Source organism: Tubulanus polymorphus, chromosome 6 (assembly GCF_964204645.1).
Source record: "Tubulanus polymorphus chromosome 6, tnTubPoly1.2, whole genome shotgun sequence".
NCBI lineage: Eukaryota > Metazoa > Nemertea > Palaeonemertea > Tubulaniformes > Tubulanidae > Tubulanus > Tubulanus polymorphus.
In genome coordinates, this window is record NC_134030.1 from 16,929,997 (window position 1) to 17,074,175 (window position 144,179).

Here is a 144,179-nt window from a genome sequence, read left to right on the forward strand (position 1 = left end):
TAAAGTCTGATCTTGATAATCAAGTAATTGATGAAATTGAATATAGGCAAAAAGAATTACGTTTAGAAAAAGAAATTAATAATTTAAAAGATAATTTAGAAGTACAGAAAGAAGAAATTAAATTATTAAAAAAATCATATGATATTAATATTAATATTAATACTAATATTAATATTAATAGATTAAAAGTTATTTTTAAAGATTTGTTGATAAAACCAAATTCTGAAATATCATTGAAAGATAGAATAAAATTATTATTTAAGTTAGAAGGTATAACAATTCTTTCAATTCTAACAGCTGTAACTATGGTATTCACAACAATAGGTTTAGCAATATCAAATGCTTTAAAATCTACACCAAATCCTAATAAACCGGATAAACCCCCAAATGATAATAATTCTATACAAGATAAAGTTAAAGATGGTTTAAAAGAATTAGCAAAATATTTATGGGAACTATCTAAAAAATCTGCTGCAGCTTTACCAGGAATTATTGCATCAATTGTTGGTTTTATATTGAAATCTGCAGGGAATATTCTTAACTTTGCTGCTGAACATATCATTTTATTTTTAATTACAATTGTTAGTGCAATTATTTTTGGGTTAGTGAATATGATATCAAAAATTATCAAGTAAACATGATAAAAAATAAATAATTAATTTTTTTGTTGCATAAATGAGTGGGAGTTATATCAATCCTTCTAAGAATCATAGAATATCTAATGCTATTAAAGCAGGAAGATCTCATCATATAATTACTTATAATCCTTCTAATATTAATCCTGATGAAACTTTATATGTTAGAATTCCTCGGTTAACACAAAATACTTTTTATGTTCAAAATAGTATTCATTTATCAGCCGATATAAAAGTAACCGGTAATAATAATAATTATGTTGTTGATAATGTTGGAAGATATTTTATTAAAAAATTAAGTATAAAGATTGGTCCAGAAACAGTTTTCTCATTAGATGATTATAATTTATTAAACTTTTTTAACTAAAGAAAATAGAAATAATATGATATTTCAAGGCATTCAATCGGAAACACAAAATAAATTAAGATCTTAAGCCAATAATGCAGTAGTAGCTAATGACGTAGATAATTTGATTAAAAATATTTATGGAAGCAAATATAAAATTCCATTAGACTTTGAATTGATAAATAATAATGCACGTTTATATAAATATGCAATTCAAGAAGATATTATATTTGAGATAACATTTGCTCCTGTAAATGAAATTGTATTATCTAACGTTGTTAAAGATATGGGTTATAAATTATCGAATATATGTTTAGAATATAATACAGTAACTAATTAAAATATTGCTAATACAATTCAAACTCAATACAATCAAGGATTTTCATTATTATATGATTATATTGATAATTTAAAACTGTAACTTTTGATGCAAATGATGAAATAATTAATGAGAATATTAACTTCCCAAGAAGATCTATTAAAGGTATATTAATATTTTTTTACCATTGCAACATATACTTATGGTAGATAATTATTATAATCCTGAAATAACAAAAGTAGAAATATAGCTGCAAAGCAGCGATAACGGGTTTTCTGGATGCATGTGATCGAAAAGAAAAATTAATTACCGGGTATTCGATGGAAAAAATAAAATGAGATGATTTGGATATTATCGGAGCAATCCTCTTTTTGGTTGAATGGTCTAACCCCAGTATAGTCCCCGTGATTTGGAAATTCTCGGAGCCCTCCTTTATTTACTTACTAACTGACGTCACAAACTGTTATTTCGCCGGTGCTTGTTGTCTAACAATTCAATTCAATTCTTTATTTACAGTAACCTAATAAGTAATTTTAAGTTTCAAATAGGATGGAAAGTACATTCAGACAATCTGTTGGTTCAGAGAGACCGTTATTACAGTATCAATTTATACATTTCGTTTCGAAGCTGTCAGTTGCCGAATCTGAATGAAGATGAATTTTATTTGACGAAATCGGCGGAAAATATATAATAATAATAATAATCAACAGAATTTCAAGGGGGTTTTCGACGAAAGTCAGAAAACCCTAAATAACTATCGAAGGAATAGCAAATAAAATATTTTGTCAAGGAATGAGAATGATAGATCAATGGCCAGAAATTAGAAAACATTTTATGAATGAAAAAGTAAAATCATCTGAAAATTGTAATATTAATCAAATTGATTATTATACCGGTAATAAATATGCATTATGGTTAGATTTTAGAACAACAGAGGATAATTCATTACATGGTTCTGGGAAAAAACTACAGAACACTAAAGATGGAATGCAATTATTCATGAAAAAAAAAAGGAAGCTTCAATTTCAAAATGCACATTTATATTATATCTGACGCACAATTAAATATTGTAAATTCACAATTAGATAGTATTCAATATTAGAAATATAAAGTTAAAATTAACGATATATAAATGGGCGGTAAAAAAACTCCTAATACTAAAGAACAATATTTAAGAAATTTATATTACAACCCTGAGAGTTCGGTTGCTTATTCTTCTACCAAAAATATATGGCGTAAAGTAAAACAAGATAAATTAGATAAGATAATCCCACAAAATTTAGTTAAATATAAAGATATAAATGAATTTATGTTAGAACAACCAACATATACAACGCATATAAAGATTGTTAGAAAATATAAAACTCGTAAAACTATGGTAAGTTATGTAGATCAACAGTGGCAAGGAGATTTAAAAATGCAAGGAGATTTGACATTAAAAATGTTAAGAAAGATAATGATGATTATTGGTGGATATTGAATAAAATTGATATTTTTAGTCGTTATGTATGGAGCTTCCCACTTTATAGAAAAGATGCTGTACAAACATCAAATGTTTTAAGAAAATTTCTTTCGGATGATAATACAGTAACCTAATAAGTAATTTTAAGTTTCAAATAGGATGGAAAGTACATTCAGACAATCTGTTGGTTCAGAGAGACCGTTATTACAGTATCAATTTATACATTTCGTTTCGAAGCTGTCAGTTACCGAATCTGAATGAAGATGAATTTTATTTGACGAAATCGGCGGAAAATATATAATGATAATAATAATCAACAGAATTTCAAGAGGGTTTTCGACGAAAGTCAGAAAACCCTAAATAACTATCGAAGGAATAGCAAATAAAATATTTTGTCAAGGAATGAGAATGTTAGATCAATGGCCAGAAATTAGAAAACATTTTATGAATGAAAAAGTAAAATCATCTGAAAATTGTAATATTAATCAAATTGATTATTATACCGGTAATAAATATGCATTATGGTTAGATTTTAGAACAACAGAGGATAATTCATTACATGGTTCTGGGAAAAAACTACAGAACACTAAAGATGGAATTCAATTATTCATGAAAAAGAAAAAAGGAAGCTTCAATTTCAAAATGCACATTTATATTATATCTGACGCACAATTAAATATTGTAAATTCACAATAAGATAGTATTCAATATTAGAAATATAAAGTTAAAAATAACGATATATAAATGGGCGGTAAAAAAAACTCCTAATACTAAAGAACAATATTTAAGAAATTTATATTACAACCCTGAGAGTTCGGTTGCTTATTCTTCTACCAAAAATATATGGCGTCAAGTAAAACAAGATAAATTAGATAAGATAATCCCACAAAATTTAGTTAAATATAAAGATATAAATGAATTTATGTTAGAACAACCAACATATACAACGCATATAAAGATTGTTAGAAAATATAAAACTCGTAAAACTATGGTAAGTTATGTAGATCAACAGTGGCAAGGAGATTTAAAAATGCAAGGAGATTTGATATGAAAAATGTTAAAGATAATGATGATTATTGGTGGATATTGAATATAATTGATATTTTTAGTCGTTATGTATGGAGCTTCCCACTTTATAGAAAAGATGCTGTACAAACATCAAATGTGTTAAGAAAATTTCTTTCGGATGATAAACTAAAACCAGAAAAAATACAATTTGATGATGGAAAAGAATTTGATAATTCACTTGTTCATGAACTCTTAGATAATCATAATATTAAATATTTTTCAACAAAATCGGATAAAAAAGCAGCAGTTGTTGAACGATTAAATAGAACATTAAGAACAAGAATGTGGAAATATTTTACAGCATATAATACTTTTAAATGGATTGATGTTTTACCAAAATTGATATAAGGATATGATAATTCTTATCATTCTTCTATTGGAATGAAACCTATTGATGCTAGAAAACCTGAAAATGCTGAAATTGGTTGGAATAATTCATATGGAGCATTTCTTGTAGATGATTTTGGTGAACCTAAATTTAAAATAGGACAACACGTTAGAATTTCTAAATATAAAAAGATATTTGATAAAGGATACGATCGAAATTTTACTAGGGAAATATATAAAATAAAAAAGGTAATAACAACAAAACCATATGTCTATAAATTAGAAGATTTAGTTGGTGAAGAAATTGATGGGTATTTTCATGAAGAAGAATTGAGTTTAACTACTGAAAATCTAGAACAAGAATATAAAATTGAAAAAGTATTAAAAACAAAAACTGTTAAAAGAAAAAAATATTCTTTAGTAAAATGGGTTGGATGGCCAGATAAATTCAATGAATGGATATTATCAAGTAAAATTAAAAATATATAAATGAATAAGGAATTATTTATATTTGAGCCTCATAATATGTTAATTTCTGGCGTAACAAATTGTGGAAAAACTTATCTTATATTAAATTTATTAGAAACTGTTTATAAAAACTATTTTGATAATATATTATTATTTTGTCCAACATATGAATTCAATCAAACTTATGATAGATATATTACTAGAAATAATAAATTAATTATATTAGATCCTAAAACAGTAAAAGAAAATTTAGATAATTGCATTAAAATAGCAATTGATATTTATAAAGGATCAAATACATTATTCATTATAGATGATTGTGCAAATTTACATGATTCAAAAGTTAGAGAAAGTGAGTTATGTTATTTAGCTTTTTCTGGTAGACATTTTTGGATAACAACTTGGGTTTTAAATCAAAAATATAATTCAATTGTTAAAGATTTTAGAGAAAACATTAGATTTTTAGTTTTATTATACAATAAAGATAGAAAATCGATGAAAAATGCGCTTGAGGAAAATGATATTATTCCGCATGATTTACGTAATGAATATATGGATAAATTGAAAAATAATAAAAGATCAAAATTACTATTTAGATTACAACATCCATTTAAATATGAATTTATTTAAATTCAACTAGCTTGTTAATCTATTACATATTTAGTTACATTCTAGTTGAATTCTAGTTATTTGTATTTGAAACAAAAATCAAATAAAATTCAACAATAATTTAACTAGCTTGTTAATCTAATATATTTTTAGTTACATTCTAGTTAAATTCTAGTTATTGGTAGTTGGAACAAAAATCAACTAGATTTAACAAGAAATAAACAAAAACAACAATATTTCAACTAGCTTGTTAATCTAGTTGAATTCTAGTTACATTCTAGTTAAATTCTAGTTGCAACATCACAACTAATTTTTTTGTTATATAAATGGGAGGTGGAAAGAAAATAAAATCTAAAAATGGTGATGTTCCAATTGAAAAAACTTTAGATGATTTAGGAATAACAGAAACAAAATTAACTCCAGATGATGGTGCTTTAAATAATGTTACAACAAATAATAATTATGAATATTATCTTTATTGTAAACATCAATTAGAAATATTAATAGCATCTGGAAAATGTAAAAATTTTATCGGTAAAAATTTAACTTATAATGAATTAGATACAATGAAATCAGATGAAATTATTAGATTATTTAAGATTTATGAAACCGCGAGAACAGCTAGAATTAATGACGCGATATCAGAAAATGTAGTAAAAGGTTATAGTAAATTATGTAATTATATACTACCAATTCAAGAAGAAAATAGATTATATGCTGATTTAAAAAATGATTATTTAGTTATGACTGAATTAAATAAATGGATTGGATATTTATCATTTCAATTAGGTGGATTTATGACATTATTATCAACTGGAGTTATAACATTTTCAAATATTGAAAGTAAAAATATTTCTATAATAAATGAGCGAAGTGGAAGAAGTGAAGGAATTAACTGTGAAGAAAAAACCGAGAACTCAGAAACAAATTGAATGGTCTCGGCAATTAGGAATTAAATCACAAGAATATAAAAAAGCTGTAAAAGAAAAAATAGGTAATAAAAATGGTGAAAATATTGTTATTTCTACTCCTTCTAATGATAGAATATTTAATAAATGTCTATATTTTACAGTTGGATTTGTAATTGTATTCATTTTGATTGGGTGTAATTGGTATAAGAAATCAAATAAAATTCGTGATATTAATAATTCTGAAACAACTGCTATCAAAAATGAAAATACTTCTGAAATTCCAAAATTGACAATAAAAAAAATGGATTAATATTTTAGAAAATAAGCAAAAAAAATAATTTTTTTAAATTAATTGAATATCTCACTACTTTTGTCTATCTATGTGGAGCAATTAAATTGTCCAGATAAGTCATTTCGGATTCTAGATATTCATTATTTTTATTAATTCATTTTTTTTTAAAATTTAATCAACAATTTATAAATCATGATGGCCATCTTCATTTTTTCCATGATAGATTATTTTAAATCCTTCTAAATCTTTTTATTCCTCTGTACTTATGAAACCCATTTATCAGGTAAAAATACTTTAAATTCTCGCGATGTACAAACATTACAGTAGCTTAAATTAGCTGATACTTTCTCTCCATATTTAGTTTTTATCTTTTCAATATTTTATGTTCAATTTCTTTTGTAACATCAACTAACTTTTTTATTTCAAATTGTTTTTTGCTGGTTGGTTTTATTGTGTTTTTTATTGTTGCTAAGAATGCTTTCCTATCTCCCATTTATAAGGAAAAAAAATTACTTGTGGTGATGAGTGGGGATTACTTCCCCTTGTATATAACAAGCACGCTATTTATCCGAGCACAGTTGACACGCAATCACTGTTCTACAGTAATAGCACACGCGTTAATAACCGTTCTCGGTAGCGACTCACTGTATCGATCTATTCACGCGCAGTTGTTGTTACGCGCACTCACTGTATACATGTATCACAACGCTGTTGACCGTTCTCGGCCTAGCTGTGATGAGTGGTGTCTCGTACTCTCGTACTCTGGTATGAAAGCCCACTTTCCCTATTACTTTCAGAGTCTGATTCAGCCCCCTGTTGGACGACTTTTCTGTGCAATTTCACATGGGGTTACTTGAGACAGTCTCTCAAGTAACCCCATATGAAATTGCACAGAAAATTTTAGTCGGGGTGACTTGAGACACTGTCTCAAGTCACCCCTAGTTGGCTGGATAAACATCCGACCTAATTTTTATTTTTATAGAATAATGATGAATAAAAGATCAATATCTAAGGTCACAGAGTGCACTGAAGCTTTGTCACTGCATATGTGTATTTGGGGTATAAAGAGATGAGTTATGCACCCCGAATGAAGTTTTCTGAATGTAATTTTCCTAAGTTATGCAAAACCTTACTTTCGAGATTGACACACTTCAGCTCACTGTGATCTGGACTATTTAAGGCCCCTAAATTCATGCAATATGAGAACAAAATTCATTCTACTCACCAAGCTATTAGAAAAAGTGTAGATACTTTGTAAGAATGACACAGCAATTACTCATCGGCCATATTGTCTCAAGTCACCCCCTTGTCTCAAGTCACCCCAATTTACGGTACTCAAGTTAATGATGATAAGCAATATTGAGATATTGTAACAAAGAATACTTGAGATCATTGCATAAAATAGTGAAATATAATAAATGGAACAAGTTAAGGGGTCGGGGTCCAGTTCCACAGTTCCCAGCTAAGATTTGACTCTGAGTTAACTCATTGAAAATGAACTAACTTTAACTCAGAGTTAACTCTAACACACAACTTTGGAACTGGGTCCAGTTCTACAGTTAATTAGATTTAACTCTAAAATGAGTTAATTTTCGATGAGATACTTCTGACAACTGTAGAACTGGGTTTTGGAGATTGGTTCATCATTTAAGATCAAGAATACTTGACCACTCTGCATAAAATGGTGAAATAACAAATCATTTCGTGCATCACTTTAGACAAGAAATCCTACCGCGTGTGTTATGTACATTAACCTGTAAACGTTTTTTTCAATTGTTATGCGCAGTCTCACGATAAACGATAAAAGTACGGATCTTATATGAACATTTTGTTCTCGCGCGATCCTAGATTAAAGTTGGAGATTTACCTCTTCTGTGCAAATAAATGTATAGCGCGTTCGATTTCCTGACTCACCTTTACTCGGGGATGCCCGGGTAACTAATCGAACGCGCCCGGGTTTCCCCGAGTTACGGTGGATAAACAAACGACTTTGGGTAATGTCAATCAATGTCAATTAAACTTTATTGATCCGTATGAATACAAACAAGGTATACAAAACTAATACACTACACGCAGCGATCATACAGAAAGCGAAAAAAATATTAAAAATACACAAAGCAGAATTATATGTTTATTTTGGTGATGCCACGGCTTATACGCGATATTACGCCTAACTTTCACGGTCCATCTGCTTCCAGATAGTTTAATGTTCGACAATCGGATCTTAATACTCCATCTATCGGAACAGCTAATTAAATATTATACCATAGGAATAATTCTAAGTAAAGAAATACATTTTACAATATAGCAATATTCAATTTAGTTGTATTTTTTCTAATGCGATGCGGTAACATTCAGAGGCCAGATTTTTCATCGCTCAGAGATTTATGTCACTTTCATTAGAGGACAGAAAGAGATACGCTCAGTCTGTCTTGATTGAGATTGATTAAATTCTGGCAGTACATTGCAGGTTTCCATAAAATAAACTTCTGTGGTCGTTAGTAAGGGTGTAAATCGAATCGGATTGAATTTACTCGGGTATACCCGAGTAAGTGTCATGGCATCTTAGTAATAGGGGTAATGGGCTTTCAAGCCAAAGGTCGAAGGGTCGAGCTCATTAAAAACAAAACATTAAAAGTAATTTAAAACTATAATATATTTTCATAACCGTGTGTATTTTATATTATAACTAAATATTTATTCTAAGATATCAATAATTTAAATTTAAAAAGCATATTGTATTAAATCAATTGGTCGCTCCACTTCGCTACCGCTCCGCTCCGCGACCAATTGATTTATTTACAATACACAAATTCATATAATCAAATATATTTTTATAATAATAATTATTCTATTATTCAACTGAAATACACACGGTTATGAAAATATATTATAGTTTTAAATTACTTTTAATATTTGTTTTTAATGAACTCGACCATTCAACCTTTAACCTGAAAGCCCATTACCCCTATTACTCTTAAAATAATCATGTACATGAATAACATTTAAATTGACAGATTATTCAATATAAAAGTGTAAGCTCTTATAGAATAGATATATAGATATATTTACAACATCATTTCAATATTCATATTTGTATGAGTTAGATTTTTAAACATTAAAAGTGTTAGTAAAGTGTGATTGAAATAATGCATAGCTGTTTATACTAGAACATGATTTTATTTGAGCCTATATACATTTCATGTAATGAACTATTGAATAAATCTATGAATTCACAGCTGTTACAGCTGTTACTATGACGCCGAGACATATGAGTCATAATATTGCAAACGTGTAGAGAAAATTCTAGAAAGGTGTGCCGGAACCAGATGACGTGGCAGGAAATGAACAGGCGCTGTAACATTACGCTCAGGATATTCTATCTCTCGAAACGAAATTAGGAGTTTATAGTTAACAATTCTAAATCTAAATGTAAATACTGTTTTTTGTAGTTATTAGGGCTATCAAATATGAAACCTTTAGATATATTATTTAAGTGTATTTAGTATATCTTTTAGATGGCTAGAGTTGCCGCTAATATCTTTTAGATTAATAAAACGCCATACGCATCAAGAAGTGATAGAGAAACCAATAGAAATTAGCACAAGAAACACAAGAATCGCCAAAAGATCGACGAAGAAACTATATAAGAATTTCAAAAACATTAAGACTCCAATGATTAAGTTTAACATTTGTTGATGTAGTTAAATATTTACCAGCAATTGAAAAAATGTTTGTAATTATAAATTGTATTTATAGAAATCAAATGATGTATTGGAAGAAACGGCCGAACAACTTGTATAATGTATTGTGTAAATCTGATTGGTGAATTTTTATGTTCGGTCGTTTCTATTCAGAATGAATATATAATTAGGATTAGCGCATGCGCATTGATCAAAAGCGCGCACGAATGCGCGGTTTGCTCAGTGGTATGATTTAGATATTTCATGTCGGTTGTTTCTATTTACATAATTATATATAATTATGATTAGCGCATGCGCATTAAGCAAAACCGCGCACGAATGCGCGGTTTGCCTAATGCGAACACGTTTTGATATTTTCTGTGTTCGGTTGTTTCTATTTTACAGAATTTACATAATGAATATATAATTATGATTAGCGCATGCGCATTGAGCAAAACCGCGCATGAATGCGCGGTTTTGCCCAGGGGTATCATTTAGATATCAAGGAATCGAAACAACTTATCAAAAGCAGCGAGGAATGAAAAAGAATGACGTTGGTCGAAGAAATGGAAGAGGATTCTAAAATATTAACCAATTTAGTAAAAAATACATATAATAAATGGAACCAGAACAACCACAAATTATCAATATTACAAATAACACTGCTGGTGTTATAAATATATACTACAAGAAGTGTTCTAAATGTGAATTAGATAAATTAGCTTTAACAGAATTTAGTAAGCGTATGATAAGCAAAGATGGTTTTCAATATTGTTGTAAAACTTGTTTTAAACTATATACAATACCAAGAAGATAATATAGAACATTATAATTATTATATGACAGAATATATGAGAGAAAGATATCAAACAGATCTTAATTTTAGATTGAAACAATGCTTAAGATCTAGATTAACACAATTATTCAACAAAGAAACACATTCAGAAACACTCTAATCTAATCTAATCTATTGGGTTGTTCAGATGAATTTCTCAAATCATGGATTATATTTCAATTCGATGATAAAATGAATATAGATAATTATGGAGATTATTACCATATTGATCACGTGTTACCGATATCTAAATTTAACATGAATGATGAATACAATAAAAAACTTATTTGGGGTTGGAAAAATTTAAGGCCTTTAGAAAAGAAAGAAAATCAAATCATATCTAATAAACTAGATTTACAGTTATATTTAGAACAGTTAACAAAGGCAAAGAAATTTATTGATCAATGGAACAATGATCCAAATAATGAACAATATGTTCAGGAATTTGATATGAAGAATCCGAAATGACTTATCTGGACAGTTATAATTACTGCTCCTAATAGATAAACAAAAGTAGTGAGATATCGAATAGAATTCAAATAAAATATATTAAAAAAACAATAACTTCAACTAGCCATTATTTCTATTTTAATTTTTGATATTTTCTTTTACAATTCTTTTCAAAAGAGAATACTTTATATCACAAATAAAAAATACTAAAAAAACAATAACTAATACTAAAATTCTTTACCTTTAACTAAGCTAGTTTTAATCTAAAGAGATACTGGTATCATTTTATAATACTTATATGTTTTTTCGCTTTTTTCTCTAATATAAATGTCAAAGAAATCGAGTAAGAATAGTATTGATATTGAAAAGACATTAGATGATTTGGGTATAAGTGATAATAAAGATACAGTTGTAACTAATTGTGCTCAAGTTAATTGTAATATTGATTATGAATACTATTTATATTGTAAACACCATCTTGAATTACTAATTGCTGGCGGGAAATCTAAAGAGTTTTTAACTAAGATAATTACTTTTCAAGAACTAGATGCTATGAAACCAAATAAAGTAATAAAATATTTTAAGATTTATGAAGAAGCTAGATTAGCTATAATAAATGATTCTATTTCAGATGGTATTGTCAAATGTTACTCTAAGTTATGTAACCAGTTAATACCAATTGATGATGAAAATAAATTATATAGTGATTTGAAAAATGACTACTTAGTTATGACTGAATTACAAAAATGGGTTGGATATGCTCCATTTCAATTAGGATCGGTTATGACATTAATTTCTACTGGCGTCATAACATTTTCGAACATCAAAACTATGGAATATAAATCAGGTAAGAACGAAAAAGATGGCGCCGTACGACACCCAAACGGTGAAACAGAAAACGAATCAGAACAAAAATTAACTAAAATAAATGAGTGATGGAGTTAAGAAAAAGGTTAGATCTGAGAAACAAATTAAATGGGCAAGAGAATTAGGTAAAAGATCTTCAGAATTAAAAAAAGCTAAGAAAAAGAAATTAACTGATATAAATGAATCACAGACTTGATCTGATATTGATTCAAATAATAATCCATCTAATTCTTCTAATGCTGGAAGTAATTATAAATTATATATTACAATTGGATTAGTAACAGTTATTATATTATCCGGTATAATATATAAATCAAAATTCAAATCTGATGATAAAGATGATTCCAATGATAATAAACCTATTATACCAGAAAATAAGTCAAATGATAAAGTCATTGAAAATAAACCAAGATTATTATTAATGGATTAAAATAAGATGAAAAAAGAACAATATCTAAGAGATTTATATTATAGCCCAGAGAGTGAAGTATCATATTCTAGTATTTCAGAATTATGGAATAAAATTAAATCTGATAATGAAAATGGTGATATAAAATATAGTGAATTAAAATCATGGTTACAAAATCAACCAACATATCAAATCCACAAGAAAATGGATAAAACTTATTTAACAAGAAAAGTTATGGTTTCATATATTGATCAACAATGGCAAGCTGATTTAATTGACATGAAGAACTTAGAAGAATACAACAAAGGATATTTCTGGATATTGAATGTTATAGACATATTCAGTCGATACGCATGCTCAATTCCAATCAAAAATAAAACTGGAATAGAAGTTACAAATGCTTTTAAGAATATATTTAAAGAAGCTATTCCAGATAAGATACAATTTGATGAAGGTAAGGAATTCTATAACAAACATTTTAAAAAACTATTATCTGATAACGATGTAGAATATTTTTAAACACACTCAGATAAAAAAGCATCTATTATAGAAAGATTTAATAAAACATTGAAATCTAGAATGTGGAAATATTTTACTGCTAATGAAACATATAAATATATCGATGTATTAGATGATTTAGTGAAAGGTTATAATAATTCTAAACATAGTTCTATAAATATGAAACCTATACAAGCTAGAAAAGAAGATAATTCGGAAATAGTTTGGAATAATTTATATGGAGCGTTTGTTACACATGATTTCGGTGAACCTAAATTTAAAATAAGACAACACGTTAGAATATCTAAATATAGAAAAACCTTTTATAAAGGTTATACCCCAAATTTTACAGAAGAAATATTCAAGATCAAAAAGATAATATTAACTAAACCTTTTGTTTATAAATTAGAAGATCTAAAAGATGAAGAAATATTAGGTTATTTCAATGAACAAGAATTATCACTTGTATCAAACCCAGATGAAATAGAATACAAAATAGAAAAAGTATTGAAAACAAAAACTCTTAAAGGAAAAAAGTATTCTTTGGTGAAATATAAAGGATACGATGATAAATTTAATGAATGGATTTTATCTAGTAAAATTAAAAGAATAAATGAATAAAGATTTATATATATTTATCCGCATAATATGTTAGTTACTGGTGTAACCAATTGTGGTAAAACACATTTCATATTAGATTTGTTAGAAACTATTTATAAGAATCATTTTGATCATATAATATTATTCTGTCCTACTTATGAAATGAATAAAACATATAATAGAGACATAGTTAAGATAAAAAAGTTTATTATATTAAATCCTAAAACAGTAAAAGAAAATTTAGATAATTGTATAAAAATAGCAATTGATACTTATAAAGGATCAAATACATTATTCATTATAGATGATTGCGCAAATTTACATGATTCAAAAGTTAGAGAAAGTGAGTTATGTTATTTAGCTCTTTCTGGAAGACATTTTGGGATAACAACATGGGTTTTAAATCAAAAATATAATTCAATTGTTAAAGACTTTAGGGAGAATATAAGATTTCTAGTTTTATTTTATAACAAAGATAAAAAATCTATGCAACAATCATTGGAAGAAAATCAAATTATACCTACTGAATTACATGATGAATATATGAATAAATTAAAGAATAATAAAGGTTCAAAATTATTACTGAGTTTACAATTTCCCTATGAATATAAATTTATAAAATAACTATTTGTGTACCTATGTATTAGATGCCCTAATACCTGATACCCCATTAGATACCCTAATACCTGATACCCTATTAGATACCTTAAATACTTAAAACCCCCTTTTTTAAATATTATTTATACAATTTTCAACCAATTTATTTTTATTTTTTCAACATATATATGAATAAGTTTTAAAATAATAAAGGTTATTTATTATTACTGAGGTTTCAATTTCCATATGAATACCAGTTTATAAAATAAGATATTTTATGTATAAGATTGTATTAGATATGTATTAGATATGTATTAGATACCTTAAATACCTTAAATACTTAAAACCCCCTTTTTTTATTTACTATTATTTTATACAATTTTCAACCTTTATTACTTTTTGATTTAAATATAATTAATATCTTAATCACTTTCACTATCAGACCCCTTAACAATTTATTCAAATTCTCTACCGAATTTTCTTCTTCAAATTCTCTATTATTTTTATACTTATTTTTCACCTTTTTTACCGCATCATCAATAGTTGTTTCATTGTTATGCTTATTAATCCAATCAAATTTATCATTATTTTCTACTTTATGTTTCATAGAATCTTTATTAGTGTTTGCTCCTAATATTTCATTTACAGTGTTTGATCCTAATATTTCATTAGCATCGGTTAGATCTAATTCATCTTTATTAGGTGTTGCTAATAATAAATCTTCATATATTTTTTCACCATTTACTTTTTGATTTGAAACAAACTTTGTAACATATCTAAATGGGTGTTCTATAAATTCTTTTAAACCAACACGTTCTATAACATTATTTATATGTACCCTTGTATTCATATGTTTATTCCAATTTGATGTAGCGTTTGAAAATTCACTTTTACAATATCCACAATAATTTCTATTTTCACTAACATTTGATATTATTTCATTATAAGATGTAGAAGGTATTACATTATTAGATGTAGGAGGTATTACATTATTAGATGTAGAAGGTATTACATTATTATATGTAGAAGGTATTACATTATTAGATGTAGAAGGTATTACATTATTATCAATTACATTACTTAAATTATCAACAACACCACTTTTATTATTATCGATTTCTATTAGTTTAGTTTTATAAATTTTGAAAATAGGATCAAATATCAAAGCTATATTACAAGGTATTACATAATATAAACCATCATTATTTTCATGTGTATCGATGTATGGAATATGTTTATATACTTTACCTCCTTCCATTTATTATATAAATATTTTATTAAAGTTAAAATTTTAATACATAACACTATTCAATTGAGAATTTACAATATTTAATTGCGCGTCAGATATAATATAAATGTGCATTTTGAAATTTTTGATTCCTTTATTCTTTGTCATGAATAATTGTATTCCATCTTAAGTGTTTTGTAATTTTTTTCCAGAACCATGTAATGAATTATCCTCTGTTGTTCTAAAATCTAACCATAATGCATATTTATTACCGGTATAATAATCAATTTGATTAATATTACAATTTTCAAATGATTTTACTTTTTCATTCATAAAATGTTTTCTAATTTCTGGCCATTGATCTATCATTCTCATTCCTTGACAAAATATTTTATTTGCTATTGCTTCGATAGTTATTTCTACTTTTGTTATTTCAGGATTATAATAATTATCAACATTTATTGCACCATTAGTATATGTTGCAATGGTAAAAAATATTAATATACCTTTAATAGATCTTCTTGGGAAGTTAATATTCTCATTAATAATTTCATCATTTGCATTAATAGTTACAGTTTTCAATTTATCAATATAATCATATAATAATGAAAATCCTTGATTGTATTGAGTTTGAATTATACTTGAAATATTTTCATCAGTTACTGTGTCATATTCTAAACATATATTCGATAATTTATAACTCATATCTTTATTAACGCTAGATATTACAATTTCATTTACAGGAGCAAATGTTATTTCGAATATAACGTCTTCTTGAATTGCGTATTTATATAAAGGTGCATTGTTATTTATCAATTCAAAGTCTAATGGAATTTTATATTTGCTTCCATCTATACTTTTTATCAATTTATCTACAGCATTAGTTAATATTGCGCTATTAGCTTCTGATCTTAATTTATTTTGGTTTTCTGATTGGATGCCTTGAAATATCATATTATTTCTATTTTCTTTAGTTAACCATAAATCTTTATAATGCATAAATAAATTATAATCATCTAATGAGAAAACTGTTTCTGGGCCAATCTTTATAGTTAATTTTTTAATCAAATATCTTCCAACATTATCAACAACATAATTATTATTATTACCGGTTACTTTTATATCGGCTGATAAATAAATACTATTTGGAACATAAAAAGTATTTTGTGTTAATCGAGGAATTCTAACATATAAAGTTTCATCAGGATTAATATTAGAAGGGTTATGAGTAATTATATGATGTGATCTTTCTGCTTTAATAGCATTAGATATTCTATGATTCTTAGAAGGATTGATATAACTCCCACTCATTTATTTAACAAATTAATTAATTATTTATTTTTTATCATGTTTACTAATCCAAAAATAATAGCACTTACAACTGTAATTAAAAATAAAATAATATGTTCAGCAGCAAAGTTAATAATGTTTCCTGCAGATTTCAATATAAAACCAACAATTGATGCAATAACTCCTGGCAATGCTGCAGCAGATTGATTTCTTTGATAGTTCCCATAAATATTTTGCTCATTTCTTTAAACCATCCTTAACTTTATCTTGTATAGAATTATCATTCGGGGGTTAATCTGGTTTATTGGGAGTAGGAGTAGATTTTAAAGCATTTGATATTGCTAAACCTATTGTTGTAAATAACATAGTTACAGCTGTTAGAATTGAAAGAATTGTTATTCCTTCTAACTTGAATAATAACTTTATTCTGTCTTTCAATGATATTTCAGAATCTGGTTTAATCAACAAATCTTTAACAACAACTTTTAATCTATTTATATTATAATCATATGATTTAAACAATAATTTAATTTCTTCTTTTTGTAATTCTATGTTATATTCTAAATCATCTTTTTCTTTTTCTAAATACGCATTTCTTTTTTTTATTCGATTTCTTCAATAACTTTATTATCTCTATCTAATTTTAGTTGTTCCGATTCTTTTCTTGATTTAAATAATACATCTTCTAAAGTTCTAATTTTTAAATCTCTTATACTTTTATCATGCGCAATTTTATCTGATGCAAGTCTTATACTTTTAATTTCTCTAATTGCTTCATCAGAAAATATATTATTTAAATCTTCTAATTGTTGGTCTGTTGTATCAATTAATCCATTTGGTAAAAGTTTTTCAATTGGAACTTTATTTGTTTTAAGTTTACTAGTTTTGGAAGTTTTATTCTGTTCAGAAGTTGTTTCCGTTTCTGGATTATCATCGATTATTTTATATAAGTCATCAATTTTTTGACTAAATATTCTTATATTATCATCTCTTTCTTCTTGTGTAACATCAGTTATTTCATTACTAATACTTATTCTCTTAATTCTAGATGTTTCTAAATTTCTCAAAGTTGATTCCGCTAATATTTTATTTAGTTTTGTCTTTTGATTAGTGATATCAATATAATAATCACCATCCAAACGATAATAATATTTACCTTTAAAAAGTTTTAATTTTTGTACTAAAAGTCTGGCGCCTCTATCATTTATATTATATCCAGATTCTTTAAATACACGTTGAAAATCATACATAAAATCAATATTTTCAAGATCTTCCTTTGATAAACCTTGATTTTCATTTTCAGGATTTATTCTCGATCTAGTTCTTCTATCAAATTCATCTGTTGATGGGGCTTTAGAACCACTATCTGCTAAATTAGAATTATATGCTAGTTCATTACCATCGTCAATATTAGTTTCTGCATCATTATAATCATCATCAATATATCCTTTATTATTATTTCCCATGCCGTCCATTTCATAATCTTCTCCACCTTCTACATCCATTTACATAATGAAAAAATTAAAAATCTAAAATATAATATTCCTCCGATTACAATTCCTATACAAGTTATAGCTAATTTAGTATTTTCATGGGATTTATTATCATCATTTATTTTAATTATATCATGTTGAATATTATCAGTTTTTATATTTTCTGATGTATTATAATCCGGTTTAGAATCATTATTTGATTTAATATTATTAGTTTTAGTTTCTGTTGATTGAATATGTTTTTTATTTTTTTCACCTTCCATTTATTTTGGAGCAGTAATAATCTTTTTATTTATATCACTTAATCCAAATGAATTATTTACTGTTGCAGTTTTAATTAGATTATTGTAACCAATTATGTTTCCCATCTTTAATACTAAATCATTAGATATAATTTATAGATTAGGGCCTATACAATAATTTTATCTAATATGTGATTTACCTAAATAATTTTGATATCTTACAATGTTTTCTGGAATCGATCTATTTTTATCATTATGAATGGAATCTTCAAATAATACTTTGAATTGTTTCTGTGTATCAAATGATGTATTCAAATTTCCAATTATTGGGGATCTTGTTTCAACTTGCGCACCTAAAATACATATCAAATAAGTTCTAATAGATTGATTTATTCTTTGTATACCTGATTTTGTAAAACCTTCATTATTTTCTAAAATGAAATAAACCCAACCATTATTGTTTTCTTGTTTTGAATTATCATAAAATGTCGGTAATTTATTGAAATTTAATGTTTCTAAATCCTTAGTTTCTATTTTACCATAACCTAATTTATTACTATAGATATTATACAAACTATTAGATGGTATGGGAAGTGCACAATATTCTGCAATCTTTTTAGGGCAAGGAAGTGATCTTATTGTTCCAATTTTTGTTCTAAAATCAGAATTATTTATATCTATATTAAATTCATTACAAATTTTATAAAACTTTGATAAATTAATATTATTATCTAATTCTTTAGAATACCTAGATCCTGGTAAAGCGCACTCTAATTCATTTAATATTATTCTGATTTGAAAGTATGTATGAAATCTAAATAAACTTTGAATTAATTTATATTTAGAATTATTCAAATGATCATTCCAACTAATTCCACATCCTGTTGTTACACAATAAACAGCAAAATTTAATTGGTTCTGCCAATACTTCATATTTCAGATTTTAATAATCATTGAATTAGATTTTAATACTTCAGATTTTAATAATCATTGTTTTTCATCTTTCAATTTTTAAAAATTAATTAAATATACATGAAATATATTTTCCATCTTTGCATTAAAATTATTAGTTTCAGTAACATAAATTTCTAAATTAGTTAATGAATCTAAAACTTCATTTCTATATGTAATATCTTTATTAAAATCTATTGCTAGAATATTATATTTAATTGATTTATTATATTGGAAAGCTTTTGGAAAACTATCTACCATTTATTTAATTAAAAAATTAATAATTTATCTTGTTCTTCAACTGTTATATGACCATTTAAACTTATTATATAATCTAGTGTATTCTTCAATTTATTAATTTCTTTTATATTAGTTTTAATTTTTTCTTTATTACTTTTTATATTTAATTTTGAACTTATACCAGTTAAAACACTTGAACTTAATCCTAATACACCAATTGATATAGCTAAAGGTGTTAATGGGCTGAATATTGCTAGAAATGTTATTACAGAACTAATTGTAACCGAACCACTGATAATAAGATAATACATAATATTACTTTTTAAATATTTTTTCTTTTTTATCTTTAAGTCACTTTCAAATTCTAATATTTGTTTTTCTAAATATGTTTTTAATTTAGTTTTATTTATATCATGGGGAATAATATCAATACTATCAACTTTATCTTCCATTTATTTAGCAAAAAAATTACTAATTAGTAAACTTATACGCCAAAAATATAACAATAACTGTTCCACCTAAAATCCAAATTATTTCATATTTCTTCTGTTCATTACTTGGGGTATAATAATCTGATAATTTAGGTTTGTATAGATGTAATTTTTCTTTATTTGTTACTGCGTTATATAAACTCATTGCATCATCAACTGATTGAAAATCTCTATGTGAAATCTTCTGATCATATAATTCTTTATTGATGTAATCCATATAGTTTTGTCGTTTTTCTCTATAATCTTACGCTGCTTTATTGTATTTCTCTAATGCTAAGTTATGTCTCCTTTGTTCTCCTAATGAACTATTTTTATCAATATGCTTAAATGAATAACCGCCACCAGTAAATGCTAAAGCGTTAACAATTGCCGATCCTATAATAGTTATAATTGCAGAAGCCATTTATTTAGCAAAAAAATTATTCATTTATATGGGAGGAATATATTTTTGTTTTTCCAAATAATCAATAGTTAAATTAGATAAAGTAACTGCTAATGTTAATTTTAAAATATCATTTATATCAAATCTATCAACATTAACACTTCCCATTTTAAATACTTTTTTAATACCATTGAATAACCAACAGTTCCAACTGATAGTATTGCGCCATTATATATTCCAGTTATTATCCACTTATTATCACTCATTTATTTATCAAAAAAATTACTATCATCAAAATATTTAGTTAACTTATTTATGATTATTTCAACATTTATTTCATTACTAGTTTCATTTGTATATATTTCAATTATTATTTTTTAGATATCATCGATGATAAAATCTTCATCTAATTCATAAAATCTTAAAGATTCTCTAATTAAATTAGTAATCTTTTCTACATTTAAAGTTTCTTTATCTATTGTTTTTTCATACTCAAATGTTGTTTCATTAGAAAATGTAATATTTTTGATATGTGTAATTACATCAGTAATGTTGAATTTCATTTCTTTCTCATGTTTAAAATCAAACCCAAAACATATACTCGGCCCAACAGTTATATTCATTTATATAGTGAAAAAATTACTCTTTACATCTTATAACTAATTCATATATCACAGGAAAGTTATTCAAATCAATTAAATAACCATTATGATTTCTTATTTCTAATTTAAAATTATTGAAATGTGGAATACAAGGTTTGAAATCACATTCAGTTAAATTATAATTTATTTGAGTTCCAAATTGTTTAACATTTTTAGAGGTAAAATATTTAGTATACTAGAACTACAAATTGTTTCTTTAGTTGCTTCGAAAGTTTTTGTAGGCTCGATTAAATTGCAATAAATATAAAAGTGTGTAAAAGGTATTATATTTGAGCTGCCTTCTGCGTTTCCAGTAACTGTAAGAGGTTTAATTCCTAACATTTTAGCCAGTGGTTTGTTTACCATAAATTTATGTTGTTCATTAGATATCTTTATTCTTATTTTATTAGTACTATCAATTTTATGAAATTTAATTTCAAATACAGAAGTGCCCGCGATTTTCAACCGAGCTCTTCTATTAATTTCCTGCGCTAATGATTCTAAATTATATAATCCTGGTTTTAAAAATATATGAAACCATTTATCTTTATTTCTCATATAAATCATAAACCCTCTATGTTCAAAAGTTTTATCTGATATATTATAAAAAGGATTACATAAACTTATATTAACTAATTTTATTACATAAACTTATATTAACTAATTTTAAATCTATACAATTCTTAACTAATTTTAAATCTATACAATTCTTAAATTCTCTATCTAATTGTACTAGTAAATTATGAGATTTATAATTTGTAAGACTTCTAGAATCAACAAATATTCTGTATTCTTTTAATTCCGCCATTTATTTTACATATTTTCTTATTCGAAATCTATTTCATGGTGCCCTTTTTCATTCTTACCTTTGTATATGAAATAGAAATCTCCAGAACATAATTCTTCTAAATCTTCACTTGATAATCTATGAAATCTATCTGGTAAATATGTTCTGAATTTATATGTATTTCCTTTTAATCCTTCATATTCTAAGTGTATAACTAATTTATCTCCATAGTTATTAGTAACTGTAACAATATCTGTAATTAGATATTTCTTATGGATTGTTAATTCTGTTAACTTTTTGAATTTATAATCTACAGATTTTACATTTGTGATATCTTTAATTCTATCTAGAAATAATTTGTTGTTCTCACTGTGCGCTTGTTTACTCTCCATTTTAATAACATATTTTTATTAAAATTTGATTAACACGTTAGAATTCTTTTCATTATCTCGTTCTCTTTTGTTTCTTCTCTTTTAAATTTTAAGTATTCATCTTAATTACAACCATAAGCAACTGTATGAATTCCATCATCTAAAATATATCTTTTATCATCAAATGGGTTTAGACTTATCTTTTCAATTTCTTCAATAAACATTTCATGATTTTCAGATCTTAAACATCTCATCTTATGTTTTCTAACTTCTTCATTGAATATACAATTGATGTAATCTTTGAAATGAATATTCTTTTCTACTACACTTTTGGTTATTCCTTTTAACTTTTTAGCTTGATGTTCTTTAGTTTTATATGAATACATTTTAGATCTAATACCTATGACCTCTATCATTTCTTCACCACCTAATTCATCCTTAAACTTCCCTGGAACTTTTTTATTATCATTGCTAAACAATTCATGATCTTTAGGATAATTACTGAAATCAAAATGATGTTTTAATGTTTTTAAATCATCAGTTATGTTATCAGTTTTTATCTTTAATATGTAACTGTCGGTATCAAAATATAATATTTCTATATGTTTTTCTCCAAAAAGTGGTTGTAATACATTATAATAGAATTCATACATTAGTAATTTTGATAATTCTAAAACTGAAGCACCAACATAGATTGGTTTATTAAATTTCATTGATGTTCTTCTCATTTTAACTGCAGCTAAATTTTCATCAAATATTCTGTTACCTATAAATTTAGGATATGATCGTAAATGCCTTATCCTTTTGCCATTACTTACTAACTCAATATCATTTCTATTTCTAATATTTTCACAAGTCTTACCATAGAATGCATTATTCATTAACTTGAAGAAATCTTTCTCGAAATCAGTTTTAGCTTCAGTTCTCTGTTTGGTGTTAAAATCTATATATTTTTCTAACCACTTAGATTGGCTGAATGAAATATATCTATGTACTTTTTTTTAGAACCATTCCTTAATTCAAATAAAACTTTAACATTCTATAATGTACTACATAATTATATTTATCTTCTTGATTTACCATTAACTTTTCTGTATGAATATGATTTTCAGGTTTAATTCTTTTTTGGTAATTTGATAATTCTTCATGAGTTACAGTTTTATGTTCGGGACAGTATGCTAGATTTCTAGATTTAAATTTAATATGTTCAGGATATTCTAAATCTACAACAAAAAAGTAACCAGTATCTGAATCATCTGCAATATCTAGAATTCTTTTCTTCCAATCAAATTTATCATTATTTTCATTCTGTAAAACTTCACTTATTTCAAATACTTCATAAGGTTGTGGTTCCATCATTGCCCAACCATACAAATTATTTGCATCTATATATAATAACTTATATCCAGGGTTATCATTTACATTGAAATATCTATCACCTAATACACCTGAAACTCCTCCTCTTATAGATTTTTCAAATAATAATAATTGATCTATATTTGTTAACAAATACATTTTTATATCTGTAAATTTTAATCCACAATCCCATGTTAATCCTGGTGATGAATAACAATGACAAGGATTAATATTAAAATATTTTAGGTTTACATCTCGAAACCTTTCGAATATATCGGTTAATAATAATACATCTGATTTTAAATATAAATCTACTAATTGCCCATGATTTTCTATTTTGAAGTGATTCCAAATATTCAATGTTCTATTATATACTTCATCTTTAACATATTCATTTTTTAATTCATCATAGAATTGTTCTTTCAATAATTCAGTTATGTTAAAATCATTATGATTTTTATAGAAAGAATATGGCATTGCTCCTTTATATCTCATTAATTTAAAATCATCATTATTTGGGTAATATTCTTTTAATATCTTTAATTCATCATCAACTAATGATTTTGATAAGTTATCTAATGAACTATTTAAAAATCTATATGAATCTATAAATCTTAGACAACCAAATTGGAATGATATATAATTCTCAGATGTTTTAGGTAACATTCTAAATTTATAAGTTGGTATTTTATCTTTTGATCTATTTGAATTTAATCTTTCTATTTCGTTATTAATTTCTTCTATTTTATGGCATAACTGTTTGATGAATAAATGTGCATCATATCCTGATAGATTATGAAATATAACTGGAACAAAATTAATTTTCTTAGCTTGTAAGTTACAATTCTCATGTGCAGCGCCTCTAAACTTTCCGTTCAAATGATCATGGTCTCTTACTTTTTTATCTTTATAATTAAATATCTTTTCACAATACTAACATTTATCTGCAAACGCAAATGCTTCTTTATCTTCTTCTGTCATTATAATTTCTATATTTGTATTCAATAATTTACTAAATCTTATTTCATATTCAATTAATAAGTCACAAAAATGATTGATAACATTTTCATTTCTATAATGATAATATTCACTTTCAATTAGTTCTGGATAATCAGATTTAATATATAACCCAAAAGCAGCAGCTGATTGATGAATCTTTTTAATAGTATTTGTTTTTGGTGGTTCTTCAGAATAATCATTTTCATTAGAATTTAATTTCTTTCTCTTATAATATATTTCTTTTCTATCTTGATCAGTTAGTTCTTTATTTAATGATTCAAAATCTCCATATATTACAAATGGTACTTTATTTTTGTAATCATATTTTTTGAATTCTAATATTTTATCCTTTTCATTTGGTAAAACTAATTTACAATAATCATGATTTTTACATAATTGTTTATGATTTAATAATGTACTTTCATTACTGAATCTATGTAAACATTTTCTACAAAGATATATTTTATGGTGATCACTTTCTGATTTAAAAAATAAATCGATTTGTTTAATCCACATATAATGATTCTCATAATATAGTATATCTATAACATCGTTTGAATCATAATATTTTGATAGATATAAAGGTTCTAATGTATAATGTTTTATATTGTTACCTTTTGTATTTGGTAATTTGATTAAATCAAATACATTTATCTTTATATTATTATCTCTTTCTATTTTTGGGATGTTTTTAATTATATCAGGATACTTATCTATCTTATAATTATTTTCAAATGGTTTATAATGAGTTAATCTAAAACTATGTTGTTTAAAATCTTCAACTGGGTGTAAACAACTTATTATAGCCCATAGAAAACATTTATCATCTTCATTTTGTACATTTATTACAGCATTAGTTTTAAATGGTAGTTTAATATAACTTGATGCTTCAATATCTGGTTCTTTATAATATGATACATTATTTTCATCTATTGGTTTTGATTTAGTTAACTTATTATATTTTGTGTTATAAACATGTAAAGTCATAAATATTATTTCATCAAATATTAAACCAGATCCTTCAAAATATTTCTCTTCTATTTTAGTTTTTACTTCATTATAACATTTATCTAATTTATCATCTATATGTTGTTTTGAAATAATATGTTGTGAATGAGAATTTATATTATATATTGGTTTATCTTCAGATTTTATGAATTTAACTTTAGAAGATATACTTATTTTAGGATATTCAACATCAGTTATTATTTTTATAATATTTTTCATATTTTCTAAATGTTTTTTATTTTCTTCTAATGTTTTTCCTTTATGAAATTTAAACTCGATAGCTGCTGGACCAATTTCACTTTTAAATGCTTCGGTTATCTCTATATCTTTTTTATTATCTAATGAATTAATATAATTTCTTACATCTTCCATGTATGGTATTTTATTGTTTAATTTATTTTTTATGCTTTTAATTGTCTTCTGTTTCTTATCATTATCTTCATAAAAATAATCTTCGCCTAAAATAACATTATTCATATTTCTAATATGACTTTTAGATTTTAAATGTTCTTTATAATATCTTTTATCACTGAATGATTGATTAAATGTATCACATTTGTATGTTTCTTTTTCATTCTTTAATTCATCTAATTTAGTTTCTAATATATCATCTTCATATTCTAATTTCAATTTATTCTCTAAATGTGTTTTAGTTTTATTGTGTCTTGCTTTTTGGGATTTATCTATATTGATATAACATGTTGGGCAGTAGTACTTATTTGCTTCCATTTTAATACTAAATTTTTTTTTTAAATTGATTTTAGAAGTTTAATGATTTATATCATGCATTATTTCAATCACACTTTACTAACACTTTTAATGTTTAAAAATCTAACTCACACAAATATGAATATTGAAATAATGTTGTAAATATATACTTTTATATTGAATAATCTGTCAATTTAAATGTTATTCATGTATATGATTATTTTAAGAGTATTAGGGGTAATGGGCTTTCAGGTTAAAGGTTGAAGGGTCGAGTTCATTAAAAAACAAAACATTAAAAGTAATTTAAAACTATAATATATTTTCATAACCGTGTGTATTTCAGTTGAATAATAGAATAATTATTATTATTAAAATATATTTGATTATATGAATTTGTGTATTGTAAATAAATCAATTGGTCGCGGAGCGGTAGCGAAGTGGAGCGACCAATTGATTTAATACAATATGCTTTTTAAATTTAAATTATTGATATCTTAGAATAAATATTTAGTTATAATATAAAATACACACGGTTATGAAAATAAATTATAGTTTTAAATTACTTTTAATGTTTTGTTTTTAATGAGCTCGACCCTTCGACCTTTGGCTTGAAAGCCCATTACCCCTATTACTCATCTTTTAGAAAGAAAAAAACTATTCTGGCGCTTGTGCTGTTTCTGAGACAGTATTCTCGTAGACCTTTCGGGCTTTTATCAAACAGTGATGCACTGATCTTTTTGAATGACAGGTGGGCAAAGGTGCCTCGAATAGAAAATTACGTTGAAGAAACCGTCCCATCCTACTCTTTCGACGATTTCAAGTCACATTTTCGTTTAGAAAGAACGACGTTTGAGAATATATTACGACGGATTTCGGTATGCGACGAAATGCGAACGGCAGGTCATGGACGTGAACCTATACCACATGAAAAACAGCTTCTTCTGTTTCTATGGTACCTAGGTGGGTGTCTCCAGCCCATTCATTTACTGTTGTATAAATCTAATAATGTAATAAAAAAATTTAAAAATTTGTTTTGTTCACCAGGCACTCCAGAGTCCTTCAGATCGTTGGCTGATCGATTCAACGTATCCAAATCCACTGCCCATGGTACTATCAAAAAGCTGATATCAGCCATGAAGAATAATTTGATGGATCTGTATATAAGGTGGCCAGATGAACGAAGAAAACGGGCGATATCGGATGGTTTCGAAAATTCTTGCAGATTTCCCGGCGTAGTTGGTTGCGTTGATGGATGCCATATACCCATTAAAGCACCACGAAAGAATCCATCATCGTACGTCAACAGAAAGAAATTCCACTCGGTGGTTCTTCAAGGAATCTGCGACCACACCCTCAGGTTTACTCACGTCTATGCAGGGTGGCCCGGGTGTACACATGACGCGAGAGTACTACGCAATTCGATGATCTACAGAAATTCAGACGAATTATTTGACGACGACTTTTTACTTGGAGACTCAGCATATCCTCTTGAATCATGGCTGATCACACCATTTAAGGATTATGGGAACTTAACCAACAACCAAAAAGCATTCAATCGTCGACTCAGTTCAGCAAGAGTGGCTATAGAAAGAGCTTTTGGCCAGTTAAAGGGACGATTCCGAAGATTGAAAGATAACTTCGACGTTTCCGACTTCAAACTAATGATTTGTGCAAACTAATGCAGCATTTTGTGTGCGTGTATCCTACACAACATCTGTATTGAAATGAATGACGAGAGCATTGATGTAGCTGAATTCGAAGATGTCAATTACAACCTAGAACGACCATATAACCATGGACAACCAGGGTGGTGCAGGGCGACGACAACACATTATTGATCTATTACAGGCATAGATTCCGCTTGTCACTTCTTGACTTCAATAGAATAATTCGATATTACACTTTATAAGTTTATTATTAACTTCGACATGTAAAATATTTATTCTAAACTTCAACAAATAAATGCAAATGCATTGTGTATAAAATTAGACATTATTTCTAAAATAACAAACATTACTTTGAACTAAGTAAAACAAGGGTAACATGAAACCATATCAAGCCAACAAACTTTGAAAATTACAATTTTTCTGCAATTTTATTCATTACTGCGAGGGTTTCTTGATGCATCCGTTCAAACGTTTCATGGATAGATTTGTCTCTTATTTCCATGTATTCAAGGATTTGAGACACAGTAGGTTTCCCTTTCTTGTATGGCTTCTCCCCTGATGTAGTAGGAGCTTTACGCTTTCTTGAGCCATCAGAATTTGAATCTCCATCATCATCGCTATCATTAACAAGATTATTATTTTCCTCATTTCGGAATGAATCTGCTGCATACTCTGGTACCACACTGGGGTCGTCCCCCATGATATCATGCATTTGATCGGCAAATTCAAATTTTGTCGGTTTTGACCCAGTTTTATTATTTAACTGTACATAATTCCTATACGCTTTCTTTAAATTCTTCCATTTATCAACACATTTTTCGGATGGAATATTCATCTCCTCTGCAATTTTGCGCCACACCTTTGTTTTGTTGCGTGCAGCGTTGAGATCATCAAAATTGTCCTCTATCACTGCAAGAAGTTTTCTTGTTGACACAACAGTCCAATCATATCTCACTGAAAAAAAATCTTTACAATCTAAAATACAACCTGTTGTTTTTACCAAAACCCCATGCGAATTACCATATTAGATTAATGCTTACCATTATTTTCATTGAACACTGATGGTGATTTATCTTCCACTTCTGAAACTGCTGTCCGATTATTGCTGGGCGCATACACTTAAGAGAAACAAAAAAAGAAATTGCAGGTATAAATTAACACTTTCATGCAGTACAGTTTAAAGAAAACAAACTGTTTCTTGCTATGATGTGATTGTCAAAGTTCAGATCATTTTTTTAAACTGAACCTTGACTATCTGTTACTTGAACTAGGAGTCTAGGAACACCATGCGGCCAACTTGGGAAATGGTTTCAAATGCTCAACAAAGTAACAATTTCAACATTAGCCCCAAAGTGGGCTAAAAATGAAAGGCAAATCATTAAGTTTGAAAAATATTTTAGAAGGAGGGAAATTGAGGCATAAAAAAACTCACCAGTACTTGGCAAAATATCTCGGGGTACTTGAATAAATATGTGCTCATTTGTTGGTATATCATGGTATGTAGGGTAATCTGCTTTTATTTGTGCTGTAACCGTGGGAATGTCTGAAATGGCAAGCAATCAGGTTAAAATCCATGCATAATTTGTATTAGGTCTGGTATGTATTTCCTCTTCTTAAAACATAAAATGATGCAATATGAATAGCATTATAAAAAAAAGTTTATCAGGTATGATGATTTCGTTATACAATTATTTTCGGTCACAAAGCAACAACCTACTTTGAAGAACTTTTTGCATGTTTATATTTATGATCGATACTAGTAGCCTTCAGCAAATGCCAAGCAATAGAGAGAAGCTGACATAGCATGTACAATCCGATTGTAATCCTTAAATCTCAAGACCAACACATTGCAATCGCAACTTCTAAAAGCAATATAAATATTAAAAGTTGATTTATAAAACGTTGATCGGTGAAAAAAAATCGATGAAATTTAAATGTTCATTAATTTTCCTGATGTTAGTTAGAATATATCAAACGTAAAAAAAATAATGGAATTATGAAAACATCGGACCAAAACATCCTTGAAGACCCGGACACCGAGGCGCGTTGGTGATGGTAAACTGATGCCTCAACCCCAGAGTCCTAAACAATCTATTTCAATTCATATTTCAACAACTAAAAATGAATTTCATTGAATTGAATTGCCCCGAGCAGTTGAAGACTTAACAAATCACCATTAAATTGGATATAATGTTTTGAAATTTATGTTTACATATAATACTTACTAGGCCCTATCTTTTATCCATAAATATGCATCATTCGACTCGCATATCGCATTTACAACTCCGAATCCCTTTATATTCAAAGCAAATCGAATAACGTCCACCATCTTGCCCGCCATTTTTTGTCGAAGTAAAAACCGTAATGTTTCCAATGTCTCCGTTTTTAACGCATGCGCATTAGTGAGTGTAGGGGAAATTTTATAAGTCCAGAAATCGGTTGAGTGCGCAGGCGTCACTACATGTCAGAACTTTCAAAACTGGGTCATGTCAGTACGCATAATGAATGTGTGTTTTGATGACTTCAATGTTTCCGTTTCAATTAGATTCGAATCCCACAATAAATAATTATCTTATTTCAATTCGATTTGAACATTGATGACCCGAGTGTCACTCGTTTATTTTTGCGGCGCTACCAGATTCGAGCACCGAAAAATACTGAACTTATTTCAATTCAATTTGAACTTTGATGACTCCAGTGTCGCTGATTTATTTTATACGACGCTATCACGTTCGAATCCCAAAAATGCTGATCTCGAAATGGTAACCATTATGAACTTTGGTGCACTTTCTATGGTGATCCCAATGTCACTGTTAATTTATTTGGACAATTCATTTAATTGTATTAACATATAATACGCAAGCATATGATACGAGATTATTTAGACATCACGATCCCGCTGCTAAAGTTCACGCTGGTTCATTTCAAGCGAATACCGCATTGACATGACCCAGTTTTGAAACATGTAAACACTGTCATGACGCCTGCGCACTGTACTGATTTCTCGACTTAGACTTTTCCAACACTTACTAAGCCTAATGCGCATGCGTTAATAACGGAGACATTGGAAACATTACGGTTTTTGCTCGAAGTAACCCACTCGGCGAGCAGGTTACTTCGGGCTCACTCGGGGAAGGCCGGAAGTACCACGTGACAGACAAAACGAACGCTACTCGGGCTTCCCTGAGTTAACTCCGGGCTACCCGAGTAGGATAATCGAACGCCCTAGTATTGAATTGAATTCGTCAGGCAACCAGTCTACGCGGCACTGGAGTCGCCATTGTACACTATACACATTGCAAAAGGTAGAAAGTTTCTTTTGGTTTAGGCTTAGGTTTATTTATTTCGCTCTAACCCAACATTGGTACATAGAGGTTACAAGAATTTGTACAATACAATTTATAATTTACAAAACTTAAAAACAAGAAAACAGAGATACACATAGAATAGAATAATAATAGAGATAACAGATATGTATACATGAATTTTACTTAAGTAGCTTGAGACCAGCATTTACTTGTCCAATATCGTATAGCGCCGCTGCGGTCGAAAATCGAACTAATCTGTCAAGTCGATAATTTTCTAAGTGAGAAGACGCCGCGTTCAGTTCGCAGTGCACTGTACGTACAGTTTTTCGATACACTGCTGTTCAGCAAATTTGTTTTGAAGTTGAAGTTCACCAGCGCGCTATTCAGTTTTCAGAAGTAGAGGGCTAAAATAACATCATTCGCAAGATCTCAGATTGAATATTTTCATCAGATTCAGAGCTCAGTTCATTGTATAAAATGTTTTATTTCATGTATTAGACAGTTACTTCTATTACTCTGACAGGAGTTTTTATGTCATAATTTTTTTACCTCATGTGTAACTCAATTATAGCAGAGTTGATAGTTTAATTATCAATTATTAATTTATAAATGAATTAGTATTATTGATTCAATTATTGGATTGATTATTATTAAGAGATATGACATTATAAACATATATATAATGCAAAGATATGGATGTTATATATAATGCAACGATATGGATGTTATAATGATAGGCCTAATGTATTTCTACTCGCATAGAAATGAGACTAAAGTCTTCCTGTTTGGATATTCTAAAAGTTATAAGTCCTTTGCCGAGGATATGAATGGTTTGTGATGATATGTTAACTAAATTCATTTGTTGGTTGAACGATTTCAATTAATATCGCAATATTTAGCATTCGTGATATAATTAATATGATAGAGATATGGCCATTTGTCCATTGTTTATGTTAGCAAAAGATTGCATTTGATAGAAGGCTTTAAAATGTTTTGATGTATGGTTGAGATTTTCAAAATAAATGTTACGCTTACATGAGATAATTGGAACTAGATGTTTTATTTCATTTTTATCAAGTATCGATGGATGAGAAGTCTTTCGACGATGTGCAAAACAGCCCATTAGAGTTTGCCTTAAAATAACTCTCAGTCTATAAGCTGAATTTAATTCATACCGCCGTTACAGTACTATAAAATTGACACTAAATCTTTAGCGTCAATATTGGAATAGGACGTCCCCTGTTTCACATCCGGCAGGTGTGGTGCCGGTGGGTAAGTTTAATAAGGTACACCAAATCAGGGAGGTGGGAGCAGCTGGGCGGGAGTGAACTCCCACCTCCCTGACCAAATCTATTAAAACGATCGCTATTTTAAAATCAAAACATCCCGAAGAAATTGGGGATTCGAACCTATCGGATATATACTGGTACTCGGCGTCTTTCCACAACAAAACATCGTCAATAACATTAGTTCTTATTATTGCTAAGTAGCGGCGCTACCTGTACTGTCGATCGGACATTAGAAACTTTCTACCTTTTGCATACACACTCACACTGTTGTTGATCATCGATAATAATTATACGTACACATGTCATGACGACTATGGACGACAAATACCCTCAAAAAAGCGAAACAGTTTGTGCGCCAGACTCGGAGACATCGAACCAGCAAGAGCACGAACGTCTTCGAGCTGAGTTAGAAAAAACACGAGTCGATTATGGTAACAACGATGAGAAAAAACAGAAACAAATGTTTTCAGCTGTGAAGATATGCAGTTTGCGACGCCATTGCACTTTCATCGCCCCCGCGTCCCCTACCAAAATATCCATTTCGGCATATTATCAATGAGGGAGGTCTGGGGAATTGAAACAAAAGACTGAAAAATTAAATCTTTTATTATGACAAAAGCTCAGGGGTGATGACCAAAGGGACAGTAGTACTAGTAGTAAACAGGTGACCAGTGATTGTCGATTCCTCGCAACGTTGTTAAGGTGCTCAAGTCGACTATGCCGCCTCAATCATCGCAGAGTCTAGAAAGAAGAATTTCTTCTCAATCTTGAAATTCAGCTTCAATCCTTGCAATTTGGTTCCCTTAGTATAAATCGCAAACCGTGCTGACGAGTTGATTGGGACGCAAGTTGACCTGAACTCAGGGTAAAAGTGCATATCCGCTTCTCTAGTGATTGACGCAATCTGCTGAATGACAGAATCCAGGCTAAAATCTTTCTAGTGAAGATATCTTATAATTAGCCAATGGCAATGTACTGAATTGCTGATGACGTTGAATCTGAAACAATGATATTTAATAAATTGATTGAATTGTTACGTGGAGAGGTGCGGATCTGCACTTATACCAAATTCAGCTTGATATGGGTCCGATTTTGTCCAGTTAGACGATACTGTATCACTCATAACCACTTTCATTCCGGCTATTGGTCATGTGTCTAACATCCAAAATATGGGAACTATCACACGTTAGTACGGGACGTTTTACGGTCCCCTTGATCTTATGGGAATGTTGGAATGTTTCCAACTTGATCATTATCCGAGTTGGATGTAATGTATTTCATATACAGTGTCACAAAAGATTTCAATCCGATTTGGGCAGAGTCTGCCGTAAATACGCTACAAATGTAGTATTTCGCTTTGTATCCTCTTATCTGAGTGAAGCGACAGTCATATCTGCTATTGTATAGAGGCCCTATTCAGTTAAATCTAAAATGAATGACAGGAATTGAACTCCTCGTATCACCGAAATAAAAAATGGTGTTTGTGAGTAAAAAAACATAGTTGGACCCGATTCTGTCAATGTAAAACGATGGATTGACCATGTTGTGACACTGATTAAATTAGGGCCTCCCACATCTCGAGAATTTTGTCACAAAATAGTTTTGGGTATTTAATTGTTTTCATCAGAACATCTTTAAAAGGGTTTCTTCTGCAACAAAAATATTTCTCTTTTTCAGAGCAAAAGTTTTTCGACTTGGAAAAATTGTTGATAACCAGTAACGGGCAGCTGGAAATCGAAAACAATAGAAATGCCGAATTAAAAGAACAGTTGAAACAACTAGGTATGAATTATTAATGGCAGTTGCCCTGCGCAGCCCTGTTTCTGAATAGCATCAAGTAGGCTATATAAAAAAAGGTATTTAAATTTATGGTAAAAGAAAAACCATTTCATTTCTTTTCAGATGAAAAACATTCCCAATCTACGCAAAAATTGTCCGAACTTCAAACCGAGCACGAAAAACTGCAATTGAAACTTGTAAGCAGATTCTCGCTTAAAGATAAAAATTGCTTTAGATACAGTCATTGGGGTAGTGAGTGCCAGTGAGGGGCATTGTATAACCAATTGCTGAAGTCATCGTATTATGTTGATGGTTTTTCGAAATGACTATTTGCGCTTTGTTAATTGAATTTAGAAATACACAAACCGGGCTTGAAAGTAGCGATGACTTCAGTGCAAGTGGGGTGCCTTGTTATTTGACTACTATCACTTAAAGAAGGCTCTGAATAACGTGGTGTGACAATTCATCCAGATGATGATTGTATACGAGTTAAACATTTCGTTTTTTTCAGAGTCAGTTAGAAATTGGTAAAAATCATCTGGAAGATGAAAAAAGTGAAATGAATCTGGCGTTGGAGCGAAAAAACCGAGAGATACAAACCTTGACCTGTAAGTATTTCAGATATACCTATAGAATTTGCAGGGAGGGGGTGTTTGTAATGAATGAACATGTAGTGCAAAATCTTCATCGGGCACCCTTAATCAGGCCTTTTTGGAAACCCTGGAAAGTCCTTCCTTTTGATAAAAAAGTCCTTCCAAATTTGATTTTAGGCCACTTGAGACTTGTCTCAGCGGGCTATGATATTTGGTTTGTAGATGTATCTACCCTAGGCACATCTTCAGCCCCAAAATTGTCCCAGTCAAATTCAAGATGGCCAACTGGCAGCCATTGTTGTTCGTCAAAATCAGCACGTTTTACACATTTTTAAAGTATTCGAGAGAAATTTTGAAGGGGCTTTTATCAATTCCCTTGATCGTTTGTATTTATTTGTATCCCCCAAGGACCCATCAGCATGAGAAAAATTGGGACAATCGGACTCAAGATGGTTGTCCTGTGACCTTTTTTGTGCCCAAAAATGTCAATTTTGGCCTGAATTGTGATTCCTGTAGCTTCTTAATGGTTTGCCATTTTTCATTGCAATTTGCTATGGGTATTCTTTGGAAAGGGATCTCTTATACCCGAGACAGGTATATTTGATCTGGCAATTATGACGCAATTGGCGGCCATCTTGGTGTCATCAGTACTCATTCGTAGGTGGAAAAAAGTTTTCCCACATTATATTGATACTTAAGCATATATTGTTACCACAATCAATTGAAAAGTTGTGGCTCATGACATGGTCTATGATCGTGGTGAGTTTCAAGGTCATTGGTTTTTGCATATGGCCACCAGGGGGCATTGAACAATGCAATAACTTAGTATTTCTTTATTGTATTCATACCTATGCATATTTTGCTACCGCAATCAATTGCAAAGTTGTAGCTTATGACGTGGTCTATGATCGTAGTGAGTTTCAAGGTCATTGGTTTTTGCATATGGCCACCAGGGGGCATTGAACAATACAATAACTTAGTATTTCTATATTATATTCGTACCTATGCGTATTTTGTTACCACAATCAATTGGAAAGTTGTAGCTCATGACATGGTCTATGATTGTGGTGAGTTTCAAGGACATAAGTTATTCTATATGGTCACTAGGGGGCGTTGAATAGTAGAATAACTTAGTACTTCCTTATTTTATTGGTACCTAGGCATATTTTGACATACCATGCTCAATTGCAAAGTTGTAGCTCATGACATGTTCTATGATTATGGTGAGTTTCAAGGTCATTGGGCTTCGCATATGGTCACCAGGGGGCGTTGAATAGTAGAATTACTTAGTATTTCCTTATTATATTGGTACCTAGGCATATTTTGTTACCATGATCAATTGCAAAGTTGTAGCTAATGACATGTTCTATGATTATGGTGAGTTTCAAGGTTATTGGGCTTTGCATATGGTCACCAGGGGGCGGTAAATAGTAGAATTCCTTAGTATTTCCATATCATATTGGTAACTAGGCATATTTTGTTACGACACTCGATTGCAAAATTGTAGCTGCTGGCACGTTCTATGATTGTGGTGAGTTTCAAGGTCATTGGATTTTTCAAGGTCATTTGATGGGGCGTTGAATATTGAAATTGTTAGATTGTTGAGCATCTGAAACCACTTCCCAAGTGGGCATTCCCTGGACCCCTAGTTCAACATGCCCCCCAAGCAACATATCCTCCCAGAAGCCTAGAGAATGTCTAATCCTTTTTCGACATGCTCCTCTATTCCTGGATCCTTACTATGCCTTACAATAAATTCCTCAACCCTGTACTGGGAGTGGCTGGTTTGCAGTGCTACGTATAGAGATTCTGTTATTGTGATAATCTCATCGGGTCAAATTGGGTCAACACCCCCCCCCCACACAACGCTAAAGTAACAGATAACACGGTACACACTCATGTACACGCCATCTTCTGCCAACTTTTGGAATCTACTGGGATTTTGGGGATTTAAATTTGGGTGTAGTTACACCCTGGATCCAAATAAAATTGTCATCTTTACCATAAGGAACCATTCCTCTGTGCACATGCCAAGTTTCATGGCCGAACAACAAATTGATTTCGTGCAAACTGGTAACGAAAAACGACAGTTCCCCCTTTAGGCCCCTATAGTATAGATTTTAATCTTTCTATGATGACATGGAGCCTATTAAGCAAGTCAATCAAGAGAAAAACTAGCACAGTGTTCTTTGGTCTATTCCGAGTCTAGATATGATAGAAATAATGACATTCCATTCACAAAATGATTGGGCATGTGACCCTGAAATTTTATGTCATTTTAGACTGCATTTGTTTGTAATTGTGAATAATGTTTGGATTAAAAAAAAGAACCTCCCGCCCTCATCCCCTTGAAAAAGATGAAAATATTATTTCCACTTTTAGTTTTAAAAACGCTCATAGCCAAAAAAATTTCCCGCTCTTGTCATGTGTAGAAGAGGTTTGGATGAGAAACAAGGTATCAACTTTGAAGGGCCTATTGGATGCATACATGCTTATTAGATTTTTATCCAGCCTTGAACCTGCTCCTTCATAAAAAAATTCTTCTCTGAATGAAATTGATATTTGCATGTCAATGGGTATTCAACAGTGATGTTTCGTTGCAGGTGATTGGAAAGAAATGTCCGAAAAAATTGCTGAGGCCAACAAAACAAAATATGAGGTCTTGGCTAAACTGGAAGAGGTTGAATCTCGTGAAATAACATCGAAGGTATGATATAGCTGCATAGTAGCGATAACTGGTTTCTGTCTAACTGGTTCCATATATTGCACTGGGAGGCGTCATCGAAATAATTGTAATCAGTCCATAACATGCATGACTTATTTCCAAGAAGCGCAACCTGGGTCAACAATATGCTGGATTTGTGGATCCAGCTACATACAAAGGCTACCACGTAAAAAGTATTGATGTACCAAAATGGCTTTACCGAAGATATGGTTCTTTCAATGTCCCCTGGTGGCAGTTGCAGGAACTAGTCTGTTGCACATGCTCTCCTTGCGCGTTTGATCCATAATTTCGTTAATACTAGGTTGATCTGCCTTTATGCATCAATTCGTACAGTGAGGAATTTGCATTCAGAAATAAACGACGACTTTTAACAACAAAGTTGTTTTTGTTTTCATTTATCAGTGACAGTTTACATATTGCACATATGTTTGAACTATAACAACTTTGAAAACGAACTTAACCACCTAAACTCAATGAACATTAATTTACTTCAATCACAAAGAGGGAATTATAGGTAACAAAATAATTGCATTGTCGGGATTTGAACATGAAGTGGCATCAACTGTGTCGAAGTCTTTGAAGCGATTTAGGTAATGTTGAGTTCATGTGCCCATCGGAAGATCATACAAAATGGCGGCTATAGATGAAATAGAATGGCAGCTTTTTTAATCAGATAGCGAGAATTGACGTCTCCGAACTAATGTGAGTCCGAATCCGTGATTTATGATTGAGTTGACGCTCAAGGTCGTCTGATAATTTTAGGCTTGTCGGGGTGCACTTTATCGATGGATGAAAATTCTTTGCCACATTCTTGTTGCTGTTTAGACCCGAAATTAGGCGGGATTAATTCATAATGAATTAATATACGCAAATTCGAAATGGTCAGACGCTGAGTTATATTTCTGACAGAATTGAAATTTACGTTTATAAGCTTCTCAGAATGAAAAATTTTTGGCTGGAAAGTGGAAAATTTATAATAATAATTATCAACAGAATTACAAGAGGGTTTCTGCGAAAGCAGCAAAAACCCTAATTATCATTTGTTCTTGCAAATTCTTAAAAAACCATCACTTGTAGAATTCTCCACAAAATTGATGATATGATAGTGGTAGAAGTTTTTCGGTTGATATTGAGTTGGTATTTCATTTATTCACACAAATATTTACATAATCTCTCTAATATTCACCGGAAAATGATGACATCATAGGGGTCAGTGTTCTCCATAATGAGTCTGTGAGGCGCCTCATGAAAATTTTCAAAAAGAAAAATCTGCCTGTTATTTTCTGCTGCCTTTTGAGCCCACTTGGGACATACGTCCCAGCTGGCAATTGCGTTCACTTTTCGTCCATCCGTCCGTAGACGGAATCAGTTATTTCGGGAAGTTTTGAATACGCTTCAATGTAATGTCTTGATATTTGGGTTACACATGTATCTACCCTAGACACATCTTCAGCCCAAAAACTGGCCCTTTTAGAATCAAGATGGCCGACTGGCAGCCATTGATGTTCGCCAATACATTTTTGAACTTTTTGAGGGAAATTTTGAAGACGAATTGATCAATTACCTTGATCTTTTGAATATATTTGAATACCCCAAGGGCCCATCAGCAGGAGAAAAATTGGGTCGATCAGACTCAAAATGGCTGTCCTATAACCTTTTTAGTGCCCAAAAATGTGAATTTTAGCTTCCTACTGGTTTGCGACTGCTCATTGCAATTGCTGATGGGTATTCTTTGGAAAGGGGTGTTTTATACCTGAGACAGGTATTTTGATCAGCCAATTATGACACAATTGGCGGCCATCTTTGTGTTATCAGTCATCAGTTGGTTTTTGTATATCATCACCAGGGGGCGTTGAATATTGAAATTGTTAGATTGTTGAGCATTTGAAACCACTTCCCAAGTGGGCGTGGCGTACCTGGACCCCTAGTTATAAAAGTTAAATGCCCCTAGGAAAAAATTGACCCTTGTGGTCCCTAGGATTTCAAACATTACTAGTATGTCAATAGTCGTATGAATAGTGAGTCAGACTACAGCTTTTCATCATTTAAACTTAGTAAAGAATACGTCTTTGAATCTTAGAATATCTCTAGAATTCATTACAAAATTGGTGATATGTCATATGGGGGTAGGGGGAGACATATCTCATTTGTTGATTTTCAATTATCATTTTTTTTCAGCACAATGAAAATCGCAAAGCTCAAGAATTGAGTCGAGTTGAGTCACTGAATAAATGGCTTCAAGACGAACTCGACAAAAAGTCAGATCAGTTGCAAGAAATTCGTCGTGATATGGTATGAACAATCCCATGTCATTAACTTAAAACCTATGGTGCGGTGTAAAACGGATATACCACTATACTTCAATGTTTGATAGGTGCTGCCTATCTTTGAAAAGAGATTAAGACTGAATGTGGATACCCCGCAATGTGTAATAGTCGAAAATTCCGATTGAACCACCGCACTGCTGTGTCAACACACGTGGGATTCTCATGTAGATATTGTCACAACACGGACTTAGTGTTTTATTGATGGTTCAAGTCAGCCATGTGGAGCAGTGTGGCCGAATGGTTAGGCGTGGGCTTCCCAATCGGGAGGTTATGTGTTCGAACCCCAGCTGTTCTGTAGTGCCCTTAGGCAAGGCATTAATTCACATTTGCTACTGGACTGACGTAGTACCTTGTATCGCTGAAGTGCAGATCATAAACTACATTTTCCCCAGGGAGTAAGATGAAAGTCTATGTTAGTTAAGGTCAGGGGTGATAATTAAATAATCTTATGACAGCGCTGGTGAACATTAATACAATGAAAGAGGTGCTATATAAAAGTCGAGATATTATTATTATTATTTTTATTATTAGCATTGGTTGACATCTATGATGTCATGCCAATGCTAGTAAAATGGATCGAAAATAGTAGTACGAAAAAATAGCGCCGACTCTTCTCATTTTCATAGTAACTTCAAATTGTCACTCCGTTCACGTAAAACATTAGAAACAGCTGAAAATGACTAAAAAAATGTTTCAATTATTCCCCACATCATAGCGTCGCCAGAATTCTGATTTAATGGTCCAAAAAATTATTTGATCGCATTTTTCTTGTTCATTATCTGGTATATGAGGGCGGGTTAAACAATCGCGTAGCGATATGTCCGCATTGACATTGGCAGTAAAGAATGGGGAACAGCCTCTTCTGAATAGAAAAACATAAAATTATGTACCTCCGGTTTACAAATATCACAGTGTTTGGTAAAAACATATCACTGTTATTCCAACTATCAGTATCCATGGGATTATTTGGGATTCATTCTCAGCGTCAAAATACGTATTTCTAGAGCAGTGGAACGGCAGTCTACTCGTGATTGAAACCCGTATGTGATCGTGCGGGAACGCCTTTACTAAAGTTAAAACCATTTCATGATGACACGAAACATCAAACGGTAAACGGTAGGCTACCACCATGAAACGATATCACCAATAATGATAGATCATTTTATTCAATTTTACCAGAGTTGTTTATTGGAGGAAAATATCATTGTTAAGTACGCCGAGAACAACCATGTTGTATCATCAATCAGTTGACTGACATTGTAAAATTCGATTCGGCTATATTCTAATATAAGTTTTCACTTTAGGACGCCCTACCCGCCTGCTGTGCACTCATAAGGCGGTAGCACCCTCTTACGCACTCGGCAGAGATTCGCTTTGTAATGCGCGCCGGGGAAAAATACCTTTTATTTCCTTTTCCGGGCAACACTTCAATGGCCGTACCGTCGTGAGGTTAAATGAACAATCCAATAGGAATGGTCTTGGGAAACCAAGATCCAAACGACGTACGTAAAGCCAAACAAACAAAAAGACAAACAAACAATCATCAGCCGTCCTCGGTGACACCAACGCCGGCATCGCTCTCTGCGACGTTTTGGATGCGTACTTGCATCAGAGCTTGGAGCTCTAAGATCAGAGGGTCTTGCAATTGCATTCAGAAAAATCGTTCTGTTTTTGTTTTCATTATTCAGTGGGGCCTAACAGTTCATGCGTAAACATGGGTTTTTGTATCCAAATCTTGATTGATATAAATATCTTGGCTGGGACATGATGGAAAACATCAGAATAAACTAGTTTCGTCTTTTTAACAGAATCGCATTAATGAGGTTTAACAGTACAAATAGCCTAGGCTAAATCGTTCGGCAGAAAATAAATTCATTTTCAGGAATAAAATCGTACTAGACAAATAGACCTTTAAGTCTGTGGTCCTCCCAATCAACATCATCATAGAAGATTTGCCGGCAGATGTAAAACATTATGACCACTTAATACCACAGTATAATCTACCAATTCTTCAAGGCCCATGGGCCTCTTGTTATTATTAGATTGGGGAGAAACAACGTGACTTGTTTTTCCTTGTTTTAGTCCTCACGGATACTGGAGTTATCGAGTATGAATACGGAAAAGGAGGAAGAGATTGCAGCACTGCGCGATGCCAGCGAGAGTCTACGCAAAACAAACGCAGCGCAGACAGAGAAAATAGAGTATTATGTGGAAAAACTCAAACAGGTATGACGCAATGTCAATTAAGATAAAAAAAATACCAGCGTTTGACTGAATAGTCAAATTTCATTCGTTATTGTGGAATGTTAGTCTTGGACCCGGTTCCACAGCAAATGAGTAGAGGTGAATAAGACTACGCTTTTAACCTCTTCGTTACAACATTAGTGACATATATTTACATCGCAAATAATGACCTATCACCATGCCGGTTTGGTGATCACTATGCCACTGGTGTGTAGTTGTACTAAAAAAACCATCAGCTTCAATTCAGTTCCAATTTTAACTCATAGATGGGGGGTTAGTACCTCTAATGCCGAATTGATTTAAATTGAATGATGCCATTGGGTTCGAATCCTGGTGCGAGCCGTAACATTATCTGCGGTATTAAAGAGGTTAGAGGTGTTACGATCTCCCAATTCATCTTAAGGCTCAATTTGTTCAAATCGGACTTCTTTCTTGTTCACTTTTAATAAAAATACTATTTTTTATGTCAAATTAAGCTCATTGAGTGTTGATACCGTATGTTCCCAAAAAGCAATGACTGGTATTCAGTTATGCTACGAGTTGGAATAATCAAAATCTAAATAGTTTTCAATTTGTATAACCCCTATTTATGCAAAAAGTCTTAGATATAGTAATGCCAATGGTTGCAATGGTTTTTGATGCAATTCGTTTTTTTTTTTCATTTTTGTAGATTCGTGATTCACAGATTAAAATTGAAGAGGAGTTTAACAACGAACTCAGCGCGAAAGAAAAACTTGTCAAACTTTACAAAGAGTCAGCGCAAGAGAAAGCGAAACATAAAACGGAACTGTTGAGTGCAGTGGAAGAGCTGCAAAATCTACTGCAAGCTGCAGCTACAGGTAATGGGACCCTGGAGTCAATTGAGAATTATAAGCAAAGACCTTGACACTAGAATTGGTGGCATTCAAAATTAACTAATCTGACTCTCAAGTGGAAATCAATTGAGAACAATGGACGAGGACCATTACTCCTGAGTCAGTGGCACTGAAAATCAATTAACTTGTCAAGTTGTTGACTCGTCAAGTTGAAGTCAATCGAGACTGATAGGCAAAGACCGTCGCTCATATGCTCAATCAATTGAGAGCAATAGACAAACACCATTAGGCCTAATCCTGAGTCAGTGGCATTGAAAATTAACTAATTTGACTACAGGTATAAAATCAATTGAGATTTCAATTAGACAAATCAATGTGATTTTGTTGATCAATTTAAGCTACGGAAAATATAGAAAAACAGCGGGTTGAGGAAGTGACCGAATTGACTTCCGAAATATCAGTTAAAGGTAAGAAAAACAACTCTTGAGTTGACCGGTATTGAGTTGAGTTGACCGATAATCAGTTAAGTGCGTCATGGTTCTTACACATCAGGGAAATCAGGGGATACCCAAATTATGGTATGTGCAGTCTTCAGTATTGGTATCCACTGTCGACCTCGCTTAATTCGTATCTCTTGGGGCCGTGATTTGTTTCTTCGAATTAGGCATTATAGGGAATGCATAATTTGTATTTTCTATGAATTATGTATCATTCGTAGCATAAACGATTTATCTATTACTTCGTATGAACTAAGAATAAAAACCTGCTAAAAATTGTTTCCAGAGGCATTAGGAACAAACGCTGCATGCTAGGGCCATTCATCGTTTACACTTAACTGGCGGGTAAATATATTTTGTGGCCGCGGCACGCTTAGTGGCAATATGGCTGACAAGTAGTAATTGGTAAGTTTGTCACTCCCTGCCAAAAGGCAGAACAATGGGATTCGAATTACGCATCGCATTTTCAATTGTTTTTAAGAAAAGGGACCATCGATACAGCTATGAATTAGGAAGTACGAATTATCCTTGAATGGAAATTAAAGGGAATAACAAAGGAAAAAATTGGGGGCCTTTTATTTTTATACGAATTAGGTTATTTATTCAAATTTAAGCAACGATGAATTAAGCGAGGTTGACTGTGGTTGAGAAGAAACGGCTCCAACTGAGGATATCTTGTGATTATGTATGGAAATGTATGGTCTAAGAGCAGGGTAATATAAGCCAGGGATTTTTGATTTCCTGATGTGCAAGAACAAGTCCCTGGACAGCGGGTTCGACCGAATTGGCTATAAATTTCAAGAAAAATGTTTATTTCTTTGATTTTCAGATGAAAAAATTGAGAAAATGAATAAAGAACTAGAACACGCGAATCACTTACTGGGTGCAGCTCGACGCAGAGGTAACCTTTTATTTTCAACAACGATCAGTTTAAAAAAACAAAAAATAAGTTTCAAAAGTGTTACTGAAGTAAAACGCCGTCCTTTCATGGTCAGACCTGTCAATCAAAAGAGATCCCTCAAGTTTCCATGAATGCAACGGATGGCCTTTATATCAGTTCTCCTTTAAGCCACATGGTGGTGCTTTGATTGGTTAATTTCGAGTACAATGTATACGGTATACAAGTTTACATGTTTCCATGTTTCTCAGCTCGGTGTCTAGATTCAACTCAAAACTGGAATTAAATCTCGAAGATTTGAATTCTGTGGCTATAAAATCATCTTGTGTATTTCTGTAATAGGTGGTATTCCTCTGACTGAGGAAAGTGCTGAGACTCTATCACCGACCGCTGCAGCTACGAGTAAACTGCTTAAATCAGGAATGACATTGACTCAGGTATTTCAAACATTCTAGTAGAATAGTCGGCCAAAATCTGATGTGGAGAATAGATAATAAGTTTAAAGCCCACCATATGAATATTAAAAGATCCCCAACGATGGTTTCTAGAGATAGTGCAAACATTTTCTTTTTACTTAAAACTTTTGATGAATAAGATTTAATTTTGATCTTTTAAATTTTGTCTAAAACTTCAATGATTCAGAAGAATTATGATCATTTGCTTATCCCGAACTTCTCATTCTCGATAATTTCAACGATTCAGTAAAATTATGATTGGTTACTGATGTTGGCTAATGATCCACTTCTCATTCTTATAACTTCGATGATTCAGTGAAATGCCGATTTCATTCTCGGTGACTTCAATCAACCTACTTTCAATGAAATTACAATTACTAGATTGTTACTAATGACGTAGACTCGACGTATCGGCCCCACTCCGCGCGGTTGCGCCACCGCGCGGGATTTACGCGAAGCAACAGAACACAAACATGGCCACTCACTCAATTTTCAATGATAGAAATCGTGTGTGCATTTCAATTATTTCGGCTGTTAGGGTTTTAAGGCACAATATAAGTTGATGATGTGATATGGCGATGTTAATTAATGATAATTCCGCAGTGAAGCTAGTCACGAACGATGCCGATTGAGTGTACAGCTGCCAAAAACACTGAAATGTGCGTAGTTGCGTAACTATTTGCAGTGAATTGCAGACGAAACATGAAGCCTTAACGGCCGTTTAAAAAAAAATTATACCAATTGCAATTGTGAAGTAAAAATGAGATAGAACCTAAGTTAAAATTCTGGCCATTTCTAAAATGTTATTACTAATTTTTAGTCAGTGTGGAACGTTTAGTTTTCCAACAATAATGAGGGGTGGTAGGTAGTCATGCAATTCAAGTCATCATTTATTACACGTTACTTCCGTGTTGTCGAAAATCTCGCGAGTCCTGGACCAAACCCCAATGAACAATGTGATCTGTGTGCTGGCCACAAATGCACACAGATCACACTACGCTACCCATTACACACTCCAGTACCCACAGCTTTCATATATCCATCCAAATATTTAGTGTCTTTCTTCCTGGATTCAGTAAAATTATGTTTATAAAACCTGTGGACTAGATCGATGATATCGCGTCGTCTGGTTTTAGATTTACAGTGAGTACGTGCAGACAACTGAATTGCTGCAGACGGAGAAAGAAGAGAAAGCTCGATTGAACCTGCAGTTAGATCACATTCTGCAGGAAATCGAAGACAAAGCCCCCATCATTAAAAAGCAACGTGAAGATTACGACAACGCCATCCAAACAATTCATCAGATGACAAAACAACTCGACATGGCCATGTTGGTAAGTTAAGCCTATCTCGGGTCCCTTAAGGGAAGACGCGGGTCTGAAAATCCAGATTTTCCGTTTTTTTCCCAAATTTTCAAAACGGCAATTTTCCGATACCTTAATATGTTTATTCGAATGTCACAAGTCCAGTTTACCGACATAATGCCACAAAATGTAATAAAACATAATTTTGTAATGTGTGTTGTTGTTAATTTATTAAAACAAAAGGATTTTGATCGGAAAATTAGCAAAGTTTTGTCCGTGGTTACGACTAGTTTTTGTTGACGAAGTCGGCCATATTTGGTATCGTGGAAATCACGGTTTCAACAAGAATAACGGCTAGCTACTGCTAGATCCAAGTCTCGAAAGGTTGTTCTTAGATTCGTCATCAAACCTGGCGTCATAATTCACGGAAATATCCTTATACGGTAGTCCCGTGCACCTGCTGAATGTTGCGCGATGCTGATTGGTTCCGAGTGCGCTTCGGGCACTTCCGTGCTTAGTAACGCCAATCATGTGACCGAACAAAATGGCGGCCGCCAGTAAACAGTAAACTGCATCGTTCGAATTTGTTTTGAAAACTGACGTTTATATCGATATTTCTGTGCATTAGTTCGTCGGTCTTTTCACAAGAACAATGGGTAGAGCTACGAAGTTTGCTTCGAAGCATAAATTTGGAAGTAAATCAAAGAAAAAGTCAGAAACACGAGGTAGGAAGAGAAAAATCGAAAATGTTGTTGGTGAAATTTTGATACAAGTTGATGAAGCTGCTGTCAGTATCAACGAGGCTGTACCCTCTACACGTGGTGGTACCAACGAGCCTGTACCCTCTACCAGTGGTGGCACTCCAGTGATCCAAGATCCAGTGCCAAAAATTAGTGCCAGTAAAAAAAAGTTGAATTTGTACAAAGACATCAGGCCTATTGATGATGAGGATGACTGTGACAGAGAACCTGCTGTTGCCACTGGTTCATTTTTGCTTCTCCACACAGACTCGTTAGATAAACTTGTAGCGCCACTGAAATGTCCTTCCTGTTCCCAGACAGGGCACCTAAAATCTGATTGCACCGGTACTAGGATGGGTCTGTCGAACCGTGTAAAAATTATTTGTGAAAATGATTGGCATGATGCTTCATTCGTTGTTTCGTCTACTTGGTCCAGCCCCCGTGACATGACGGCAGCTGATGTAACTGCCAGAGCTCCGTTCGAGATAAATAAGCGTGCTGTTTTAGCCATAAAAGAAATAGGACATGGCTGTTCAGCCCTCAATAAAGTTACAGAAATACTTGGTGTGAATGGCGGACTCCATCATAAAACATATTCTAAGTACAACAAGGAAATTCATTTATCTGTGGTATACACTCATGGCGTACAAAACATGGCTGACACTCATGCAATTATTTGTAAAGCTTATGAGGAGTTGGATCCAGACAATCGTGATGAAGACATCATCAATATTGATGTGTCTTACGATGGAACTTGGATGAAACGAGGGCATCAATCAAATATTGGCATCGGTTTTGTTATCGATACTCTCACTGGTCTAGTTATTGATTTTCATGTGATGAGTAAGTTTTGCCTAGAATGTTCTGTTGTTGGTGAAAAGTTACGTGGTGAAGAAAAAGAGGCTTGGTATGCTCTGCACAAAGATAACTGTGATTGTAACTATACTGGGTCATCTAATTATATGGAGGTTGAAGCTGCAGAAATTTTGTGGGCCCGCTCAATGAATCATGGTTTTCGGTACACTGTTCTTATTGGAGATGGAGATGCCAATGTGATTTCGAAACTCAATGCACTGAAACCATATGGTAATGACATTATTATAAAAAAAGAGGAATGCATCAACCATATCAGTAAAAGGATGTTCAATGGCTTGAAAGTTGTAGTCCGTGATGCAAAAGTAGCTGGCTCTAGGCAAAACCCACTGAGCGGCCGCGGTAAAATGACCAATGCCAGGATGTTGAAATGGGGACAGTATTACAGGAATGCCATCACTAATGGTGAAACAGTTGAGGAAATGCAGAATGGTGTCTGGGCAATTTTGTTGCATGCATCATCCACGTTTGATGATCCACATCATGATCGCTGCGGAGTGTGGTGCTACCACAAAATTGCCGAGGCAGAAAACATTTCACCTGAAACTGTTTTCAATAGAGTGAAACATGATCCCATACTCACCAGGGAGGTAGCTGGTTACTTTGTTCCGCTCTTTAGAAGGCTGACCGATGAAACATTGCTCAATCGCTGCCTTCGTAAGACAACATCAAACCGGAATGAAAGTTTACATTCTGTTGTCTGGCGCCACTTACCAAAAACTAGTTTCTGTTCATACAAAACTGTAGAAACAGGAGCTATGATGGCTGTGTCTAAATTCAACAAGGGAAATAACAGTGTCGGGGATATTATGGAGTCTATGTATCTTACACCAACTGTCCAGATGAATAAGTTGTTGGAGAGATTGGACACGCGGCGTATAAAAATGGCTGAACGTGCTGAAAAAGGCAGCACTAAAGAGGCCCGTATCAATAAAAAATTGAGAAAAGCCACAGTTGAGCATCAGCAACATGAAGAGGAGGGTGACTCTTATGCTCCAGGACTAGAAACCGTGGCAGATTTGTAAATAAATGGTAACAATTTAGTCCTAAACACTTATATATTTACAGTATATTTTCAAATTGAATTTACGAAAAAGTCAAAATTTGCCGTTTTGCAAATTTGGAAAAAATAATTCTCAAAAACTACTGAACCAATCTCCATCATCCACGTTTGATGATCCACATCATGATCGCTGCGGAGTGTGGTGCTACCACAAAATTGCCGAGGCAGAAAACATTTCACCTGAAACTGTTTTCAATAGAGTGAAACATGATCCCATACTCACCAGGGAGGTAGCTGGTTACTTTGTTCCGCTCTTTAGAAGGCTGACCGATGAAACATTGCTCAATCGCTGCCTTCGTAAGACAACATCAAACCGGAATGAAAGTTTACATTCTGTTGTCTGGCGCCACTTACCAAAAACTAGTTTCTGTTCATACAAAACTGTAGAAACAGGAGCTATGATGGCTGTGTCTAAATTCAACAAGGGAAATAACAGTGTTGGGGATATTATGGAGTCTATGTATCTTACACCAACTGTCCAGATGAATAAGTTGTTGGAGAGATTGGACACGCGGCGTATAAAAATGGCTGAACGTGCTGAAAAAGGCAGCACTAAAGAGGCCCGTATCAATAAAAAATTGAGAAAAGCCAGAGTTGAGCATCAGCAACATGAAGAGGAGGGTGACTCTTATGCTCCAGGACTAGAAACCGTGGCAGATTTGTAAATAAATGGTTACAATTTAGTCCTAAACACTTATATATTTACAGTATATTTTCAAATTGAATTTACGAAAAAGTCAAAATTTGCCGTTTTGCAAATTTGGAAAAAATAATTCTCAAAAACTACTGAACCAATCTCCATCATCCACGTTTGATGATCCACATCATGATCGCTGCGGAGTGTGGTGCTACCACAAAATTGCCGAGGCAGAAAACATTTCACCTGAAACTGTTTTCAATAGAGTGAAACATGATCCCATACTCACCAGGGAGGTAGCTGGTTACTTTGTTCCGCTCTTTAGAAGGCTGACCGATGAAACATTGCTCAATCGCTGCCTTCGTAAGACAACATCAAACCGGAATGAAAGTTTACATTCTGTTGTCTGGCGCCACTTACCAAAAACTAGTTTCTGTTCATACAAAACTGTAGAAACAGGAGCTATGATGGCTGTGTCTAAATTCAACAAGGGAAATAACAGTGTTGGGGATATTATGGAGTCTATGTATCTTACACCAACTGTCCAGATGAATAAGTTGTTGGAGAGATTGGACACGCGGCGTATAAAAATGGCTGAACGTGCTGAAAAAGGCAGCACTAAAGAGGCCCGTATCAATAAAAAATTGAGAAAAGCCACAGTTGAGCATCAGCAACATGAAGAGGAGGGTGACTCTTATGCTCCAGGACTAGAAACCGTGGCAGATTTGTAAATAAATGGTTACAATTTAGTCCTAAACACTTATATATTTACAGTATATTTTCAAATTGAATTTACGAAAAAGTCAAAATTTGCCGTTTTGCAAATTTGGAAAAAATAATTCTCAAAAACTACTGAACCAATCTCCATCATCCACGTTTGATGATCCACATCATGATCGCTGCGGAGTGTGGTGCTACCACAAAATTGCCGAGGCAGAAAACATTTCACCTGAAACTGTTTTCAATAGAGTGAAACATGATCCCATACTCACCAGGGAGGTAGCTGGTTACTTTGTTCCGCTCTTTAGAAGGCTGACCGATGAAACATTGCTCAATCGCTGCCTTCGTAAGACAACATCAAACCGGAATGAAAGTTTACATTCTGTTGTCTGGCGCCACTTACCAAAAACTAGTTTCTGTTCATACAAAACTGTAGAAACAGGAGCTATGATGGCTGTGTCTAAATTCAACAAGGGAAATAACAGTGTTGGGGATATTATGGAGTCTATGTATCTTACACCAACTGTCCAGATGAATAAGTTGTTGGAGAGATTGGACACGCGGCGTATAAAAATGGCTGAACGTGCTGAAAAAGGCAGCACTAAAGAGGCCCGTATCAATAAAAAATTGAGAAAAGCCACAGTTGAGCATCAGCAACATGAAGAGGAGGGTGACTCTTATGCTCCAGGACTAGAAACCGTGGCAGATTTGTAAATAAATGGTAACAATTTAGTCCTAAACACTTATATATTTACAGTATATTTTCAAATTGAATTTACGAAAAAGTCAAAATTTGCCGTTTTGCAAATTTGGAAAAAATAATTCTCAAAAACTACTGAACCAATCTCTTTGAAATTTGGAGGAGTAATTGAGAACATTCTATAGCATACAATCCTGAATTTTCAATCAAATCCAGTAAAGATTGGTGATGTTATGAACTTTTATATTTCATTTTCACCCTTGCCGAAAGACCCCGGGGGTAATATGACACCTAAAATGTAAAAAGTCCCCAAACTATAGGGAAAATCCAACTATTGCATGCATACAAGTACTATAAATGAATTTATATAACTTTTTGTGGTATATGTGGCACATAAACAGAATATCATTTTTTTCTTAATTTGGTCTACCCCAAATTTGGGCGTGGCCTGGTTACCATGGCAACTGTTGTCCGGCTGGGCCAAAAATTTTTCTGAGTGTATATCTAAGTACTGTGTACCTGTAAATAAAATTATAGACTGATATAACAACTATTATTGAAAATATAAAATAATGTATTTACAGGGTAGCTTCTTCCCTTAAGATCCTATCAGATTATCATCTCGTAAACAGTCAAGTCAGTCAACGGAAATAAGATTATCCAAACTAACAAATTTTGATTAAAGAATCCCGGCAATGCTTCTGTTGCAGACATGGATCCACCATGTTTTGCATGGAAGATTCCACAGGAATCTACTTTTGGCAAGAAAGGATCCACCAGGTGTCCATAGTCTGCTGTAAGACATGAATTCCTGCAGCAATTGGATCTACCAGGTGTCGCTAGTTCTACTTCTGTACTGCGCTTCCATTTCTTCGGCATTTTGAAAGCGGCGTTGTTACTGTGGCAAGCATGGATTACATTTTCGAAAAAATAAATTTTGATTTTTCAGGAAGGGGAAAAATGTCGAATAGAAGCTGATGAAAATGCCAGAAAATGTTCGCATTTGCAACGAGAAACGCAACGTGCGAAACAACAGACGTTGGACCTCGGCCAACAGGTAACAAACTATCTCTGAAACTATCCGTTATAGACAACAGACGGATTGACTTGGTTTTAAACTTGAATGATTTCGAATAACCCCTAGTTTGTTTGCCACTTACTGGCTATAGATGAGAGGTGGATTGACTGGTCTCAAACTAGAGATATAATGATGTTACCCACGTTGAGTATATATCCCTAGGGGTAACTTTGGTACCCAGTTATGTAACTGGGTCCAGACTGAGGATTTATCCCTCAGGGTAACTCTGAGGTCCAGTATATACAACCCGGCCCTGGCCCTGGCCCTGGTATTTTGTTGTAATAAAAGCCAAACTCAATCTGACCCTTGCACCTTTTTCATGGTTTCTGTGACATAGGTGAAGATTTTAATGAAGGAACTTGAAGAAGCTCGTGGAGGTCACGTTAGCATGAATGATAGTTTCAACAATGTCTCGTCGTTGGAGGTCACCAGTTCATCGCACGTTATATCTGAACATTTAGTGACGTTTCGTAGCATCGCGGAACTTCAGGAACAGAACCAGAAACTGATACAAGTCGCGCGAGAATTGAGTGAAAATCGCGAAGAGGAAGAGAAAAAAGCGGTTAGCGATAAGTAAGTACACCAGACATGGTTTATAATTTAGACAGATGGAGAGATTTGAAAGGTGCAGCGGTTGAGAGGTGTAGACAGGGTCCCTACGGCTGTGAATTTTGACTCTTAAGTGGAAAATGATAGTTATCCTCATGTTTCTAACATATTACATCCATTTCAAAAGATTCCCTCTTCCCGCTCATGTAAAGTACACCAGGTGGGAATACTATTTTGAAACGTACAAATCGATGAGGTAGTACGCATCAATAACACAGGCCTAGTGGTTATCAGTGTATAAAGACATTGCAACAGTTTTTGCGGCGTCAAAGAACTTCAAACCTTTTCGTCAGTTGATGAAACTACTTCAGCTTGATTACATTCCAGTCTTCATCCAGACATTGGTCATTTCTATGATTCAAAATGGTTTACATTATGTTGCATTTGTTTAGGACGAGGAATTTACAGGAAAAACTCGAGGAAGCAGTGAAAGAATTGGAAATGATGAAAGATACCAAATCGAGACATGTTGAAATGGTCAGTTGAGAATCACGGGGGTTGTTTGTTAATACATGGCGTGAAAATTCATTTCTATTTTTTTATGTTCGGTTTTCTTTTATTCCAGCTTGAGAATGTGGTGCGACAAAGAGATATGTATCGGGTTCTGTTAGCGCAGACAACTAACATACAGGTAATTAACTGATTCTATATTTGAAGTTGCTCAACCAGTGGACAAAGTTACGATTAAGATTGCGTTATTACTGTGTTGGTATTCACTGGAAGGTTATCTTAGACTTACTTTCGAGCAACTAGCCTCGAGTCAGATATTTTACAACAAATTTTGTCAGACTCCGGGTTCGTAAGTGGTATTTTTATGGTTATGGCATCATGTTTTCAGATCCCGTCTGAACCGGTGGCTGTTTCGACACCCGCGCCTTCTAGATTGCGTAGTCAAGCGTCGCCAATTCTGTCGCCAACCTCAACGCCATCTGCGCCCGCCACGTCACGCGATACAACTCTCGATGAGACAAGAAAAGCCTTGAAAGAATTCCAGGAAGAGTTTAATACATATCGTAAAGATCGGGCGGATAATGAGAAGTGAGTTCAGCGTAGTATTTCACAATTGTTATTGTTATTTTGGGATGCCAATATTGATGACGTAGTGCACAGTGACTCACACAGAACCCCTCATTATAACGCATACTAGGTATCAATGGATATGAACATTATTGCAACATCGTTTATGGCGTTAAAATAAAACTTTTCATTTAAACACGGCTTCACTTGAAATGATGCATTACATTACCATGTATATCAACTAAGTTGAACATGCTTACTACACAGTGTGCCATGATGATTTCATCTTTATCAGCTGTTTATACGTAATTGCAAATCCAAGAACAAATTTTTGTGCTTAAAACTAAAATTTTCTCAGTTGATCCTACTGGACCCACGGTCCTTTATTATTAGGATCAACTGTTGATCCTTATAGAATGGTCCTGAGAGTAACTTTCTGTTAGCTCTTGGTGGCACAAATGTAACCAATAGATATACACAACAGATATTTTGTCATAGGGAGGGAAATAGGTATTGGAATTGATATGGCAAGTTTTGTCCATCAGCTCTAAGCCTTTGGAAGTGCTGGGAGGAAATGTGCAAAACTTCACTGAATTTTCCCCCATTTTACCAACCAATGCTTGACCTTGTTTCCTGACATCACAGGAAAACCCTTTCAGAAGCGCATCACTTGGAAATCCTAGAAGGGCTTTCCCAGTGACATCATTATCTATAATTTAATAGCGCTGCGCCAGAAATCTATATTAAGAATCTGCGGTCGTGCACTTCAATTCGATTCATACACAGTGTGCTTGTGTTGAGTGATAGATAGGAAAATTGTAGATAGGGGATCCTCTTGGCCCTCAACTATTTATTGACAAGTGCATTTAAGTATGAACATGTTCTAGTGATTTGGATATTGTCAGAGCCATCCTTTTCATTTACTCAAGACATAAACAACGAACGATCAAACACGTGGCAGTCTAAAATTGTCATTGAAAATGGACCCCAGATGCACTGAAAACTTGTAGTTTCAATATTTTCTTGGCGGAGGGCCCAAAACCCCTCCTTAGGGGCTTTGCACCATTGGTGCTTGCTACTGCTGGCTTGGCCTAACACTATTATTTCTAATATTCCTGGGTTTTTTAAACGCATCTGTTTTCATCCCTGATATAACAATACGAGAAATTATTCTTCTGAGAGAAGGGAGTTGACTTATAAGCCAAATATATGTTAAGATCAGAAATCAGGAATTGCAGGTCTAAAAATCGTCCTCGACCTAAACACTGCGGAGACTTATATGCCTGTTTATACGGTAAATGTACTCGTTGGTCCTATATTAGAATTTTCTAATTGTCCACGTTTTACTAATTTGCAGGATGTTGAATGAATCAATCAACAAACAGAATGATGAGTTATCAGCGTTACGTGTTAGAAATGCTCAACTGTCTTCAAAGGTATCCACGGATCGGTGCATTCACCATAGCCTCGTGATCTAGCATTAACTTACAGGGTTGCCACTTAACGATACCTAAAAATCAGTGAGAAGTCAGGGAAATTTATGGAGATTGCACATATATTCAAACTGTTTCCCTTTATGTCTTACGTGTTTGACCGTATAAAGGACACTCAAAAATGATTCCTAGTTACTCATCAATTCTCAATAGCGTCGAAAGTTCTGGCCATCGACTCTGGTGTATGAAAGTCTTGTTTATTAATATGATTTGATGTAGTTTCCATCACTATGCACGTGCTTCACTTCCATTGTGTCCAATGAAAAGAAAAATTAAAATATGCACTCCCGCATCGGGAAATGGCAGCTCATCTCTTTTCTAGAAAAATCAAAACCAGTCTGCCTGCTTCATGCGCCAACATTTTGCAGTTGTCTTTAAAATCTTTTGCTGACTTAGTGTTATTGGTGATGGAATTCAGGGGTAAGTTTTATAGACTGGTATTAACTTACACCCGCGGCTTAATCAATTCATTTTCAATCGGGTTAACCCTCGAGTTAAAGCCAATTCCAGTCTATAAACTGGCCCCTATGTCATAGAGCCTCTGTGAATGGCCACAATGATTTGTCGATTTTCTTCTTAAACTGGTTGGCCATCACTTATCAGTGGCATTTTTATTTTCAAATATAAAAATAAAAATCACCCTACTCTTTTTCCTGAGAAGTAAGGAAATTGTGTTTATTTCAGTTTTTTTTCGTTAAGAAAGTTGATTGAACAAAATTGCCCTCTTCATATTTGGAAAAATGTAGGATGAGAAAATAGGAATCAACTGTGCGAGTGGCCTAATTGATTGGATTCTTCTAAAGATGGCCGTCCTATGACCTTTTTAGTGCCCAAAAATGTCAATTTTGGCCCAAATTCTGAGTCCTGTAGCTTCCTACTGGTTTGCCATTTCTCATTGCAATTTTTGATGAGTATTCCTTGGAAAGGGTTGTTTTATACCTGAGCCAGGTATTTTTGATCGGCCAATTGTGACGCAATTGGCGGCCATCTTGGTATCATCAGTACTCATTGGTAGGTGGGAAAAAGTTTTTCCACATTATATTGATACCTAAGCATATTTTGTTACCATAATTAATTGCAAAGTTGTTGCTCATGACATCATCTATGATTGTGGTGAGTTTTAAGGACATTAGTTATTCTATATGGTCACCAGGGGGCGTTGAATAGTAGAATAACTTAGTATTTCCTTATTAGATTGGTACCTAGGCATATTTTGTTACCATGATCAATTGCAAAGTTGTAGTTTATGACATGTTCTATGATTATGGTGAGTTTTAAGGTCATTGGGTTTTGAATATGGTCACCAGGGGGCGTTGAATAGTAGAATAATTAGTATTTCCATATTAAATTGGTAACGAGAGATATTTTGTTATCATGATCAATTGCAAAGTTGTAGTTTATGACATGTTCTATGATTATGGTGAGTTTTAAGGTCATTGGGTTTTGAATATGGTCACCAGGGGGCGTTGAATAGTAGAATACTTTCAGTATTTCCATATTAAATTGGTAAAATCATAGCTGCTGACATGTTCTATGATTGTGGTGAGGTTCAAGGTCATTGGTTTTTGTATATGGTCACCAGGTGGCGTTGGACATTGAAATTCTTAGATTGTTGAGCATTGGAAACCACTTCCCAAGTGGGCATGGTGTCCCTGGACCCCTAGTTTTATTTCAGCTTGATTTCGCCAATGAGAGGAATGCGATCCTGAAGACAAACATTGAAAACTACAAGAAAGAGATCAGCGTTGGACGAGATAGGATTCAGAAATATAACACATCTGTAGCAAAACATGAACAGTCTATAAACCAACTGAGACAGGTCAGTTTACTAATACCACCACCCAAGACACCCAGTTCTACACATCCTCTCTCGGCAGGGATTCGAACCTGATTGCATCGCTACACTCGGCCACGTCTCGAACCCCTGCCACTATAGACCCGGTGCGCAGGGACATGCGTAGCTTTGCCGCACGAAATCATGCGGCTGCATGTTGTTAAATAGCTGAGGTAAATTTCACGGAAGAACTATGAATGGGAAAACCCGGGCTGAAATAAAACGGGATATCTGATTTGCTAATAATTACATTATCTAAGCTGCGCACTCGGTCCGGTGTGGTAAGGTTTTGTACTGTGGCAATCTCGATGCCATCAGGTTTGAATCCCTGCCGGGGGAGGATGAGTTCTACAGTTCTGCAGTTACATTTTTCCTGACTTCAACTCACGTTTCAGTAAAATTACAATTATGTAGTTACTAATGACGACTTTCTCATTTTCAATGTCTTCAACGATTATTTATGATAAGTTACCTCATGATATTCTCGTCAAAAAATGTTCCCTGTACTGACATAATAGCTGAGTTGCTTGAGCTGACTGGCATCCGCCATAAATGACTTTGACAGTAGGCCCAGCCATCCCCTGGCACCACTTACACTGACCTACACACTTTGTTTTGAAATTGACTTAAAATAGCGAGAATGGCTGGGGGTATATTTGGTACATCAGCATGGTTTAGTATGTTAGGGAATACAATTTTTGGTTTGAAGAATGAGAACTTAAGCCATCGTCAAGTTGCAGTCATAAAGTCACGTGACAGGATCGGAAGATTTTTTTCAGATTGAGTGATACGCCTCAATAAAATAGGTCCACAGAAATTCGTTTGTCTTAAGAATATTATAATTGTCATGATATATAGATTTAAATCCTCTGCATAATATCGTTTTTTTAAATCATGCGTAATGAATGCGATTAAGCAGTGAAAACTAATCATTACATCTACTCACGCATAAATACACCCTCACGCATAAATACACCATCAATGCAGCGCCTGTAAGCCCCAGTACCCGTATGTACACCCATACACATGTTGATGCAGATAACAGCCTCCACTTCAAAAGTTACGAACAAAATATTAGAAATATATGTGATCCGATTTACACCAAATAAACCTTTAAAGTAAGGTATTTAGCATCAATTGTTGTACCCAAAATTCCAGATTGATACACTACAAGTTTTTCGAGAAAGCGAATTTTTTATTGTAAACCAATGTTGATTGACACGCAGGCTCAGCTGTACGCCTTATTTTATCGATGACGTCAGATGTAAGCAATAACATTACCACAGGTGCAATGCAAACAGTAAAAATATTGAATTTTTTTTTAACAAACTTCTCTAACGGAATATTTATTTCTTTTCATAATTTGTCTTTCTTTTATGTGATTAAAGATTTATACTTCAGACTTAGCTTCTTCGAACCTCAGGACTTTGAAGTCCTATTGTCACAAATGCAAATTTAGCTTTACTAGCAACGCCCTTCTCATTCTCGATGACCCCTTGGTAAAGCTGTGAAATATTTTTGACTCGTAATATAGTGTAAAGTTTTTATTCAGGAATTGATGAGCAGTAAGGAGCAGGCGACCAGTGTAACAGTTCAATTACAGAATGTACGCACAGAAAATGAGTTACTGAAAAGTATTGAACAGCGTCTCTCCGAAGAGAAACAGACAATGATGAGGGAACACCAGACGCAGAATATTCTACTCACAAATTTACAGACTATTCAGGTTTGCTATTCTTTTAGATTTTTTGGGTCGTGAATTTTTGGTCTATGAAGAGTGACTATTTGCTTTTCACAAAATTTTAAGTCCTGCCGATCTTGAAAGGGTTTAAAGGACAAAAGCTATATTGCATGAATAAAAATATTCAAGTAAAAATATTTGGCATTCTGAAATTTATTTTTGGCGCACCAATGCTTATTTTGATGACTTGAACAGATTAACTAGTATTGCGTAATGTATAATAAACATCAGCCAACAGGTTGATGCTGTTTGTGTCGGATGTATAAAAACGCCATCCAACATTGGGATATGGCTTTCAGCAGTGACCCTGTCTCTACATGGGTATCGTCTAGGGAACTTAAGCGCGTTGTGCTTGGTAATTGGTGCTTGGTTCACCTGCTGATAGTAGGCGATGATATGCCACTGAGCTCAGGAGCAGGAAAAAACATCTGTCCGTTTCAGGAGGTCTCTGACCTGGAAAACTTATAGCATCTTACAAACAGGGAAAACTCGGGAAATTTGACAAGTTTTATTAAAGACCTGGGAAATGGAATTTGGGTAATATTTTTTATCATGTGTACATTTATCAATATGTGATTCATAAAAAAATGAATGAATTGTAACATTTAACCCTAGCTATTCCTTTTATTTACCTAGGAAAATTTATGTCATTGTATGTATTGATTAACTCAGAAAGATGGGCGAAAAGAGGCCATACTGCTTGAATTAAAACATGGCAGTTGCGCATTTAAAAAAATTGAATGAATTATGTTTGATTTTATTTTTGCAGAATAATTTAGAACGTCAAGAATTCGAAACGAAAACTCATAAGAATAAGCAAATTGAAACTCTCGAAAAAGAGGTCATGATTTTGCGAAGAAAAGTTGCGACAACTGAAGGCAAGGAGGATGGCCTTGTCAAACAGTTAACGGTTAGTTAGATGATAATCTGAAATTCCTGCACGCTGAATATGAAAAATGAATTCCAAAATGTTTCCATGAGCTAATAGTTTATCCAAATATTTTGTCCTCTTCAGGAATACTGCGAATGTATAGTAAAGTTCTTTATAGAAAATCTGTCAGAATAAAAATGTCTGAAATGTTTTCTGGAGCTAATACAGTTCATTCCACGTTTCGACTATTCTAATACAGTCTACCCTCGCTAAACCCAATTTTGGGACGAGGTATATTTTAGCGTATAATCGAGTTAGGCATATAACTGAATTCAACCTGATAGAAAAAATTAAAAACTCTAAGTTAGTTTACACATCCTTTTGTAAAATCATTGGCGAATAATGGCGGGAATATACTATGGAAAAAGCGATATTGGAACTAAGATTCCGTGGTGGCTAAAACAACTTTTGGTTGTCTTCTGAGTTTTGTTTTTTCGTTTTGCCTCTCAGGGTCAATTGGAAGTCGCACAAAAAAATTATAATGAGGAACGAGAGAAATATATCAAAATTCGAGATGAATTGTCGGATTCTTATGCGCAACTTCACATCGTCAAACAAGAGGTAAGAGAGAAAAACCACGATTGTAGGGTAGGGGAAATCACCTGAATTAGCAAAGCTGCCAACCCTCCTCCTGCCAATTTCATTGTTTATCCTGCTGTCCAGGGAAGCATTAAATGTCATGGATTTTTAAACAATTAGCTTTTGTAACGGAAAATGACATGGTTTCTATCAATTTCTATGTTTTCAATTGAAAGTTGGCTCTTTTTGGCTTGCAGTTAGGGGGATAAGTAATCAATATATTACATTGCGAGTGTACATAATAAGGCAAGGGTTCACTGTGGCACTAGCAGTCAGTACTCTAGGCATGATATAATATGGCAAGTGATCACTGTGGAGCTAGGAGTCAGTACTAAATTTTCCCATGCATTGAGTTAGATTTCCTGTCCGAAACTTTTATTCATGATGCAGCTCTCTTCACCTGGGCACAAGATAAGTGCTTGATTTTAAGTTAAAAGCTAAAATGCTGAAATTTTTGGATGTCCCTGATAATCGATGGCTGTCCCAAAAATGGGGATATCTGTCCCTCAAAACAATTTTCAGGGGTTGGCAGCTCTGAATTAGTATTCATTTATTCGTGCCATCATTGCCACTAACTACGAGTTATCTCGTTATGGGTCAGCAGTGTCTCGATAAACCCCTATAAAAGTTGTTTCGATTGTTTTTGAATGGATAAAGGGAGGATATATTGTCGTGAAAAGGTTTTTCTTGTCGGGCAAATGTCTTGAAAGTGCTTCTCAAAATGGCCTTGAATTTTGGATGGCCTTGATGCTATGAACCCTGATGATTGCCACTACCAGTTACCGTATTTTCCGGCTAATAAGCCGATTTTCTAGCCTAAGACTTTAACCCCAAAATATCATGATCGGCTTATTGAACGGATACAATCTGACCTAAATAAGTTCTTTCTGAACTATGTCACTCTAATGCTCCTGAAGATCATCACAATCAATAAGAGTGTTCCATATTTATTTGAGGTCATTATTTACTACCAATAATTTACTACCATTATTTACTACCAATAATAATAACTATTTTGTTACTTTGTTTCTTTCATCATGCCGCGTGATTAGTACATTTGTATATACGCGCATCAGCTGTCAGCTGCGCGCGTGTACGAATATTGGTTACAAAATATTGTTCTGTTCGTTAGTAATTACCTGAGCGAGTCTATATATAGTAGAGGGACTCAGCAATGATCGTACTCTCACAGCACTCTCACACATTGGCAGGCGTGTATTGTCAGCCTTATACATCGTCAATTAAGACCAAACTAATTGACAAATCAGTGAATTAAAATCTCCTGATGAAGGGCCTCGGCTTATTGGGCGAAGCATTAAGAAATCCTTGTATTTAAGGTTAAAAAACTGCCCTCGGCTTATTGGCGGAGTCGGCTTAATCGCCGGAAAATACGGTATCTCATAGTTCCGGTTTAGCCATCATATCTCACAGTTCCAGTTATTCCATCATTGCCACTGGAAGTTATCTTATAGTCACATTTCCACCACCATTGCTACTACAAGATTATTTCTTAATCATGGTTCTCCCATCATTGCCACCATTATGAGTTATTTCAATTATTGGAGTTATGGATATCGAGAAAATTTGATTTCTTCAAAAAAAAATTAAGTGTCTTTCTTTCCAACGCCTAGTGCACTGATCTGAGAGCAAAATTGGAGGCGGCTGAAAACCGTTTGAAAAACATGGCCAAAACTTCAACAACCTCCGTGTGGAAATCACATTTGACAACCTCTGCAACGACCTCAGCAGATGGAGATACGACTAGTCGAACGGATGATTTGTCTGATGTCGTGAAAGACTTGAAAGCACAACTCGGCCAATCATCACTTGAGGTTAAAAGTAAGTCTTGTGTGAAATTTTTCGACAGAAATCATCTAGACATTTTCTTTCTATGAGATAAAGTGCCAGGGCCAGTTGTTCAAAAGTTTGTTAGAGTTAACCGGTGGATAGTTGACATAGTGACAATTAAAAGATCTTTGTTACTATGATGTTTATGATGAATATCATAGTAACACATTATCCACCAGTTATCTTGAACAATCTTTCGAGCAACTGCAGCTCTGAGCTGTGCGAAGGCTGAAATGATTTTGATTTTTGATTCGTTGTTGTAGGTTTGAAGGAACAGTTAGAACAATCTAAACGACATGCAAGTCAATATAAGGGAATCGCTGACAGTATAGAGCAGAAACTAAAAGAACAGAATGAGGTAGTGTATCTCAACTCCTTAACTTCTGTCCATTCAACTGACCCCTGAATGATACCAGTTCCACAGTTATGGGTTTGAGTTAACTGTTAAGCGTAAGTTTAAGTCAGTTCATTTTTAGTGCATTAACTCTTGAGTCAAATCTTAACTCGTTCTGTGGAAGTGAGTCAAATTGCATGAAAAAGTATTTTAAGTCAACTTTTTCCCCTATTTCCAGTCTCTGATGCTTAAAGAGTCAATTTAATTTGTCTATTTCGTTAGCTTTAGTTGTCGCAAGAACACATGTCCTAATTATGTTCGTGCTTCTCATACATGTCACTGAGGCCGCTGCCATGTGGTGTATATATCTATTCACTATTGCTAGCTACGTACATGTATATGAGCGTAGCCCGCATGTGGCCTCATTTAAGTTTTCCAAGAAACTGCAAATGATTCTAGCCACTCCTCACATGACAAGACTGCTGGTATAGGCAATGGTAACCACTGAACTGCAGGCGTGAATATGTTTGATCTTTAAAATAATGAGTATGAAATCTTGATGAATTATAAGGGCTTAGACTAGCCTAGGCCCTATAGGTACAGCTAGCAGTTGGCCTTAAGGTTCAGTTTATGAACAGCTTCAAAACACACATGTTCGATCATGGATTGGATGTGAAGCTTATTCCCCAGAGATTGCATGGTCAACTTAATCGGCCTATGTCATGTGTATTTCCTTCAGGATACATTACGTGGGGCACATTTTAGAAGCTACCTTTGTTTGGGAACTATACCGCTAAACATTTTTTGGAGTACCCCCTACCGTATGGTGGCGCCGCCACGAGCGACTTGACTCCAAGCGCCGCCATATTTGGTGGGGTTTTTAGCCCACTTGGGACTTTAGTCCCAGCGGGCTATTGCGTTCACTTATCGTACGTCCGTCCGTCCGTCCGTTCGTTCGTCCGCTTTTGTACGTTCGTCCTTTTGAAGACGCTTCAAGGTAACGTCTTGATATTTGGGTTACACGTGTATCTATCCTAGACACATCTTCAGCCCAAAAACTGGCCCTGTCAGAATCAAGATGGCTGACTGGCAGCCATTGTTGTTCGCCAAAATCCGCACTTTTTACACATTTTTGAACTTTTTGAGGGAAATTTTGAAGACGCTTCGATCAATTACCTTGATCTTTCGGATATATATGAATCCCCCCAGGGCGCATCACCATAAGAAAAATTGGGTCGATCGGACTCAAGATGGCCGTCCTATGACCTTTTTAGTGCCCAAAAATGTTAATTTTTGCCCGAATTCTGAGTCCTGTAGCTTCCTACTGGTTTACCATTTCTCATTGCAATTTGTGATGGGTATTCTTTGGAAAGGGATGTTTTATACCTCAGACAGGTATTTTTCATCAGCCAATTATGACCCAATTGGCGGCCATCTTGGTGTCACCAGTACTCATTCGTAAGTGGGAAAAAGTTTTTCCACATTATATTGATACCTAAGCGTATTTTGCTACCACAATCAATTAGAAAGTTGTAGCTCATAACGTGATCTATGATTGTGGTGAGTTTCAAGGTAATTGGATTTCGTATATGGCCACCAGGGGGCGTTGAATAATACAATATCGTAGCATTTCTTTATTATATTCGTACCTATGCATATTTTGTAACCACAATCAATTGGAAAGTTGTAGCTCATGACATCATCTATGATTGTTGTGAGTTTTAAGGACATTAGTTTTTCTATATGGTCACCAGGGGGCGTTGAATAGTAGAATAACTTAGTATTTCCTTATTATGTTGGTACCTAGGCATATTTTGTTACCATGATCAATTGCAAAGTTGTAGTTCATGACATGTTCTATGATTGTGGTGAGTTTCGAGGTCATTGGGTTTTGAATATGGTCACCAGGGGGCGTTGAATAGTAGAATGACTTAGTATTTCCATATTAAATTGGTAACGAGGCATATTTTGTTATCACAATCAATTACAAAATTGTAGCTGCTGACATGTTCTAGGATTTTGGTGAGTTTCAAGGTCGTTGGTTTTTGTAAATGGTCACCAGGGGGCGTTGAATATTAAAATTGTTAGATTGTTGAGCATTTGAAACCATTTCCCAAGTGGGCATGGTGTCCCTGGACCCCTAGTTTTGGGAGCTGCCGCTTAGAATGTTATTTTTACACGTGGTTGGAAGCCATCTGGTTTATATTATTGGTCAGGACAGAGCTATTCAGCCGTTTTCATCAGTGAGTTCGTTCCATTTTGAATTCTTTTACTGATACACCAATAAACTCGATCATAAATTGTCACGGCCGGAGCACTCCGTTTCCGGATCCCGGCCACGCTTTCTGTTCGTCACAAATCGGTGACTTCTTGGGCGAGTAAACCACAATCCACGTTAAATTTTATTGCATTCGCACGTTCTATTATTTGCTTGCCTTTCAGCTTTTGGCGCTTGACTGGCCTAAGTGTCTGATTTGGTACCGTAAGCGGGTACCGGGCCAGTTATATTCAAATGACCTTTATTGTAGGTAACAAAACGTCATTGACTTAATTATGTCGGAATCTAGTCCTAGAAATAGAAAACCCCATTAGCAGGTGCATGATATCTCTGGTACCTCTTCCCCTACTGGCACGGCATGACCTCCGGTAGGGGTGCAGGCCAGCATTCTCTCACAGGAGCCCTCGGTTGTAAGTTCCGTGCGGCAATCCTGCAACAAGAGGGCTCAAAGTCGGCGGCCGCTCGACACACAGAGCGGCAGGCGACCTAGGCTGTAAAGAGTTCGGCGGCGCCAGCCCCCAGCGGCCGGAGTTGGTTGGCCCTCCTGGCCGCCTTCGCGAAGAGCGAAGCGAAAAGTCGTTGAGCATCGGGTTTCGGCTGACCGGCTCCCGTTACTCAAGTTACGACAGTGGCCCAAGAGGCCACTAAAACCCAGCTAATCGGTTCTTGAATCTGTTCTGTTTTAGCCGTGGTTAATCAGCCGGGTCAAGTTTGGCCTGGTTCCATTTTGGAACCAGCTCCAGGTATCAGTCCGACCGAAGACAGGTCAGGATAGCCGAGGCAGCCAAGAAGCAAGCTGCTTTAGGGCTTAATAGATTTATCCTGTTTCAGCAAAATTATTTATATTTTATTTTAAGTAATAAGCTCTACCGGTTAATGTCAGATGCTGAGACGGTAAGAGCTTGGCTACCGGTACCTCTTCCCCTTCCAGCGCGATTCGACCTCTGGGAAGGGTGCAGTCCGGCGTTTTTTGCTAGGGGACATCCGACCGAAAGGTCACTGCACTGTCCCATGTGAGGTCACGGTTATTCGTCGGACCCGCCAACAACCCCGGCACTCCTGTCTTTAGCATCAGCTGAGTCCGATAACCACAGACCACCGTACCTCCTCCCCTTCCAGCACGGTTTGATCTCTGGAAAGGGTACAGGCTGGCGTTTTGTCACGGGTCCTCGCCCCAGAGGTCATTGCAGCTGTCCCGTGTTGGGTCAGAGAATCTCAGAGTCGTCAGGCTAGCCAACTGCCTGGCATTCCTGTCTCTGTAAACCTCTAGCATCGGCTGAGTCCGATAAACTACAGACCGAACCGGTGTTCAACCCACGCTGTGTTCATTCTTGGTAAATAAGCCGGATCCAGTGCGGCTCGGTGGCGCATTTGCCCTGGAGGCCTTTCAGTCAGGAGTCGCTCGGTGCACAGAGCGGCGCGACTTAGGCTGGGAAATTTCGGCATCTGGAGTCAGCCGTCGCGTTGAGTGTAGCGTATTACTGACTCCCAGGTCTCGGTCTGACCAGCACGGGTCCAGTCAGAAGATGGCTGACCCGCCCATTTCGTCCCAACTCGTAAGGATTTGGGGTTTCAGGCCGGACCAGCCTTCATGGTTCATGACTCCAAGATCTAGACAATTACCCTTGGAGTTGGGGACTGTCATTCGTTTGGTTTCAGGGTGACATCGCTTCCATTTCCCGCATAGTGCGTACGAACGAAGGAACGTTGTTGAATGAATGTAGAAAGTCAGGGGTGATGACTGCCCGTACACCGGTAGTGGTCGTCTGACTGTCCAGTCATTCGGGTTCAGTCGCCACTTCACTGCACATTTTGTGCCGGTGGATGGGCTCATCGTTCCCTCATACAAGGGGTTCTCGGGAAGCTCCACTGTGCTCAACCTCATAAGTCCATGGATCGGACGGAGTGCATAGCTTCATACGAGTTCTCTGCTGAGTTCTCACTCCCTTCACGAGTCCTCTGCTGTGGCATCCAGTGGCCTCGTATCGACTAACTCTTGTGGGGCCGGGAGCGCCCAACTGAGTTTATTTAACCCCGCCTGGTTCTGGGCTTTTCGGGTTAGAGACTGCTTACGTTTTCTTGCCCGAATGCTTAGGTTGGTCGACGCATCTGTTAAACCGATTGTCAGGTTTTCTACCGTGTAGTGCATCAAGTTGCCTAGGGCGGGGAGCCTTTTCCTGGGCTTTCCCAAAACATTACTTTTAGATTGGTAATGTCCAGGAAATGACACTCATTAGAGAACTGAATTTTCAGTCCCTCCTACATATGGAATGTCTGACTTGCGGTGTGTTCCAGCGTTCATGGATTGGAATCCAGTCGCTGGAGAGGTCGGCCTCATATTATTTGTCTCGTCGTCAAGGCTCACGTTAATATATTAGCGGCAAGACCTTCTAGATTGATGGATTCGGTTCTAAACTCCCGGAGCTGATCCAGAATTCGCTGTTCCGGGTTCTGCTTGGGTCACACTACTCTTCTTTTCTGATTGGTGCGCCCCAAGGGCGGAACAATATCCGAACATTAAATGGTCCATTAGGCTTTCTGAAAGCCGTGGTCGCAGACTTTGTTCTTTACGGACACTCGTGGACGAGCAGCCAAGGTTAAGGCAAGTGGTTGATGACAATGATAGAGGCACATTCTCTCACCCTAACCCTTTTGTATGGTGCTAACTTGAGCCCACAGAGTAGCCATGTGAGTAAGGGCTTTCGTCTCCAGTTCGCTTGTGTCTCGCCATTTGAGACATCCTCTGGGCATAAGACCCTCTCCTGCAACGGGATTTGCTGGGAGGTAGTGCAGGCTCTACCCCTGGCCAATTGGGTGGCGTCGATCGCCTTGATATGGGCATAGTGTTTGACCATCCAGGGTCGAGGTAACTACCCCACCCAAGCCAGGGTAGTCGGCTCTGAAAAGTGATATCCAGGCTGTCGTGCATCACTCGTTATGGGGCAGTACTGGTCTTGGGTCCTCATTCTTGATGATCCCAGCGGTGCACCTTCACAGCAGGCCATTTCAGAGATTTTGGAGGGCCGGCTGGCACTGATCGACAAGGGGTTGGGATGTTCTACAGCAACCCCTTCCCTGGCCGTTCCTCTTGGGAGTCTGATATACAGACATGTATGGTTAGCCATCAATAGCCAGTCTGGTCCTGTTTTCGGAATCTAGGAGTCACTCGGTCAATTATTCTCTCTGATCATACAACAGATATTCTCCCCTGATGCAAGTTCGAAGGAATTCATATCTCTGTATTTAAACTAGCAGGCATGAAGGATATCAGGGCCGCTCTTCAGCCCTCAGGCCTTGGCCATCCCTAAGGAATTAATTGTCTCTTCCACGGAGGTGTCAATCCGAGGTTTTCCCGCTGTCTGTGTCCCCGTTCCGACCAGATGGCGTGGAAGATAAGACGATTTTGTTCTGCTGAGATGGAATCCTAGCGTACATTTAACCCCAGCCAAGTGGTGACAGCAGCCCTCGGCCAGCTAGAGCCAGCGTTGTCCTGCCAGATAGTTTTGATTACACCTCTGGGGCCTGCTCAGGCATGAAGGGTTGGTTTCTCAGATTTCTGGGCACGTCTTCCGGTGTGGGCCTTCATTCCCTCCCTTCTGTCACAGAGGGGTTTTCTGTAGGCACCTGGCACTTACATTGCTCAACCGACTATTGAGTCGACCTTGGATGAGCGTCTCCTACGAGTGCAGGGTTTTCAGTCAGGGGTTTTCCCCTTTATCACTAAATCCAGTGCCCTAGCACAGGCAGGATTTAAGTTTTCACGTGGAAGCTCTAAGCCGGTTCGTGTGGTCAACTAGTGAACAATCCGTGCACCCTCACTGGCACCTCGCTCGCTGAATTCTTTTCCTCTTCCCTTGAGGTTTAGAGTCACTCTTACCTTCCGTAGGTGGAAAGTTATGGATTTATTTGAGTATACTTTAGATATCATATAAATTTTAATCACTGCAGTTTTATGATTTTGTCTTAACTCCATTACGTTAACTCACATCTAACCAACGGTTTTTATTGGTGATTAGATGTAAGAGAGTCAGTTCAGTCTCACAGTGATTTGATTCAGAACTGTTATCATTCTTCCAGTATCGGAGGGATGTGTATATATGACATAATTTGTCCACTCAGGGCGTGCAGATTGATAGCTGTCTGCCACTTGTTGTTCGCTTTACGTACAATCTGGCTCTGGTCCTAGCTAGACCATGTGTACATACTTTATAGATGGCTTCTCACCTTAACGGTTACCAGCCGCAATCGCCTATGCTTTTAGGGCGACAGGTAGTCTGAACCTGTTATCGAAGCACCATATTCTCCAACCAGTAGCGCTTTTTTTCGGTTGCTCGACTGGAGGTGCCTCGGGAAGTCCCTGAATGGGACTTGTCGTGGTGGTGCTATCTCGTCACCCATCCGTATCGCCCCTCTTCAAGAGTCTCATTAAGCAGGAGTTTTCCTTCTCTTCTATGTCAGCCTAGGAGGTCAGAAATCCATGCTTTGGCTAACCAGCCTGGTCTGATCGTTTCAGTCCCTGTTCTTTTATTACTCTCCGCCCTACCTCAACTTAATCGCCAGAAATCGGCAGCCGGGATTGGTTGAGTGTGGAGGAGGAGGCGCTGAACCATAGGGTCCATTCAACTCCCTGGACAGGCTAGTTTTCTGGCCCGGGGGTTGAGTTATTAATTGCGTCAGAAAATCTCATCTTGGGGGAGAGATCTGTTGTTCATATCTCTGAAGGAGCATTCATCGACAGCGCCACTCGTTGATTGTCTGATTTCATTTGAGTGGTCTTTTTTCGTCGATAGGTCCGATCCTACTCACGTGGTTCGTCTAGTCGTTAAGTGTTTTCTATGGCTGCTTCGTGGGTGGTTTTTCGGGCGCTTCTATTGAAGATTTTGTGGAGGAGCTCCTTGGGCAGTGGGAACCCCTTCGCTTTCCCATATTGAAAGATATTTAGGTCTACTGTGTATTTTACCAGCGATAGGCCCAAGTACATTATGAAAACTCACTATTTTTAGATTTTAGGTATTTGAAGTTTTGGAATCTAAATATAGAATTAGAAGTTTAAGACAACGCTTCGATCTGTCCCTAGAGATTTTCGTCAGGTGTGGCTCAGTTTTTATAACCCAGGCGCTCGAAATTTTGTTTCGGGGTTTGTTCCTCATTCTGTGTTTCAGTCTTTATCTCCGATGGATCTTTTTGATCCAGATCACGAGGTCGGACAGTTAATTTGAGGTTATTTGTGATTTTCCCTGCTCTTTATCGGCATCTCAGGGTCAGGTCCTCGGCCGGTGAGCGGCTGTGCGAGAGTGTTTGTCAATCGGAACTCGTCCGGGAGACTCACTCTCTCAGTGCGGCAAATATTATCGACGTGATTTTCATGTTTTGTTTTATCCGTTTATGAATATATATCCTGATATGTATATATATGTGTATGTTTATATGTGTATGTGTGCATATGTATATGTATGTTTATATATGTTTAAGATATAGTCAGTGCGCTCCAGCCAGGTTTCTAGTTCTTAATCCTCGGGCTGGTGTCAGATGTCTAATCTTTACCGGGCATCTTTGCCTTTGTAGCCCGGGTTTAGCTCGGGTTTTTTTGTCCTCGTGTTATTTGCTGGGTGAATTTTTACGTTTGTTGAACGTGCTTTTAAGGCTTTTGCCTTTACACATTTTTTGGGAGCCTTACCTGCCGCCTGGTGCTTGGCTAATCCTTCTAAAATGTGCCCCACACAATATGTCCTGAAGGAAATATCATAATTTTCCGAAGTAAAATTTGTATTTCTGAGGGATACCTACGTGGGGCACAGGATATTCCCGCCCGCCTTCCCCGCTCGGCTCTTTGCGCAGAGTTTCGGAAGAAATTGAGTCACGTGGCTCGTGGTGGCGCCACCGTACGGTACGGGGTACTCCAAAAATGTTAAGCGGTATAGTTCCCAAACTAAGGTAACTTCTAAAATGTGCCCCATGTAAGTATCCCTCAGAAATACAAATTTTACTCTGGAAAATCTTGATTTTTGGCAATTGTACCGAGAGCAGACTGTATCCAGTGGTCATGGTAAATATACTGACATTTAATTTTGATGGATTAAACATACACCATCATGTTAATTTGGGGAAGTCTATACTAAGAATTTAGTTTTTCGTTTTTTCAGACAAGTAAGTCATTTAAAGATGCACTCGAATCTCAAATGAATCATCTAAAAACAGGTAAATCTCACAGCTCTATTTCCCATTTCTTATTCAACTCTTCTAAGCTGATTCTTGATACTAATCTTTTAATTTTCTGCCGCGGTAGAACATGAAAAGAGGGTAAGAGAGGTTGAATCACTCGATAAAGAACGACAAGATTTGATGAACGAAAACATTCGAGTCACCGAGGAATGTCATAAAATGGTAAAAATCTTGACTTTCACGGACCATTAACGATCTAATTTGTTTTCTTTAATGTTAAGTCGGATTTAACATTTTGGGATTCGATGGCATAGCGTTTTTGATAGGTTGAGGCAAGAAATTTTGATTGTCTTATTAATTTTAATGTATATTTAACAGAACGCCGATTTGCGTAAACAGTTGGCTAACTTACAGTCAGAGTTAGAAGGAGCTATGAAGGCTCGGGAAGACGCGTTGGAGAAGGAACGGGCAGCCCGTGCTGACTGTCAAGCTCAAGTTGCCGTCGCCCATGAGGCACAATCGAAATATGAACGAGAATTGATGCTACACGCGGCAGATGTCGAGGCTCTTGTTGCCGTCAAAAAGGAGGTAATTCATCAAAGCAACTCTGACAGGGTGACCACTTACCTGGGAATCGAGATATGTCGGGAATTTTCTTTTCTTTCAAAAGTCGGAATAGAGAATTTGGTTTAAAAAAAAACAAGAAAGCTAAAAATCGGGGAGAAGTGGCCACCCTGTCTAAATTTTTTATCGCTCAAAGCATGGTTCTTGCAGTAAATGGGAAAAACTCGGGAGTGTTGAATGGGGCAGAGTATGAGAAGGCTTTATGCTAGGTTGAGACTAAGTTAACTGTTGAAGGTTGAATGAAGCTAGAGTTGATTGTGGGATCTGAAATATAGAAGGATAAATTTGTTTTTTCAGCTGGAAGGATTCGAAGCCAGGCTCGAGATGCATCAAGATTCCGAGGATAAACTTGCAACAGAGCTCGACGTTAAAGAGGTTTGAATTTTTATTATTTTTTTTTTCACTGAAATAAAAATATTCATAACATTGGAACTGCATTCTTAGTTGTCATTGGCTCATCGGCTGTAGTGCTCTGACCAATCAGAGAGCCATCGGCTGTAGTGCTCTGACCAATCAGAGAGTAGGTATTTTCTCCTTTCAATCTCATTTATTTTTTCACTGATGTTTTCAGAAATCGTGGAACGAGCAAAGGCAAATTTTAACTGAAGATCGCGCTTCTTTGGAAACTAGAGTGAAAGAATTGACAACTCAAAACGATCTGCTCCATCAACAGATGAACAAGGTACGTTTAAAACACTCAATTTGAGGTCGAATTTTATCAGTCTCAACTCAACCATTGTGAGAGACTGAGTCTACTGTATTTCACAAACTCTTACTCAGTATTTGATACCAACTCGGGGCAGATTTTACCAGTTGCAACTTGACCACTGTTAGAGACAAGAGTACTATATTTCACAAACTGTTGCACAGTATTTGACACCAACTCTGGGTAGAATTTTACCAGTCTCTACTTTGCCACAATAAAATGAAGTCTACTGTACTTCACAAACTCTTACTTAGTATTTGGACCCACAAGTCTGGTTAGACCCTACAACCCCAAGTTCACCCCAGCGAGTAAGCGACAGAGTTTCTAGTTTATTTTCTTATTTAGCTAAGTGAGCAAACAATTGCGATTCAGCAGGAGAAACAGGGAACCTCATCAGCGAATCTAAATATTTCGTTATCCGAAGACAAAGACAAAAGCAATGAACAGTTACTTGAAGTTATTAAGTAAGTTTAATGCCCGTGCAAGGCACTGGAACTGCTACCATGGTAAGCAAGAATCCACCAGGTGTCGCTAGTGATTATTCCGTTACCTTGCTTATATTTCCTCTTCATTTCAATGAGATACCGGCACTCACCAGATGGCACAATAAAACACTGCTGGTTGTAGTAAAAATCAGTACGTTCTCAGTGAAACCTGACCTTGATTTTTAGGATCAACTTTAGGATCAACATCATTAACCACTTGATATACACAGCTTATATTTTGTCATTAGAAGGGAAATACGGGCTGAAATAACATGGAAGTTTGATCCATCGGCGCTACCCTACTTAGAGGTACTAGGAGAAAATGTGCTTCAAAAGTTTCATGGAATTTTTCCCCATTCCACTAATTGATACTAAACTTTGTTTCTTGAGTATGATATCACAGGGAAAGCCCTTCAGGGTTCAAGTTCAATGTCGGATGCTAAAGGGCTTTCCCAGTGATGTCATACCCAAGAAACAAGGTTTAGTATCGACATCATTATCAACAACATACATATAGAACAGAGTATTAAATAATTCTGACATATACTTGTGAGTCATGGGGAAAACCCATTACCATGCACATTATTGAAGTTGAACATGCTTACTACACAGTGCACCAAGATTTCATCTTTATACCTTATTGCAAATCGAGAACAAATCGATTTTTTGCTCAATAGTAAAATGTTCTCAGTTATTTTCCTGGACCCATAGTCCTCCGAATATTATCAAACAGGTCTCAAATAGATATTAGATTCACTTTCTCACTTAGTGTATGGTATACTGAAAATTGATTTGTACCTACTACCGGTAATCAGAAGTTGAAGAAAATCGAATGGCTGTAACCCAGCACCACAAGCAACACCTGTTCAGTGCTGCCAAGTGTCCTGATTTTGGCAGAATTGTTAAAGAAAAATGCGAGGTTCTGACTTGTGCTTGAAAAATAGGATGGTAGAATACGTATGTCCTGATATTACGATTTTTAGGCCAGGCGTAGGCTGAGCCTATTACTATACAAATGGAGCGAATATAAATGACATGGTTTCCAGAGCAAAGGCTCTTTTAATGTGCAACTGAGCATATATATTCATAAAAATCATTCATTAAAGCATTATCCATTCTCAAAACTCTACGTAGCTGAATTTTGAAAGAGGGCCTTGTTTAAATTTATATGAGCTTTTTCGCGAATATCTGATCGCAAAAATATTGGTTTTTAAAAGCCAATCAGAAAGCATTGACTCCTCGATGATTGGCTTAGCCGCAGAAATCAGCAGGTGTTCAGGTGAACCCGCGGAATCGTCTACCGTTTTACTTCCGAGTTTTATTTTAAGATCTAAAATTGTATTTCAAGATCGATTTCTGTGAAAGCTTTAGTTGATTTGGTTTTTGGGAGGAATATTTTTATTAGCACTACAGAAAATATCATTGGCCATTTTGCAAAGTCCGGGAAAAATAGCTTTTTCCTAAATCGGATAGATGACCTTGATATGCTAATTAGCCATGTGCTCAAACTACAAATTCAATCAAATTTTATTCCACAAAAAATATTAAATCCAATTCAATTATACTTTATTGAACAAATTAAAACATCAAATCCAATTCAATTTTGTTTTATTGAGCAAATTTCAGAAAATTCAATTCTATTCCGCATTAAAATCAATAAGACCAAGGGAAAAGATTTATCTGAGGTATTTGTTCCTGCCAGATCCAGTTGCTATCTGTGCTACTTTTGTATTCTACGATTGTATTGTGTGAATTATTAGGTATTGACTCTCAGCTGGGAGTGTGATTTGACAAATTTAACCCACAGAATGCATCATCATTTGCCATTTTATGAAAAGCTGACAGGCTGGCTATAGTGCCCCTTGGGGCTCTTGTTCTGGTCATTTATGATTTCCATAAACGACTCACAGATTTTCTTTTCTTGTTTGCACTTCAATCATAAAAATCTTCATTTAAAAGATATCGTGAGCCACCAGATTCTCAATGGTGTCAACTTGGCTGCTCCATCCACTGGCTTGATGAGGTCCCATTACTATGGCAAGTGAGAATGTTGGAGTATGGTGGTCACGACAGTTGTATTTAAAAGTGATACTGACTTCACTGCGGTCATGGAGGACTCAGAACCACCAACAAAGAAGAAAATGATGCAGCAGTTCGTTAAAATTTATAGGACCTCTATCGCGAATATCTGAATGCAAAAATATCTGTTTTAAAAAGCCAATCAGAAAGCAAGGATTCCTATGTGATTGGCTTAGCCACAGAGATCAGCAGGTGTTCACGTGAATCCGCGTTATTGTCTACTGTTGTGTTTTACTTCCGGGTTTTATTTTAAGATTTAAAATTGTATTTCAAGGTCGATTTCTGTGAAGTCTTAAATTGATATGGTTTTTGGGAGGAATATTTTTATTTGCCCTACAGAAAATATCATTGACAATTTTGCAAAGTCCTGGGGAAATCGATTTTCTCAAATCGGATGTAAGACCTTGATATGATATAGCCATGTGCTCAAACTGCAATTAATTCTATTTAATCAGGTGAAAGTTTTATTTGGCTGTTACTCCTTTAACCACTGAAAATATGAAAAAAAGTTAAAGGAGGAATTTGATAATCATCCGGTTGGAATACTCTAGCCACAGTAGCGTTGTCAGTACCTCATTTAATTATAAGTCCTGTGAGTTTTCTCCTATAGGCCTATCCATTTTTCTAAGACTAGTTTGATAATTGTTAGATTTGGAATCTAAAAACCGGTTCTTATTACATTGAAAATGAACTGACTTTCAAGTTCATTTTCAATGCATAAGATGAGGTAAAACTTTATTCTCCTGACTACTGTATATAACTAAGCATGTAATTGCGCCATCTGGTGAGCGCAGTTGGTTCCTGAATTGAACTTTTATTAACAAAATAATCAATTGAAAAACAAATTATTAATTTTTTTGTAGATTTTTGCGAAGAGAAAAAGAGATCTCGGAAACTAAATTCGATGTCGTGAAATCCGAATCGAATCGTCTGAAACAACAAATACAAATGACCGAGGTTCAGGTGACTGAACTGAAAAAACAAATCGGTGAAGAACGAGAAAAATCACAGGTATTTTATGAAAACAAGACCTGTCCCGGCAGACCCCAGACCCAGATATGTCCATATAGAGCCATATCCCAGAAATGGCTCTGCAAAACCCAGACCTGTCCCTGCAGACTCCAAACCTGTCCCTTCAGAACCGAGACCTGTCCATCAGACCCCTGTCCTACCCTTTTAGAACCAGTTCACCAGGACTTGGCAGTTCTGCCAGGATATTGTTCCAAAATAGGGCTTCAACTTCAGATATTGATTTTTGAGGCCAACATGAGCTTAACCTGAAGTAAAGTGTTAAACCCAACCCTTATTCTCTAGCTGCCTCATTGAAATTCTCCATTGAAAATGTAAAACTAAATGAACTCCCATTTTTTGTAGATAAGTGTTCAGACAGCCTTGGAGCATGCCGACTTGATGTTGAAGGTCGAAAAGATGAACTTGTTGACGGACAGTAATTACATGTTGCGTGAAGAGAACAGTCAGCTGAAACAACAACTGAGAACAGCTGAGGTCAAGGTAGGATCCATCAGTGTGAAAATGAATATACTGTAGACCACTTTCAGCCACAGAGCTAATTGATTGCCTCTGATTATCACCTGCCCCAAGTTCTACTTACCACAGCACCGTTTGCCCTGAGTCAATGCCTCTGATTATCGGGTGCCCCACATAAAATTTTTTTCGGGTTTGTGTGATTGTGCCCACCTTTGTTCCAACTGTCCTGGAATTCGCTCCTTTGGTGGCCCAGAGAAACATTATTGGTCCATTGAGATCTGAGGCAAATGCACTGTCAACTGTGGACAGAATATGCAACATTTCAAAAGTTAAACTTTTTTCACAGGAAAATAAGTCTGAAGATGACATGGCCAAACTCCGCGAGAAGATTAATTCAACAGAACAAACCCAGGTGGCACTACAGGCTGAGAAATCAGCGTTACAAGGGGAAGTTACTCGTTGGAAAAACCGGGTGAATCAGCTCATTGAACAATCCAATAAAAAAGATCCGGAAGAGCTTAAACGTCTGCAGTAAGTATTAAAATTCCTTGCATCCCGCCAATAAAAGAGGGCAGACAACTGGCGCCTAGCCAATACTCACGCAGGGAAGAAGATTGGCACCTAGCCAATATGCTGAGGGGCAGGAGATGACACTCCAAACCTGTGGCTGGGAAGAAGATGGGCAGTTAGGTAATATTCATCCTTGACCTGAATATATAGCCCTTGACCTGAAAAAAACCTTTGCTGTTATTATTTAAGACAAGAAAAAGACGAGATGCGTAAAACGATTATCAGTTTACGTGAAGAAAACTTCAAACTTCGCACCGAAATCACGCAAATGAGTAATATTCATACACATACACAGTAAGTATACACCTCATACACTATTCCAATACACCTCATATGCCATCTCATACACCACTCCCTGACATCCCACTCTTGCAGTAATTTTTCTTGAAAACCACCTTTTTTAACCAGTCACCTCTAAAAAAATGTTACATCCTTTTAGTATGATTATATCTGTATATTTTCATTTGAGAAAATTGAAAAATCACCCCTTGACTTGTGAGTGCTGTTAAAACGTGACTTGTATTTTCTCATTTCTAGGAATGAATTGTCCTCTGCAAAACTTCAAATAGAGAAACTCGTGTAAGTAGTTAATTGTAAAAATCAAACGATCCGAATTTTTGTTTTCCACGTTAAAAAATTTTCTACGAATTTTCAAATTTTTTTTTTCAGGAAAGATATCAATAATTCTGCAGCGAATAATAAAGATCAGCACAAAAAATTCACTGCAGATATTGAAGAAAAAGCCAAAACAATTGCTCAGGTGGGTGTTTACAGAGAAAACTGGAACCTGCTAACACCTGTCTAACTCATAAAAAGCAGGAACCCAACAACAAAACAATTGTTCAAGTTGTTTACAGAGAAATCTGTAACCCCCGAACACGTAACCCCCGAACACCTGACTAACTAGAGAAACCAGGAACCCCCGAACACCAGTTGTCTAACTCAAGAGAAAACAGGAACCCTCTAACACCTGTGTAATTCAGAGAAAATTTGAATATTTGCGTTTTGTTTTTTCGGTTACGCAGTTGCGAAGAGTGGGACGAAAATACCGTCAACAAGCAGAAGACGCGCAAAAAGCAAGCGATGCAATGAAAGAGAAAATGGCGTCCGATGACGCGGCTAAAGGTACGAATGACTCAAAAGTTCAGACGCTCGAACAAGAGGTTACGACCCTGACTGAAAATGCGAAACAATTTGACGCGGTGAAAATGGAAAATGAACGGAAGCTGAAAATGGCGAATGATGAGATTCAACAGTTGAAGTCTCAAATTCAAATGCTCACATCACAAAAGACCCAAACAGAACAACAGATTCAGACAGTTACATCGCAACTCGAGGAAAAGCAGAAGGTAATGTAAATTGATTAAGATTTTAACCCTTAGGCCCCTGTCTGCTACTTCAACTGACAGCTACTGAAATGACTTGAACCTTCAACCTATGTCTGCAAGCAAGGATTCTAATTCAACTCAAATTTGACACTGAGGAAATGGCTTCTCATAGCATGAGTCTTAGCACCAACCTAAGCCAGCTAATGCGGAAATGGCACCACCAAACACTCGTTCATTCATTAAAAAAGTCAATTAATTTTCAATGAAATTTGAACTTGATTCTAAGGCTTTAAATCTGAAGATAATCAAGTCATCGAATAAGTATGGTACACTTTCTCACTCATTTTATGGTATAGATTTTACTGAATGTTGATTTACTAACCAGAAAAATTGACTAAAATTTAATTGAATTATAGAAGAATTTGAAACGCGCAAACCCAGTCGCTATCCTTACTCCTGAATCTTCACTTTCCTCAGTGGCATTGTCATTGAGAACAAATCGAGGGTAGTGCATTTTTTTTCCAAAATTCAGCTATCTTTCATTTTCCCGTTTAGGAAATGAAACAAGAGGTGGATCTGTTAGCAAAGTTACAAGCAGATAAAGTCGAGGACGAAAGGAAACTCGCACAACAGCGGAATTTACTGCAACAGATGAAAGTACGTTTCAACTCGCAGCGGGAAGAGATTGAGAAACTGAAGTCATCTGCTGGGGACACAGACACGGAGCAGACATCAACACGAATCGATCAATTAGAAAAAGAAGTGCAGGAAATGAAAGAGAAATTGAAACAAAAAACAGATGAGGCTTTCACGCTTCAATCTCAGGTATTGATCGCATGGGAGATAAATTCTTGACTATCAAATCCCCTCCGCTCTCCCTATTACCATCCTCGCTCTATCTCCCTCCTCTTACCATCCTCTCTGTCCCCCTCTAACTATCCTCTCTCCTTTTGCCACACCCCCTCCGTCTGTCCTCTGATCATGTTTTTATGTTCGATTATATTTTTAAAATCGCTTTCTCTACCTCTTCACTTCCTATCTCTCCTATCTCGGCCCCTTACTATCCTCTCTCATTTCTCCCTTTTCCTCTCTATCTCCCTATCCTCTCTTCCCCTTTAACTACACTCCCTCTTCATTCCTTCATTTCTTTGCTCTCATCTCTTGATAAGTTTATTAATATTTTCATTGCAGGTTGAACATCTTCAGAAAGAACGTGATTCACGTTCAAAACAATCTCAGAAGCTGACAACAGCTACCGTCGAAATGTAAGATTTGTTTTAACACAATTAAAGATCATTGCCTCACGGCCAAGCTTCATCAAGTTTTGAAATCTTTAGGCCAGTCATAGGTCGAGCCTATTACTATGAAAATGGAGTCAATTTGAATGTCTTTGTTTCCGGATGAAAGGCTTTTTTGCTGTGCAAATGAGCATAGATTCATACAAGTCATTCATTAAAGCATTATCCAATCTCCAATTTTTAGGAAGTTGAATTTTGAACAAGGGCCTCGTTTAAATTTAAGTTTTTAGGGAAAAATGGAGCGCAAAAATATCACTTTTAAAAAGCCAATCAGAAATCAAAGCCTTTTCTAATCCATTTCAATTTTATCAGCTCCGCTGTGAGCCGTCGTCTGTTCGTTCGTTCGTGCATGCGTGTGTGCGTGCGTCCGTCCGTCAACTTTTCCTTCAAATCGCTACTAGTCCTACAGTTTTAATCGGTTCAATTCCAAATTTGGTATGAATGTTCTATGGACCTAGGCCTACAAAGTTACAGAGCGATTTTTTGAATTTGTCCCCCAGGGGCGCCCCCTGGGGGTGTAGTTTCTATTTCTTCAAATCGCTACTTGTTCTACAGTTTTAATCGGATCAATTCCAAATTTGGTATGAATGTTCTATGGACCTAGGCCTACAAAGTTACGGAGCGATTTTTTGGATTTGCCCCCCAGGTGCGCCCCTGGGGTTGGAGTTCCTATTTCTTCAAATCGCTACTTGTCCTACAGTTTAAATCAGATCAATTCCAAATTTGGGATGAATGTTCTATGGACCTAGGCCTATAAAGTTACAGAGCCATTTTTTTTATTCATCCCCCAGGGGGCGCCCCTGGGGTTGGAGTTCATATTCTAATTGCTTCTAGTCCTAAAGTTTCAATCAGATCAATTCCAAATTTGGTATGAATGTTCTATGGACCAAGGCCTATAAAGTTACAGAGCATTTTTTGGATTCTTCCCCAGGGGTCGCCCCTTGGGGTAGAGTTTCTATTTCTTCAAAGTGCTACTAGTCCTACAGTTTTAATCAGATCAAGTCGAAATTTGGTATGAATGTTCTATGGACCAATACCTACTAAGTACAGAGCCCTTTTTGGATTTGGCCAAAAGCGGGCACCCCTAGGTATGCAGGTTCCATTTCTTCAAATCACACAGCCGATAGGCTCCTTGTTCCCATTTCAAATCAATAAGACAAAGGGAAAAGTTTGATCTGAAGTATTCGTTCCTGCCATCTGTACTACTTATTAAGACACAGTTGTTCTGGGTGAATAACAATTGAGCGTGGGAGACTGTTTTGGCAAATATAACCCACATAGTGCATCATTTATGAAAAGCTGAGGCTAGCCGTAGTGCTTGTTTAAACAGTTTACTCCAATTTCTAGCGTGCCCAGCCAACAGAAACCAGCACCACGTGCCAACATTCAACCAATCCCTACACCGTCACCGTCATCCGTACAATCAGGCGCAATGCCCAGTTCGAAAGTAACAGCCAGTATTCGACCGATGGCGATCACTACTCCCGGTCCATCAACTGTCGTTGTGACCACGCCAACAGCTACTGTCATGCCACTGCAGGACCAAGGTATGTCAATATGCAAACAGCGATACTTACATGGATTGTGGCCACTCTGAAATATCGTCGAGGAGAATTATCGGGTTCATTCGTATTTCGTTTTCAGCAGATGATAACAATCGTACGGCGCTGGAACTACGACCAGTGCCGCCTATACAGACTGTATCGCCGCTCCCCGAGGGTACGTCTGCTGCTGTTGCTACTACTACTGCCACACCGCTCGGTAAGAACTCTACCCATCTCTCCCTCCGTCCTTACCACTTCTCTGTCCTTCCTCACATCCCCCAAACTTGATTTGTTAGTTCATTTTCAACTATTAACCCTTTCATTGTGTCTGTCTATAGTACAGTGTATAAATCAGTGGGCTTTGCTAGTACACCACATCGCAGTGTACAGTAAAACCTCCCTTAGGGAACACCTCTACTTAGTGAACACATCCCTTAGTGAACACTTTTTGCCCGGAACCAAATTTTCCCTACTCGTTTCCAATTAAACAGAACCTCATTTAGTGAACACCTCTCTATAGTTAACAGTGAACACTTTTTCTGGTACCAAATGAGCATTTTACCTCTCTATAGTGAACAGTGGTCCCATTCCAGAATATCTAGACAGTCAAAGTTTGCTAGTAGACTCATTGTTATCAGTATTTAGGTGTTCTTCATATATGTACATAACTCATGGTCATTCAATGGCTAGTGGTCTTTAATAGTCCTTAGGCAGTACTAATTAGATTAATTTGTGACTACAATTATGAATGGACAGCCGTTATTGTTTTTTTTGGTTAATGCTTAATATAGGGGGGTAGTTATTCAAACTGCTGGTAGGTGGCAGGGTGGGGTGGCACAAATATGTGCTACCTCTATTTAGTGAACACCTCTCTATAGTGAATAATTTCTTCGGAACCCCAAACATTCATTATAGAGGTTATACTGTATTGCTGTTGTTAGTAATCAGGTTTTATCTCTTTTGAACGATTGCAACACCTGTCAAACATGGTGAAATATTAGCAACTAAAGGATATACTGAACCATGGTGTAGGTGCTCTAAAGCTGTATGCTCCATTATTCAACACACTGAGATGGAATTTGTTAGAATTTTCAAACTATCTCCAGCACTCTTTTAAGGAATTTATAGCACTTTAAGGGTTTATGTCTTTGGTTCCTGAACTCATGCCGTAGTCAGAGATTGATGTGAAAAACATAGTGAAAAAAATTCTTTAAGTTGATGTCAAAAATTATGGAAAATTATTGATCATTTCAGCAACGGAGCCATCAACCCACGAGCCAGCAGTGCCCTTTACATCAACAGACGCAGGTCCATCTGCTGCTTTAAAACGAACGCGAGAAGATTCAGACGGGTGAGTTTTACCTGTCCGGGGGCTGGTTGCGCAGTTGTGGCTTCAGTCCAAAAGTGGTCTTAAATCTAGTATGTTTGTATGGTTCATCTGCCTGAGAGAAATTGGTTGATTAGATACAAGATGGCCGTCCTGTGACCTTTCTTGTACCCAAAATGGACATTTTTGGCCTGAATCCCGAGACCTGTAGCTTCCTCTTGGATGGAATTTTTCATTGAAATTTGTGATGAATATAGCAAGGGATTTTACACATATCTGACAGATCTTTTGATCCGTCAAGCATTATGCTATTGGCAGCCATCTTTGTACTCATCAGTCCTCATTTGTAGAAACGTTTCTTGAGGAAAATTGAGCAGATTTTTAGCCCAGACTATATGTATATTGAAGGACAAGACCAGCAATTTTCATATCTAGACTAAATTGTAATGATGCTGGCTTGTTTACACCAGGGAAGGGATCCCACCTCTCTGAAAAGACTGGCTTTTCTGTATTGTAAATGACTGTCATTCTGCGCTTCTGTGCGTTCAGAAACATTTGATATTAGTAGTATGGATGAAGGTTTACATGTGGTTTGACGTATTCAATCATTAGCTTTCTCCTTGATGACCTACGTTGCCTGTTTCTAGGGGTAACAGGTAAAAAGAATTTGAGAAAACCTTGTCTAACACAGTTTTTGTTCATTTTCCTTAAAGAGTTGGCAATTAAGTCATACAACCAGCTGTTGAAACCATACGGGCTCCGCAAAGAGCGGTCATTTAGTTAGGATATTGGCAGGAGGAGGCTAACTTTGAAATCTTTGTTTTCAAAAGTTAACGACTGCCACCAACGAACAAAGGTCTTTAACCAGCACTACTGGAAGCATGATGTTTACATTCTAAAAAGTTACTAATGTCTTTAATGCCCATAAAATAAATTCAAACACAGTCAATCACCCAATATCTAAGTATTTTCATATTATTTTGGTATCCATGCATACTGAAATTAATTGTAAAATTGTACCTTGTAACATGTTCTCTGATTGAGGTGAGTTTCAAGTTCATTGGTTCTTATAGTTACCTGGGTGTTGAATAGCTTAATACCTTAGTATTATATCGGTACCTAGGCGTATTTTGTATCCATAATCAATTGCAAAATTCTAGGATTGTGGTGAGTTTTAAAGGTCTGTTTGTTGAGCATTTCAAACCACTCCCCAAGTGGGTGTGGCGTACATCATATAGTGTACATCTTATGCTCTGCCAATAAGAAAATTTGATCCCTACTATCCACTTACCGTATTTTCCGCCCAATAAGCCGATTTTGTAGCCTCAGAATTTACCCCCTAAAAATTGGGGTCGGCTTATTCGCCGGTAATATCTTAAACCTAAAAGTTACTTAGCTCATTTATGCCAGCGACTACTCCGAGCAATGCCGTCAGTGGTCTGTGTACCTCACCCGTATGATTGATCGCACCAACAATGTCATTAGACGTAGGATATAAATGATACCAGGTAAGTATGATACATTACCGGATCATTTTATTTATCATATGTGTAAATAGATAAAGCAGGGATCTGATTTTTCCGGCTTAAACCGGATTTCCGGCCTTTGGGACCAAAATATTGACCTCCTGGGATTTGCACAGATCCGTTGAGAGAAGTGGGGGGGGGGAGGGGGTGAGGTACTCTGCTGACTGACGATTGGTACCGGTGAGCCATAAAAGCGTTCAAGACCGGACAATCAGAAGTCTTTTTTTGCGCTGGATGGTTGCGCTGCTGTCAGAATTTGATGACGATCGACGACCCTCGAGCTATTAATAGACAGTGTTCGCTCACGTAATGCTAAAAAATGGCTTTTATGGCCCGTGGCGCCACCTACTGTATTTTGATATGCTAATGAGCAGGTGATGACGTCACTGTAACGTTTCAGAGTGTCCGCGGAGCAGATTTTCAGCATTACGCGAGCGTATGCTGAGTAAACTATCGCTCATAAATGAAAACAAAAACAACTGTAGTGAAAATTGTTGTTTATTTCTGAATGGAATTCCTCACTGAACAAATTGATGCGTAATAAAGGTAGATAAACCGATTATTAACGAAATTACGGACCAAAACGTCGCACGGAGAGTAGGTGTGACAGACAGTAGTTGTCTATTTCCTGGTTAGAATTAGGAACATCGTATTTCCGTCGAGTACTGTACCCTTTCCTATGGTTTTTGCCAATATTTTCTAAATTTGGATTTATCGCCAATGGTTTTTCTATACGACCCGGCCCTGCGGTATTGCATTTAGCCACTGGCGAAATCTGCATCTTTTTTCTTGGCGTTCTCGCAGTAGAACGCGTTGGATTTTTTCGCCGTAAAAATCTGGGAATTAGGATATTAGGGAGTTTTCACTCTCATAACGGTGAGTCCGTTCGGTTTGGGGGTCATCCCTGGTTTCTTTTTTTTTCCGTAAGAATTTTATTTACAAATATAATTTGATTGAATTGAATTGTTTTGATATGTAACCGGATAATTATGCCACCCCCTCCTAAGGGTCAGCATCGTGGCGGGGAGGGATGTGGGGATTTGTTTGGCGCCTGGGACAACCACGATTCATGTGCGTCGTGCAGGCGCAAATCCGGTCAAATATGTGCAAGGAGCAATCCTTGCAAGATTTGCGTCTTGTGGTCCGAGGACCTTTGGCTTCGGGCCGATAAGGCTCTTAAACTAAGAGATCGTCGTCGAGTTAGCAGGGATTCGTCGGTTTCGGCCGATGTGCCAACCGACGTTTCTAATCCTGTTTCTTATCGTAAAGCGGAGCGGTCGCCGGTCGTTCAGGTACGATCGGCTTCCCAACTCCGTTCACCGGGGAGGAATGCTGGTTCACCGGCACCGGTCTCCGGTCATTCACCGGTCTCTGGTCGTTCACCGGTTCGGCCGGTTCAGACTACATGTTCGGAACCGAGCGCGCACCGCGGTAGTCGCGAACGGCCCGCACCGGTTCGGTCTGTACCGGTCCGGTCGGGCATCGGTCCGGTTCGGCCACCGGTCCGGTCCAGACGTCGTCCGGTTCAAAACATCCGGTACGTTCATCGTCTGATTCTGATCGTCGCTCCGGGGATAGAGCTCGCTCTCCCACTAGATTTAGACGCCGTGAGCGTAATAAACGAGCAAGATCTCGCAGATCAAGGTTTGATCGCGAGAGGGACTACGATCGTTATTGTCGGAAGTTTCGCCGTCGGTCTTCTCATCGTTCGTCGACGTCGGTAAGCGATGAAAGCGATTCTTCTAGTAGGTCGCGATCCCGTTCGAGGGACCGTCACCGAAGTCGGCATGATCGTCGGGATACTGGAAAATACCTGACTCAGAAGGATTTCCATGTATTTGAGGAGAAAATTTTAAACTTGTTATCTTCGTCGTAACAAGTCGCTGCAACTTCTACAACAGGTAAGCCTATTCCTAATTGTCCGGTTAGAAGTTCGCCAGCCCACTCAGTTTTTCGGAATTCTGACTCTGAATTCCTGGATGCTGCGGTAGGGTCTGATTTCAATGAGGATCCGGTCCCAGAAGCGGCAATTCCTTCTAGGGTCGTTCCTGTCGCGAGCAATTGTGGGTTGCCCTAGACGATGGGGCTTCCCTGGCTCGCAATGTATCTCCGTCCCGTTCAGTTTTATCCGAACCAGCGTGGGACATGCCATTTAGAGCGATGATAAGTGAGTTCTTTGTCAAGCACGGGGCAACTCGCGCTAAGCCCACAGCAGCTCCTCTGGTCGGTGAGTCAATGGAAGCTTATCGCCCTCCGGACTCCGATCTTAACGTTTTACGGGAATCGTCAGCGGTTTCGAGAGAATGGGCTCGATTGGATACGCAATTATGGGGTGAATGTCGGCCTGGAACTTTTTCATTTCCCCCTCCAGAACGGGGTATGAAATCTGGGAAATATTTTAGTTCAACCGATCCACCTATAGGCGCATTTCGCTCGGCGTATTACGCAACTCCAGGTGCTGTGGATCACAGTCATAACTGCCTGGATGCTGATTATACTTTGATCAGCCCGGATACTGTTACAGCACAGTCGGGTATTCGTTTGCCAAAGTCCGGTTTGGTGGCCATGACGTCAATCCTGGACAATCTTACCAGGGTTGGTTCGTTTCAAGATATGGCACTTAAGGTGTTGACGGGTGAGCTTCGCGAGACTCACGCCGCCGTTCATGCGGGCTCCGAGAGAGTCAGTTGCCCTAAAACTGGAGGGAATGGACCGGATAATCCAATCTTTGGCTCAGTCTGTTTCGCATGTAATTCCGTTGTCGGTTCGGGGTCAGGCTAATCTGGTGTTAGCCTCCCGTCAGTCAGTGATGGACTCCAGTTCCAAAACTCGTCTACCGGATATGGTGTCCAATGCTTTGCTGAGAGCCCCATTGGGGACGTCTTCTCGTCTCTTCTCCGGTTGGTGCGCTCCGGTTTCCGCAGAGCTGAGGAAGATTCGGGAGGTTCAGGCCAAGTCCAACCCCCGAACTCCGTGGAAAAAGCGTTCTGGTCCGACGCCGGCGGCGCAAAGTTCGGCACGGACGCAAACAGGACCATCTCAAACTTCAGCATTTTCTCAGGCGGCTTTGGATGCCGGTTGGAGAACTAGCGCGCAACTTCAACAATCGTGTCAAGCCTCGTCCGGTCGTAACAGTTCCGGTTCGTATCGAGGCAAGGGGAAGGCTCCAAAAAGGGGCTCTTCCTTTCGGAAAAACTCGATATGAATTCTTGGGACCAGTTGGAGGTTGTCTGCAGCAGGCAGCAACCCACTGGTCCGAACTCTTTGGAGACGGTTGGCCCTCCCGGGTCGTCTCTCGTGGCTACCGTCTCCGTTTCCTAAGGCGACGGTGCCTGATGAGGTCACCTCCCGACATGCGGCCAAAACCAGGTCAGGAGGCCTTAATCTCTCCGGCTCTCAAGGAACTGGCAGAGAAGGGAGCGATAGAACCAGTTTGCAACGAAACTTCTCCCGGCTGGTTTTCTCGAATATTCATGGTACCAAAGGCCACAGGGGGTCAACGGACAGTGATAGATCTGTCATCCCTCAATCGGCACCTAGACATTCCAAGGTTCCGGATGACCAAGCCCAAGGACGTGATTCAAGGGCTCCGTCCGGGTCAATGGGCGGCTTCATTGGACCTGAAAGATGCTTACTTTCAGGTTCCAATTCACCCAAAATCTCGGCGATTTCTCAGGATAAAGTGGAAAGGCTGCCAGTTCCAATTCAGGTCTCTTCCATTTGGCCTCAGTACGGCCCCGAGGTTTTCACCAAGTTGGTCAAGTCAGTTCAGAAGGTACTTCAGTCAAGGGGTGTTCGACTGTTCGTTTACCTCGACGACTGGTTAATAGTTTCGGCTGAGGAATGTCGGGAGGCAATGACCTCAGTCTTGGACTTAGTCCATCAGCTAGGGTTCCGCGTAAACAGGGAAAAATCTCAGTTGACGCCGGCCCAACAGTTCACTTATCTCGGCATGGACTTCGATCTCCGAATCGGCAAGGTCTTTCCGTCTATGGTTCGAGTAGCCAAACTTCAAGAAGCTGTAGCGGGAGTGTCCACAACCCCGAGAACAGCTCGTTACTGGTCACGGCTTCTAGGCTCCATCAGCTCCATGGGTCTGGTGGTGCCCTTAGGCCGCCTCAGAAGCAGGCGCTTGCAACAATATTGGAAGGTCTTCTGGTCTCAGTCGAAGGGCAACTGGGAGGCCTTGATTCCCGTACCTCCAACCGTTCTAAGTCCGGATCTTCAGTGGTGGGCGGCAACTACGAATCTTCGGCTCGAGGTGTCACTAGCCCCGTTAGAGGCTCCAGTTCGTGTATTCACGGATGCCAGTTACCAAGGATGGGGGGCACATCTGGAGAACCGCGTCAAAGGCGGGAGATGGTCTCGCTACGAGGGCACCAACCACATAAATTTCCTAGAAATGCTGGCCGTGTGGAAGGCCCTGAAGTTCTTTCACAGGAGAGTGGAGGGCCACCACGTTTGGTTAGCCACAGACAATTCAACAGTGAGGGCTTACCTTCAGAACCAAGGGGGCACTCACTCAGAAACCCTCACAGGTCTGTCGGCCAAAATTCTTCTTTGGTGCCAGACAAAGGGCGTGTCCCTGACTGTGGCACATTTAGCAGGGAAAAGGAACGTGATGGCCGATGCTCTGTCTCGTCGAGGTCAGGCTATTGCGACAGAATGGGTTCTCCACCAAGAAGTAGCCGATCGGGTTCGGGGCATTTTTGGCAATCCGCTGCTGGATCTGTTTGCCACCCGGTTCAATCGGAGGTGTCCTCTGTTTGTGTCCCCGTTTCCAGACGCGGAAGCGTGGGGGTCGATGCCTTCTCTCTGGACTGGTCGGGGATGCATGCGTATGCGTTCCCGCCCACACCAGTCCTGCCGCGCTTACTGGATCAAATAGAGAGATCAGTCAATTGCAACATAGTTCTGGTAGCACCATGTTGGCCGGCTCAGAAATGGTTCCTACCACTTCTCAACCTACTGTGCGACAACCCCAGGATTCTTCCGAATTTCCCATCGCTTCTGTCTCAGGGGAACTTTCGGCATCATCCAAACAGCCAGTGGTTAAATCTGCTCGCCTGGCCATTGTCCAGCGATCTTTGTCAGCTTCAGGCTTTTCAGAACAGGCTGCCTCCTTTATCGCAGGATCTAAGCGGCCATCAACAAGTACCATTTACGATGCCAAATGGAGTCATTTTGCGGATTGGTGTGCTGCAGGGGAAATTGATCCATGCTCACCCTCTGTAGCTCAATTGGCAGATTTTTTACTGCACCTATTTGTAGTAAAAGGTTTGCAGGTCATAACTATTAAAGGTTACCGCTCCGCGATTTCTCATACATTGCGTGCTTCTGGATGGCCAAATGTAGCAGGGGATCATCGGATATCCCAGCTGGTTGCAGGGTTTTCTATTTCCCGGCCTCGGGTAACAAGGACAGTTCCACCATGGGATCTGTCTGTAATTTTGAAGAAGTTAATGGAGGCTCCATTTGAACCTCTTTCGGCAGCGTCATTTGCAAATTTGTCAAAAAAGACTGTATTTTTGCTGTTCTTGGCTTGCTCGGCCCGTCGCTCTGAGATTCATGCGCTTTCAGTCCGACAAGGTCATATTGTCTCTGGGCCAGCGATTGAATTTGTTTCGCTGCGGCCTGCTTTGGAATTTTTGGCAAAGAACCAACGACCAGGCTCGGTTGGGCGTCAATGGCGAATTGAAGCCCTAAAATATCGAGTGGAACCGGGCATCCCGGACAGGACTTTATGTCCTGTGCGGGCGTTGTGTTTCTATTTAGATCGCTCTGCTTCACGGAGGGGTTCACGGGAGCGGTTATTTATTCCGCTGCTGGATCACCTAAAGGGGGATATTTCGCGGGACACAGTGGTGCTCCGTTGGAGTAAGTCTGTCGGGCCGCCTTTTGGAATTCACCGTCGACATTCACGTCATTTTATTTACGGGATGTTTCAGGCCAGTTAGGCTCATTAGCTTCACTTGGTCCTGTTGTCATGGCTCAAGGTGTCCGTTCTTTCCGATCGGACCCTTTAGTGTAGAATATTTATGTTGCATTATCAGGATCACGGGGTGTATCCTTGTACATAGTTTGGGCTCATATCTGCAAGTATTAATTTCGCAAAATTCTGGGGGGGCCCCTGAGCTGGACGGACTCACTGTGGCCAACCGGTCTTCCCTGTGCTACAGTGCTCCATTCCGTGCTTGGGTAAGTGCTCTCTTTTTCCCTCTTACCTTGCGTTTGAGCGGTGGTTTTTCTATCTACCTTTCCCACCATCCTTGTGCTAGGCTAGTCTAGCAAAAACCATAGGAAAGGGTACAGTACTCGACGGAAATATTACAATTTTTGGAACTAAAATTTGTATTTCCGAGTAGTACTTACCCTTTCCTATGGTGGGAATCCCGCCCACCTGCCCCGCATAGCTGTTTTTTTTGGTCTGCTATGACGTAAAAAGATGGCGGATTTCGCCGGTGGCTAAATGCAATACCGCAGGGCCGGGTCGTATAGAAAAACCATTGGCGATATAATTCCAAATTTAGAAAATATTGGCCAAAAACCATAGGAAAGGGTAAGTACTACTCGGAAATACAAATTTTAGTTCCAAAAATTGTAATTTTTATCCGAAATGCTCTAAAATCGCTCTCAGGGCAATGAAAATTCAAAATTTTTCTGGGGAAGTGCCCGCAGAAACACAGTCATCATACGGATTATTAATCAATTCGTTGAGCGGAGTATCATCTTCCACGTCAAATTCATCACCTGCTCAGATCATAACATCCTCTGTACCGTCCAGAGCTTTCGAGATACAGCACTTTTGGAACGATTTCTTAACCATTTCAACTGATGATTGGTCTTAAATTTTTAACTATTTCTACTTATTCGCTATGAATTAAATAACTGAGTGGAAAATAACTGTGCACTGATTGGTAAATTACTGAGAATTTACTAATTTTTGACAGATTTACGAAGTTAGTCATGGCCTTTGTTTTAATAGTGCCGGATCAGTGACGGCCAACTATAGCCTGAGAAATCAACATGGAATTACTGGAGATGCGCGCTTGACTTTTGAACCTAATTTGACCCAAATTCTCGTGATAAAAGTTTTTCGTTGGTTATTTAATCTGATAACAAAAAGGTACCTTAAATTTTTAACTATTTCTACTTATTCGCTATGAATTAAATAACTGAGTGGAAATTCTGTGCACTGATTGGTAAATTATTGAGAAATTACTAATTTTTGACAGATTTACGAAGTTAGTCATGGCCTTTGTTTTAATAGTGCCGGATCAGTGACGGGAAACTTTAGCCTGTGAAATCAACATGGAATTACTCGAGATGCGCGCTTGACTATTGAACCTAATTTGGCCCGAATTATCATGATCAAAGTTTTTCGTTGGTTCTTTAATCTGATAACAAAAAGGTACCAAAAATATACAGTCATGCACACAATAAACAAACTATAATGCATAAAACGGTTTATAAACGGTAAAATGTATCTTATAAATCTTGCGGTAAGATTAATGATGTTTCAATATATTGAATTTGAATTGATGTCATTGTGTGATCAGCCTCAGGACTTCAGAATCACCAGCTGTTGCTATCACCATTTCCTAAAAAGAGACTCGGAAAAATTCAATACCGATTTTTGGAGTGCTGAGCAAGGGACTCGGCTTATTGGTCGGTAATATGCAAAATACGGTAACTTCTTTCAAGGGGTCCACTTGACATCTGCTGCCCAAGATGAAAGCATTAATTTCAGATGTTAGAAAATTAACTTTTGTATTTGTTTTGTTTTGGCAGCGCTCTAACAGAAGATGACAACAATCACATGCTGAAAAGAAGTAGAACTCAATCAGAGGACAAGGAACAGGTAATAGTTGATACAGGCATTGTTTCTACAGTACTGGGAACTCGGGAAACACTTTGGCAATTTCCAAATGATATTTCCTGGTTTGGAAATGTTTTGGAATTTGATAGATTTTCCTCTCAACTGGTAAATTTTTGGGAAATTCATTAGGAGCTTCGTCACATAGCTTAATTCAGACATTTCAGTTGCTTGCGCAGGTGTTGCATCCTCACTTGGCAGGAATTTGAATGGGTTGGTTTGACTCAGCCACGGCATGGAACCTTTCACACTAGATGGTGCACATGTTTGTGTGGATGTACAAAAACTTGCAGCACCAATCAGATAGCCCGTTGTATAATCGCTGAGGCAAATGTTATGGAAATAATAATGACATTATCTAATGCAGCTGTCAATCTGCGGTCTGTACCCACCCCTTCAGACAATTGACAGGCTATTGCTATCCTTATAAAAACTTATCGTCAAGACTTAGCAAGATAACAGAGTTGCCGCTTCTCCGGATTTCTCCGGAATTCCGGATTTAAAAAAAATCCAATTTCATTTCCGGATTTTCGGGAGAAGTCAAATAACCAAAAAAGAAAACATCGCGAAAAAAATAAAATCAATTCGGGATTCGACCCTAAACATCAAAACGTAACGGCTCCATAGATGGTTCGAAAAAGCCGTATTGTGCTGCCACGGAGTGGCAACAACTCCGCAGTACACGATTAAACCAAGATGAAGCGATGATCGAAATCGACTGACGCTTCGTTTGTTTTTGGCTCTGGTTTATATATGAGGTCTATTTGACGGAACCAATCGCTATTTGAAAAAATGATCTATACACATTGTTGTTATTGACATATCTTGGAAAAGGTGAGTGAGTGTATAACCTTTGAGAAAATGCTTACTGAAAGTTTGAAGCGACAGATTTTCATTGGATTATAATTTACAGACGTGAAAATTGATACACACTTCCGGTAATGAAAGTGAGGCCTATAACGTGTATTGCGCCAGAACGCATCTCCTGGCGTTCTAATTTCAAAAATTTTTCTGGGGGAGTGCCCTCAGACCCCCGACTTATTTTCCGGATTTTTAGCTTCACATAAGTGGCAACTCTGCAGATAAAGCAACAAGGTTCACCAGGATATCACCAATACGGTATGCTGAGGATTTCAGGCACAAGCCATAGACAGCCCATCACTAACATCAATATTCAGGAGAGACATCGCCACCGTTCAGACTATTACAAAGTTCGAAACACAACCCTCGGATTGTTTAATTCAAACAAATTGGAAAATTATTGTGAAAATTCATAAGAGATGGATGGAGATGGACAAGTTTACATTTTGTTGTGGTACTTGCAGAAGGGACAATAGGAAACATAAGTTGTCAATTTGGCCAATAACGATTTAATCATTTGGCCTCATATTGTATTCTGACCATCTCAATGAAGTTATTTCAAACATAGAAGCACTCTTCAGCTTTCTCACTTAGACTGTGGTTTATTTTGTTCGCAGTGATGAGACGATGAAAGATACATAACGTTGCTTGTATTTATAGGATGAAGGGCAGGTGGTAAAATACCTAATTAGATACAATTGCAAACTTCACACTCATTTGCGTAAACTATATATTTAAGAAATCCATAGTACCTTAGTTATCACGTGTATGTACGGTTCGAATCCTGTTCATAATTAAATTCAAAAATATCATTGACACTTTGTTAAATCACACAGACAGATCGTCATTTCAATGGCAACATATCGACAGACATTCGCCATTCTGCCCTAGATCATAACGCTAGACATTCGACATCCAAACGACCCATCCTTACGCATGTTATCGACAGGCTTTTGCCATTCTTACAAAAACTGATCGTCAAGGCATCGATAAGGTCGACGTCTATCGTCTGAGGGGGTGGATACAGACAGCAGATTGATAGCTACATAAGCTGCGCACTCTGGCTATTGTGGCAGGATATTGTACCTTGGCGATGCCATCAGGATTGAATCCCTGCCGGGGGAGGATTGTGAATTGTAGCATCCAGGAGAGCCACATTGGAAAATTTCGTCGGGACGATAGAGCCTTCATTTCTCAAGAAATTTTTTTCAAACTCGATTCACAGGTAGGAAATGGTCCGTGGTACATTAAAATTCAGGTCGATAGGGCCTTTATTTCTCTAGCAATTTATCTAAAACTCGTTACAGGTTTGACATGGTATCTACCTAGCTACGATACCCCAGTGTTTTTAATTGATGTAGGCAGTGTTACCAAATTGCTTCCTGATGTATTGGTCTAGTATAGACATAGCTTATAAGCGGGGGGGTATCAGAGGTGTGCTGACTCATCTTGATATTTGATAATTGTTACCTCTGTGATAGGATTCATCTCCTGTAGAATTGACGTTCCCCAGATTTTTTCTAGCCACCAGAGGAGTTGAGTATTAAATAATATACGATACCTCTCATTTAATTGGTACCTTGGTACCTTGGTAAATTTTGTAACCTCAATCAATGGCAAAGTTGTAGCTTGTGACATGTTCTATGATTATGAGTTTTGAGATCATTGTTTTCAAGCATTTCAAACCACTACCCCAGTGGGCTTGGTGGTGTTTCTGGAACCCTAGTTCTAAACCTTTGAATGTTTTCTGTGATTTCAGGCTCAAGCTGAAGAATCTCAACCAGAGGATGCTGTCGAGTTAGACAATCTACCTGACTCTCAACATGAAGACAAAGCGGTAATTACTGACTCTCAATTCCCTTAATGACACAATAGACCAAATCATAGAATTATAAGCGAATGGGAATACTGACTCTGTGACGTCTATACATTTGCCTCTGCGATCTTTAAAATTGATCAGCTGCCTCACTGTGAGCAATGAACAATAGATTCTTAAGAATATTTTCTCTGCAAGCATTGAGGACCATATTTGCCAAGTTGGTAAAGTTTTAAAAGTTGTAAACCTATCATGAAAAACACCAATTGAAAAAAGACTGTCAACCAGTCTAGAAAATCTATTGTTTGTCATTGACGGTGAGGGGGCTGAACAAAATGTAAGGTGACTAGCCATGCTGGTTGCCTTAATGATGAATTTGTGATATTATCACCTTTCCTACCCTTTTGATCATTTGAAGTCCCTTCAAGAAAAGATGGTTGCCTTCATAAATCATCCTCTGACATTATCAAATTGGCATCGTCATTCCCCTTATGACATCATCGCATTAATTCCAAATTCTGCAGTGTATGAAAGATTTTGAATTTTCTATTTTTGCAACATTCTAGACTGAAAATAGTCCAGTTTTACTAAATGGAATTTTCTGCTGTGTTGTGCCTACAAACAGGATAGCTTCGAATTATATGTTATAATTTGGTTTTTTAAATACGACAACAATCTTCAAACTCACTCAAATTTCAAACTGAATTTCCCTGTGCTGTTGTTATACAGGATGAAGATGACAGGGTGAGTGCAGAGGAGGAGGGTGATTACACCGTAGAAGATGAAGATGAGAGTGATGATGTAGTAGAAGAGGAAGGAGGAGTTGATGTTGAAATTGATGCTGATGATGACATGGATGAAGAATTTGAAGAAGTGGAATGTGAAGAATATGAGGTTAGTTATGTTTGGTTTGAATTCAATGCGCATTTGGATCAACGATAGCTTGACTGAGAGTTTAGTTTCAACTCCACCCAAACAAAGTTTGTTCACATCGCAAGCAGCCAATCAAGGACTGTGTAATTCCCATGCACTAGAGAAGGATCAGCAGAAATGGAACTACGAGATATCTCATATTGGCAATGGCTGAATCAGAACATCGAGATAACCCACTGCAGTATATGTCTTAAAACAGTCGGGGGTTGAGAATTGTGAATTTTGTGTGAACGTAATGAAGAATGAAGAATTTTTTTTTTGAAATTTTGAGAAATTTAATTAATTTTATGCAACTTGCTCAAATTGTTCGAGATTATTGATTATTATTTGTGATCCGTTTTTAGGGGTCTCTAGGAGACGACATTGAAGGAGAATTCGCAGGTGGCGAGGGGGAAGGGCCAGAAGATGAAGATGTCGATGACGATGAAATGGAAGAAGATAACGAAGATGAAAGCGATGATTCTGATGTGGTAGTCATCTCTGATGATGAGAGTGTCAGCACTGTGCCGACAATCAGTTCAACGCAACAATTGGCTACATCACAATCTGGTCAGTATTCGGTTGTTACCATAACAATGATATTGAAATATACGCTGCACTTTACATTATAGAAAAAAGATAGATGCTTCTTCAAAAAAGGTTACTCTCATTTGAATTAAGAATTAATATGTCTAAAAAAATGAGTTTTGAAAGTTTTGACAGATTTACACTCTGAAAGAAATAGGAAGAGAATTCCGTAGAGTCGGTACAGGGCATACAAAAGCTCTGAGGTCAATGATTCGTTTAGGAGCATGTACGACCATGCCAGACCAGAACGAAGTGTCCTAGAAAATTAATAGGGTAACAGCTTAGAATCAACGTTAACATTTATTTTCCATTTCATTGATGTTTAGAACGGAAATTTAGCGGTGTTTTGGAAAGAAATTGAACGCGAACCGTTCATTCTTGCATCGACATTCAAATGCGTTCTAATCGCGTGTACGATACGTGTCAATAGGTGCGATAAATGAGAACACGATGCGTTCGACACGCAAACATGCGCAATTTACATTAAGTTAATTCTTAGCTGTTCCGTGCTAAGAAAGTTAGTCCTGAAGATCCTGGTTGTCCATACCATAGTAACATCGTCGAAAACCAGTTGATAATTATAAAAGCGAGAAACAGGAAAACCCCTGATTTACCGCCACAGCCAACGTAATCTTGTACAATCCTATATAAATGCATTACAATATTTCCCGATTTACTGCCAAGAATAACTCCATCCTTAATTATATTACAATAAGCCTTAAAACTACACAGTAAATGTATCCGATGAACACAGTGTTGCAAGTTTTCTATGTAATGCACAGTATATATAATAAGATAAAACCCACAATCTACAGATTAAAAGAATTTAGAAACAAGAATTTATTTATTATCACACCTGAGGATGATCTCTAGGGTGAGATCGAAACGTCGTGTCTTATATATATTTTAGATTCAATGAATAAATTCTTGTTTTTAAATTCTTTTAATCTGTAGATAGTGGGTTTTTATCTTATTATCCGTTCACCACGTTTGAGTGTGGTTATCGTTCTACAGTCTATATAATAGTCAGCCCTCCGGTAAGGTAGGCCTAATTAAAATTATTTTATTGAAATGGTACCGATGGAGTAAGTAAAATGATTTTTGGCGATATATGTATCAAGGCTGCGTGCATTATGGATGTGTATTTATTAATTGATCACCAATGTATATCATAGTATGTATCATAAATGGCCTACGATGTTTTCCAGATGCGCCCCGATATATGTTATGCAAAAAGTTTTTGAAGATTTCTTTCTAGATTTGATTTAGTTAAAGTATAATTACATAGCCATAATTCATCAAAACAATATACATCGTTCTAAGCAGATATTAGTAGGTATATTAGTAGGTATTTGATTGACTTGACCTTAACCCCAATTAACCGCCACACTCCGTTTACCCCCAAAATCGGAAATCCCCGTGCATGACATTAAATCGAGGTATAACTGTATTAATAAAAAATTATGATTAAGAGAAAATTATGATGAAAAAGAAATATGATTACCAGTTACGGGAAATTATTGTTAGCACAAACTTATTATTAAAGGAAGTTCAATTGTTAGAAAGTAATTGATAGAAAGTAGAAATATTTGATTAATTTAGCTCTAAATCATAATTGACAGTTATAATGGTAAAGTAATTCAAGTTGAAATTAACAATAATCATAATTAGCCCGCTTGGGACTTTAGTCTAGTCTTCAGGGCTGCGATTTTTAAAGTGGTGATACGCCCTATCCCGGTGATAAATCGCTATCCCGGTGTTAGATACTTATATCACTGGGATAAAATCAGCTCTCCCAGTGATAAAGTTAACATACCTCCAACATGGTGATAGCAACACTATCACCTGGTTAAATCATCAAAATGTCACGAAAATATATTCATTGTGACTTGTAAATGTCGTTTTGTAGAGTGACACAGGCCCTTGGAATAAAATATACCTTTTTTTCATTGTAATGGTTGCATGGTGTCTGATCACTGCAATGATATATCTTATTTAGTTACATAATTGAAGAAAGGGTACTTGATACTAGCGAAAACTCCATGAACCATATGGTTTTTTAAAGCCCTTGGAATAAAGACTGGTGCACACGTGTCAGGGGACACTGTTCTAGGCGATTAAACAAAATCATTTGTACCGTATTTTCCGGCAATTAAGCTGACTCGGCCAATAAGCCGAAGGCAGTTTTTTAGCCTAAAATACATGGATTTCTGAATGCATCACCCAATAAGCCAAGGCCCTTCATCAGGAGATTTAAATTCACTGATTTGTCAATAAGTTCGTCTTAATTGACGATGTATGAGGCTGACAATAGGTGCCTGCCGATGTGTGAGAGTGCTGTGTAAACCATCATCGCCGAGGCGCTGCTATATATAAATTCGCTCAGGTGACATCTAACACACAGAGCCATATATTGTAACCTACATTTGCAAACACACGGCCGACTGCTGGCGCCCGAATTTACTAGCGCTGCAGTATTAGATAAGCCGCTGTGAAGTGGAAGAAACAAAGTAACAAAATAGTTCTAAATAGAATATTGGTAGTAAATTATGACCTCAAATAAATATGTAATACTGATTTTGATGATCTTCAGGAGCATAAGAGTGACATAGTTCGGGAAGTAATTATTTAAGTCAGATCGTATCCCTCCAATAAGCCGATCATGATATTTAAGGGTAAAAATCTGAGGCTAGAAAATCGGCTTATTAGCCGGAAAATACGGTAAATCGCCTAGTGTCTCAGTGTCAAGCTATTTTGAGGGACAGTTCTATTTCAAGAGAGAAAAGGGGTACATTCCCTATTGAATAAGGGACAGGTCTTGAATATTAAGTACCTGAGTACCTGAATAGATCATTTGAGAATGAATTGCTTTTCGTTTTCCAAAAATACAAACATGAAAATTGACCCAAATTTCTTTACACTGACAAGGGCACAAATTTAGGGGGTTAAGCACGGCACGAGCCTGGGTCGACACTTGAAGATCAGCTTCGGCAATTCAGTCGGCTGACCAGTGTGTCCTAGGATTCTGCGGGATTCGAACTTTATGCTGACCAGCGCGCATTTGTCATCATAAATTTGCTCCTGTGGCTAAGGGGATTTCAACAATTTTATTTTTTGATTATTGCTATTTGCATTTGAATCTATTATGCCAAGAAATCCTATAAGTTAGTTCTTGAAGTGAGAAATTAGATCGAAATGTCAGCCATTTTCTATTGTCATCACCGCGATAAATGCTCTTATCCTGGTGATGGTTATCACTGGCATGGAATGCTTTTTAAAAAACGGGAATTTATCCCTGTGATAACAATCACCGGGATAGCTCTATCACAGGGATGACTTAACACCGCTTTGAAAAACGCAGGCAAGGGCTATTGCGTTCACTTTTCGTTTGTTGTCCTGTCTGCCCATAGAATTATTTTGGGAAGTTTAGAAGACACTTCAATGGATTGTTTTGATATTTGGTTTGTACATGTATTTACCTCAAACACATCTTCAGCTCAAAAACTGGCCCAGTTATATTCGAGATGGCTATTGTGACATGGTTTATGATTGTGGTGTGTGTCAAGGTTACTTTTTTATATGGTTACCAGGGGGCGTTGAATGGCAGAATAACTTAGTATTTTCATATTTTATTGTCCTTAGCCATATTTTGTAATCACGATCAATTGTAGAATCGTAGCTAGTGACGTATTCTATGATTGCGGTGAGTTCTTTCTTTTGCGGTGAGGTCATTCTTTCTTAATATGTTCGCCAGGGGCATTGAATAATTAAGTTTTCTGTTAATTGAGCATTTCAAACTACTTGCCAAATGGGCATGGTGTCCCTCGACCCCTAGTTTCTACTTGATTTTTGTTTTATTCAGTTGATTCATCAATGCAGCAGACGCCCACATTACAGACTCTACCGATGGTAGGAGGCGTTCCACGAACTCAAACCACAACTCGTGCTCAACTTACACCATTCACATTCCCGGTAAGGGGGTCACCACTGACAACGAAAGAAACTCTCTTGATTATTTTACTTTTTCATAATTTTTTTTTTGTTTTCGACAAATCAGAATCAAGGAACCGGATTTGAAGATGGGGATGACTGCACTGTGCCAAGCACACCTACTCTGAGTTTACCACGTAGGAATGATGGGTTTGCTGAGGCTGTCAGGTAAAATATTAATATACATTAATAATATGATAAATATTAACGTTCAATGGTCAAACCACTCCTTAGTGGTCCAACTAGTTGACCACTTGTCTGCTCTACCCAGTGCTGGTCATGGTTGACCCATTAGCACTCAGGAATTTCAGTATGTAGTCTCAATTACTCCTCAGAAAATTCAAGGGAAAAGCCAAAATCACGACACCGAATAACTCCTTTGCTGTTTATTTCCATGCACTACGAGTTCGTGTAATCTTGTAGTAAATAGTCGAGGCTTTCATACGATATAAGATTTGATGAGGTAGGCCACCAAAATCGTGTCCTTTTGGTACCCCAAAATTCATCCAAACTTACTTGGATTTGAAGTGAGCGCTCAGATCTGTCATGTTCATACTCCAAATCATCGAAAAATTTTAATGGGAGGATTTTGATTTCTGTACGATACTTTAAGGACTTCGGTGTCTTGTTTATCATAAGCTATTGCGTTTGAATCCCACTATAACCGTTTTTGTGCAGCATATGAAAAAAAGAAGCGGACGGATTATGGGGGCTTGAGGAGTCTTAGGCAGGGCTATAAACCCCGTAATGATTCGTTTGTTTGATTATTTTCAGTTCACCACAGGTTCCTCACGGTCGGTTCATTTTCACAGAGGGCAGCAGCGGTCAGTCGTCGGAACTGTCTCAACTTGCTTCGCAAGGGGGTTAGTTGATTAATCTTTTAAATCAATGACTTACTCAAATTCAAAGTTGGGACGCAAAAATAGTGACAACTTCAGTAATGTGTTCACTTCTGATCACTTACACTTAGTAAATGGAATTAGAAATACAAATTTGATTTCAAAAATAGTAAAGATTTCAGTAATTTGACAATGCAATTGACAATTTAAAGTGAATTTAAATTGCTAATACAAATTTGGACTCAAAAATAAAGATTACTTTATTAACCCTTTCAATATTAGTAACTAACGATACACTGCGCCGCGGTGTAGACGCACTATAGTGGTACGCCCGTTTTTCAACACTAGGGTGGAATTTTTCAAAATTTCCAAATCATCTCCAGCACTATAGGGTATTGATTAGTCAGCACTGAAAGGGTTAATGGGATGACTTATCCAAATAACTACTAAACCCTTTCAGTGCAGTGAATAATTTGGTGATGGGTTTTGCTAGTATACTGCATCCCAGTGTATCAATGTGATTAGTAGTTAGTTAGTCTGTAATGAAAGATGACAGCACCTGTAAATATAAGTAACTAACTATACTCCGCGCTGCGGTGTAGATGCACTATAGCCGTATGCCTCTTATACAACACAATTGGATGGAATTTTGAAAATTTTCAAATGATCACCAGCTCTTTGAACATCTATTTAATTGTTGCAGCTCTTGGGATGGATGACACGCGGATGGATTTAACCCAATTCGATGAAGGAAATCGAAATGCATCAACCACAACTTCGCCAGTGCCACCACCTGTAGTTGTGACAGCGCCTGCCGAACCGCAGCAGACGACCGCGTCTGAGACACGAGAAACCGACGGAGCAGCAGCAGAGGTTGACATCACACCACAGGTCGAATCAACCAGTGATATATTCAATGATGAAACATATACACCAAACGAGGAAAGGTTCGTGTTTTAAGAAGGGTCCGTGCGACTCCTTGATTTTTAGCCCACTTGGGACATTAGTCCCAGCAGGCTATTGCATTCACTTTTCGTCCATCCATCAAAGACGGAATCCAGTTATTTTGGGAAGTTTTGAAGACCCTTCAATGTAATGTCTTGATAGTTGGGTTACAAATGTATCTACCCTAGACGCATCTTCAGCCCAAAAACTGGCTCTGTCAGATTCAAGATGGCCGACTGGCAGCCATTGTTGTTTGCCAAAATCAGCACTTTTTACACATATTTCAGGTTTTAGGGGGAAATTTTGAAGACGCTTTGATCAATTTTCTTGATCTTTCATAGGTTTTTTGTATCCCCCAAGGGCCTATCAGCATGAGAAAAATTGGGTCGATCAGACTGAAGATGGCCGTCCTGTGACCTTTTTGTGCCCTAAGACAGGTATTTTTGATCAGCCAATTATGATGCAATTGGTGGCCATCTTGGTGTCTTCAGTACTCATTCGTAGGTGGAAAAAGTATTTCCACATTATATTGATACCTAAGCATATTTTGTTACCACAATCAATGCAAAGTTGTAGCTCATGACATGGTCTATGATTGTGGTGAGTTTTAAGGTCATTAGTTATTGTATAAGGTCACCAGGGGACATTGGATAATAGAATAACTTAGTATTTCCTTATCATTTTGGTACCTAGGCATATTTTGTTTCCATAATCAATTGCTAAATTGTAGCTCATGACATGCTTCATGTTTGTAGTGAATTTCAAGGTCAGTGAGTTTTGCATATGGTCACCAGGGGCATTGAATAGTAGAATAACTTAGTATTTCCATATCATATTGGTACCGAGGCATATATTGTTATCACAAACAATTGCAAAATTGTAGCTGCTGACATGTTCTACAGTGTTGCCACTTCTCCGGATTTCTCCGGAATTCCGGATTTTAAAAAAATCCAATTTCATTTCCGGATTTTCGGGAGAAGTCAAATAACCACAAAAGAAAACATCGCAAAAAAATTAAAATAAATTTGGGATTCGACCCTAAACATCAAAACGTGACGGCTCCGTAGAGGGTTCGAAAAAGCCGTATTGTGCTGCCACGTAGTGGAAACAACCCGGCAGTACACGATTAAACCAAGATGACGCGACGATCGAAATCGACTGACGCTTCGTTTGTTTTTTGGCTCTGGTTTATATATGAGGTGTATTTGACGGAACCAATCGCTATTTGAAAAAATGATCTATAGGCGGTAATGAAAGTGAGGCCTATAACGCGTATTGCGCCAGAACGCATCTGCTGGCGTTCTAATCTCAAAAAAATTTTTGGGGGAGGGCCCCCAGACCCCCGACTTATTTTCCGGATTTTTAGCTTCACATAAGTGGCAACTCTGGTTCTATGATTGTGGCCTATTTTCAAGGTCATTGGTTTTTGTGTGGTCACCAGGGGGCGTTGAATGTTCAAATTGTTAGATTAAGCATTTGAAACCACTTTTCAAGTGGGAATAGTGTCTCTGGACCCCTGGTTTTAGCTCTGCTGTGACAGCTAATGGGTTAAGGGATTAACTATCTTCGTTCGTTCATTCGTTTGTGCGGCCGTCAACTTTTAAGCCACGTTTGTTTTGGTCCCTCCCCCCTATGTCTTCAAATTGCCACTAGTCCTCCAGTTTTAATGAGATCAATGCCTAATTTGGTAGAATATTATAACTCGTAATCTGATAAAAGAATGCCCGTAACACATAATTTGCCTGTATCTTTGATCTTAGTGTGTTGCATTTAGGTTGAAATTTGGAAAGTATCGAGCTCAGGAAATGCTGTCTGCCTGTCAGCGAATTGTTTCTATCAGTTTTACACTGTAGGTGCTTGCAGACGGATTTATTCAAATGTTGTTCATAACGCAGTTTGTGTTTTACACTGACTGGGGAGGGGGTGTAGACTTGTCACTGCAGGGTTCAAAATAAAAAATAGCCAAGATCTTATTTCTTGAAAGCACAGTGCGAGTGAGGGATTTTCTAGATGAAAATTACCAGTTAGCCTGCATATTAGCTACGCAAACTGTGCCGTTTGAAGATACTGTACTCTTGGGGTATCCTGAGTTATAGTTAGCAGTAGGTCTAGTGACAAAGGTGCTGTAAACACGGGGTAAGGTGAGCGGTATCTTGACTCATGTAGTGAAACAAACATACTTACAAATTGACGGACAAAATGAAAAGAAAATCCTGTACATGATGTGTGCAGTAGAACAAAAAATTTGATTAGAAACTCAAACTTGTTTTCACTGGCAAATGAATGACCATCTCACCACTACTGCTAGTCAATTTTAAACATCTGTCTTCCATCATATGGATCTAATCAACCTCTTGTTGAAATTAGGTGCCTTTGAATTTAAAAAGGGCAGAATTTTGGGGGTCGAATGGAGGGCTTTTTACAATACCTTCCATTTCCTCTTGCCCCAACAGATTTTCCATATTATAATCTTCCCTGTTTCTGTTTTAGATCATCAACCGCGGTCACTTTTACCACGACTGAACAAACAGTAACAGACGACACGACTGTCGCCCCAGATGTAGAGTCAACCGGTGACATTGTCATCGATGACAATTCATCAGCGCAACAATCGATCATCACAAGCGTCCCAGTCGCTGTTGCTACAGACGATCACTCATCAGATTTGCACAGCGATAGTCAAAGTATGTTTTAGAAATTAGAGCTAGCACCTGGCTTTTAGAAACAAGATTTATCAAATTCAAATTATCCAACTATGACCATTGATGAACCACTCTAAGGATTATATGTCAAGAAATGATACCTTGTTTCTCCTAATCCGCCGCATCATTTTGAAAAGTGCAGTAAAATTTGAAATCCAGTTCATTTCTATAGCTGCTGGGTGTGTCATTGAGAAATGGATCATGAGTTTCAATAAAAAGTAATGTGTAGAATAGATAGGCGGCCTGCCTGTTCAACGCAGCAGGAAAGAGAAACAAGATATCAATTTAGAGTATGAAATATTTGCGACTATATCCTAACAGTCATCTTAAGGAATACTGATGTTGTCCTCATTGAAACCATTGTTCCTTGTGTTTTTGATTGGATCCTTCATTTCATTTTCCTATTTTCTGTTTTTATAACAGAATTTATCAAATTCCCTTTGTATTATATTTTCAGCTGCTGCGAATCAACGACGAATACAACCAATTGTCTGGGACGTTGCCCCGGCAACGACAACAATGACATCGACCACCCCCATGACGACAGCTCCGATTCAGCGGATCCAATCAATTCAGACACTCGATAGTGGGAATCCACGCCAGTCATCGCAGATGAATCAACCGGTGCTGCAGCAACAACGAATGCACAACAATCAATCGATTATGGTACATCGCGGCGGGGCTCACAGAGGTCGCGGGGGAACCGCAAGACGCAGTCGACAATTCAGCGGTCCTAGACGCGGTGGTAACCGTGGTAACCGTGGCAATATGGGGCGATATTAAACTGTGCCTGCATTTGAAACGTACCGGTACTCAATTCAAAATCATGGATAATTTGAAAATATGGTGCGGCGTATCATTAGTTACTAATATTTCACTGATCAGTCAACAATACTTATCATATTGCATTTTCCACAAATAGAACTTTTAAATATAAGGAAAATTGGTAGTTTATGTAATACCTTGATTTCTGAGCAGAAACTATACTATAATGTCATGTAAATTTATTGAGTTTGGTAATTTGTGTTGGATCTCCTAATCTTGAAATTGAGTTTAGATGGGTTCTGCTTCCCACACGGATGTAGAGTTCCTGAGGAGCGTGGTTAGTTTTAGCCCAGAGTTTACCCATGGAGTCCGATTACTGGAACCAAAGGTGGATCAGTGTTGACACCGTGCTGTGCTGCCGCTATGCTCATCGTTGGGGGAAATTTCGAACACGACTCTGTATTGAAAGGTGCTTGCTCACTACACCGCAGGCTGCAAATTTTTTTCACAAAAGAGTTTCTGCCATTTTGTTCGCAAAGAGGATGCTCTGCTGTGTTTGTAAAGACGATAGATACACTGAAACCACTGAACGCATCGTCAAGAGCTCTGTTGAGTAGGCCTTCATTTATCCAGTGTAAACTTGTCAAATAGAAAACCTCAAGACATCGATCTCGCCCTATGCTGCATTATTTTAGTAAACGCTATTTTCGATAAAATATATTGTGACGTCATAGTTTTCGATACTAATTCCAACGGATTTTGTAGATCCCAGTCGAGACCGGGCACAAAAGTACTGTTTCGTGTTGGAAGGGTCCGAACCTCCGAGAATATGACACTAACAAAATAGTTACAGCTACAGATATACAACTTTATTTTCACTCACATGCCACAAGCATTCATAATGTCTCCCTTTCTTAAAAGCAATGTCAGAATTACAACAAATTACTTTAATCCAATAAAATCACAACTTGATAATTAAGCAACATTCTCATATTAACTAGATTTTATATAATTAGTGGTAGTCGTGAGATAGTGTTACTATCTGATGTGCTTTTCGGTACTGCCTCGATCTGCGGACGTGACGATTCCTGTATATTCGTGGCCTCGGGTATTAATGGACTCGGTGCCATAGATTGATACTCTTGGATGTGTACCCGGCTTCGGCGGTATCAGCGGCCCATCACATTCAACTAGGTATGATCGGAGTAATTGGTAAATCAGGGGTTAAGACCAGAGGTCCTGAGGTCAACACACCACTCATCACCACAAGTTATTTTTTTTTCTTATAAATGGGAGATAGAAAAGCATTCTTAGCAACAATAAATAACAGCATAAAACCAGCAAAAAACAATTTGAAACAAAAAAGTTAGTCGATGTTACAAAAGAAATTGAATACAAAATATTGAAATTAGAAAAAATTAAAAACTAAATATGGAGATGAAATATCAGCAAATTTAAGTAACTGTAATGTTAGTACAATGCGAGAATTTAAAGTATTTTTACCTGATAAATGGGTTTCATTGAGTACAGAGGAATTAAAAGATTTAGAAGGATTCAAAATAATCTATCATGGAAAAAATGAAGATGGTCATCATGATTTAGAAATTGTTGATTAAAAAAATAAATTGATAATAAAATTAAATAAATATCAAGAATCCGAAATGACTTATCTGGACAATTTAATTGATCGAGGCACTGAAGAGAACGGTCGATAGTGTGTTTGCTATATACAGTGATTGCGCGTAACAACTAGCTGCGCTCGGATAGATCGATGTGGCGAGGCACTGACGAGAACGGTTGATAGCGTGTTTGCTATATACAGGGGGAAGGTGACCGCGCTCGGATGGACCCGGTTCATTTAATTGTTTCAAAATAGAAATATTGTTAAAATGAATTAAAATTATTTTTTTGCTTTTTTAGATCATTCATCTCCACAAGTAATTTTTTTCCCAATAAATGGGAGAAGTGAGTACCAGACAGAAAACATTGATGTTAATAAAAATCAATATTATTGTGCGTACTGTAAAAAATTCATCGATAAATCTCAAAAATCGCGCCATGAAAAAACTGAAAATCATATAAAAAATGTTATAGATTTTGAAACTTCAGAAAATTCCAATGAAAGAAAAGAACGATTAGAAAATATGAATGTGGATGAAATAAAATGTGAAGTTTGTAATGAATTTATAACAAAAAGGAATTATAAAAGACATCTCGAATCACAAAAACACCAACAAAATTTAAGTAATAATATTTTAGGAACAGATTATTTTGATGATAAATCTCAACAAGTAAAAAAACCAGTTTCAAAAACTAAATCTATTTCAAATAAACCTTACATGGAAAATGTTAGAAATTATATCGATTCACTAGAAATAAAAGATACAATTGAAATTTTAGAAACATTACGTAGTAAAATTGGTCCTGCATCTATTATATTTAGATTTTTTAAAGGAGCAACAATAGAGGATTATAGTAAATTTATTGAAATCATGGAAAAAATAATAGATTTTGTTACAGATGTTGAATATCCAAATATTAGTATTTCTGGAAAAGTTAGTTTTATAAAATCAGAAGTAAAAATGGGGTATAATATTGAAACACACTGAAGAAATAATTTCAAAAACACAAATAAAAGAGAAATTATAAAAAATATTTAATGAATTTAAACGACATATTGAAGAAAGATATTTTGAGGGTTCTGGCTTATCATTGAATGAAATTATATTTTTAGATTTAAATATTTATAATAAAAAAGAAATAAAACATCAAAAAGTAATAAAATGTTTAAAAATGATTCAAACTTTACAACAGAAAAGGGTATTAAAGCATCGTCTTATATTAAATTGCCAATTAAAACTATTGCAGTAATAGATGTGCAGAATGATGATAATAAATGTTTTCTGTGGGCGAAAATGTTTTAAGTTGCTTACACCCAGCAGAAGATATTACGCATCGTTTTAGTTTAACAGATTATCGGAAATACGAAATATTATAAAAAAATTGCTCAATATCCAGTATCTAAAGATGATTCTTAAAATAGAAAAAGTTAATAATTTAAAAATAAATGTTTTCGAATTAATGCAATTACCAAAGACAAAAGGTGAAAATATTAAAGATACATTAGAAGCTTTATATTTAACAGAATATTATGACGATAAAAATGTTATAGATTTGTTATATTACGAAAAAGATGAAAATGAACATTATATGTGGTTAAAACAAATTGATTTATTCTTTAGAACAGAAAGTGATCATCATAATAAAATTTATCTATGTAGAAAATGTTTATCTTAATTTATGACAGAAAATGCGTTACTACAACATAAAGAATTATGTGATAATAAAGATTTTTGCAAATTAATAATGCCAACAAAAAAAGATTGTAAGTTGAAATTTATTAATCATAAATTTAGAAATATTCCTCCATTTGAAATTTATGGGGATTTTGAATCGTTTAATAAAGAATTAACTGATCAAGATAGAAAAGAAATATACAATAAAAAGCAATTACTAAAATCAATGGATAAAGGAAATGAATTAAATGAAGACATAGTTCAAGATCCACCAATCATAAATACAATTAAAACAGTTCATCAAAGAGCTGCTGCTTATGGAATTTATATAAAATCAAATTATCCTGAATTATATGAAGGTCAATATATTTCTTTTAGAGGTGAAGATGTAGTTAATTAATTTTGTAATAAAATTATAGAATTAGAAAGTGATTTTGCACAATTATTTAACAAAAATAAAAGAATAGTTATGACAAAAGAAGATGAAATTGATTTTAATTATGCAAGTCATTGTTGTTACTGTGAAAAACGTTATTATTCATTTGATAAAAAAGTTAGAGATTATGATCATTTAAATTCAAAATATCGTGGAGCTGCTCATGAAGATTGAAATTTACAAGCTAAAAAAGTATATTTTGTACCAATATTATTTCACTATTTATCAAGATATGATACTCATCTATCTATATAACAATTATCAGGAAAATTAGGTGCAATTAATCTAGAAACAAAGAATATAATGCTATGAATTATTTAAATGTAAGAAAATATGATTTTAAACTACTAGCTAAAACATTCTGAAAATTATATTTCATTTCAATTTGGTTGCATTCGATTTTTAGATTCTTATAGATTTTTAGCAAGTTCATTAGATAATTTAGCAAAAAGTTTAGTTGATAATGATTTTGTAATAACTCGACATTATTATCCAAATGAACAAGATTTTAAATTATTGAGATATAAAGCAATTCCTTATTCATTTTATAAAACACATGATGATTTAATGTAACAGAATTATTAAAAGAACAATTTTATGATCAACTAAAAGAGGAGTATGTGAAAGATGAAGTTTTTAATAGAACATGAAATATTTGGAATCATTTTAAGATAAAAAATCATGGTGAATTAGTAGATTTAAATTTAAAATCAGATGTTATGTTATTGGCTGACATATTTGAAAAATTTAGAGAAGTTAATTTAAATCATTTTAATGTTGATCCTTGTTATTTTTATTCAAGTCCTGGTTTAACCTGGCAATATGGTGTAAAATATACAAATGTAGAATTAGATTTATTAAAAGAACCAGACGTGGTTTTATTATTTGAAAAATCAATTAGAGGTGGAATTAGTGGTGTTATGTGAGATAGACATTTTAAAGCAAATGAATATAAATTATTTTTCGAGTATACCAGGTTCGATCCAAACTACTAACAACGTACTAACTGACTGACAGTACTAACAACGAGGCGTATTTCTCATAGTGAACTAACTCAGTTTTGACTTTATTTCCCCCTTTATAGTTACAGAATCAGCTGAACAGTAAATTGAACAAACAAGCGTGAACAGCAGTACAGGTTGTTCGGTTGTTCGCTTTATAATAAGGATTACAGGATATTACAATCTACAATACATAAAACATAATACACACATATATATTCAGTTATTACTATTTCCAACATCCTCCCCGCCGCAAACGATGGCTTTTATCCTATCAGAGGCGAGTTTTGCTGCACGTCTCGAACTGCGTCTCGTAGCTCTATCTGGAACCGCGTTGGGAATGATGACGGTCTCCTCCAACTCGCTTTCACTGTTGATCTCCAGCGGATACAGTTTGTTTATTGGTCTAGAGGTTCGTCCTGAAGTTGTGCGAATAATTGAGGAACGAACTTTGTTATCTAGTCCGCGGTTTAGGTTTTCCACGATCGCTAATTTCCAATTGATACGCGGTGTATCTGCGTGCACTTGGACCAAATCGCCTATTTGATCACTTCGTTATAATCACCTGATGACAAGTGCCGCTCTCTTAGTGCCGTCAAATATTCATGGTGCCATCTAGCCCAGAAGTGCTTTATCAACTGAGTACGACGAACGAAACGCGTGTTCAACTGAGTAAACCCGTAATCTGGATCACTCAAATCGTCGTCATCCACGAGAGGATGAGGTAAACCAGTCAATCGGCGACCATGCAGCAAATGGGAGGGTGTTAGGAGGTACTCAATTCATCAACAGATACATGTGCTCTTCCTAATGCCTTTTTAAGACAAGACTTTACAATACCCACCAGACGCTCCCAAAAGCCCCCATGCCAAGGGGCACGCTTTGGTATGAAACGCCATTCTACCCGTTTAGACGCCATTAACCGCTTAATTTCGGATGACTGTAGTAGCTCGTTCAATTCATTTGAAGCGCATGTATATGTTGACGCATTATCACTGATAACAACTCTCGGCAACGACCTCCGTGCAGAAAATCTGCGAAAAGCTTGGATGAATGAATCAGCACTAAGATCAGAGACTAGTTCAAGGTGAATGGCACGTGTTACCGCGCATGTGAATAGGCAAATATAAACTTTTGCATAACCCGAACTTGTTTTGACATTCAATGCCCCAGTATAATCGACACCCGAGATTGAAAATGGTGGAGATTCATTCACCCGTACCGCTTGTAATGGAGCAGGATCTGGTAAGGCTTGCTTAACAACAGCCTGCAAGTAAAACAAGATCGTAAGACAGAATTCACACACTGACGAATACTAGGAATCAAGTATTTTTCTCTGATGAAATAAATAGTTTCACCCGGACCCGCATGCATGATTAAACAATGCGCATATTTTATGTACAAGCGAGTAAAATGACTGTATTTCGGCAGCAAAGCAGGGAATTTTGATGAACTTAGCAATTGAGAGTTATGAATTCTCCCCTCGGAGCGCAAAACCCGGTTTTTGTCTAGAAACAATTTTAATTGTTTCGCAATAGCGGGTAATTTCCCTTCAGATTCAATAACGTGAATAACTTGGCCATATTCTTTCTTTTGGCAACTAATCAACCATAGTGTTTCAGCCGACTCTAATTCGTTTACATCGATTATATCAGTATTAATGAGCCGCTTCATACACTTATCAACGAACCGTTTTACGTAAGCCGTAACTGTAAGCAGTTTACTCAATGAACTGTAACTTTCAATATCAATAATTTCAGAAATGTCATTTAGAGTATCTGTACTAAGCGCACAAGTTTCTAAACAATTAGAAATACAATCTGATTCATCACCAGTATTCAAACGGTCCTGATTAAAGTTTGTATACGAATTAGTCACTTCTATCAAATCTGGACCATACCACCATAATGACGATTCTTTCAGAATATCTATTGACATGCCTCTCGTCAACAGGTCAGCGGGATTCTGACTTGTTTCACAATAGTGCCAATTAGTCAAAGCAACCAGTTGTCTGATTTCCGATATCTTATTTGAGACAAATACCGGAAGTTTCTTAGTCGAAAACAGCCAATGTAACACTGTACTATTTGACTATCGGACCAATAGTGAACATCTAAGTCCAAATCTGTCAGTGATTCTACAATGAATGAAGACAAACGCGCAGCTGAAAGTGCTGCTCGTAATTCAAGTTCTGGTACAGTGCGTGATTTGATGGGCGCTACTCGGTTTTTCGACATAACAAGACTAACGCTATATATTGACGCCAATAATTTATATGGTTGGGCAATGATGCAACCTCAACCATACAAAAATTTTATATTAACAGAAGTTGAAAATGATGATAAAACTGATTGGGAAAGTGCAATTATGGGTTTAAAAGATGAAGCACCAATTGGTTATTTCTTTGTAGTTGATTTAGAATATCCTGATAACGTAAGATTTAAAACAAGAAATTTACCATATTGCCCAGAACATTTAGCTGATAGATGATAGTTATTTAAGTGAATATCAGAAAAAAATAAAACCGAAAGATCATGTTTTTATAGAAAAATAAATATTAACATAAAATAATAAATACAATCATATCGTTCATTATAGAATGTTAAAATTTTATCTAAAACAAGGAAAATTAAAGAGTACATAGATATATTGAATTTAATCAATCGAAGTGGTTAGAAAAATATATAGATTTCAATACTCAACAGAGAACCATATCAAAAACAGATTTTGAAAAAGATTTTTTTAAATTAATGAATAATAGTTTGTATGGAAAAACATGTGAAAATATTAGAAATAGAAATGATATTGAATTAGTAAATAATTCTGAACGACTGAGACATTTACAATCAAGTCCTAGAAACTTACGAAATAAAAGATTTGAAGATTATTTAACAGCAGTATAATTAAAAAGAACATCAATGAAATTTAATAAACCAATATTTATAGGTTCAACTGTTTTAGAAATATCAAAATTATTAATGTATGATTTTTATTATAATGTTTTACAACCGCTTTTTGGGGAAAAACATATTGAAATATTATATTTTGATTCTGTAACAGCTGATACTCCAATATTATTGAAATATAATAATCAAATATTAATAAGAAGAATTTCAGAAATAATTCCAAAACAAAATAAATCTTATATTTTATATGGTAAAAAAGAGTTAATACAATTAAATGGATTAATGGATGTTTGGACAAGAAATGGATGGAAAAAATTAAAGAATATAATTAGACATAAAACAAATAAAAAAATTTAGAACTAAATTAGGGTTTGTAGATGTTACAGCAGATCGTAGTTTAATTAAACAAAATGGTGATGAAATAAAACCAACTGATATAAAAATTGGAGATGAATTATTACATAAAAGATTTTATCTAGGAATGAATCATATGTCATTTGATGAAATAATTGATAATATTATAACATAGAACCTGAAACATTTGAAGAAAAAGAATATATTTTCAAAGGATTTTTTATGGGAGATGGTTCAGCAGGTGTGTATAATTATGTTGGTGGCAATAGATATTGTTGGTATTTATGCAATCAAGATTTGAAATTATTAGAAAGAATTAAGAAATACTGTGAAGAAGTTTATTCACATAAAATATTTAGAATCGTGGATCATATGAAATCATCAGCAGTTTATAGAATACTTGTGAATAATCCAAAAGATTTTGCAATAAAATATAATGATAAATTCTATATTCATGCAATAGTTAAAAGTAATACTTCTACCAAAGAAGAGATAGTGCCAGATTATGTATTAAATGCAAAATATAATCTAAGAAAATGGTTCTTCATTGGATTCTATGCTGCAGATGGGCAGAAAAAATATACGAGATCTCCAGTAATAACATTTGCGCAAAAAGGACAAGTTTCTATATTAGGATTGTATATATTAAGCAATTCATTAGGATTTAATATGAATATTGAATTAATTAAATCTAAACCAAATTGTTTTAATTTAAGACATGTAGAAAATGAACTAACTGAAGAAGTTAAAGATTTGTTTGAAACATCCAACCCAACTGACTATGTTTATGATTTATCAACAGATGATGGCACATTTAATTGTGGATTTCCATTAATCCTGGTCAATACTGACAGTTACATGCTAAAAATCAAGACAAATGACATAACAAAAGACTTAAAAACATTAAAACATCATTTCGACTTTAGCAATTACCCAAAAGATCATGAATTATTTTGCAATGATGACTATTAGGATATAGTCGAAACGTTGAAATGAACTACTATCTAGAAGTTAAATTTTCGCACTTTTCCGTTATAATTGTGGGATTCTCTCTACATCGCGTCAACACGGATATAGTGTTCTATCAATCGTGATCAACTTCATGAACCACCTTAATGCAATTTCTTAAAGAACCAAGGATCAAGTTCTATTAATGGGAGACTGCAAAGAAGTTAACTAAGAAAAGCTCTCTGTCGCAGTGTCTGACAAACACATCGCAAGCTAAGTCTGTGAATGGATCTGTACCACTGGATGGTTCCAACATGTCGACCGTCCTACCAGATATAGAGGTAACGACACGCCCAACATCTTGGACCTCGTCATAACCAATCAAGAAACAGCCATCAACGACTTCGTGTTCATGCCTGGGATCGGTAAACGCGACCATCTCGTACAGATCATATCTGTCAACTGCACAGTCCAAAACCAGAAGTGCCAACCCAGCACGAAACGCTGCTACCATTAACCAAATTTCAAAGCCACGAACAACTCCTTACTGAAGACCCAATGGACGCCCAATTCAGCTGACCAAACCATTCAAGATTTAAACCTCATATGTACAATCTTTATTGCATCCCGGAATGAGAATGATTATCTTAATCTTACATAGTCTTTATATACATAATTGGGAAAACTAGATGTCAGAAAGTTTGTAGAAATCAGGACTCACAAACTAACACCTAGTGACATGTTTGAGAGACACAATTAATGATGAGTACCGACTAGAGCTAATTACTATGTATATATATTGAGTAGCTATATATATGATTATGAAATATGTGACTTATATCAGGGTGACACGTGCCAATTGGTGTTGAAAGAAAATAGAACTAAAACACAAAAGATGGCGATGCTACTCTTACTCACAAAGTGACAAAAGACTACAACCGTTACGTCAAAGCGAGGTACTACTATAACATGCAACGAGGCTAAAAGCAACTACGAATCGCAACTATCGGCTGAAATATCAGCTAATATCTGCTAACCCTCAAGCCTTCTGGAGCTCTGTACGCTCCACAACCAAGAACAAGGATTCAATTCCTCCTTGAAGGAAAGCAGGTGGATACCTAGCAACGTCAGACCATGACAAAGCCTCACTCTGGAACGACCACTTTGCATCGTCAACAACGTCAACATCGCCAGACAACCCTGTAAAGGGAAATATTGGAAAATGGTCCTCTCCGAACTTTTTTTGCAGTGTATGTATAGTTGTATTCCCAGATATTGTTGTAAAAAGTATTATCTAGTTTTGAATTAGTTTAATGAAAAACTGAATATGGGGGAATTTTTACGAGAGGAATTCTTTCTGGGGGACATTTACCGGGGGATTTTTACCTGTTACCGTACAATTCCACTCTTAAAAAGCTTCAAACACTGATATATTCAAATATGATAATTTTATTTATCTGAAAACAATCCAGTATCTACCTTAGAGAACGATCGCAGGTAACCGGTCAGGGTAGAGAAGCGCCAAGACGAACTTAACGGCCGAGCGTCCGTGACCAGAGTGAGCCACGAGATATTGGGGGATGATCGGCATTGTCAGGCAGGCCTGGGGTGGGATGCGCTCCGCCCTGGCCAAGACACACGACTGCATAATGATGGACAAGAAAGACACCGATGGCTATACCAGATGGGTCATTGCCGGGTCAACAAGAACCGCGCCTTCTGTCTCCCACTTGGACATTGGTGACAAATATACTACTTGTGAAACCTCGACAAAGAATATCCGAAGGGACTGCATTACCATCTCAACATCGAATGTGATAATACTTCTCCAGATGCGATCTTATTCATGCATACGCAGACCACATGTTTTGGCTAAAGTAAGTAATAACATTAATGAACCCACGTGATCTAGCGTGGGATTGACAATTGAACCTCTGCTTGGGCATAAGGAACCACAGAGTGGGAGAAAATAACTCAATAGAAAATAAACGCTCATCAGTAGAATTGTATAATAATGTAATTGTCAATTTTAACTAGGCAAATTACAGCAATTAACACATAGCACTGGTATGCCTAGCCTATAATAGTTAATTTAATTCCTTTTAACCATTTGATTGTCAACAATGAATAAATGAGAAAAATTCCACAATAAATTAGCCAACGATGCAATGTTCTTGAATAGTAGAGTAACGTTTCGGCAGTAATTAGAAGATGGCGTTTTCAGATCAGAGGTCGAGAGGTCGAGACACCACTCATCACAGCTAGGCTCTAGTGAGAACGGACGATTGCTCTGTGACACACATATACAGTGAGTGCGCGTAACAACAACTGCGCGTGGATAGATCGATACAGTGAGTCTCTACTGAGAACGGTTATTAACGCGCGTGCTATTACTGTAGTAGTACAGTGATTGCGTGTCAACTGTACCCGGATAAATAGATGTTGTGAGGCTTGGGTGAGAACGGTTAATAGCGTGTTTGTTATATACAAGGGGAAGTAATCCCCACTCATCACCACAAGTAATTTCTTTTCCTAATAAATGGGAGATAGAAAAGCATTCTTAGCAACAATAAATAACAGAATAAAACCAGCAAAAAACAATTTGAAATAAAAAAGTTAGTTGATGTTACAAAAGAAATTGAACATAAAATATTGAAATTAGAAAAGATAAAAACTAAATATGGAGTGAAAGTATCAGCTAATTTAAGCTACTGTAATGTTAGTACATCGCGAGAATTTAAAGTATTTTTACCTGATAAATGGGTTTCATTGAGTACAGAGGAATTAAAAGATTTAGAAGGATTTAAAATAATCTATCATGGAAAAAATGAAGATGGTCATCATGATTTAGAAATTGTTGATTAAAAAAATAAATTGATAATAAAATTAAATAAATATCAAGAATCCGAAATGACTTATCTGGACAATTTAATTGCTCCGCATAGATGGTGCCATAAACAGCACCCACACAGTGATAGACAAAAGTAGTGAGATATTCAATTAATTAAAAAAAATTATTTTTTTTGCTTTTTTTCTAAAATATTAATCCATTTTCTTTATTATCAATTTTGGAATTTCAGAAGTATTTTCATTTTTGATAGCAGTTATTTCAGAATTATTTATATCATGAATTTTATTTGATTTCTTATACAAACTACACCCAATCAAAATGAATACAATTACAAATCCAACTGTAAAATATAGATATTTATCAAATATTCTATCATTAGAAGGAGTAGAAATAACAATATTTTCACTATTTTTATTAACATTTTTATTACTTATTTTTTCTTTTACAGCTTTTTTATATTCTTGTGATTTAATTCCTAATTGCCGAGACCATTCAATTTGTTTCTGAGTTCTCGGTTTTTTCTTCACAGTTAATTCCTTCACTTCTTTCACCTCGCTCATTTATTATAGAAATATTTTTACTTTCAATATTTGAAAATGTTATAACCCCAGTTGATAATAATGTCATAAATCCGCCTAATTGAAATGATAAATATCCAATCCATTTATTTAATTCAGTCATAACTAAATAATCATTTTTTAATCGGAATATAATCTATTTTCATCTTCAATTGGTAGTATATAATTACATAATTTACTATAACCTTTTACTACATTTTCTGATATCGCGTCATTAATTCTAGCTGTTCTCGCGGATTCATAAATCTTAAATAATCTAATAATTTCATCTGATTTCATTGTATCTAATTCATTATAAGTTAAATTTTTACCGACAAAATTTTTACATTTTCCAGATGCTATTAATATTTCTAATTGATGTTTACAGTAAAGATAATATTCATAATTATTATTTGTTGTAACATTATTTAAAGCACAATCATCTGGAGTTAATTTGTTTTCTGTTATTCCTAAATCATCTAAAGTTTTTTCAATTGGAACATCACCATTTTTAGATTTTATTTTCTTTTCACCCCCCATTTATATAACAAAAAAATTAATTGTGTGATGTTGCAACTAGAATTTAACTAGAATGTAACTAGAATTCAACTAGATTAACAAGCTAGTTGAAATATTTTTGTTTTTGTTTATTTCTTGTTAAATCTAGTTGATTTTTGTTTCAACTACTAACAACTAGAATTCAACTAGAATGTAACTAGAATTAAACTAGATTAACAAGCTAGTTAAAATATTGTTAAATCTATTTGATTTTTGTTACAACTACCAATAACTAGAATTCAACTTGAATTCAACTAGATTAACAAACTAATTGAATTTAAATAAATTCATATTTAAATGGGTGTTGTAATCTAAATAGTAATTTTGATCTTTTAATATTTTTCAACTTATCCATATATTCATTATGTAAATCATGTGGAATAATATCATTTTCCTCAAGTGCATTTTTCATCGATTTTCTATCTTTATTGTAGAATAAAACTAGAAATCTAATGTTTTCTCTAAAGTCTTTAATAATTGAATTATATTTTTGATTTAAAACCCATGTTGTTATCCCAAAATGTCTCCCAGAGAAAGCTAGATAACATAACTCACTTTCTCTAACTTTTGAATCATGTAAATTTGCGCAATCATCTATGATAAATAATGTATTTGATCCTTTATAAATATCAATTGCTATTTTTATACAATTATCTAAATTTTCTTTTACTGTTTTAGGATCTAATATAATAAATTTATTATTCCTAGTAATATTTCTATCATAAGTTTGATTAAATTCATATGTTGGACAAAATAATACTATATTATCAAAATAGTTTTCATAAACAGTTTCTAATAAATTTAATATAAAATAAGTTTTTCCACAATTTGTTACACCAGAAATTAACATATTATGAGGCTCAAATATGAATAATTCCTTATTCATTTATATATTTTTAATTTTACTTGATAATATCCATTCATTGAATTTATCTGGCCATCCAACCCATTTTACTAAAGAATATTTTTTTCTTTTAATAGTTTTTGTTTTTAATACTTTTTCAATTTTATATTCTTGTTCTAGATTTTCAGTAGTTAAACTTAATTCTTCTTCGTAAAAGTAGCCATCAACTTCTTCACCATCTAAATCTTCTAATTTATAGACATATGGTTTTGTTGTTATTACCTTTTTTATTTTATATATTTCTCTAGTAAAATTTCGATCGTATCCTTTATCAAATATCTTTTTATACTTAGAAATTCTAACATTTTGACCAACTTTAAATTTAGGTTCACCAAAATCATCTACAAGAAATGCTCCATATAAATTATTCCAAACAATTTCAGCATTTTCAGGTTTTCTAGCATCAATAGGTTTCATTCCAATAGAAGAATGATAAGAATTATTATATCCTTCTATCAATTTTGGCAAAACATCAATCCATTTAAAAGTATTATTCGCTGTAAAATATTTCCACATTCTTGTTCTTAATGTTCTATTAAATCGTTCAACAACTGCTGCTTTTTTATCCGATTTTGTTGAAAAATATTTAATATTATGATTGTCTAAGAGTTCATGAACAAGTGAATTATTAAACTCTTTTCCAATATCAAATTGTATTTTTTCTGGTTTTAGTTCATCATCCGAAAGAAATTTTCTTAAAACATTTGATGTTTGTGCAGCATCTTTTCTATAAAGTGGGAAACTCCATACATAACGACTAAAAATATCAATTATATTCAATAACCACCAATAATCATCATTATCTTTCTTAACATTTTTCATATCAATTAAATCTCCTTGCCACCGTTGATCTACATAACTTACCATAGTTTTACGAGTTTTATATTTTCTAACAATTTTTTTATGTGTTGTATATGTTGGTTGTTCTAACATAAATTCATTTATATCTTTATATTTAACTAAATTTTGTGGGATTATCTTATCTAATTTATCTTGTTTTACTTTACGCCATATATTTTCAGTAGAAGAATAAGTAACCGAACTCTCAGGGTTGTAATATAAATTTCTTAAATATTGTTCTTTAGTATTAGGAGTTTTTTTACCACCCATTTATATATCCTTAATTTTAACTTTATATTTCTAATATTGAATACTATCTAATTGTGAATTTACAATATTTAATTGTGCGTCAGATATAATATAAATGTGCATTTTAAAATTTTTGATTCCTTTTTTCTTTTTCATGAATAATTGTATTCCATCTTTAGTGTTCTGTAGTTTTTTCCCACAACCATGTAATGAATTATCCTCTGTTGTTCTAAAATCTAACCATAATGCATATTTATTGCCGGTATAATAATCAATTTGATTAATATTACAATTTTCAAATGATTTTACTTTTTCATTCATAAAATGTTTTCTAATTTCTGGCCATTGATCTATCATTCTCATTCCCTGACAAAATATTTTATTTGCTATTCCTTCGATAGTTATTTCTACTTTTGTTATTTCAGGATTATAATAATTATCAACCTTTATTGCGCCATTAGAATATGTTGCAATTGTAAAAAATATTAATATACCTTTAATAGATCTTCTTGGGAAGTTAATATTCTCATTAATCATTTCATCATTTGCATTAATAGTTACAGTTTTAAATTTATCAATATAATCATATAATGATGAAAATCCTTGATTGTATTGAGTTTGAATTGTGCTAGCAATATTTTCATTAGTAACTGTGTCATATTCTAAACATATATTCGATAATTTATAACCCATATCTTTAACAACGCTAGATAATACAATTTCATTAACAGGAGCAAATGTTATCTCAAATGTAATATCTTCTTGAATTGCGTATTTATATAAAGGTGCATTATTATTTATCAATTCAAAGTCTAATGGAATTTTATATTTGCTTCCATAAATCTTTTTAATCAAATTATCTGTGGCACGAGTTACTATTGCGTCATTAGCTCCTGATCTTAATTTATTATGGTTTTCCGATTGAATACCCTGAAATATCATATTATTTCTATTTTCTTTAGTTAACCATAAATCTTTATAATGCATAAATAAATTATAATCATCTAATGAGAAAACTGTTTCCGGACCAATCTTTATAGTTAATTTTTTAATCAAATATCTTCCAACATTATCAACAACATAATTGTTATCATGGCCAGTTACTTTTATATCGGCTGATAAATAAATACTATTTGGAACATAAAAAGTATTTTGTGTTAATCTATGAATTCTAACATATAAAGTTTCACCAGGATTAATATTTGAAGGGTTATTAGTAATTATCTGATGTGATCTTTCTGCTTTAATAGCATTAGATATTCTAGAAATCTTAGAAGGACTTATATAACTCCCACTCATTTATTAAACAAAAAAATTAATTGTTTATTTTTTATTATTTTTTTCTTGATATCTTTTTGATATCATATTCACTAACCCAAAAATAATAGCACTTACAACTGTAATTAAAAATAAAATAATATGTTCAGCAGCAAAGTTAAGAATATTCCCAGCAGATTTCAATATAAAACCAACAATTGATGCAATAATTCCTGGTAATGCTGCAGCAGATTTTTTAGATAGTTCCCATAAATATTTTGCTAATTTCTTTAAACCATCCTTAACTTTATCTTGTATAGAATTATTATCATTCGGGGGTTTATCCGGTTTATTGGGAGTAGGAGTAGATTTCAAAGCATTTGATATTGCTAAACCAATTGGTGTAAATAACATAGTTACAGCTGTTAGAATTGAAAGAATTGTTATTCCTTCTAATTTAAATAATAACTTTATTCTATCTTTCAGTGATATTTCAGAATTTGGTTTTATCAATAAATCTTTAAAAATAACTTTTAATCTATTTATATTATAATCATATGATTTTAATGATAATTTAATTTCTTCTTTTTGTACTTCTAAATTATCCTTTAAATTATTAATTTCTTTTTCTAAATATGCATTTCTTTTTTTAAATTCGATTTCTTCAATAACTTTATTATCTCTATCTAATTTTAATTGTTCTATTTCTTTATTTTTATCAGTTAATTCTTTTTCCAAATACATAATTTTTTGATCTCTTATACTTTTATTATGCGCAATTTTATCAGATGCAAGTCTTATACTAATAATTTCTCTAATTGCTTTATCAGAAAATATATCTAAATCTTCTAATTCTTGATCTGTTGCATCAAGTAATCCATTCGGTAAAAGTTTTTCAATTGGAACTTTATTTGATTTAAGTTTACTATTTTTGGAAGTTATATTCTGTTCAGAAGTTGTTTCTGTTTCTGATTTCTTTTTGATTATTTCAAATAATTCATTAATTCTTTGTTTAAATACGTCTATATTATCATCTATATTATCATTTCTTTTTGTGTAACATCAGTTATTTCATTACTATTACTTATTATTTTAATTCTATCTGGTTTTAATTTTTCTAAAGTTGATTCTGATAATATTTTATTTTCATTATTTTTATAAGTGATATCAATATAATAATCACCTTTCAAACGATAATAACATTTACCATTATCTAAAAATTTTAATTGATCTGCTAAAAGTCCAACGTCTTCATCATTTATGTTAAGTTTAGATTTTTCAATTAAATCTTCTAATTTAGGTATTTTGTTTAAATTATCTAAATCTTGTTTTACTAAATCTGGGTCTAAATTTTCAGGATTTAATTGTGATTCAGCATTTTTAATATAATCAGGCATATTCAAATTATTATTGTATTCTGGCTCATTACCATCATTAAAACTTGTTTCATCAAAATCAGGTGGTTGTTCATCAGTTATGCCAGGTTCATCAAAATTATCAATTCCAATATCTTCTCCACCCTCTACATCCATTTATATAATAAAAAAATTAAAATTTAAAATATAATATTCCTCCGATTACAATTCCTATACAAGTTAAAGCTAATTTAGTATTTTCATGGGATTTATTATCATTATCAGTTTTAATTATATCATGTTGAATATTATCAGTTTTAATATTTTCTGTAGTATTGTAATCTTTTATTTTGGAATCATTATCCAATTTAATATTCTTAGTTTTAGTTTCTGTTGATTGAATATGTTTTTTATTTTTTTCACCTTCCATTAATTTTGGAGCAGTAATTATCTTTTTATTTATATCATTCAATCCAAATGAATTATTTATTGTTGCAGTTTTAATTAGATTATTATAACCAATTATGTTTCCCATCTTTAATACTAAATCATTAGAAATAATTAATAGATTAGGGCCTATACAATAATTTAATCTAATATGTGATTTATCTAAATAATTTTGATATCTTACAATGTTTTCTGGAATCGATCTATTTTTATCATTATGTATGGAATCTTCAAATAATACTTTGAATTGTTTCTGCGTATCAAATGATGTATTTAAATTTCCAATTATTGGGGATCTTGTTTCAACTTGTGCACCTAGAATACATATCAAATAAGTTCTAATAGATTGATTTATTCTTTGTATACCTGATTTTGTAAAACCTTCATTATTTTCTAAAATGAAATAAACCCAACCATTATTGTTTTCTTGTTTTAAATTATCATAAAATGTCGGTAATTTATTGAAATTTAATGTTTCTAAATCCTTAGTTTCTATTTTACCATAACCTAATTTATTACTATAGATATTATACAAACTATTAGATGGTATGGGAAGTGTTGCTAGAAATGTTATTAAGGAACTAATTGTAACCGAACCACTTATAATCAAATAATATATAATTTTACTTTTTAGATATTTTTTCTTTTTTATCTTTAAGTCACTTTCAAATTCTAATATTTGTTTTTCTAAATATATTTTTAATTTAGTTTTATTTATATCATGAGGAATAATATCAATATTATCAACTTTATCTTCCATTTATTTAGCAAAAAAATTACTAATTAGTAAACTTATAAGCAACAAATATAACAATAACAGTTCCGCCTAAAATCCAAATTATCTTATATTTCTTCTGTTCATTACTTGGGGTATAATAATCTGATAATTTAGGTTTGTATAGATGTAATTTTTCTTTATTTGTTACCGCGTTATATAAACTCATTGCATCATCGACTGATTGAAAATCTCTATGTGAAATCTTCTGATCATATAATTCTTTATTGATATAATCCATATAGTTTTGTCTCTTTTCTCTATATTCTTCTGCAGCTTTATTATATTTCTCTAACGCTAAGTTATGTCTTCTTTGTTCTCCTAATGAACTATTTTTATCAATATGTTTAAATAAATAACCACCACCAGTAAATGCTAAAGCGTTAACAATTGCTGATCCTATAATAGTTATAATTGCAGAAGCCATTTATTTAGCAAAAAAAATTACGCATTTATATGGGAGGAATATATTTTTGTTTTTCCAAATAATCAATAGTTAAATTAGATAAAGTAACTGCTAATGTTAATTTTAAAATATCATTTATATCAAATCTATCAACATTAACACTTCCCATTTTGAATACTTTTTTTAATACCATTGAATAACCAACAGTTCCAACTGATAGTAAGGCGCCATTATATAATCCAGTTATTATCCACTTATTATCACTCATTTATTTATCAAAAGAATTACTATCATCAAAATATTTAGTTATCTTATTTATGATTAATTCAACATTTATTTCATTACTAGTTTCATTTGTATATATTTCAATTATTATTTTTTTAATATCATCTACAATAAAACCTTCATCTAATTCATAAAATCTTAAAGATTCTCCAATTAAATTAGTAATCTTTTCTACATTTAAAGTTTCTTTATCTATTGTTGTTTTATACTCAAATGTTGTTTCATTAGAAAATTCAATATTTTTGATATGTGTAATTACATCATTAATGTTAAATTTCATTTCTTTCTCACATTTAAAATCAAATCCAAAACATATACTCGGTCCAACAGTTATATTCATTTATATAATGAAAAAATTACTCTTTACATCTTATAACTAATTCATAAATTACAGGAAAGTTATTCAAATCAATTAAATATCCATTATGATTTCTTATTTCTAATTTAAAATTATTGAAATGTGGAATACAAGGTTTGAAATCACATTCATATAAATTATAATTTATTTGAGTTCCAAATTGTTTGACATTTTTTAATGGTAAAATATTTAATAAACCAGAATTACAAATTGTATCTTTAGTTGCTTCAAATGTTTTTGTTGGGTCAATCAAATTGCAATAAATATAAAAATGTGTAAAAGGTATTAAGTTTGATCTACCTTCTGCGTATGCTGTAACAATATCTGGGTTAATTCCTAACAGTTTACCTAAAGGTTTTCTTACTGTAAATTTAAATTGTTCGTCATTAGCTAACCTAATCTTTATTTTATTAGAACTATCACTTTTTAAAATTCTAATACTAAATCCGGAATCACTTCCTAATTTAGCTCGAGCTTTTCTATTAATTTCTTGTGCTAATGTATCTAAATTATATAATCCTGGTTTTAAATATAAAAAAAACCATTTATTCCTTTTTTTGTAAAAGATTGAAAAAATTAAATGTTCTAGACTTTTATCCGATACATTATAAAAAGAATTACATCAACTTATATTTACTAATTTTAAATCAACACAATTCTTAAATTCTCTATCTAATTGAACTATTAAATTACGAGATTTATAATTTGTAAGTTTTCTAGAATCAACAAATATTCTGTATTCTTTTAATTCTACCATTATTTATAACATAAAAAAATTACCGCTCATCACTAAAAATTAATTTTAATAAAATTTTTCCTTAATAAATGGATGAGAAGATAGCATGCAAAATTTGTGGTGAACTTCTAAGAAAAAGTAATATGGCTCGACATATGAAAAAACATGATGAAAATTATAAACCCCCTAAACTAAACTGTCCAAAATGTAATAAATTATTCTCAAGAAATTATGTTAAAAAACATTCAGAGAAGTGTAGAATTAATGGCGCAACGGCTAATGTTGATAGTAATGACTGTAATAGTAATTCTGCCGAAGTTGAACCTGAAGTTATTTGGAAAAGACCTTTCTTATTCTATGATAAGGATAATATAAAAGATCATTTCTGTGAGCCTTGTCGAATAAAATATAGCCCTGAAAATATAGAAGATTGGGAGAATCATCAATTTCGTAAAGTACATATAGATAAAATTTCTAATAAATTTGAAACTGAATTCAATGAAAGAAAAAATAATTTATTAGAAAAAATAAAATATGAGAAAACGTTACCAGATAATAAAGAAACAGTTGAAAAGTTAGAAAAACAATATAATGAATTAACAAGAAAATCATATTATTGTAAATATTGTAAATTGATTATTACAACAAGTAATTCAAATCTACATAATAGAACAATAAAACATAAAGAAAACGTAAGAAAATACCAAGAGCTTAATGAAGATCTATTACCAATAAATTATAAACGAAAATGTCCACAATGTAGTTATGCGACCTTAAGACAAGAAGGTACTGTGTTATTTTGTAATGAATGTGGATGGCAAAAGAATTTATTGGGTGAAGAAAAAACTAGAAATTTTCTCTTAGATCCAAAATTAAATTATCTTGATGAAATTTTTAAAATATTTTCTATAGAAGATCATACACCAGAATATATGCAATGGCTTGAAAAAATGAAAATAATAGAAAATGAAAATGGTGAAATAACTAAAAAAGATATTATAAAAACAATTATTCCATCAACATTTAACACAAAACAAAAGAAAATGTATTTATATTTATTATTTAACGATTATTATGAAAAACCTAAATTAACAGAAGAAGATATGAAAAATATAAAAAAAATATTCAAACAAATATTAATGTATCATTTGGAAAATAGAATAACAGATTCAATAAATTATGAATTCTTTTTAAATAAGATTGTAAATTATTTAAACATAGATATTATAATTCCATTTGATGAATTAACAAACAAAAAGAAACAAAGAGAGCGAGATGAAATGTGGAACAAGGTAGAACTTTATTTAAATGAGAAAAATGAAATGGAGGAAGAACCTAAACAATTAAATGAAAATGAAGAAGCCAATAGTGATTTAGATTATGATGATATTGATTTTATGTTTTAATGACCATAAGGTAATGTTTTTATACCATCATCTAAAATATGCCTTTTATCATCAAATGGATTTAAACTAGTTTTTTCAACTTCATTAATGTACATCTCATGATCTTCTGATCTTAAACAATTCATTTTATGTTTCATTACAATTGATTTATATAAACACTTTATATAATCTTGAAATTCTATAAATTCTACAACCACATGTTTTGTTATTCCTTTTAACTTTTTAGCTTCGTGATCTTTTGTTCTGTAACTATACATTTTACTTCTTATCCCAACAAATTCAATCATTTCATCACCCCCTAATTCATCTTTAAATTTACCAGGAATCTTTTTATTATCATTGCTAAATAGTTCATGATCTTTGGGATAATTGCTAAAATCAAAATGATGTTTTAATGTTTTTAAGTCTTTTGTTATGTCATTTGTCTTGATTTTTAGTATGTAACTGTCGGTATTTTTTTGGATTAATGGGAACCCAGAATTGAATGTTCCATCATCTGTTGATAAATCATAAACATAATCTGTTGGGTTATATATTTCAAATAAATCTTTAACTTCTTCTGTTAATTCTTTTTCTACATGCCTTAAATTAAAACAATTTGGTTTAGATTTAATTAATTCTATATTCATATTAAATCCTAATGAACTGCATAATATATTTAATCCTGATATAGCAACTTTTCCTTTCTGTGCAAATGTTATCTTTTTATCCTTTGTAAATTTTTTAGTGCCATCTGCGGCATAGAATCCAATGAAGAACCACTTTCTTAAATTATTTTTTGCATTTAATACATAATCTGGTACTATCTTTTCTTTTGTTGAAGTATTACTTTTCACTATTGCATGAATATAGAATTCATCATTATATTTTATAGCAAAATCTTTAGGATTATTCACATGTATTCTATAACATTGCGATGATTTCATAACATCTATGATTTTGAATGTTTTATGTGAATAAACTTCTTCACAGAATTTCTTAATTCTTTCTAATAATTTTAAGTCTTGATTGCATAAATACCAACAATATTTTTTACCCCAAACATAATTATACACACCTGCTGAACCATCACCCAGGAAAAATCCTTTGATAAAATATTCTTTTTCTTCTAATGTTTCGGGTTCTATATTATAAATATTATCAATTATTTCATCAAATGACATATGATTCATTCTTTGGAAAAATCTTTTATGTAATAATTCATCTCCAATTTTTATACCAGTTGGTTTTATTTCATCACCATTTCGTTTAATTAAATTATGATCTTCTGTAACATCTACAAATCCTAATTTAGTTCTAACTCTATAGATTTTCTTATTTGTTTTATGTCTAATAATATTCTTTAATTTTTTCCATCCATTTCTTGTCCAAACATCCATTAATCCATTTATTTGTATTAATTCTTTTTCACCATATGAAATATAACATTCATTTTGTTTTGGAATTATTTCTGAAATTCTTCTTATCAATATTTTATCATTACATTTTAATAATATTGGGGTGTCAGCTGTTACAGAATCAAAATATAATATTTCAATATGCTTTTCCCCAAAAAGTGGTTGTAAAACATTATAATAAAAATCATACATTAATAATTTTGATACTTCTAAAACAGTCGAACCAATAAATATAGGTTTATTAAATTTCATTAACGTTCTTTTTAATTTAACTGCTGTTAAATAATCTTCAAATCTTTTATTTCCTAAATGTCTAGGACTTGATTGTAAATGTCTTAATCGTTCAGAATTATTTACTAATTCAATATCATTTCTATTTCTAATATTTTCGCATGTTTTACCATAAAAACTATTATTCATTAATTTGAAGAAATCTTTTTCAAAATCTGTTTTTGATATTGTTCTCTGTTGAGTATTGAAATCTATATATTTTTCTAACCACTTCGATTGATTAAATTCAATATATCTATGTACTTTCTTTAATTTCATTCCTTGTTTTAGATAAAATTTTAACATTCTATAATGAACAATATAATTGTATTTATTATTTTGAGTAAGTATTAATTTTTCTGTAAAAACATGATCTTTCGGTTTTATTTTCTTCTGGTATTCACTTAAATAACTATCATCTACAGTTAAATGTTCTGGGCAATAAGGTAAGTTTCTTGTTTTAAACTTTATATTTTCAGGATATTCTAAATCAACTACAAAGAAATAACCAATTGGTGCTTCATCTTTTAAACTCGCAATTGCGCTTTCCCAATCAGTTTTGTTATCATTTTCAACTTCTGTTAATATAAAATTTTTATATGGTTGAGGTTGCATCATTGCCCAACCATATAAATTATTGGCGTCAATATATAATAATTTATATTCATCATTTGCTTTAAAATACCTATCTCCCATAACACCACTAATTCCACCTCTAATTGATTTTTCAAATAATAAAACCATATCTGGTTCTTTTAATAAATCTAATTCTACATTTGTATATTTGAAACCACATTGCCGGGTTAAACGAGGACTAGAGTAGCAATAACAAGGATCAACATTAAAATGATTCAAATTAACTTCTCTAAATTTTTCAAATATGTCAGCCAATATCATAACATCTGATTTTAAATATAAATCAACTAATTCGCCATGATTTTTCATCTTAAAATGGTTCCAAATATTTAATGTTCTATTAAACACTTCGTCTTTCACATACTCCTCTTTTAATTGATCATAAAATTGATCTTTTAATAATTCTGTTACATTAAAATCATCATGTGTTTTGTAAAATGAATAAGGAATTGCACCTTTATATCTCAATAATTTAAAATCTTGTTCATTTGGATAATAATATCGAGTTATAACAAAATCATTATCAACTAAACTTTTTGATAAATTATCTAATGAACTTGCTAGAAATCTATAAGAATCTAAAAATCTAATGCAACCAAATTGAAATGAAATATAATTTTCAGATGTTTTAGCTAATAGTTTAAAATCATATTTTCTTACATTTGCTTCATTCATAGCATTATATTCTTCTATTTCTTGATTAATTGCGCCCAATTTTCCCGATAATTGTTTTATAAATAGATGGGTATCATATCCTGATAAATTATGAAATAATATTGGTACGAAATTTACTTTTTTAGCTTGTAAATTGCAATCTTCATGAGCAGCTCCACGATATTTTGAATTCAAATGATCATGATCTCTAACTTTTTTATCAAATGAATAAAAACGTTTTTCACAATAACAACAATGAGTTGCATAATTAAAATCAATTTCATCTTCTTTTGTCATAACTATTCTTTTATTTTTGTTTAATAATTTTGCAAAATCACTTTCTAATTCAATCATTTTGTCACAAAAATCATTAACTACATTTTCACCTCTAAAAGAAATATATTGACTTTCATATAATTCAGGATAATTTGATTTTATATAAATTCCATAAGCAGCAGCTCTTTGATGAACTTTTTTAATTGTATTTATAATTGGTGGGTCTTGAATTGTGTCTTCATTTAATTCATTTCCTTTATCCATTGATTTTAATAATTGCTTTTTGTTATATATTTCTTTTCTATCTTGATCAGTTAATTCTTTATTCAACGATTCAAAATCCCCATAAATTACAAATGGAACAATATTTTTAAATTTATGATCAGTAAATTTCAATTTATAATCTTTTTCTGTTGGCATTATTAATTTACAAAAATCTTTATTATCACATAATTCTTTATGTTTTAGTAACGCATTCTCAGTTCTAAATTTAGATAAACATTTTCTACATAGATAAATTTTATGGCTGTTAAAATCACTTTCTGTTCTAAAGAATAAATCAATTTGTTTTAACCACATATGATGTTCATTTTCATCTTTTTTGTAATATAACAAATCTATAGCATTTTCATCATCATAATATTCTGTTAAATATAAAGCTTCCAATGTATAATCTTTAATATTTTCACCTTTTGTCTTTGGTAATTGCATTAATTCGAATACATTTATTTTTAACTTATTAATTTTTTCTATTTTGGGTATCATTTTTATAGTTACTGGATATTGATCAATTTTATATAATGTTTCATATTTCCGATAATCTGTTATTCTACAAACATTTTCCTGTGTTGGATGTAAGCAACTAATAATTGACCATAGAAAACATTTATTATCTTCATTTTGAATATTTATTACTGCTTTTGTCGTAAATGGTAATTTAATATAAGATGATGCTTTAATATCCTTTTCTGTTGTAAAGTTTGAATCATTTTTAAACATTGTTTTACTTTTTGATGTTTTATTTCTTTTTGTATTGTAAACATTTAAATCTAAATATATAATTTCATTCAATGTTAAGCCAGAACCCTCAAAATATCTTTCTTCAATATGACGTTTAAATCCATTAAATATTTTTTCTAACTTCTCTTTTATTTGTGTTTTTGAAATTATTTCTTCAGAGTGTGTTTGAATATTATAATTCATTTTTTCTTCTGACTTTATAAAACTTACTTTCCCAGAGATACTAATTTTTGGATATTCAACATCTGTTATCAAATCTAGTATTTTTTCTACTATTTCATTAAATTTACTATAATCTTCTATTGTTGTACCTTTAAAGAATCTAAATATAATAGCCGCAGGACCAATTTTACTATGTAATGTTTCTAAAATTTCAATTGTATCTTTTATTTCTAGTGAATCAATATAATTTCTAACATTTTCCGTGTAAGGTTTATTTGAAATGGATTTAGTTTTTGAAGTTGGTTTTTTTACTTTTTGAGGTTTATCATCGAAATAATCTTTTCCTAAAACATTATTACTCAAATTTTGATGGTGTTTTTGTGATTCGAGATGTCTGTTATAATTCCTTTTTACTATAAATTCATTACAAACTTCACATTTTATTATATCCACATTCATATTTTCTAATCGTTCTTTTCTTTCATTGGAATTTTCTGGAGTTTCAAAATCTATTACATTTTTTATATGATTTGAAGACTTTTCATGACGCGATTTTTGAGATTTATCAATGTATTTTTTACAATATGGACAATGATATTGATTTTCATTAACATCAATTTGTTCTGTCTTATTCTCTTCCATTTATAAGGAAAAAAAATTACTTGTGGTGATGAGTGGGGATTACTTCCCCCTGTATATAACAAGCGCGCTATTAACCGTTCTCACCCAAGCCTCACAGCATCTATTTATCCGGGTACAGTTGACACGCAATCACTGTACTACTACAGTAATAGCACAGTACAGAGACTCACTGTATCGATCTATCCACGCGCAGTTGTTGTTACGCGCACTCACTGTATATGTGTGTCACAGAGCAATCGTCCGTTCTCACTAGAGCCTAGCTGTGATGAGTGGTGTCTCGACCTCTCGACCTCTGATCTGAAAACGCCATCTTCTAATTACTTTCGGCTAGTGACCTCTTCATGGCCAAAAATTATACAGAACAGAAAGTAGTTACTTCCGAAAGATTTTTCTCTGGAATCGTGCCGGAAATTTCCGGAGGATTTTTTTCCGAAGTATTTCTGGCCGGAGGTCAGATTTCAGGAGGATTCTTTTCTGGAAGATATCTGGCTGGGGTGATGGGGTGGGCAGAATCCCGGAGGATGTCTTTCCGGAAATTTCCGGATGGTTAGTTGTTAGAAGTGTTAGGGTTTAGGGGTTAGGGTTTCGATTATAAGGTTTTAAATGCGTTAGGTTTTAGAGCATTATGAGAATGCCGGTTTGCTAGCGTATCTATTTAACACCCGTATTGCTCGGGTTAGTTTTACTATCAACGGGTGGCGCTGTATGTAAATTTCACATAAATCAAAGACTTTCGGCTATTTCCACTTGAAAACATCATAGTCATACGGTTGTAGTGAACATAAAAAGATACAGTACAAAGATACAGTACGGTGTACGGACATGATTCCATAGGACCCATACCAGAGACATTTTGTTCAGACAAGGACTATATAGTTAAACACTAATCTTCATTTTCAGCAATTAACGATCTGGTGAATTAATTAGTGATTCGGTCTTTCGGTGGTTCGAGATAAAATGCCCGCAAAATAAGAACCTAACGAACCAGGGCTGACCACAAATTGCCCAACAGATAAATTTTCGAAACGACACAATCCAATCATGTTTGGTATCAAATGTGGCGTGGACCATGGTCTTTTAACTGACCAATGCATGACCAGTACTGACCATATAGTAAATTATTTGTTTGCAAACAATTAAGTTGTTTGGTGTCAAATAACTAGATATGATGTGGGCATTAATCTAAAAATTGTTTAACTGACCAATGCTTGACTAGTACAGACCAGTTACCAGTGCTAACCAGAACTCCCCATAAGTAATTTATATGTTTAGTGAATCCTTCGTTAGTACTACTAGCTCTTACATTTAAATTTGTCGCTTGAAAAAGTCTTGTCCGATTTTTGTTGTAGGTAGCGAGCTAACTTTGAAATTCCGCTAAAATGCATACGATTTTTACGTAGGGTTTTGAACGAACAACGTTTCCATTTGTAATTGTAACGTGCGCATTTGAGCCTGTAACGTGCACATTTCACTCGCGTGAACGTGCGTATCGGTACCAACGTGCGAGACTTGTCAAACTTTTACGATCAAGACTTTTAAACTGAACAAAGAAGATGTCATATCATATTATATATACATGAATAGATGGAATGATAATGTAGTAGTTTTAAATGTTTCGTAGCTGCTGTCCACTGACCACAGATAAAAGCTAATTGCCTGATATGAAATATATTTTTGTTATAGAGATGTAGTAGATCAGTGAGAATTCAAACTTATGGTTAATTTTGAGTGATCACAACGCTAACCAATAGAGAAAGATGTAAGGCCTAAGAAAAGATGCATTAAGTATAACATATCTTTCAATATAATGATGAAGTATTCAACTGGCCATCACAACAATAGTTTGACTTATCTTAATGAAAAATACTGGAGTGTTAATGGGAAAACCTTGAATTCGAAACAATTCCACATTCAATTGTTTACTTTGAAAACACAATTTGCATTTTGTGGACATGTATTTTTTTCTGCACCAAAAGCATGAAGTATATTATCTTTGCTTGTAAAAATTTGAAATTTTGGGGAAGATTTTTGGCCTCGTTAACCTGTGATCACGTCCTTCATATATTTTCTAAGACCGACCCTTGAAATAATGCTGAGAGTTTCGAGGATAATTTTGGTAGGATGTAAACTTAGGCTGCTTCGTATCCGTGGAGGGTTGCTAATTATTGATTCTATACACAATAATCATAAGTACCATGAGATTCGATAGAATATCGTTTTTCAATCATACGTACACGAATTATCGCGATATAAAGATAAATAATATGTTCATATACTTTTTACGTCTTAAACTGTATATTTCTTCAGTAGTATAAATAAAGAGTGGATCAGCAGGCCACCTGAGACCATTCCACGATCTAAGGTCAGTTGCCAAAAGTTAGTAAGTTTACCAGTGGATAGTTAACATTTATAATGACAATTAAATTTTCATTGCTAAAATAACTTTGTACTTGTTGACTCAAAAGCAGAGAATTGAAAAAACGATAATACGATACGAAAACTCAGTGTACAAATTCAAAAAGATTATCTCTAGTGAGAGATCGAACGTTGTGTCGTAATTTTCTAATGATAAAACATGGTTTGAAATTTGAAATGTGTACATAGTTGATCTCTTTCAGTGTATTTAGTCATGTATCATATTGGATGATGGTTAATTTAAACTATCTTTTGAGAAACGGGTCCCAGAGCTGTATCCTTTACTCCTGTAATAGAGGATGCAATCTATTTGCGACAAACAGCTAGTGCAAATAGCTAGAAAAGGTAACAATAGTGCATTGGCAAACTTAGAGCAAGCGTACATTGGTTGTTTAGGTTTTTCGAAGGGGTGAATTTGTGGGAAAATTAATCATTACTGAGATATATCCGTGGCGAGCTTTTCCAGGGATTTAAAAAGTTGAGCTGTACACAAGGAATTTTGTGTAGTCCAATATCTGTGATTACCTCTGGCGTGGAGAGACACAATCTAAAACCAACCCTAGAGTCAAATATTTTACCACAATTTTTTATGATCAATAAAAAGATTGAGTAATAGACATTCAAACAGTATTATCTAAATTCCACTCCATTTTAAACTCATTCATCTCTACACAAACTCCAACTTGTTGAACAGTCCACTTTAAAATTAGGGACCACTATTCTTGCTCATCTACACTGGCTACCAATCTAACAAAGGATTAAATTTGAGTGTTTGATGTTATAACAATACCAGACTGAATTATGGATTCGGTTTCTACTTTTTAATTGAACATTTATATCACATATTGGGCATCATTTTTACCAGTATATATGGAATAACCTATCCATATATCATGTTCAATTTTATATAATCTGACTTTTGAGATGTCATTCAATCAATGCATTCACATGCGGTCGTCGCTTTCAATAGCCACCACGGACTGGCTCCTTATTATTTCTTTGGCGATACCATTGGCGGACGATCCCACACGTTTCTTGCTCCAGCCCTAGAATGCTCAATATTCGTCATGAACCCCGATTTGAATTTAAATTCAAAATACTCCCAAAACACGCCTGTTAACTAGATTACTCTAAAACACCTTTATGTGCAAGAATCAGTGAAATTGGCGCTTTATCAGTTGTATTCATCATTCGTACCCACGAATCTCGTGTCGTATCCTATGAATGTGGAGACCCATCCTCGTAAAGAGAATGAATAGGCTCTGTTGCGTTCATATCATTTGATATGAGGCTACGTGTCATCTTCAATTGAAATCACGTTGTTTTTTTAAAGGGTGGGCGAGAATATATTCTTATGTTTTTGTTTCTCTGAATGTTGCTATTTAAGAGTTCAATAATTTCAATCTACCAAACAAAGGATTCTCGGTATGTTTCGTGACATGTTTTTCCATAACCCTAGGAGAGCATTTTAGGTATTTTTTTGCGGATGACCGAAAGCTGCTGTCCCTTTCTAGCAATTTGATGATATCCTTCGAAATCTAAATTCTAAAAAGGAATCAGGCATATCTTCTTGTTTGACTAAATATGAACTCAACAACAAGTGACACTCCCTTCAAAGGCGCCAAAGTAAAATCATGTGTCGAGTGGAGATGATATTGTGTCAGAATTTCTTCAAAATCGGAGAAAATTGAATATTTTGAAAATAATCAATTTTACATGTATGTTTAAATCCGTTATAACTGGAGCAATTTTCATGAAAAAATATCTATGGAATCAGCGAAATGTAATTAAGAAGAATACTATGTTTAAAAAGTTATCAAAGACATTTGAAAAAAGTTTTCTGAATTCGTCAACTGTTGAACTAGTAACAACCAGATGTGTTCCCATTTAACCACCGACCGCGAGCCGAGTCGATGTGAGATGTGCCCTACACTGAAAATCTCAAGTGCTATACAACCGGTTTTTTAGGTGCCTCTGAATGTCGGCCGTTAAAAAACTGAACAATTCCCATTTAGAAAGGGCCTACGTAGTTAGAGAAAATTCAAGATGTATATATCGTGTGATACAGGCTCCATATTTCATGTGCGTTTGGAATTTAACCTTGTTTATAACGAAACACGCATGTATGTATGCTATTTTAGATTTAAAAAGAGCGCACGAAAGTGTTTCATGAGACCCGCAAATAACGTCAAGTTATTCATGCATTTTTGATTTATAGGAATAAATTTCGCTTCGAAATCTTTAAATTTCTCAGGTGGATTATTCAATAAATTCACAACAGTCCATTATGGATTAGTTTGACGCCAATCGCTCTTTTAAAGATCTTTCTTTCTCGAAGAACGATTTTCTTAAAAACTTTGATTATGGCGAATCTTGTTTCCGATAGTTAAACTTTCGGGTATTACACTAGAACACAAATTTTTAAAGATATTCATAACATACTGAAGGATATCACAGTTTATTCCCGAAGATATGCAGTTAGATAGATCTTTTTGTTTCGACTCGCATGCGACAGTAAAAACGGTACTTGATATAATAAGTGAACTTCATCATTGATATTTTCACTAATCTACTTGAATTCCAAAAAAGAACTGACAATGAAAAAGGGTTACAGCTGTGACTTATATCACTCCAAATTTCAATTCCTATGAACACTTTTCATATAAAGAAAACTATTAACGAAACAGTTTTTAAAGGCGAAGAATCCGCGTTACCATCGAATTTTCAAAACTTGAAGGAATGGTTAATGCCTCGGTGACCACTGGTCTAGTACGCGGTTTTCTGCAATGAAAGTGGCCAAGTCTAAAGAACAACTATTGTATCACATGATTTCAAATATTAGGAACCCAATGCGTGTAATGATTTAATTAATTGGTATCGCGCAGATTGGTTGAAAGACGGGTGTTAGTCACCTTGTGATTTAATTGTTTTTCATGCATCGATTAATTAATCTTATTATAACTTATTTGTAGGCGCTTCCCGCAAACATTTTCTATTCGTTGAGTTTTCAAACGCAGTACTGTTCAGATGATTCGAGTCAAGTAGTAAAAAAGTTTATGTATTAGCATTACTATGCAGTGAAAAAAACGCACTGCGCAAAGTGAGGTGCTGTGATCCAGATGTGTAACCCATTTATGGGTAATAAATTTCCATCATGTCAACGCCATTCAAAAACAGTAGCAAAACTTTCTGCTGGTTTCTTGAAATAGCAATACGACGACAAGCACTTTCGAATTCGACCACGATATTTGAGAAGTTTCACTTGGGCAGTGGTGGTCAGTGATGGTCAATTTATGAATTTCAATGGCGAATCCTTTCTAGTTTCACATCTAATGCGGTACCGGTATATCGTTCTTTCAAGAAGTTTCAATTGGTCAGTGGTGGTCAGTGATGGTCAATTTATAAATTTTCAATGGCGAATCCTTTCTAGTTTGACACCATAACGCGGTATATCATTTTCATATTCGAGAAGTTTGAATTGGTCATTGGTGGTCAGTGATGGTCAGTGATGAATTTGCAATGATGATTCCTTAGTAGTTTGAAAACAAACATTACATGATAAATTTCCGAAATTCGAAGTCAAGTGTTCAGACTCGGGGATATCTCAATTGGTCAGTTACTGACCATCATGGTGTCACCATTGTGGTCTATAGCTCAAATGAAACATGTGGAACCGACGAAGGGGCCCAAAAGCGTTAAGTCATTTCCTGGAGTGACGTGATCCAAAAATTCCCTAACTGGAAAAGGCAGTCTCTCAATTGGATGAAACCAAATCGGACAGGACAATTAAAATTTGGGATGGTCACAGGTAGTGGTCTCTCTACGAAGCCCACGCGGTGAGCGTATTATTATGAAATCTTTTTTTAAACCACCATGTACCACAAAGTAATCAGCATCGTTGTAAGCACTTGAAACAGCCATTAACCACTTGAAACTGTCAGATCAAACATCATACCGCATCCCCGCAAAGAGGGGTGGTTCAGCAAACCGGAGTTTTCATTGGCCTCTCTAGACTACCCCGCCAGTACGGGTAGCCGAGCAAACCGGAAAACTCATAATGGGGTTGGGGTTTGATGCGTTTAGGGTTTCGATGGTAGGGTTTCGGGCTTAGGGTGCAGAGGGTAAGGGTTTTGATGGTTTATAGGTTTCTAGATGTTCTGCCGGATTTTCCGGAAAGAAATCTTACGGAATTCGCTGCCTACTACAACCCCTCCTCGCATTAGATATAATGCCGGAATTATTCCAGAATTTTCCGGAAGGTTTGTGACGCAATAAATCGATATAAATTGCTTGTGCAGACCGATTTCAAAAATAAGCGCCTCACGTTCGGACACAATCCAGAACTTGAATTTGAACTTGAACTTTTATTTTATTGCTCCGAATAAGTACAAATAGGCCTAATATAGAGGAGATAGGCCTACTATGCAATGAAATATTAAGAACAATACAGGACGGTGCATAAAACGAACATACAAACATTATCTAACAGAATAACAAAGAACGGTTACATTATGAGATGTGTCAACTCTAATTTCAAAGCGGCTTCCCTTGGATTTGAAGACTAAGAGATTTTTTACTGTTCCGCATACGATTAACGAGATAACAATCCGAGGCGGACATTAAAAAAACGAATTTATCAGTATTTGCTAAAGTAGAAAATTATTTGCAATATGCTGACGACTTAGCCTAGTTATTATCAACAAGTCGCCTTCTGGTCTTCAGAGCCCTCGACCATAGTCCGGCGTCTTCGATCAATAAAACGAATTGGATTTCATTATGCCAGCCGACCCGTGGCGTATAGGATCGAATAGCGAGCTGCACTACACGTGAAGTTGAATTAATGGCCGCCGTCATGGACGATCATCCTGAATTAACCATCGCCGAAGACATCGTTGTCACCAAATATAAGATGGCTGGTGACATGGTGAACGGTAAAGTCGTTTTCGAATATTTTCGGAGTAATTTAACTGAGTAATTTTCTATGTCAGGGTCTGATATTTACGCGGCTATATGCGGTAAAAGAAAAGCCGGTTGGTATGAACTTGCCGCCATCCCATATGCTCCTCCGAACAATGCCCATAATTGTATTTCAGGGCATGGTTCTACCGAAATAATTATCTGACCCTGTTTAATTAAATGTCACTTTCCCATTTACTCTAGTCTAAGTGCACAGTTTTATTCAAACTTATTTTCACATAGGCCTAATGGTCATAAATTTTCTCCGGCCAGCTGGTGATAAATGTGATTGGTGATAAATTTATTTTTCAAATCACAGACACTCGCCGATGGGCTTGGGATTCAGTTCCTGGGGTTATTGATAGTGGATGTGTTTTGAAAGGTTATTCAGCATTAAATCGTCTTGCTTCTGATTGATTCGTTTAAGACGATAATGGCCACTTGCTCCACACATAACGACATCACTAAACACTAACAAACGGGTCCTCCTTAGTACCGAGATGAGGTAATTTACCGAGATGAACCGAGATGACATGAAATAAAGCATATTTATTTATTCCTTATCGATTTTAACACTTGAAATCATGTTATATCAGTAAGAAATACCTTCTAGAGTCATATTTTTCCGGATATTTTGTAAAAAAAATTTTGACTTCAAATACTTAATCTCGGTTAGCAATAAAATTTCATTGAATTTGATCGATCGACGATCTCATCTCGGTAAAGTTAAAAGTTATTTTTCTACAAAAATATCCGACAAAATATGTAAAATATGACTAGCAGGTATTTATTACTGATATAATATGATTTCAAGTGTTAAAATCGATAAGGAATAAATAAGTATGTTATAGGCCTATTTCATGTCATCTCGGTAAAATACGTCATCTCGGTAATAAGGAGGACCGCTAACAAACTTCTAGAATTAAAACTTTTATTTTGTATGATGCTTACTTGTAAAATTACACTTATGATATATCTTATTATACCATCCGACTGTGTGACTCTATCAATATGTGAAACGTCTTTTAATATATAAAAGGATATGTGATGAAGCATGAGCATATAGGAAAAACTTTACAGGCGTTCAGACGGCAAAACAAGGTCACAAGGCCACTAAGAATTCCCCTTCTATCTTTGCATTTAGAGGGATTTCTTAATCATGTCACTCAACAGCTGTAAGACATTCGGTGACCTAGTGTTGCTGTCTGAACGCCTGTTAAGTGTATATAATCAAAAACCCCAGGAACTGTATCCCAAGCCCATGTGCGAGTGCCTGTGATTGGACTCGGTAAAATTGCAGGGGCAAGTTGCTCAAAATTTGACTTTGAAGTTGGTTAAAGATAAATGGCGGATAAATACTATAGTAACAATGAACTTTTGATTATTATCCGTATTAAAAATCCCGATTGTGGCAATAAATTCAAATCAAATTGAAATTCTAGGTTTTTGGGCCTCTAAATGACTTCCGACCTTTCGGATTTTGCCGTTTTCATCCCTGTAGGGCCCCCTGACCTACAACTTTTACATCACAATGTGTTGAACTTCAGAAAATATTTTGCGATTGTGCAGTAGGCCTATAATTACTTGGAGGCCATTACTAAACTTACATAGGCCTATATATGAGCTAATTTATGTCTTTAGTTGTGTACTCTACATAGATATTTTTATTTCACATCTTTCTTTACATAAAATTTTTATATCTTATTTGGAACAATACGAATGAAGTTCGAATGAGTAAATCGCTTGCATTGTTTTAATTAATCCAATAACCAAAGTAGTGATTGCTAAAGCATGCTTTAGCTCTCCGGTTTAGATTTTGCATTTTTAACAACATCGAATGAATTTCATTTGGCTAATTGCAGGCATTCTGAAAGAGATCGTCAGCGAGTGCGTCGAAGGCAAAAATATCATTGACATATGTAAATTCGGAGACCGGCGTCTGCAAGAAGAAACGAGTAATGTGTTCAAAAAGGAAAAAGAGATGAAAAAGGGTTAGTAGATGATTTTGAATGCAGACCACTCTACCCTATCTAACAATGTGGTGCACAGCGAGTCATGTATGGGACATCTTGATTTTCGTTTGTATCTGGAAGATTGTGGTATTCTATTAATTAAGCAATCGCGATGAAAACATGTACAATTAGACTTGTAGTAAGCGGGATTGGTCGAAATTTGCCAATGTAAGCCCATTGCATACACAAAGTGCTTTCTTCAGATGGCTAGAGAATTTTGTTGATATTCACATATATATATAGGCCTATAAATACCCTGGATTTCCCGGCATGCTAAGAATAAAAAAAATCAATGCGTGCGAAGGTCCTGACACTGCAGCGCTCAGCCGCTGAATTCACTGAACCAGCGGCCTCAACTCATCAAGTTTCAATGCCCGTAGATAAACTTTTATTATGATCACCGAAATATTTTTCAAAAATTAGGTTACCAAATGGAAATAATTTAATGCTTGCTGAACTTTTGACAAGTGCAAATTATATAAATGAAAGAGCATCCCAGAAGGCTGGGAAAACGCATCTGAGCAACTACAAACAGAAAATTTTTCCAGGGGAGGGCCCCCAAAACCCCCTATCCTGATAAGTGCTCGCACCTTCAGTGTTCGTTCTTGCGTACATACCGCCCCTTAGAATTTTATTACTATGGAGAACACTGTAGTAGTATTTTCATAAAAAGACTCAACTTAATAACAAGAACTTTGCAATGCGTTGCAGATAAAGAATTGATAAAGCGAAAAACTTAAGAATTCAGAATTAAGTTTATCATTTTGATATAACTTTTTACCTTCTTGACTGTGGGACTCAAAATTAAGGGTCTTGATTTTGAGTCCCACAGTCAAGAACGTATGAAGTTATAAAGACTCGACTTTTCAAGCAAGCAATCCATTCTTAATAGGGAGGTAAAAGTTGCTCAATAATTATCTAATCACATGTCATGTTTCATAGTAATATTAATAGTCATTTATTCCTATAGCACCCGTTTTTCTGTGATACAATGTTCATCAGTGCTTTCTCCATTAAATTGCTATTATTGCCCCAGCCAATATAACTAACCATTTATCAGTCATCTCTCCGGGGGAAGTAACATCCTTGCGTCTTCTGGGCGCTCAGGTTTCATCTGTCAGTTTGGGTAGGCCCCTACCCATTTACTCCTGAAGAGAGGCAATGATAATAAGTGTCTTGCCGGGAAAGCCCATGACCTGGCTTCCCAGAGTCGAATGCTCTAACCACTCGCCCGTACCGCTCGCTTTCATATCTTTATTTCTCTAAAGTTGGATCGAAAAAAATTCCTGAATCAGACATGTTCTGGTAGTCTGATTTTTTCTTACTCCTGTGTTTTCTGGCTTATACATGTTTTACTCCAGTCAGTCACAGCATTGAGGACTATGATAACTAAGTTGGTGCCTCCAGGTGGACTTCCATCCATAGAATTTCTGGTTGGTTCATATGCTGGTCATTCGGCATTTTATTGATGAAAGTGTCTGTGTTTTGCAGGTATTGCTTTCCCAACATGCATTTCTGTGAATAATTGTATTTGTCACTACTCGCCTCTGGAGAGTGAAATCACGAAAGCCGTCGTGCTGAAAAAGGGAGATGTTGTCAAAATGTAAGTACACGATGGCCAAAATTTTATGTGCCGTGAAACTACAGTCAATGCCTGTTATAGGCCTACCGCCAAATTCACCTATCGCGTACAATATCCTTGTGCACAGTTCATTTGGTATTTATATGTAAGCAAATAGCTCATGTTATACCATATTCTCTCACCCTCCGCCATAACGCCACTGATATCCTAGAACATTCCTATTCAAACTTACAGAACGCATTCTCATACCGACAACGATCTTTCCAGCACGTTAGTATCGATACATTTGGTTCGGCAGTATCACACATATGCAATGTATTATTTTTTTTTTTGTTCTCAAAATTGAATAAGGACTTGAATGAACTGCCTTTCCTGAATTAAGGTTAACTGATGTTTAAGTCTGTATTTTGCGCGGAATAAAGAGGATTGTTAATAGAGTTCACAACTGGTCTTGTCATGTTTTTGGGATTTGTATTCTTAAAATAGATAATCCTGCCTTCGTGATGTAGGATGAAGCTGAATTTTTATCGCTTACGAAAGTTTTGACAATATCAGTATAATTTATTCCCCGCTGAGCCAGTTGAACCTACCTGACATCTCATTAATTGTGAATTATATATATTTTGGTGAACTGGATGCATGTATTACTATCTTATTTTGCAGTGATTTTGGTGCTCATATCGATGGTTTTCCCGCTATGGTCGCACATACACTGGTTGTCGGAGCATCTAAGGTAATGATCAGGGTTGCCACTTGCCTCGAAAACTCAGGAAAATGGGATAATGTTATTGACATCTCTATGAATACACACTTCATAACATTTTAAACCTAAAATATTTTCTCTGATTCTGATTCTCTGATT

The 144,179-nt window shown here is 34.9% G+C and overlaps 2 protein-coding genes across 3 annotated transcripts in view; both read left to right on the plus strand.

The window, feature by feature from the left end:
- The first annotated feature begins 33,037 nt into the window (after positions 1-33,037).
- Positions 33,038-106,250, plus strand: LOC141907872 (nucleoprotein TPR-like). Of its 2 annotated transcripts, none has more exons than XM_074797623.1 (52): positions 33,038-33,258; positions 34,505-34,609; positions 34,730-34,803; positions 35,118-35,214; positions 37,803-37,906; positions 40,103-40,216; positions 42,334-42,477; positions 43,166-43,334; positions 43,709-43,777; positions 44,637-44,708; positions 45,048-45,142; positions 46,297-46,494; positions 52,147-52,254; positions 52,613-52,848; positions 53,277-53,361; positions 53,450-53,515; positions 53,723-53,922; positions 55,259-55,337; positions 57,070-57,213; positions 58,781-58,954; positions 59,739-59,879; positions 60,351-60,461; positions 62,111-62,318; positions 62,591-62,685; positions 71,083-71,137; positions 71,226-71,323; positions 71,480-71,689; positions 72,023-72,100; positions 72,297-72,407; positions 72,777-72,895; positions 75,859-76,006; positions 76,370-76,507; positions 76,830-77,014; positions 77,243-77,347; positions 77,591-77,632; positions 77,723-77,813; positions 78,079-78,402; positions 78,937-79,206; positions 79,573-79,646; positions 81,027-81,226; positions 81,324-81,440; positions 82,478-82,574; positions 91,868-91,937; positions 94,573-94,650; positions 95,359-95,523; positions 95,907-96,111; positions 99,992-100,101; positions 100,187-100,287; positions 100,894-100,982; positions 101,662-101,905; positions 104,394-104,587; positions 105,063-106,250. In XM_074797623.1, exons 1-52 carry the CDS (start codon positions 33,132-33,134, stop codon positions 105,386-105,388), a joined length of 7,059 nt encoding a protein of 2,352 aa, XP_074653724.1. In that variant the 5' UTR covers positions 33,038-33,131; the 3' UTR covers positions 105,389-106,250. The 2 variants fall into 2 exon arrangements, with proteins under 2 accessions (XP_074653724.1, XP_074653725.1); XM_074797624.1 differs by having other exon boundaries at positions 81,327-81,440.
- Positions 106,251-139,598: 33,348 nt separating this feature from the next.
- LOC141907474 (proliferation-associated protein 2G4-like) overlaps positions 139,599-144,179 on the plus strand; it is a 15,955-nt gene continuing 11,374 nt past the window's right edge. Inside the window, exons 1-4 of the mRNA XM_074797122.1 lie at positions 139,599-139,698; positions 141,586-141,714; positions 143,227-143,338; positions 143,981-144,050. Of these exons, the coding sequence (XP_074653223.1) occupies positions 139,608-139,698; positions 141,586-141,714; positions 143,227-143,338; positions 143,981-144,050 (402 nt within the window). The 5' untranslated portion in view covers positions 139,599-139,607. The remainder of the gene's footprint in view (positions 139,699-141,585; positions 141,715-143,226; positions 143,339-143,980; positions 144,051-144,179) is intronic.

Excerpts from the sequence above, each read along its gene's own strand:
- LOC141907872 (XM_074797623.1), top strand. The coding sequence starts at position 33,132 with ATGACGACTATGGACGACAAATACCCTCAAAAAAGCGAAACAGTTTGT. Across the intron at positions 52,849-53,276 it reads AAAAAAGCGGTTAGCGATAA|GACGAGGAATTTACAGGAAA; the intron begins GTAAGTACACCA and ends GCATTTGTTTAG. Across the intron at positions 79,647-81,026 it reads ACAACAGCTACCGTCGAAAT|CGTGCCCAGCCAACAGAAAC; the intron begins GTAAGATTTGTT and ends TCCAATTTCTAG.